Source organism: Ostrea edulis, chromosome 6 (genome assembly GCF_947568905.1).
Source record: "Ostrea edulis chromosome 6, xbOstEdul1.1, whole genome shotgun sequence".
Classification (NCBI taxonomy): domain Eukaryota; kingdom Metazoa; phylum Mollusca; class Bivalvia; order Ostreida; family Ostreidae; genus Ostrea; species Ostrea edulis.
The window spans coordinates 58,691,940-58,836,118 of record NC_079169.1 but is presented as its reverse complement, the minus strand read 5'-3'; the positions used below and the strand labels follow the sequence as shown (position 1 = coordinate 58,836,118).

General features: G+C 35.7%; 4 protein-coding genes and 3 long non-coding RNA genes across 19 annotated transcripts in view; 4 read left to right on the top strand and 3 right to left on the bottom strand.

Annotated features, from left to right (window-relative positions):
* Positions 1-11,340, bottom strand: part of LOC125683508 (60S acidic ribosomal protein P0-like) — a 13,349-nt gene extending 2,009 nt beyond the window's left edge. The window contains exons 1-7 of the mRNA XM_048924739.2: positions 10,609-11,340; positions 7,890-7,989; positions 5,547-5,646; positions 4,025-4,100; positions 2,083-2,170; positions 671-817; positions 410-518 (exon numbers count right to left, since the gene is read on the bottom strand). Coding sequence (XP_048780696.1) covers positions 410-518; positions 671-817; positions 2,083-2,170; positions 4,025-4,100; positions 5,547-5,646; positions 7,890-7,943 — 574 coding nt within the window. The 5' untranslated portion in view covers positions 7,944-7,989; positions 10,609-11,340. The remainder of the gene's footprint in view (positions 1-409; positions 519-670; positions 818-2,082; positions 2,171-4,024; positions 4,101-5,546; positions 5,647-7,889; positions 7,990-10,608) is intronic.
* Positions 11,341-11,456: 116 nt separating this feature from the next.
* On the top strand, positions 11,457-16,427 carry LOC125653660 (uncharacterized). Its single transcript, XR_007362007.2, has 2 exons — positions 11,457-11,719; positions 15,588-16,427. It is a non-coding gene; the product is annotated as an uncharacterized LOC125653660 (long non-coding RNA).
* A 4,371-nt stretch (positions 16,428-20,798) lies between these two features.
* LOC125646459 (uncharacterized) lies at positions 20,799-22,833 on the bottom strand. Its single transcript, XR_007359712.2, has 3 exons — positions 22,635-22,833; positions 21,577-21,680; positions 20,799-21,147 (listed from the first exon to the last, which is right to left on the bottom strand). It is a non-coding gene; the product is annotated as an uncharacterized LOC125646459 (long non-coding RNA).
* Positions 22,834-31,086: 8,253 nt separating this feature from the next.
* Positions 31,087-71,616, bottom strand: LOC125683620 (solute carrier organic anion transporter family member 4C1-like). 6 transcript variants are annotated; one of them, XM_048924970.2, is made up of 12 exons: positions 71,530-71,611; positions 43,756-44,050; positions 43,187-43,462; positions 36,226-36,411; positions 36,003-36,099; positions 35,787-35,908; positions 35,437-35,694; positions 34,448-34,643; positions 33,405-33,549; positions 33,097-33,293; positions 32,430-32,494; positions 31,087-32,343 (listed from the first exon to the last, which is right to left on the bottom strand). In XM_048924970.2, exons 1-12 carry the CDS (start codon positions 71,587-71,589, stop codon positions 32,018-32,020), a joined length of 2,223 nt encoding a protein of 740 aa, XP_048780927.2. In that variant the 5' UTR covers positions 71,590-71,611; the 3' UTR covers positions 31,087-32,017. The 6 variants fall into 6 exon arrangements, with proteins under 6 accessions (XP_048780927.2, XP_048780928.2, XP_048780930.2 ...); XM_048924971.2 differs by lacking the exon at positions 71,530-71,611 and adding an exon at positions 68,862-69,113; XM_048924973.2 differs by lacking the exon at positions 71,530-71,611 and adding an exon at positions 54,065-54,155.
* On the top strand, positions 61,715-73,778 carry LOC130046871 (uncharacterized). Its single transcript, XR_008795908.1, has 3 exons — positions 61,715-61,849; positions 73,007-73,292; positions 73,402-73,778. It is a non-coding gene; the product is annotated as an uncharacterized LOC130046871 (long non-coding RNA).
* Positions 73,779-84,535: 10,757 nt separating this feature from the next.
* Positions 84,536-89,729, top strand: LOC125683622 (magnesium-dependent phosphatase 1-like). Of its 5 annotated transcripts, none has more exons than XR_008795907.1 (8): positions 84,536-84,867; positions 85,508-85,617; positions 85,737-85,797; positions 85,973-86,083; positions 87,053-87,160; positions 87,466-87,551; positions 87,824-87,989; positions 88,325-88,403. XR_008795907.1 is itself a non-coding variant. In XM_056140282.1 (8 exons), exons 2-7 carry the CDS (start codon positions 85,572-85,574, stop codon positions 87,982-87,984), a joined length of 477 nt encoding a protein of 158 aa, XP_055996257.1. In that variant the 5' UTR covers positions 84,538-84,867; positions 85,508-85,571; the 3' UTR covers positions 87,985-88,032; positions 88,325-89,729. The 5 variants fall into 5 exon arrangements, 4 of the variants coding, with proteins under 4 accessions (XP_055996257.1, XP_048780938.1, XP_048780935.1 ...); XM_056140282.1 differs by having other exon boundaries at positions 84,538-84,867; positions 87,920-88,032; positions 88,325-89,729; XM_048924981.2 differs by having other exon boundaries at positions 84,540-84,867; positions 87,920-87,989; positions 88,325-89,729.
* Positions 89,730-92,284: 2,555 nt separating this feature from the next.
* Positions 92,285-112,723, top strand: LOC125646251 (dnaJ homolog subfamily C member 5-like). Of its 4 annotated transcripts, none has more exons than XM_048872454.2 (7): positions 92,285-92,353; positions 92,473-92,647; positions 94,032-94,113; positions 95,247-95,303; positions 104,222-104,374; positions 107,213-107,344; positions 110,485-112,723. In XM_048872454.2, the coding sequence occupies exons 2-7, from the start codon at positions 92,625-92,627 to the stop codon at positions 110,728-110,730; spliced, it is 693 nt and encodes a 230-aa protein (XP_048728411.1). In that variant the 5' UTR covers positions 92,285-92,353; positions 92,473-92,624; the 3' UTR covers positions 110,731-112,723. The 4 variants fall into 4 exon arrangements, with proteins under 4 accessions (XP_048728411.1, XP_055996256.1, XP_048728410.1 ...); XM_056140281.1 differs by having other exon boundaries at positions 92,285-92,375; XM_048872453.2 differs by having other exon boundaries at positions 92,286-92,375; positions 107,213-107,353.
* Positions 112,724-144,179: the final 31,456 nt, after the last annotated feature.

Genomic DNA, 144,179 nt, shown 5'->3' with positions numbered 1-144,179 from the left:
TGTAGCATTATACTGCAGTCTGTGGTACTAGTATGCAAAACATCCGACTGATTGATACCAGACTATACAGGACACAAATCTTATAGAATGCGTGTTTTCAGGAGTCTGGAGAACCGCATTTCGATCACCTGGACAAATTCAAGGGCAAGTCATCTCGAGTTGCCTGTACATCTAAATAAACTAAGTGCATAAGATATTGGTACGTGTGCTATGAATTCTTGATAATCACCCTCAGACAGCCATACATGGCAGTTTGTTGGTCTATGTTCCAGTCAAGCATCAGTGGGTTCAACCATTTCTGGTTCTGATACTTTGGCGACCAGAACTCGCAACATGTTGTTGATTCATCCTGGGATGATTTCAATTAAAAATCATTAATCATAAGAAAGATTTGATTATCAACACAAACCTTTTTCAATGATAAGTCCATAGGAAAATGGAGAGATGCCCAACATGTTGAGGAGAGTGGACTCAGATGACCCAACTCTGTCACCAGCTTTAATCAGATGCACTTCATTCTACAATATATCATATACAATGTCATCATAATCAAGGAAATTGTACTTATACCTACAGTATCTGCAAATGAAAAATATGATGTTTTACTTGCAGCAAAAATGATCTGTGATAGATGTTCTTCTTTTATGAAACAAATTTAAGATATACTGACCAAGATTTCAATGCATCCTCTGGTAATCTTGGTGGGAATCTGCAGAGCCTGGAAGAAGGAGGTCTTCTCAGGCCCCAGTGTGGTGGCCTGGGCTGGCACTTTAACATCCAGGGGAGCAAGGGCACCTGCCTTTGCTGGTGCTTTCACCTACAACAGATCATCCAGCTGAATTATACATGCTAAAAATTTCATGAAAAGTAACACGCAAATGATTAAATTACTTGAATATCAACCATTCAGAGGGTACTACTGTAAAAGCACTACCTTCCTAGCCTTTTTGTTTTACTACTGGAAAATATTCCAAATAGAGTTTAATCTGTGCTATTGATTTTATTTTGCTTACAAGTAAAAATTCAAAATGGTCAAGTCAAGAAAGTTAATAACTAGGATTAAAACGATAACCATACCCCCCCCCCCCCCCCCCCCCCCATATTAACATTTGTGATAAATTGATACAATTCACAAAAAATCAGAAAATGTAAAGTTCATGTTTAGTTAAATCACTAAAGAATGTTTTGGGCCCGAACTCTGTGATACCATAAACATAGAGGTCTAACTCTGACACAGATAAAAAACTACCCACTTGCTTCAAATGCCTAAATATTCTAGATCTATGGTGTCACAGAGCTCGGGCCCAAAAATGGCTTAGCCCCTGTGCATCCAAAGATGCAATGCATGACACATTATTTAATCTAATTATCTTTGTTTCTAATTCAACACTTCCGAGGTGAACAGTAAATAGTAATTTATTCCCACATAGTAGTATTCATTACCACCATTTTGATGACATAGTATTCATTACCACCATTTTGATGACATAGTATTCATTACTACCATTTTGATGACATAGTATTCATTACCAATATTTTGTATTCATTACCAATATTTTGATGACATAGTATTCATTACCAATATTTTGATGACAGAGTGAATCAAAATACGTGATTTGTAAAATATACTATCATGAGGTATCCTGTTTATGAATTTAGTTGTGTAGGTGTGGTTGTGGAAAATAAAATTGTGGGTGGTGGAAGTAGTAAAAAGCAGAAATTGACATTTAAATCCCATCAGTAGCTTTGAGCATATATAGAACTTGACACAAATCCTTATCTACATGACACAAATCCTTATCTACATGTATAAATCTTCACACCTTTGGAAAACTATACGGCATCTCCATTATCGCTAGCCATATTTTATGTAAAAAAGAAAACTAATAAATTTTCCTCAACATCATTATGATACATTTTTCATTCTCCGACAGAATTGATGGGGTACCTATTCAAGAAGGTATGAAGTGCGCAAGTTGAATGTTTCAAAGTGTTTTGAATCTTCTATATGAACAGTTTTAACAACTTCTGAAATGCCTGCCTCCATCTTTAAAGCTACAGGATATTAAATCATACAATTACCTTGTTGGCCAAGAGAAGATCTCTGGTCTCCACCAGTTCACCTTTCAAAAACACCAAGCCAATGTTGTTCTTAATGTGGGGCAGAAGTCTGAAGTATTTTAAAAACCAAAATTATACATTCTACAAACTCATTTCTGCAACTTTACTTGACACCCCCCCCCCCCCCCTTTCCAATTTTTACACTGTAGTACAGCATCTCTGTAGAGCTGAAATAGTCATCCCCGAGTGAAACCTTATGAACAATAAGAAATATCCATTGATGATTTGGGTTCTTTCTTTCTTATCCCTGTGAATATTTTCAATACACGACATAACGAAATACAGCACAATTCTTTTTATTTAACATTTAAACAACAAACATTAAACTAAAGTTTTTCTTTTAAAAACTTATCGTTCTCTTACAATACCTTTCAAAAAATCCTTACTCTGATCGATGTGATCTGGAATCTTTCCTCAATTTTGCTTTATGATTACAGCGAAGCAAATGTGTGATTTTTGAGCCTGATCTTCCTTTGATTTGAAAGGAAAAGGCAACCCATTTTTTTTTTTTTTTTTACATGATAAATGATAGGATTCATTATATGATAAAAATTTGTCATACTATTCTGTTGATATATGACCTAGATAAGCTTCAGTACTAATATAAAAATGCAAAAAATATATATGAAATTCCCACTATCTATAGAGGCTGCCATGATGTGGAACTCTTTTAGTATTCAAGACCACAAAAATCAATAATTTTGATGTCACACCGCCTGTTCCGGTTTTTATGAGATTCATCAAAGATGTGCGTGTGGTAGATTTTAAAAATAAATAGGTTGCAGCCTTTCTGTCAAGCAGTTAATTACATCAATGCAAAGGGGAGATGTGAAAAAAGTTGTTAAAAAAAAAAAAAAAAAAAAAAAAAAAAAAAAATTAATTCCTGACCCAACCAAGTCATCTGAAAAGAAAACTGTGTAAACTGTACACCTATCATTTGCATGATGACAAGTTGAGGTTCGAGACATGTGTACCATCTGCCTGGTCAACGACTTAACTGAATGTCTTCTTTTCTTAATTTCTTTTGGCAAAAGAACGAACTCAAATTCATACGGCTTCAAACTGAAGTTTTTGTGACTTGTCATATTTACAGTTCTGCTGGTGAAATAAACTGGGACTGACGGTGTTACATCATAAATTAAACTTCAATGGCCTCTCTCTTAGCGGTGGGTAATTAAAAAATATATATGATAGATTAACATTGATTTAATCGTTAAGCAAGGATTTTTGTTGTTAAAAGACTGTCATTTACATTATCAGTACAGCCTATTCAAATTGATTAATAGATTATCATCCAAGGTCACCAAAACATATGGGGTGGGTGGGAGGATTTTTTTTTTTATTTCAGAGAAAAACATTAAAGACAGAGTTTTTATCAACAGAAGTGCATCATTTAATGCTAGATGAATATCAATCTATGCTTATTTCACAGACGAATTCCAGGTTACGCTTTAATTTCAAACGCTGAAAGATACCAAACTTTTTTAAGATATGAAAAACATTAATCCCTTCCTTTCATTAACGCCCGCAAGAAAGCGAGAAATTAAGAAAACCATATCTATTTACTTCATGTTGCTTTTCACATTGCTATACCGGAAATGTAATCAAGAAGTGTATACACCGGAGTCAGATATGAAAGTTTTCTGGAAATCGCAAGTTTCGCAAAATAAAAAGATCCAGGTGGGCCGATTTTTGAGGGGCGGGCGGGCATGATAATCTTATCAATTAAGTTGAATTGACCCAAGTAATACTTTATTCATAAAAGCAACAATGTGGTTGGGGTTGCCTTTCCCATTATAAAAGTAGATACAAATCAGTCCTATACTGCTCTGAACTCGAGAAAGGAAAAATATACCACATTCCAATCTAAACTACACGGTTTTAACCCTATATCATTACTTACTTTTCCAGTAGTGGGTTTTTATCCATGTGGCCTCTGATGGCTTTTCTCATCATGGTATTTTTCCCCATCAACACAACTGAAAAGATATTCTACTGTATTAACTGGTGTTTGAAGTATCACATGTATATTCTACAAACTAACGAGTCACATGTTGCGCTGTCATCAACTATGGTATGCTTAAACATGCATTCTGAGAGTATTACATAAACATGTTTTCACATTTCCAACAGTCCACTAAACTCTGAATGCCACTTATCAATTTACATGCTCCGAGCTCGATCATAGATATTACCATTCTTTGTTATTCAAGCAATGGCTAGTGCACACCAGCAACATATGAAATTTACATTTGTTGGAAGGCTTCTGTAATCTAGAATAAAAAAAAACATCTGCAGGAGGGAGTTGAAAATCTCTTATAACCCTCCCCTCCCCATTATGAACCCTAAAATTTTTGTATGGCATCATTGGTGATCAGAGTTTCTAGTTTAAGTAGTACAGTCCACAGCTAACCTATAACTATTTTCTTTATAGAAGTGGACAGACAGAGCCTACATACTTCTCTTTGCAAACCTTCACTTTGATACTAGAAAACATGTAAATGCTGAAATGCTTGGATTCAAATATGCCTGGACTTACTCAATTTCATAACTTAAACATTAATGAATGCATTTTTCATAAGGAAATCAACACTTGCTCTCTGTTCATACATTTAAATATGTTTCCTGTTCCAGGTTTGAATTGGGTGTTGGTGGTAGAAAAAAATCCAAACTTGGAATAATTTGTAAACCAATATTTTGTTTCTCTAAAAGTTTTTTGACATTTCACTTTTTACTCATTAAAAAATGTCTTTATGTTGATATCAAGAACAATAATCTTGTTAACTATGACAAAATTCTTTCCAAGAAACAAAATGTGTTTACTAATTGATCGAAATTTTCAGACTTTGGCTTTTCATTTTTTTCTACCATTAATAAAGATAAAACAATTTTTTGGGGCTACTTATAACTTAAACCCAGGAACATAAGAAAATGTATTAACATCAAGTAAGTCTTAATTTCCTTATGACTGATGCATTCATTATTGTAAAAGTTGTGGAAATGAAAGAAAGCAAAAGTGAGCAAGCTCACATACCCCACACTCCCAACATTGGTTGACAATGCCTCGCATAATGAATGGTAATGCTATGCATTACAGCAAGAACAGGACAGATGGACTCGAAATTCTAAGTTCAAAAGGGGCATAACGCCAAAAAAATTATTGAATTAGAATTTCCTGGGAATACGCATATCTACAGTGTGTCCATACTAACTACAGAGTTTCATGAAATTCTGTTGAGTGGTCTCGGAGGAGTTGCGCTGATAAGAAATGGACACGTCAAAAACATTATACGATTATACCCTCTGCAAGTGGGGTATAACAATTTCTTTACTTAATCATCCAGAGAAACATTTCAGAGTTAATTGTGAAAAAAGTATAACATTAAATCAACCTTGCCAAAATAAATCTAACCTAAACAACTTACTGGCTTTATTTCGCAGTGCCTGACGGATCTGCTGCATCTGTTTCGATCCAACATTATCGGCATTTACAATGAAGGCTTTCGGATATTCATCCAACAGGCTCTACAAAACATTAATTCTCAATTATTACAAATATCATTCATGTTCAAAATAAATGTCTCCCCAGCTCCCCAAATTAAAAATACTTTAAATTACACCCCCACTCCTCTCCCTTAATGTACTGCATGGTATGGAGGAGAAACCATGAGCAGGAACATAGACATTATGAACAGCAATTTGAGTATTGAGAAAAAAATGGGGGATGGAGAAGAGACTAAAAATCAATGTGATCAATGTCAATGTTGTATATGATACAAAAATAATGACTGTTAGACTAAAGTACCAGAACGAAAGGAAACATACCCTTGTACTTGAAATTATTTTACACCCTCCTCCCCTCTTAGATGCATTATACCTTGTGGGCCTTTGAAGAAAATTTATGAATGATTTGGCTACCCTGCTTGATTTGTTTTCATTGTTTGGGAATTTCAAAGAAAAAATTGGGAAAAATACCCGCTTTTTAGCATTGGGAATGGGGCCTTATTTCGGCCCCCTAAAGACCCTAAAAAAATCCCTGTTGTGACATCAGATCTATTTATAAATAATGGTGGGCATAAACACTTCATGTAAGCAAATGAATACCTCTAAACTATTAAAAAACATTATAATGAAGGTTACGGACTGAATGTCAGGAAATATTCCCACCCAAGGCCTTTGTATTCTATGGAATTATTGAATGCCATGATAACTTTTTGTGAAACAATACTATCTGCATCAAAACATTCCAAGAACAATTTAATGTTATTTCACCATAGCTGTAAACAATGTAAGAAAAAGTGAGCAAGCTCACATACCCCAAGCTCCAACACAGCTTGACAATGCCTCACATAATGAATGGTAATGCAGGGATTTATCCAGCATTTAGATGTTACTACCCATTTTATATTCAAAGGGAATTTTTGAGTGTCGTCATGACCTTCCAGGTATGGGGATATCCATGGAATATAATATCCACAGATTATAACAGTCATATAATGTGAATGATTACTCATTTCATCTATATTGTAAGACTGTAAGTCTAAAATGACTTAGAATATTAAAAAAATAATTTTTGTTGAAAATTCTTATACAATTTTGTGAAGTTTCTACAAATGAATGGGATTTTTTTATCTGTGGAAGGGGAATTATCAATTTGTTACCAAAGGGAAAAGGTACCTTTTACCGGTAGTAAAAACAACCTAGATAAATCCCTGTAATGCTATGCATTATTGCAAGAACAGGACAGACAGGCTCGAAATTCCAAGTTCAAAAGGGGCATAACTCCAAGAAAAATAACTGAATCAGAATTTCCTGGGAATATTCACCTCTACACTATGTTTCCTTATTAACTACAAAGTTTCACAAAGTTCTGTTGCAGGGATCAACATTAACGGTTGTCCGATTACCTGAGGCAAGTGAAAACCCTGTTCGGACAAGTGAAACTCAAATCACACTTGCCTGATGAGGCAAGTGATTATTTCAGTAGGAAATTGAAAAATTTGTAATCAAGTTTCAATTTTATGAATGAGTTATACTTACCAGTCATACATACACATTAGGATATCTTCCCTGTATTAATGCTCATAACTCACAGGCAAGCGTTTTAGAGAATACGATTCAAACAAAGGGTTGTAAGATTGATGACTTTTGTTATCTTCACTTTTATTGACTACAAACTAATTTGTTACACTTTTGAAACGCGTTATTTCTAATTTTATTTTATTTTCATCATAAACACGTATCAACACATCTCCGAAAGCGCACATCACTTGTCTGCTATTTTGAGGTGAGAAGATTTATTTCTCTACCTTGGCCTCTGTAATTTTCTTATCCATAACTTTGACATATGGGCTTTTTTTGCCATCAATTACAATAATGTCCCAGGGTTAGGCAACCCAGGCTTTGTATAATTCACAGTTGTAACCTAGTTTTTACATTTGGTAGACTGGAAGATTCACTGATTGATGTCGACCCCGTATTAAAAAGGAGATAATTAAAATTACTGGTTGAAAGGTGTATTAAGAGTAAAAATATTTTGGACAACAAAGTTTTTCATTTGGACAATATATACATGAGATCTGGTAGTCAGTTTTGATGTTTTATCAATTAAGTATCAAATATTCTCAAATTTCTTGCATGATCTATTGTCAACACCAGTCACCATTGCAAGTGGAAATTTTATCAATGTTATCGCTCCCAAAAGATATCTTGAAGAAATTTTAAATTATCTACATAGATCTGAACTTGTCAGCTACAGGCTTACTTACTGCTATTTTCAAGAAGTAGTTTGACTTCCAGGTGGGCTTGTCTTCCTTGACCATCTTGATGTGGCACAGGGATAGCTATAAATGCAATTTAAAGACAAACCTGTCAAAAGAAAAATATTTTGATATTATTGCACACTATGTTCAATTGTTGGTTAAGCGTAAACAATCGTGAGATCATATCTAAACATATGTTTGTTTCCCCCTCTCCCAACCCCAAGTTTCAGAGGAGGGTCAGTAGGTAGGTAAAAAGTTTTTTTTAGCTGCCAGAATTTTATATAGTATAAAATTCCCATGACCATTAACAAAACCTAATACTAAAACGTCATGAAGCACATCATTCCACATTTCTTCGTCAAACTCGTAAAGTTGGTTCTTCCATAAAGTTCTTCTTTAATCGCCACATTTAGGGGAAGGTGCTGATATTTCGGACAGTACTCAATGTATTTCGGAAATGCTCATTATCTAACCACGGAACATTGACATATTGTACATGTATAACTGTTGATTTGACAAACATTTGGGTTGCATAGGATTTTTCCTGCTATTTATGCCACATATTAACACTTAATGTTACGTTAGACAGTTAATAAATTCGGTTGCTGCCTTTTATTTTGTGGTTCACTGGCATTTTATGCTTTTTGTTTTTGCACATTAATTCATATGTGGTAGTGATTTTGTTTAATTGTTTTTAATCATATCAGTAGATCTAACCTTTACTTGAAAGTGTTTCAACAGGACTTGATTTTACCGATCAAACAAAATGGATGCTGGCATTTTTTATATGTCATGTATTTAAATCAACCAATCAGAGCCAAGTTACATATGGGCATATAATTTAGTGTTTTCCAGTTTGTAAATATATCAAGTTCGGAAATAAATTTAAACTGAGAACACAGATATAATGCTTCTTATTGACTGTCTAAAATATTCACACCCCTCCGATATATCAACACTTTTCCCTACTAAAGAACACAACTTTCACACCAGGACACCACGGAGTTTCTGGTCTACTCACTTCTCATGTAGACTACATTTCTCAATCTTAATCTAGCAGACCACCTCTATGTGTACAATATATATATATATATTTTTATCATTATGATCGAAACCAACGAAGAAATAGAAAATTCTGGTCATTATAGTATACAATACTGATTTGTACCTGAAACAACCCTGAAATTTTCTGGAAATAATAAAAAAAAAAACCCCTGAAATTTTCCGTAAAAAAAAAAACTTCGCCAGAATAACAGAATAAACACTTTGGGTCGGTGTGGCTTTCTCCGACTTGGTCGGGCGAGGGGAAACAAACAATATTATTATTTTGGCCCAGGTCAAGCATAAATTGATTACTGTTATATTTCACCAGTGGTTACAGATTCCAAAATAATTTTTAAAATTTTGATACGTGGCAGAAATGATCAAAGAAAAATTGATTTATTAATATCATTAGAAAACAAGAAATGTTTGTAAAACATATATCCCCCCATGGTGCAAAACTAAAAAGGGTTATACAAATGCATCATTTAAATTAAACCAATTCAAGATATTGTCTGAGCAGACATCTTCCCATTCCCAGAGTGGACTGACCATGTTATCCAGTGTACCAATTTGGTGTTAATCAAGCAAATGATTCTTAAAATATATGAGACAATATGTTACTATGTCTAGCTTAACCCTTGACCATATGAACCCAATATTTTATAAGGGTCATCTACTCCTTAAGATGTACCAGAGTACCAAGTTTGATGCCCCTTTTCTTTGAAGGGAGCATAATAAGACAGGGTTTGAAATTACTTCAAGTCCGCAAGTCTGAGACTAGTAAAAAACATGTCGGACTAGTAAACTGTGTGGCCATGTCTGTATGGAGTAGTGAAAATCCGGATTTCAATCGGATTTTGGCCGAGTTATCTTTTCCTGTGCATGATCAACGACAATGCAGACAGCCTGAATTATTTTCGTCTATAAAACTCATTGAATTAAATAGGAAAGGATTGGACTGCTTTGAAGTTGTTTTAGGAGATGTTTAACCCCCTTTGAAGAGGGAGATTCGATCTGTTTCTCGGAACTAAGGTGATTTTGAGCTTTGTTTACAACCAGTATCCTATTTTCGTCTCATCCCTTGTTAGATACATGTATTTATATATAGATTGAGAACAAAATAGGTAAGAAGCCCCTGTGATTGATTTGTGACATAAGTATTGCAATTCGACTGAAAATGTGTATCGTATCGTGAAGGGAGCGTATAGTTTCAGCCCTAATATATTGCTAACATACAGAACATCATAGCAATCAATTATTTACCAACACGTTACCTTCAGTCAACAACAGTGGCAGCAATATGAAATTGACATTGTATGAAAATTTAACAAATTGTTAAACAGTGTAAATATTTTTAATACATTTCACGGCGCTTGCGTCTAAATATATACAGAAAGAATACAGAGATAAATACAGATTTGTGTAAGCAGACTCACGTAGGTTTATAAATTAGACTCAAGCGCCGCGCCTGCACAGGATGCCATTCATTTCGATACCCCCCCCCCCCCCCTATTTAATAAATCTAAATTTCTCTTTACATTGCGAATGTGATATGTTAAAGAATTCTAAAATATATATAAAAATCAAAAGTTGCATTTCGCTAAGTAAATTGTGAAATAAATAGTGAATTAATAGATTATTTGTCCATTTTCTTGGACCACGTTTTTCTCGCATGTCTTACCGGAAACGTGTTCAGCGCAAGAGAAAGACACGTGATTACTGCCCATCGTAACTTCTCGGGCCTTTCCTGTAGAGAGCTGAAGTAGTCTGGTCCCCGCCCCCGCCAGTCTTTGATCACCGAAAAAGGTGACGGGTGGTTTCGTCCCCATTACATATTTGCACCTAGTAGATTCGCACCTTTACCTGTACGCCCCAAGTGGATTCGTCCCGAGTAGTTTCGCCCCCATTGAGTATGTAGCAACAGTGGTCGGAACGATTGATTAGTGCATACTCTCCGTTAACGACGAGCAATTGAATAGAATCGAAATTAGGGCATGAATGCTAAAATTTACCGACGCCCAAGGTATGTTCATTTTGATGGCATAATCATGTTATTTGATTCGCACATCTTTAATATACTGTTTATTCTGTAATTTAAGAATCCACTAGGTGCGAATATGTAATTGGGACGAAACCACCCGCATTCACCGAAAAACACGGTGAAAGGCCCGAGGTGTTCCGGATGATGAAAGGTGAATATAGTCTGGTCCCCCTCCAAGACTAAGGTGAAGATAGTCTCGTTCAACCATACACTCGGCTGTCTCCGCAAATCCCCTACGAGCAGAGCGTCTGGTTGCACGAGACTAAGGTGAAGATAATATAATGAGTGGCGGGGGCGGGTACCAGACTAAATCGGAAAGTCACTTAGCCTTAGTACGTAAGTCCTCGCGCTTCATACTTCACCACATATCGTAACGTAGTGCAGTAGGCTGTGACGTCATAGCTAAAAGTCACTGCGCTATGCAATCGTAACAACTCGGCCATTTCCGTAACTGACAAATAAAAGAATGTGCTACACGGGCAGATGAAAACAACCCATGGTCTCGCGCGGAAATGAGCTAAATGAAAGAGACGTATCCGGTAGTTAGTATTTATCCGGAATGCTAGTGCGCAATGGCGGCAATAAACAAACGAAGCGGATACGTTGAAGGAAAAACTTCTTTATTTATTTCTTACCGTTATGTAGACCAGTGAAAATAATGAACAACGATTAATCGCATAAATCCCGTGAAGAATACAAAACTGAAAGTAGGGCAAACATAGATCCCTGGACATATCAGAGGTGAGATCAGGTAAGTGGGGCATGGGGCTATTCTCAATCTGATTAAAATCAGCTCCTCGATCCGCTCCTTTATTTCTTTTGATTTGTCGCTACTCGAGTAGCGACAAATCAAAAGAAATAAAGGAGCGGATCGAGGAGCTGATTTTAATCAGATTGGGGCTATTCTATGCATGAATGAAATGCAAAACTCACTGTCTGAACCAAATTATCCTACTGGTTTCACAATCCAATTACATCGAGATGATCATTGTATTTTCGTCCAACCCCCAACAAGAAATCGGAAAGTAGACATTGATTTGGGGGAGTGCACATGCGCACATCAACAGGGGGGGGGGGGGGGGGGGGGGGGGAGGGAGGGAGGGGGCTAAAGTGTTGAGATGAAAATGGGGGGGCCCCGAGGGATGTAATCAAATTCATCAGTTATAGCATGTATACCAGAACTAGTAAATGCACAATTGGCTGGAAAAAGAGCAATGTGGACTTGTATAATTATATAAATGTGTATATGTTTAATTGTTCAGATTGCAAAGTTGCAGTATGTATTCACATAGACATATAACGAATAACATATATCTGTTATATGTCTATGCCCGGGGCAGGGTTGGCAAAAAAGTGGTAGATATGAGACCGGTGGTCAATACTGGTTAAAACTGGTTAATTCTAGTCGATTGAAAATTTTTTGGTATACATAATATACTTATAAGTCATAATATTACATAAATAATGTACAAATGACTTTGTTGAATTGGGGAAGATGTAAAAAAAAAATTGTTCAAATTCCTTGATTTAACAAGAACTACCTTAGTATAAGTATTGTTTCATCAATCTTCATTTTAACTGTTGAATACTGTTGAATAAACATTTGAGGGTGGGTTAGTGATGTTTTCATAACAATAACAGGTACACTGGTCATCTCTGGTCCCAGCCTATGCTTATTAACATCTGTCCACTCTGCTTCCTGGGCTCAGGTAATGTCCAGCTACCTTTTATTCTTAATCTGTACAGGTACATGTATTAAGAGGCCTGTCTCCAATAATCAAGCTATGTTATAGAACTGTGACCCTCTGGTAGGTACTGAAGATATTTCGGTCAGTTTTAGCAAACCAAATATATTAAACTTATGAAATTACATTTGATTATCTAATGAAAAATATTAATCAATAATTGATCCATATAATGAAAAGACTTACTTTATCTTTATCTTTGCAAGAAATGTACAAAAATAGGAAAATGGACAGTTTAAATCACAATTGACCATTATTGACCACTTGGGGAGTATTGACCGGGACGGTTAAATCCACTGGTTAAAACCGGGGGCGGTTTTAACTGCCCAACCCTGCTATGCCTCTATGGTATTCAGAGATAGATCATACTAACTAATTACTTTTTCTTTAATGAAGTGAATTTATACATTACTTGTTTCTCCTAACTACTACTTTATGGCATAAATTGAAGATTCAGTCCCTGGTGTTGGAGATCTTTTATCTTGAAAACAATAGATGCTAGTGCCACACAACCAAAGAATGTAGTAAACATACATGTATTAATTAGCAAATTAAGGTACTAGTAAATATAAATGTAAGGAACAAATGTCTAGGGTGTTTTTTATCTATTAAAAAAATTGTATCAAACTCTAAATCTAATAAGTAAAATTTTGTAATATTCCAGCTTCAGGAAGTTTATCCTATCATAATGGAGGTGATTAGCTACTTTGAACCTACTTTCATGGATCTACCATATTATCTTTTTTTTTACTATGGCATTTGATTTTATGTTACTTTTCAAAGAAGGTGTAATTTATACGTATAACGTGCATCACATGCAATTTTAATGATGCAGGCAAATAATTTTGATGCAATATAAAAGGCAAGCGTGAACTGTAGATCTACCCAGATTAGATTCAATAAGAATTAAAGGTCAAAACCATGGTGGTAACACAAAGCATCTGTATACAAGATTTTTTAGGCTTGTTAAATGGAAAAATTATATGAAAACTAGTTCTAATTGTAACGGGGACCGTTACATATGTTCCCCAAACCTCCCCCAATTAAAAAGCGATGTCCTTGTGAATCTATAGCAAAAAATCATTTTATTTTAGCCTTTAATTACATGTAGTACGTTCAGTATGGTCATTTCAGTACCAAAAAAATGAAAGAAAGCGTTGCACGCGCATACACGCGCACGCGTGTATGATTCCGAATTTTGGTTGATGTCGTTCAACAGGCATGTGTATCATATACCCACAGTGTGAATTTCACAACGTTTCCACCAAATATAAGGAAGTTATAGCGATTTTAAAATCGTCCAATCAGAATTCAGCACACGTGCATGCACGTGCTGAGCAGTAATTCTAACCACAGCAATTTGTAAGGAGTACCAAGACACATCTAAACCATTATTATCAATAGAATTTGATGAAAAACAAAAACGTTATTGTCCTTTAAAAACTGAACATTTGAAAAACATTGCACGCGCATGCGCGTGTTAGTTGGCCTTTTTTATTACACCAATATATAGATACACGTATTGTCTACATATGCTGTGAATATCATCTCATTCGCTTCGTAAATAAGATAGTTACAGACGTTTTAGTACTATCCAATCAAAATGAAGTGCATGCGCGTGCAAATTGGTAATTTTGACCATGAAAATCAGTTAAGGGTCTCAATATCTACCTATGATATGAATATCAAGTCATTTCAATGAACAACAAAAAAGTTAGACTGATTCCAAAGTTAGTGTACAAATTTTGTAATGCACGTGCACGCGCATGCGTGCGCGTGAAGACAAAATAACTATCATTTTTCATATCTACAAATGATATACTATCATCCTATTTAGGTTTCATATCGATCCCTTTAATATTCTGATTTTCCATTTTTTGTACCAAAATTGCAGTGCGCGTGCATGCACGTGCAGACAAAATGACTATCACTATGCACATCTACAAACGCTATACTATTATCCTGGAAAGTTTCATATCGATCCCTTTTGTAGTTTTTGAGAACACTACCGGACAAAAAAGTACCGGAGAAAAAGAATAATAATAATAATAACTAGATGCGATCTCGTTGCGAGCAACGAGTGGGTCTTCCGTCCAATTTTAGATGTGATGAGATAAGAATTTGACCGAGATTTTCGTTCATCAATAATGATACAAATATATTGTCTAGACGTACAATTTATCTTCGGTAATGTTTTACAAATATTGATCATTTAAGTGTTATAAATTAAACAATCTCTGCCGCTCTCGGCTACTAATTAAAGGGGTCAGTCTTTTTTTCGACAAAAAAGTTAATAATGTTATTTACTGCGATACAAATTCGAGACTGATCAGGCGAGTCATGTCGCCCGGAGGCCTATTTTTTAAAATATCATTCTAGATATATCTCGTAAAACTGAACAAATTTTGTTGTAAATGTCCTATTAAAATTTTCTTGAGAAAAAAGTTATTGATTGCGACATTTATCAGACTGTTAAGGCGAGTCATAAGGCCCGTGGGCCTTTTTCTTGATATCGTTTGAAAAATCTTGCAAAACTGAACAACTTTTGTTCTACATATCTTATCAAAAGTTTTTCGAGAAAAAAGTTATTGATTGTGACACTAATCAAACTGTTCAGGCAAACCATGAGGCCCGTTTGCCTTTTTCATGATGTTGTTCGAAAGATCTTGCAAAACTGAACAACTTTTGTTCTAGATGTCTTATTAAAAGTTTCTTGACAAAAATGTTATAGATTGCAACAATAATCCAACTGTTCAGGTGAGCCATGAGACCTGCAGGCCTATTTATTAACATCGTTAGTTAAGGCTTGCGAAACTGAACACTTGTTCTAGATGTCTTATTAAAAGTTTCTTGACAAAAATGTTATGGTTGCAGTGGATACTGGGGATAAAGTAGCAGAAAATTATGGAAAACAGGGAAGTAAGTGGCAGCCAGGACTATGGAGGGGAGGTGACAATGACAGTGAGATGGCGTTAGGTTGGACACCAGAAGGGAAGAGGGCATTTAAGAGACCGAAAACAACCTGGAGAGGAACAGTAGAAGCAGAAAGAAAGATTGCAGAATGGAGAAACTTGAATGAGATCAAGATGGTAGCAATAGAACAGAGTGGGTTGGAGAGAGTCTCGGTCCTATGTGTTTTGGCATTGAGAGAACTAAGTAATGTCTAGATTGTTGGAGATAGGATGACCAGGAATATGAATGGATGTGCTGGAAACTGTACTAAGACCCTTATGTATTTGGATAGATTTACATACCATCATGATTTTGCTATGAAAAACTTGAAAAAAATCCTCAACTCATATTGTAGCTGACATTATACATTTGTACTTATTAATATTTCAAATGAACATATATTTAGATATACAATATCTTAAACTTTGGAGTCCATGTACATCTCCACATTGGATAATAGGTTATGATATATGTGTGTGAAATCTTTTCCTATGGTATGCACATGTTAACACATTAGTTTAAATGATGATGTACCGGTATATCTTATGACTATGGAAGAGAATGTGATGTGTCTAGAAGAGTTGTTGCCCTTGAATGTAATTCATTATTTACATGGGGTTGAAAAATAATCCAGCACACAGTAGTACTAAATGCATTATGTTAAAATGCATTTATGAATGGTATAAGTGATACTGTCAATTACTGATTAATACACTTTGTGAAATCATATTATTGTTATGTTTAATAAATTTCAAGACTGCACCTTTGTACATTTTACAATATAATATTCTGCACTTTGTTATCAAATTCTCTTAACCTAATTTAAGAGTTACATATTCATTAACAGCAAGTTAATTATGATATGCTATATAGTTTGTCAAAGGGGCATTAGCTGTGAAAGTGATGGCAACCTTTTTATTCAAAATCTCTCATTAAGAATATATATTAATGCCTAATAATAATATTTATTCTGTACAAAAACATGAGAAACCTAATAAAATGACAAGAGATTGTCACTTTTAGTGTATAGAAATACATAAGGACAAATTATTGTCTTGCAAGACAATAATCATTTAATTATCAAAATTCATGTGATATTCATACACATTCATGTGCCTGTTTTGGGGTTAAAAGGTGTTTGAAATAATTAAATGCTGGTGTTATCACTGAAATATACATGTATGATATGGAGCAAATTTCATTTAATTCATTTTTTGGTATCAAAATGACAGCTAATGCCCCTTTAAGAATAACTATTTTCAATGCACATCATAATAACCTTGTTAAGCTTGAAAGAATATTGGCTATAAGGAATCTTGATCATAAATGTTAAAAATATTTTTAATTTCTCTCAAGGAGTTCCTTATAAACAAACATAAAATCATGATTATAGTACATTGACTCTTGAGTGTTTCAATCTGTTAGACTTTCCCATTTTATTGCATTTCTTGGAAGTTGTGTTAAAAGAATTGGTGGTCTTGAAAAAGGTTGTTGTAGTGAACAGCAAAGGTCAACTGCTATTCAACAGTCTGTATACCTAGTCACCAAGGGCAAGGATAGAGGTCATGTGGTTCTGCATTTCACAGGGCCAGTTAAGGGGCTAAAAGAATATAGTGTTAATGACAATTATTTCCATGAATAATGAGAGACATCTCCCATCTCTTGTTATAGTGTTCTTTAAAGATTTTGTGGGAGATGAGAAAAACTTTATTTGATGCACAGACACCAAATTAAAAGTGGACCTTGTTGATCCTAAGTGACATCCCTGCCATTATCTTCAATGTAGTCTTTCATGTGTCTTATAAAGGTTTGCAGACACTAGTGCTTGCATAATGCACAGACACGTGAAGTGGGTAGTGTACGTGTACAGATGTTGTGTACACACCACCACCCCTCCACTGTCTACAAAATATATACCTGTAGAACCAGTAATATCACCAGAATATGTTATTTCCCCACCGATTACCTTCATAAGTCATTATGAAGTCAGCTCTACTTTCTGTGAGCTCTGGTGAGATATTGATACATACTGTACCACTGGATCTAAAAGAAATCCGTTTTACCACCGTCCCATTCCAATTTGATATCCTTTACTCTCATGCGCTTTAAATCAGAGACGGGATACTTTTAACATTGATAAAGTTGAATTTTCCATTATATTCACATGCATAGTAAATTATCATCCCTTGCGAATTATGATATACCGGCTGACACCCCCCCCCCCCCTTACATTGCATGGTAGGATGAATCCGCCCCCTTCTTTACATGTATGGTGTGAAGTTTGGAATAGAGAACATCTGTTATGGATTTTTGGACCCTTTTTTATTTTTGTTTGATAGTCAAGAATTTTAGACGATCGCGAGTTATCCTCTGCTACCCCCCCCCCCCCCTTCAGAGAAAAAAACCTACGCAATGTGTCTGTCTGATGCTCTTAAGATTCTTATGTGCAACAAAAATGGAAGTTCAGTAAAATTTCTGGCAACTTTCTTGCATATTGTAATGAAAAAAATAAAATTGATTTATAGTCAATGTTAGCCCTAAAATAATATATGTCTCTGATAAAAATCCTACCAAAAATACCGTGTAATTTCATTCCAAATGTACCTAGCCAAATTTGTCATGTAATTGGATATGTAAGGTATTTTATATCTATTAGAAAATATTTTATTAAGATTAATTTTTCGAATTTGAATATGGCGTATTATACGCCAACAATTATTCCGGAAATATATTATCTATTGGTGACGTTTCACCCAAGTAAGTATAATCTCGCGAGAATACCGCTTGTTTTCATCTGCCCGTGTAGCACATTCCAAATAAAAGGCCGAGCGTGTTCCGATTGTGCGCTATGCTCTAAGAAAGATAACTCTAAACCAGAATGGACTAGCCAAGCCTGTGCCTGTTCCTCTGTTGTTGAAAGATGAAATATATAACTCATCCAAGTGTTCTAATTATAGGATGTACAAGACAACTTTTGGTTTTGAATATTATTTAACTACCACAAGATTTACTGTGTGTGTGTGTGTGTGTGTGTATATATATATATATAGGGCCTATTTATTTATTTTAGATTTACTGTGTGTATATATATATATATATATATATATATATATATATATATTGTCGCTTTAGATGCAGTAGCCACAAATTGCCAGGTTTTGAAGTATCGATAGGTCTGAACGATTTCATGTACTCTTTGTAACAAACTAGAACTAGGCGATTATCTGTTCAGCTGTACTAATTTTCTTCACGAAAGGTGTAAATTCTTGCCAAAACGTTATATAAAACTGATTGTCGATCATATACTATTAGCTACTGTATAGACAAATACATCATGATAGTACAAATTTATCAAGTTATTACTGTCCATATTTTTATGATATTACCTTCCTGTTGTATTTCATTCATTGTGTTCAACATTGTTGTAGTTGTTAATTTTACCTTTTTTTTTTTTTTTTTTTGGTACTATTATGCTTGGTACTATGCTCCATGTGGACGCTTTACTTTAAAAAGTTATATGAATAGGGGCGCCCCTAAATTTTTCAAATTCAAGGTAAATCATGGTGTCTTGTTCGGAAAAATATACTAAACGATAACAGAAGCAATAATTTCTTCCACTCCTGGAGATATAAATGGCAAAATCTTTTGATTTCTTGAATTACTTTATTGGGGGAACTTCATTTTTTCCAAAAACTCTTAAAATTTGCGTCATTTTATTAATTCCTCCTTATCAAAAATGATAGAAAATAGTACAAATGACTAAATAGGAGACATATTCCTGGATCCGCCCCTGGATGTTTTCCGCGCCGTTTCTATATGGTGGTAGAGAGAAGAGACTACCGACCTTCCGTAAGTAAACTTTCTCACTTACCGGCGCGAGCGGGATTCGAACACGCACCAACAGAGGTGAGAGACCGTAAAATTTTGAGCGCAATGCTCTAACCACTCGGCCACGTAGGCTCCTGCCAGTTATCGAAGTGTTGCATATGCTATGTACATTTTTTTTTTCAATGCACATGATACATCTTTTTTAAAACGACGAAAAAAAAAAGCGGATTTTGGTGGTGGATAATTTATTTTTCAGGGACAAATAATACAAAACTTCAATGTCTGACAACCGAGCCCCTGTGGATATACCAATTTCTAAATTAATGTTGTACGTGGAGAATTTGTATAACACCCCTTCATAAAGAAGAAAAAAAATTGTTGTTGATAATTTGATATCTAAAGTTTTAAAATTTGTTTTCCTCCGTTTGATGATAAATCCCAATATTTACATTTACAGTGTGACAGGGTATTTGTACAGAAGCATATCGTTTCTTCCCAATGCCTCACACGTCAACCTCAAGAAAACATTTAAAAGCAGATGTTGAATATGCTTTATAAAATAATATTTATTAATTTCCACACAGTAGGAAACAAAATTGTTAAAATACGAGGGCGAGTCAATAAGTAACCAGCCTATCCCATTTCCGATTGACCGAGACGGTCACGATTTTCATGCCTTGTTTCAATACACGTTTTATACCTTGGTACAAAATTGCACACGTATCGAATCATTCTTTAATAGGATATTGAATGTCAAACCTGGTTAGTGATGCAAAGGCATGCTTTTCATCTAAAGTTGAGTACCGTGCGATAATTCGGTACTTGTATTTAAAAACGCGGTAGAAGGTCTTTAGAAGATGAAGCCAGGTCTGGACGCCCACTGGATGCCACCGACGAATAAATGTGTAAACAAGTTCGGGATCTGGTATACTCTGATAGGCGAATTCAGGTGGAAGAAATAACGCAGGCATCAAAAGCTCACGTCAGTAAGGATGAAGCACAGCTGTTACAAGACCAGGAAGAGTCAAATTCATGTGGAGTGTGCAATTGAATAATTTAAAAAAAACCCATCCATATTCTAAATCATATACCTTCACAATACAGACATATATATCTGTCCACTAAGATTTTCAACTCTGTGTGACTCTTGTACATTTGCAAATCCTCTACTAACTGAAGGAAATAGCTGATATGAATTCCACAATTTATTAAATCTTACCTTTGGACTTAGATACTATAAATGTACAACTTCTTACTCATATTATTCTGCATTGTCAAGTTGTATTAAATGCATTCAAGTAAATGATAAAGTGAACATTTATTTAAGGTTGCTAGTCAAAGAAATTGTTACAATGGTGCTTCATGCACATCTTTACACAGATCATTTGTAGTAAAAACAAAATAAAACTAATGGAAGACATTTGAATTTTCACAAGTCTGTCTAGTTGGTTATTGCAGAGAGGGCACAAAGGCTCAATCATGTATGCCAAGTATAATTCCCATAATTCATCTAGAAGAATGAGAATCACTTCCATGTTCATAAGTGTTCAAACTATGAAATCACAAGTGGTGCCTGTGAGGTAAAGCTGATGGAGAACTTGATGCCAATAACCATGGCTCTCTCTGAGCTGCAGCGCACCTTCCGGGTTGCACTCTGAAAATTTTACCAAAAAAAAAAAAAAAATTTAAAAAGACTGACATCCACTATGTCTATATATTCTTTCATAAAAATACCAATGCTAGATAATTCTTCTTTGGACATTCAACATTTTCTTATAGCATAATAAAATTTATTTACTTATACCACTGTCTGATAGAATTTGTAAAGAAAAAACTTTATAATGATATCTGCATTTATCTAGTAAAAAATCCCTATATGTTTGCACAGGCATCCTTTGCTGTTGCAGAGAAAGGACTTTTTTAAAATTTCTATATTGTCTGGAGATGCATTCATTTTTGGTGAACCTTTATATTTTGTGATCACCTGAATTTACATGTATCCAAGTATTCATTACAGAATGAATATCATTTAATATTGATAGCTTGACGAGCATATATTGCATAAAGAGCTCTGGTAAGTTACCTATATTCTGATTGCATGGGTGGATACATTTCTCTCATTGTCATAGCTTTACGAGGTGCAGACTTAAGATGCTTTATCCAGCTGTGTTGTTTGCCCTTTTATATCTAAAAGATTAACAAATTAACATTGTAGTCATTGTCACACAAAACGTAGATTATGCACACTAAAATGCAAATTCAAATTGACTATCTGGACTAGTCAATATTTCATAATATACATATAACACATTCTATCAATTCAGCTGAAATTCAGATAAACCAAAATTCATAAGATACACATGTATTTATATCTACAATCCATGAAATATGCCAGTGGCGGATTTAAGGGGAGATAGATCTCCACCTCATGCCCCCCCCCCCCCCCCCTATTTGAATTTCTGGGTCTGCAATACTAGTATATATAGAATTGCACACTAAAATGTTTGTTGACTATCTGGATTAGTGATAATTCAGCTGAAATTCAGATAAATAAAAAAAAATCTTAGATGCCAGTCGCGGATTTAAAGACACCCTGCACCCCCCCCCCCCCCCCCCCCCAACGAATTTCTGGATCTGTTCCTGTATGCAGTTTTAAATACCAAATGTATATACATGTACTATAATATTATAAATTACTGCAGCTACATAGTGGAAACAAAACTGACTCGTGGGATTTCCATATGTCACTGGTATGATTAGTGTCAGTAAAAAGTTCTGTCTTCATTTCATAGAAATGTCTTTATGAAATAATTTAGATAAATTTCTAAATGAAACTGTAAAACGTTCAAAATCATAGAATAAAATAGGACTATATATCCATGTTATACACAACAGGAAAAAGTTTTATTCTTTTCTAGTGCTCTACCGTTATCACTCGATGCAGATTATTACGGGGGGGGGGTGTACCACACCATCAATCAAGAATCAGTCTAATCAGAACTACGCAAATATATTGCTGAGATTTTGATCGAGGACTTTCGATATCTTGAACTAAACTCTGAGATATAGATGTATGGGTGTATATGATGCAAACGACTGTATAGTGCATATAATGCAGACGACTCTATAATGTAAACATACCTGTACTTTGTTGGAAAATGTCTCGTATTGACGCTTGAACAACCGCTGTAATAACTCAGAGCTCTATCTAGAACAAATTTTCTAAACCCAGTTGTTATCCACCGCTCTCTCGCTTTTTGTAGTAAGCTCTATGTGGTTTTGAACGTAGCGAGTCTAGTACATCATTGATATACCATCCTGACAACTGCCCGGAAGTACGATTTCACGTTATTTCTCGCGAGTCACATGACGAGACTTTCCGACCCTATTTCACATGGTAGCGTTTCAGCAATTTTGCATGATCGTTTAGGTATGCGCAAGCTAACAGACCGTTGGGTCCCCAAAGGCCTTAGCGATGAGCAAATGGCAACCAGAGCATCAGTATGCAGCGCCTTGTTGAAGCGATTTTTCTTTTGCGTCTGGTGATTGTAGATGAGACTTGGGTTCATTATTATGAGCCAGAGAATAAAGCTCAGAGTCGTCAGTGGTTAGGGTCAAGGTCCCCGAGGCCAAATAAAAGAAGTTCAAGACGCAACCATTTGCTAGCAAGGTGATGGCCACAGTATTTTGGGACACAAAAGGCGTTATTATGTTGGAATTTTTACCCAAGAGAAGTACAATAACTGGAGTGTACATGTACCTACCTATCCTCTTCGTGCCCGGTGGCACATAAGGCTGAGGAGTGTACATGTATACTATGCAAACTTGCTAGGTCAGCTGAGAACCGCCATCCGTGAAAAACGCAATCTAATTAAAATCAGATCTTAAGATACGCTCATAATCGCAGAGTATACGGCGCGGATCTAAGAAGTCTGATTTTAATTAGATTGTGGAAAACGCCGAGGTGAACTCTCTAAAGGTGTTTTGCTGAATAGGACAACGCGAGAGTTCACACTTGCAAAGTTGCAATGGATGCTGTAGAGCGAAACGAGTACGAATTAATACCACATCCTGCCTATTCGCCTGACCTAGCTCCTAGCGACTTCTTCCTATTCCCAAACTTGAAAAAGGATATCCGTGGTCGTGGATGTCATTTCCGTTCTGACGAAAATGTCGTGACGGCACTTGAGGTCAGCGGAAAAGATCCTGACTTTTTAAATTCTGGGCTGATGGCACTTAAACACCGTTGGTCTATGTGCATCACACTAGATGGCAATTACATCGAAAAAGAAGAGATAGATCTCAACCGGAAATAAGTTAGGCTGGTTACTTATTGACTCGCCCTCGTAGCTTTGAATTTAAAATTTTCACAAAAATTATTTCTACCACAATTACTTACAAATGAACTAATTTTACTTTGGATGTCAGGTGACTAGAATTATGTCCCTCCCTCTACCAGGGGAAACATAATTATCGTTTTTGTACTTTCTGTCCGTCCGTCAAAATATTTTGTGAACACTTCTCCTCCTACATGTATATGACTTATATCGAATAGACTTAAAACTGTGTACAACGCTTCCTTGCCATTCGTAGATGTGCACATTGTCGGAAAATAAGGATCCAATTGTTTTCCTAAAAGTTATAGTGGATCTAAGAGGAGTGGCGGATGTACTTCTACTTCTACCAGTTAGCGGCCACCGTCAAAATGATGACTATTATGCCACTGTTGGGTTTGCGCATGTTAAAAACAAATATATTGGTGAAGGTCTATTTACAGGTGAGTTTAAAAGCAAACGAAACCCGTGGCTTATTGACGGAGACGAGCCTTGAAGCATTCAAGGTTCGGAGCCATCACAGTAGAGGTAGGTAAGGCATTCCACTCCTTGATGGTACGTGGGTAGAATGATTCCTTCCTCACTGATGTTCAATATGATGGAATTTGCACTGCCATAATGTTGTTATTCCTGGATGTTCTTTCTTGGATTTTTAGTTTCTCGCCAATGTCAATCTGAAGTTTGTTGGTGATCAGCTTGTACATAACACAGAGGCTAGATGTCCTTCGCCACTCTTCTAATGATGGTCATTCAAGCTGATTAAGCATCTCGGTTACAGATGAGGTGTTATGATATCTGTTGTGTACATACCAGGCTGCTCTACGCTGAATCATTTCAATCTTTTGGATGTTTGACTTTTGGTGAGGATTCCAGGCTGCACTGGCATACTCCATTGTTGGTCGTACTAATGATTTATAGGCTTTCTCTTTGATGTTAGAATTTCTTATGTTGATGTTTCTTTTGTGAAAGCCAATGGTGTTGTTTGCTTTAGCACAGATGTTATTTATGTGCTGGGTCCATTTCAAGTCTGTTGAGATTGTAACACCGATATATTTTGCTGATGGAATATATGCTCCAACTGGTGGCCGTGTAAGATGTAAGATGTTTTGATGATTTTTCGGTTTTTTGGTGATGGTAAGCACATTACATTTTTCTGGATGGAATCGCATGCGCCATTTGTTTTCCCAGATTGCTAGTTGGTTCAGGTCGTCCTGGAGCTTCTCTGCATCTGCATCTGAGAAGTGATAGTCATGTATGCCACGGTATCATCAGCAAAGACTTGTACTTTTGATGAAAGGCCTTCCGGCATGTCATTTATGTAATAAAGGAAGAGACTCGGTCCTAGGACTGAACCTTGTGGCACACCGGAGTCCACTGGGACCTCTTCAGATGATTCCCCCTCCACAACTACACTTTGCTTGCAGTTTGTAAAGAAGCTTTGGATCCACTGGTTTGTCGGCCCTTTTATACCATGATGGTTGAGCTTATGGATTAGAAGACTGTGGCTCACTTTATCAAATGCTTTGGAGAAGTCCATAATAAGGCAGTCAGTCTGTTTTCCCTTGTCGATGTTGATTGAGATGTCGTCAATAAACTCTATGAGTTGAGTTTCACATGAGAGGCCTCTACGGAATCCATGCTGTAGTGGGTACATGATGTTATTGTCATCGGCATGGTTCATGATGTGACTAGTCACGATGTGCTCCATGATCTTGCTACAGATGCACGTCAATGACACTGGCCTGTAATTCACTGCCTCATATTTCTTCTCTTTCTTATATATAGGGCAGATGTTGGCCGTTTTCCATAAGGTGGGTACCTCTCCTGTTTGGTAAGAGTGATTGAAAATCATGGTAAGGATTGGCGCCACAACATCTGCTAGTTCTTTAAGGACTCCTGGTGATATATTATCTGGTCCTGGGGCTTTGGTTATACATTCAGCCCCTTGAGTAACGTATGAACTCCGTTTACTGTTATGTTTAGGTCTTCAATCCTGTGATATCCATCCTTCATGTTGCATCGCTTAGAAAACTCCTGAACTGTGATGTCCACTTTTTCCGAGAAGGCTCCCTGAAACTGTTTGTTTAGAATATTTGCCTTGTCTACTGATTCCTGGTGAAGAAGACCGTCCCTTTTTAAGGGTGGTATACTATAAACGTCCGACTTCCTATATTTGATGAAAGTCTAGAATTCTGTTTTGGTTCGCATCATCTGGTTCTGATGTTATCATGTTGTCAATATACTTCCAATATGAACGTCGTATCTCCTGCTGTGTTTTTCGTTTCAGTTCCTTGCAGGTGTTAACATCCTTTATATTTTCTGACTTTCTCTTATAACATGTGTTCCTTTTTCTTATCAATCTATGGACATCTCGTGTAATCCATGGTTTACTATCCTTATTCCTGGCTAGCTTGGATGGTATATGTTCCTTGATACTTCCTTCCAGTGTCTGTTGAAAATGATTCCAAAGGTTGTTTGTTGGAAGTGCACTGTCCCTCATGGATTCAATGACAGAAAATACTTCTTACATATAATTCCTGATCTCATCCCAGTTTGCCTTTCCGTATAACGGTATTTTACGAGGTCGTTGTTGTATTCTAGTTGGTATGACGTCTAATTCTACAAATACTACATCATGATCTGAAATACCAGGCATGGTCTCTACCCTGTTGACGGTGGATGGATGGTTCGTTACCACTAAGTCGAGTGTGTTCGTACCTCTTGTTGGAGTGACGACCATCTGAGATAGTCCAAGGTCATCAAGAGTCTCTATGAATTTATTGTATATCCTCACATACTGAGTTCCACTTTTAATACTGTTTGTTTCCCAATTTATTCCAGGCAGATTGAAGTCGCCTGCTGATATAATGACTGCATTGTTTACCCTGCATGCTCTTTCCATACTTTTGTAATAACTTAGGAAGCCTTCTTCATTACTGGTTTTGGATAGTAGAAGCTGGATAAGTAGATTATACGATGACCGACTAGGTTTAGCCTACACCACACAATTTCACACTCCGTTTCGAATTCAGGTACTGATGAACTGAGATCCTTTTTAACTGCAATGATTTACACCTCCTCCGCTAAGATTTTTTTCCTTGCGATAGGTAGTAAAGACTGTCGGAAGAAATTGTGAGTCTTTAATAGAGTGGTCAATCCAAGTTTCAGTTCCAAAGATTACATCAGGATTTGTGCTTTCGATAAGGTTGAGTAATTCTACGTTTCGTTTTAACTGACTGAAAGTTAACATTTGAGAGTATTAGATTTCTCTTATACTTCCCATTACTGTGGTTTTGATTTCCTCTTTCTGGGGTGGAAGTGTGTAGGGGGTGCATAGCTGGGTCGCAGCCCGGGCTCTCTGCTGGTAGATCACTGAGAGCACTAAAGTTATTGCTGGTACTGAAGACCATAAAAAACAGAAACTTGAGAAGTTCGAACACCCACACATGATGCAGTCCCAAGCTAAGACCGAGTCGTTTACATGTTGCTGGTATGATGCTGATGTCATTGACTGGCATGTCCTGTGGTACCATTGATTACAGGTATCACAAACTAAGCCATGTTGGCTCCAGTTTACTGGTTGGTCACATGTTCCGCATGCATGTTGATGTTTGCCTTCACTAACATAATTACTGCATGTAGGCCCCGGATTTAGTGCAATATCATTTGACAGCAGTAATAAAACAAGAGGTACTGTGAGCAATGCTCACTAAGAATACCCCCCGCTTACCCCAATCTCCCAAAGGGTGTTGGTAATAGGTAAAACTTCAGTATTATGATCCAAAAGGTATCTAGGAACACAGCATCTCCATGCGATGAAAAAAGCCATTAAAGAATTTAAATGGAAACCATATTGCTACTTCGATGTCCAGTGCGCGTGACCTTTGACCTTTTGACCCCAAAATCAATAGGGAACATCTTCATCCCATGGGTAGTCCATATGTATGATATGGTGACTGTAGGTGGAAAGGATAACGCTTTAGAGCCCAGAAACCATATTGCTACTTCGATGTCCAGTGCGCTTGACCTTTGACCTTTTGACCCCAAAATCGATAGGGAACATCTTCATCCCATGGGTAGTCCATATATATGATATGGTGACGGTAGGTGGAAAGGATAATGCTTTAGAGCCCGGAAACCATTGCGTCTACAGACGGACGGACGGACAGACAGACGGACAACCCGATTCCAGTATACCCCCCCCCCCCCACAACTTGTTGCGGGGGGTATAATGAGTGATATGTGATATATGCTGAAACCTTTTGCCGTATGTTGAGCGTTTTCTTTTGGCTTTGATGTATGCGACACATTAACGATGCCACTGTTGATTAACCTTCGATGAAACTACTGGGTATCTGATGGTTAACAGATTTACCTGACATCTGAACAAGAAAAGCTACCATTAAAATGATCGTGACTGTTCTACTTGCAATGATGGAAATGCACCCAGAGTAGTTTTAGCTCGAATTTCCTCTGGTCTGGTGAAAGTATATACTTCATTTCCGTGAATTCGTGAAACATGTACCTCACTAATGTACAGAAATTTACTTAGTTCATACACCTTACCCACCAACTATTATTTGACTCATATTTGGCTGAATTTATCACTAATTACAGATATTTGTGGAATTTTCTTGCAGCTACACAAATTTTCGTCTGTTCGTCCGCGCATGCGCACACCTGGTAAAATAGTTGTGAACACTTCTCCTATATGGCTTATATCGGATAGACTTGAAACTTTGTACAATGCTTCATTGCCTTTGCAGATATCCATATTGTCGGAACAGGAGGATCCAATTATTTTCTTAAAAGTTACAGTGGGTCTAAGGGGGATGGAGGGTGTAAATTAGCTTGTGAACACTTCTCCTTCTATGTCTTATTGGATAGCCTTGAAACCTTGTACAATACTTCATTATCATTCAATGATGTTCACATTGTCCTGACCCAGGGATCTAATTAATACAGCGCTTTTTCATTACTTTGGGACTGGGGCCCGGACAATTGGGAAAATTTGCGACAAAACAAGAAAATTAATTTTTATTGAAAATTTGTGATATTCATGAATCATATAGTTAGAATGAAGTGTTTAACAACCATGCGTTATATTTAATAAATACCAGTAGTGTGACACTGTACCAAAAATCACAAGGTTTTCATCATCGGAAGTGCCATAATAGATAACGTGTACACAATATAAACATTTGTGTCATAGAATTTTCAGAATTAACGATTGGGATTTTTTGGATAAGATTTTTGGAAAATTTCAGATTGGGACTGGGTCCGATATTCGGCCCCAAACCTGCTTGTCGCGAACGAGTCGATGGGTCTTGATGATCAAAATTATGAACGTCTGCGGGAAAGAAGGAGAAAATCGCACCCCCCCCCCCCCCGAAAAATTAATATACTCGTCTACCGCGTAATATAATTTTGTGTAAAGCAGCAGCATATGAACATTAAGAAATACAAGAGTCCCGTGAGGATCCGGGTTAGAATTGGTCCTCAGTACCCCTTGCTTGTCTTAAGAGGCCACTAAATGAGATCGCAAAAACCGAGGACCCGTGTCACAGCAGGTGTGACACGATAAAGATCCCTCCCTGCTCAAAGGCCGTAAGCGCCGATCATAGGCCTCGATTTTGCATACCTTCACCTTCACCGGCAATGGTAACGTCTCCATATGAGTGAAATATTCACGAGAGGGACGTAAACAATATTCAATCGATCGATCAATGAAGTCACCGGCGAATGTTGGGACAGGTAAGGAATTCATGGTCACTTTCAGTACCACCCAGGTGCTCAATGTCCAAGCCATATCCGTTGGTTTATCTTTCAAAAATGTATTTATTATAGTTATAGTTACACGTGTGTATATCGAACACGTGTTTTGTTTATATATTTACCAGAAACCAAATTTCATTGGTTTCTATTTAAGTTTCTTTTACCTGTTATACAGGTATTTAAATTAGAGAAGCACGGTTTCTCGTGATTTTTGTTTTTTATTTGAAAGGTATATATTCTGAGTGACATTGACCTTTCCAAAAATTGATAATGACCTTGAGAGATCTTGGTCCAAAATATCAATTATTGTTGAAATATTGTTTAAATGAATGGGTTTTTTTTTTTTATTTGAAAGGTATATGTTTTGAGCTACCTTCATGTTTTCAAAATGACCTTTGTCTAAAAGCCATTTACCAGTTATTTATGTGTGTTATATATGATCAATACCAGTCAGAACTGTTGATATAAGAAGCTTAGGTGTGTGTTCTGAGTGGCCTTTACCTTTCCAAAATGACTCCGAGTGATCTTTGTCTGGAAGCCATTTGCCTGTTACTTATTATTGGTTTGCATTATCAGTACTGTATAAAACTGTTGAATCTTTATATAGCCTAAGGTACTGTGCATTTTTGAGTGACCTTTATCTTTCCAAAATAACCTTGGTTCAAAACTCTCCTGTATCAAGGAATATTTGTGATCACTTTAGTATGATGAATTTCTGATGAAAGGTTTAGGAGATGCGAACTTTTATATGAAAAACTGTTGAAATAAGGAACTTTGACATTGACTTTTCCAAAATGACCTTGATATATACTTTAATCTACAAGTCCTCGTCTCAAGAACATTTGTGGTCAATTACATCAATTTCTGATGAAAGGTTTAGGAGAGATGAGCTCGGACGGACGGGTGGATGGACAGACACGACTATATCCTCCCCCGAAATTTTCTGAGGATTTTGTATATACATTACGTCCAGAAAAATACCAGTCTTTTTAGGATTTGCCTCCAAGTCGTACATAGATTGATTGAATATTGTTTAACGTCCCTCTCGAGAATATTTCACTCATATGGAGACGTCACCACTGCTGATGAAGGACTGCAAAATTTAGGCCTATGCTCGCGGCGCTTATGGCTATTGAGCGCGGGGGAGGGGTGGGTGTATTTATCATGCCACACCTGCTGTAACACGGGGCATTGGTTTTTGCGATCTCATCCGAAGGACCGCTCCATTTAGTCGCCTCTTACGACAAGCAAGGGGGTACTGAGGATCTAATCTAACCCGGATCCTCACGGGATTCGGACATAGAGTTTTAAACTCCCAAAAATCTTACTTATAGGTGAGTATTGCTATATACAATACCTAATACTGGTTTGAATTATCAGCAGTGTCGTGGCCTTTCCAGTTCACACACATATACATGTATTGTGATTTCTGTTATTGACACCTCCCCCCCATTTCATGCACAGCATTACTATGTCGAAATAAATGAAAAGATATCAAATATTTTATTACAAAAATAAACATTTCATCATACATGAACATTTAATTACATCCATCAATCTTTATGCATAACTCTTTGCCGGTGCAAGATTTATTAACTCTCATTCAGGATCATCAAGAGCTTTGCATGTATAGAAAATTATTTGGAGCCTAAAAATCTATCATGTCTATATTTTACAAAAATAAAAATCTAAGGAAAAATGTCGAGATTGTTTATATTATAAGCAATGACAGTATTAGTTAATTTAAACATTATTTGCATACCCTTTATAATGCAAACAACATGGATATTTATTCCCTGAATAAACATATAAATATACATGGGTTGTCTATACTCAACTTGACTTATGAAATAATCTACACACCGTGAAGCCAGCACCTTCAAAAAAATTTGTAATGGTAACCTTAACATTTTAGGCACTTAACAAACTGGGCGGAAGAATATTTTAAGATTAAGGATAAGTAGAGGGTTGTAATACAACGACAAAATTTTGTCGCATGAGTATTCATTATCTATCTATATATATATATATGCACCACTGAAGAAAATCTCGCAGAGTATAGTCGCAAGACATTAATACAGGAATTTGTTTTATTGCGATCTACAACATTTCAACCTTTTTCAGTATCACAGAGCAAGCAGAATGCACCGTAACGAGACCGTTTTGAATGAGTGATCTATTAATATATCACAAAGTTAGACAAGAAAAAGTCAATTATGCACATAGCTATTCTTCATAAATAATCTGGTGAACACATTTCTGCATGGACCAGCATGCAGAAAACAAAATATTATTACATCCACGAACACACTGCATAATAAAAGAATTATAAACAACATTTCACATCATGGTAGTTGATAAACTACCCCTCACATCATGGTACCCCTCACATCATGGTAGTTGACAAACGACCCCTCACATCGTGGTAGTTCTCGTATCTTCAGAGCTGTCGGACACATATTCATTTTCCTGTTTGGGAGAACCGATCCCATTTTCTGTCGTATGATTTACAGAAACGGAAGTCTGTGGCACCTTTTCCACTGGAGGATTATAAAACTTATACGCTAAACCAAACATGATCGCTGCTAAAATCTTCACAATGATCAATATAAAGAAAAAGTTTCGACTAAGAGCTAAATTGTCGTAAATCCAACATGACGCTTTCTCGTTGCATTTCTCTTGCCAAACTAAACATGTACTGTCTATCACAGCTCCGAAGAATATTGGACCAGGCACTGTACCTGCAAAACAAAACAAAGATATTGCCACAGAGCTCAGTAATACAGTAAATGTACAGTATTTCATTGTGTAGAAGTATAAACCTTACCCAGTAGCCTGCCTATAAACCACTGTATACCTAGCGCAAACGTGCGTTGACTATCGTGTATGCACCTGAAATCAATAAAAATCATTTTTATGCCATATTCATGATCGAACCCACAAACCTTCAACGATATGGGTTTTCATTTGATTAACATGTAATTCTCATAGTGAAAGTTCAAACTTTAATTTCGTTTTCGCCCTATACTAGTATTTGTTTTATTCAAATATTAAACCTAGCCTGGCGGTGCGAAACAAAAAAATGTCCTTTAATACAATTTTCATCTTCGCTAGCCAAGGGTGACGATACAAGGTGTTCCTCTTTCGTCACCCTTGACTAGCGAAGATGAACACATTGGCGGATCCAGGAATTTGTAATCTGATTTACAATATAATATGAATTTCATAACAATTTTTATAAGATCAAAGAAGTTCCATCTGCTACATTCAGAAAATGTTAAAATTATGTCATGATTGACTTAATTTTGAGTTTTGTACCCTGTGACCGTGCGTGATATTCTAGTCCTACGGTACGAAATGAACAGTATGTCGTTGACCTTGTGTAAAAATCATTAGAGGCGTATTACCGCGTCCAGTCAGAGTTACATGCACTGTGATTATAAATTCAAAATCAAGATTCTTTTATATTGAATTAGGCATACTGTTGTAGTTACCTCAGCGTGATCGCCACTGATGGAGGGGATTCCACGAATCGGAAAAAGATGGATAAAAGAAGGACAGGCAGGAATATATACATTTTCATGCAATCAGAGTTACATTTGCCCTTCTTTACGGCACCCGGTACAAATGACACTGGTAGACTGGAAAAATTGAAATTGTCTGTAGACACACAGGTGCAGTTTGAATAAGTCTGAAGGGAAAAAGAATTACAAAATTAATTCATCTCATTTTGTACATAACAAAATTAATTAATTACATAAATGGTATTTGACTCGGACAATGTAAAAGAGAGAGGACTCACGTCATCGGCACCAACTTTCCCGGAACATCCGGCATGACAAGGTGAGAAATACTGAACACCTAGCTCACTACACACAGGCTCATACATCTCTGTGGTACACGAACAGTTGCTGTTACATGGTGACGTAAGGCCTTTCTGAGGCTCTCTGTAAAAGAATAAAAAAAACTGTCAAAAATATTAAATTATCACAAATAATATAGTAAAGGGCCATTAGCTGTCCAAGTCCTGTTTGCCGATTGTTATAAAAGTGACTCAAACAGCTTTACAGTACATAAATATCACCACTAACACATCCATGTTTATACATCTTTTGTTGTCATTTTGACATCAGAATTTCTTTTGTTATAACAATGGTCAAGACATCATCGTATGGAAGTAACTAATTCATTATTGATAAAATTAAAAAAAAAATTTAATTGTAAAATTAGATTGGAGATTTATTTTTCTTCATATTCTAACGCATTCCAGCATGTTAATCATGATTCAGAATTATAAAGTTTTTATGTTGACAGTTAATGGCCCTTTAAAGGGACAGGGACACAATTTGAACTGGAAATTTTTACAATGATTAACTATGGTATTTGTAATGGTCAGCAAAAATTTGAATGTCAGTTGTCGAGGTACATGGGAGATACAGAGCTTACAACGGTTAAATATACAAGTAAAAATTTCGTTTAAACCAGAATTTCAATTTACGTGTTGATTCTGAACACAATTAAATGGTTTCTGGTGTTTGGCACATCTCATTTTGTTTTAAACATGTTATTTCTATTACGTAATCTATGTGCAAACCAAACATTGCAGGAGCCTTGTTTACATAACACAGAATTGTGAGTGCTGTATCTCCCTTGTAACTCAACAACTGATATTCAAATTTAGGTTGACCATTATAAATACTTTAGTTAAGTAAACCATAAAACTGAAAAAATAAAATTTGAAAATTTTCAGCTTAAATCGTGTCCATGACCCTTTAAAGTGACTACGCATACCATGTCTTATTACTACGTGTACAAACTTATGAGGAGAGTGCATTGTTTTTGTACCCTTTAACATATCCAACACTGACACCTGCGATATCTTGCAGATCACATCTGACCCAGATGACAGCGTCCAAAAGTAGTGCGATGACGCAGACGATGACGTTCAGACGGAGCATGCCCCGCACCTTCAGCTTCCACCTCTTACAAATCATTCCGCCAACAAACTGTCCCCCTGCGGCCCCAGGTACTGCTATTAGGCCTATTCAAATATCAAAAAATATAAATTCTTCAAAACAGTTAATTGGAATGATCTTTAAATTCAAATTCATCATTTGTTGGGTGTTTGTGTGTTTGCTGTAATGAACTCTTACAATATTCAGCAACAGTATAAAACAAGATGTGTTCTTAAAACTTAAATGTCCCGAAAGTGCCTACTAATAGTATACTGATGAACGATTTTACATAATATAACATATGTATCATTAACGTTACACGATACGAGTAATTTGGACCTGTCCTAGAGAGTTGCGAAATTCACAATTTTGGTACATCCCTTTTGCTTTTCCTAAATACATATATGCATTTAGTTTTTATATCGTATCAGCAAACTAAGAGTCTAATCACCATAATAAGTTTGTCAATTTTTGGCCCCATCCTGGATCCAAAACCCTTATCCCCTGTGATCATGAAATTTGCAATTTTGGAAAAGGACTGCATATTCCTTCATGTAACTATCTAGAATCTGTACCCAGGGGTTATGAAATACATGTATACAATTTTCGTAGAGTTGTCACTATGCATTTAGTTTGTGGTTGTAGAGAAGAAAACAGTTCAATTTTTGCCACGCCCCTAAGCCCGGGGTGCAGGAGTCCTGAGATTTACAATTTATGTCCCTCTTGTCACAAAGATGCTTCATACCCAATTTGAAAAGAATTGGAATGGTATGCCAAGGAGTTAAAATGTTCAATTGTTAACGCACGATGTACGGCGGACGCTGACCAACTACAATAGGTCACATGAGTTTACTCAGGCGATCTTAAAAGTATCTGTACCTCCCAATATGGCTGCCCAGGCAGCGGAAGTACCAAACTGGTTCTGAATCAACTTCGGTAGAAATGTTGCCATTCCTGAGGTGGAAAATCCTTCAAAAGTTCCGGCTAACGTGATAAACAAAAAGGCTGGGTTTTTAACTAGCAGCCAAAAAGATCGAGGCATGTCTTTGACTGACTTCCCCAGCTCTTTCACAACTTGTTCTGACGTATTGTCGGTGTGAGTTTCAGTCACACGAGTTTCCCGCACGTGCTGTGCCGCTGAAATTCAAATGGAAGCTTGGATTTACATACATAACAATACTTCAGTTAAGTTATGAATTTCATGCAATTGTGTTATTTTATAAACATACTTGGTAATTCTTTCCCGTAGCCAAATATTGGAATTGAGACAATCAAGAAGAGAACAGAGGCAAATGCAAACCCCACCCACCAGGCGCCTACCCATCGTGGGTCATCTGTTGTTATCGATACGCTGAAAAGAAAAACGCAGAGTATGCTAGAATGCACAGTGCAAAAGATGGACGCAAAAGTCTCTGATGACAAGGTTTATCATCCTTAATCCTCACCTGTCTACCTCATGGAAATCCACATACAGATTCAGCAGCTGTCCGCCTATCACGTAACCCAGCGCGGGCCCAAGGGTGGCAAACGAGTACATTATACCTGGAATATTATAATGAAATATCGTTGTTCCACGTGTACTAAATTTCCTTAACTTCTAAGTCAACTTGTAATCAAGACTTGAAAAAGCGTTATACATAAATCACGGTGTATGCGGTGCTTACCTACCAACATATAACGGGGAAGCGGTGGACGGTACGCTGTCATCAATAAGAGCCACGCCCACAATATACAGGGTGGTGCCCCCGATACCGTGAAGGGTCTGCCCCAGTAGAAACACGTACAGGTATCTCTGTAGGTGGTTCTCCGAGTCCGAGGAGCAGGAGTTCTCGGCGAGCGCTGCGGCAACAGGATCTGAAATACGAAGTACTGAGATTTACAAGAATTCAGAAATACTGTGAAAGTGTATAAATGGATGAATGAATGCAACAACGAAGTAAACATCACTGGCCAAATTAAATATTTGTTTTCGGGTAACTGCAGCCAACATAAATGACATAAATGCTTCATTGTAAACAATATTGGACAAGCCCGGCAAAATATCCCGCCAACAAGTCTGCTGATACAAGTTAGGTTACCAGGCTATACATGTTTTCACCAATGTGTGTTTTTGTCTTTTGAATAAAAGTTGAGCATACAAGTAAGTATCTAAATACTAGTAACACCACATACATGCAATTTGTTTAATCATAAACAGCCTAGCATAGGCCTCAATTTTGCAGCCCTTCAATGGTGACGTCTCAATTCTCGAGCAGGACGTTAGAGAATACACAACCAATCAACGGGTTTTGATTTGAATCTCAGTTCGCAAGGTAGAATTTAACTGAGCTTGCATAAGAACTGCTCGATATAATACCATCCGGGGGTGGGGGGTGGGGTTGTGAACACCTAGTTTCCATATACATGTACTATAATAAAAAACAACAAACCAAATCCCCCGTCAACCCCCCCCCCCAAATAAACCCAAGGAGCATACATATAGCGCGTTATTCTTACATACGTGGACACGTACTTTTTCCATATCAACATTTCCCATATGCTAGTATACTTTATCTCTAATAAACAGCTTGCAAATAGAAACACGTCATATTATCGCTATTCACAACATCATATGTATTTCCCTCAGCAGAACACCGTCTGTTGATATCTCTGTTAGTATGGGATTCTACTGGGTATACGTATAGTACCTCAATTAAGGACACGCACCGAGTGTGTAACAGGCAATGTTAAATGTCACTACCCTTTAGACAGTTTGACAGAACTGATAAATATTATTCTACCTGAAAGGGTTCACATGTGAAAATGATAATTGCGTAATTTTCCCCAAACAATTATTAAATTTGGATGTGAGAGTGAGAATTTGGCATTTCAGTGCACGTACATTAAAGCGGCGTCCCATCAATGTTAACATCATGATCATCGCCTTTCTGTGTACCACGGGAATGGAATGACATTACCGTCGAAATCGTCACAATAGGACCAACCGGACAATGCTTCTTTACTTAATTATTATGTGGACCCATTTTCTCCTGCAATGTACCATGATGTCTTGAGATAGTTGATTGGTATCTCGTCGGCATACTGTTACTTGATTAATCAATTATTAAATTAACCATGATTTAATTATTATTCCTCCCATGAAAAGCGCAGGCACCGAACGTTTGGATTCACAATTCCTTTGATCTGCCCATCCTCTTTTTAATTTGATTTAAACATAACAAAAAGGATTGGGCCAAAAAAAAAAAAAAAAAAAAAAGAAAGAAAAGAAGGATTTCCTGTAAATTTTTGGATTCTATGTCTATCGTATCTATTTTTAATGCCATGTTGGCGCTTTTATCAAACCCCAAAGTAAAACAGGTTATATATTTAATCCAGCAAATCTGTGTAACTTAAAGATTGATAAAAGCGTGTGATTAAAGCTGCTTTGGAAGTACGAATGATTGTTTGTTGTTATCATTTCTATCGGTGAAGGCCAGTTCATGATCCAAACTGACAGGGACAAAATGGGCCCCCAATTGGATTATCGATTTGACCTTTGACCTTGTAATATCTGCATATATCCCGGCCCCACGGTTGGGTCATCGGTGTGACTTTTGACCTTGTAATATCTGCATATATTCCGGTGCCGTGTCAAACGCCAAGTACCCGGTAGTTACGCGTCGTTCGTATATAAGGTCACGTGTCACGATTCGCATTGGCACCATACAGAACCTCACTGCTACTACTTTGAGGGTCTTGCAATGGTCAAATTTTATGGCACTTCACCTCCAGTCGGCGACGTCTCGATATGGGTGAAAAATTAGTGAATGCATGGGGTCTACATTAAAATAGAAACAAAAACAAAAAAATCGCTAAAACGAATCAAAGATGCGTATGGCCGAGTTGCAGTTTGGAATGTGTTCGGCCGCAATAGGTATTTAGTGTGATAATAACCTTGACCTTTGGATTTCAAAAGCAACATGAATATTGAATGTCATCAGGATTTAAAGTCTGATAAACATGCACCAGCAAGTACATGTATAAAGTTAAAGACAAGCTCAAATCTACAGTATATAGTGAAAAAGAGACCTTGACCTTTGACATTTTGACCTCAAAATAAATAGGAACCTCCCTCTTTTGGATGTGATCAAAATATGCAAATCTGACAAAGATGCACCAAGTAGTATGAAAGTTAGAGACCGGACAAGCTCAAATCTATGGCATTTAGTGACAAAGAGACCTTGACCTTTGTCCTTTTGACCACAAAATAAACAGGAACCTCCTCTTTTGGATGTGATCATGATATGTAAGTTTTACAAAGATGCCCCTAGTAGTATGAAAGTTAAGAGACCGGACAAGCTCAAATCGATGGCATTTAGTGACTAAGTGACCTTGACCTTTATCCTTTAGACCTAAAAAAAAAAAAAAGAGGAACCTTCCTCTTTTTGATGTGATCATGTTATGCAAGTCTCACAAAGATGCACCAAAAAGTATGAAAGTTAGAGACCGGACAAGCTAATTGTGGACGCCGCCCACCCACCCGACTGGACACCCATCTTTCGCCAATTTAAAAGCCGAGATTTGCTATACGCAACTCGGCTCCCTCGCATCAAATATTAGAAAAACTGGTCTGAGAACCAGGGGGCATTAAACGACAAATAAACTCTCATATTCAAAACCTGAATGTATAGTATATGTACAGGGCGGTCAAACTGATTAAATTACAGCACTTCCGCATCTTTCTATACGGTATTCGGAGTAATGTGCAACAATGACACTGAGTGGCGGACACACCGTCCTAGTCAATCACCACACAGTGTATTTTCGTATTTATTAATTTGTACATCGGTATATGTTCTATCAAATGAATAAGTACATGCATCATTAATTACAGGCAATAAAGTTTAAAAATCCCGTTTTGCCTCAACGTCATAAATTTCATAAGTATAAGTTACAAACTATAGATTATCCTGTGTTTTGAAGGTGACCTATCCAGACTTCATATGCCTTTGCAATAGAATATTATCGTACAGTTTGTGTAATGTGTACGGAACAATGAAAGTATCTTAATAATAGTAATAATGAAAAATGCTTCTATCTTTTATCCAGATCATTTATAGATTTCATAACTTCATGATACACCGGTATACATTATACATGTTTATACATGCGTCTCGAGTTACAGGAAACACAAAACTGCTGCTGTCACCGATATACACGGAAACAAGGAAATCTCGACTTGCCCTAGATAATAAAACTTAAAACCAACTACTTGACGCGACCAATCTCTGGCCCTTCCCGTTACTCCATGTATACTAATGACGGAGAAACACTTTTGTCTCTTTGACTACAAATTCCTTACACGACAAACAACGAATACTTCGAAGATGAAACTTCGAAGAAGGTATAAATCACAGGCATCTGAAGTATGGATATTACTACCCCCCCCCCTTTCATAATTTTTTTTGGTGGCAATAATTTCTCTGAAATGTATGAATTCCCAGTCTATCTCATCCCTCTTTCGATTCATGTAATCGTTTCACGCTTTTTGTAAGCTTTAGAGATTGGCCTTCTACCGGTATAATAAAATACACGTGTATTTTATTATACCGGTAGAAGTGGGGGGGGGGGGGGGCGGGGGGGGGGGGGGGTAGTAATATCCATACTTCAGGTGCCTGTGGTATAAATCATAAACATTTTACTTACAGTAGATTAAAATTTAATAAAAGCACCAAAACATTATGTACAGTGATATCATGATTTCAAATCTATTTAATTTATAAAAATTTATATAGTTTCCGCAGAAAGTCATCTCGAATTTAAAAAAAAACAAAAAAAAACTCGCTAGACTCGAACTCGCGACTCACAGATCAGCAGTCGACACGTCATCCGACTGAGCAATCACATTTTAAAAGGAATACATGTGTACAAATATTGCTGATATTCATATTTCATTCATGTAATTATGTTTTAAAAAGAAGTCAACCATTATGACGACAGTACACCTCCTTAAATCGTGGGATCGTGGAAATCGGTCATGCGAAACTCAGGTCCTTTCTCCTACCCAATTGCGCATACACTTCGTAATTTGTGGGTAGACAATTCATTATTATTTTCATTTATTTTAATATATGATTAACTTAGCCCCACCCTGACACCTGTACCCAGCCTAGGGAAATTATTTTTTTATTCTGGAGAGAGTTATATAGTTCATTGTAATTGCTATCGCAGCATGTACGCTTACAGTCCAGAAACAAAAGGAGATTTATGAGGACCACATATATGTTACTAGATCTGGAGAGAGTTAGCGGTCCTGAATGTCACTATTTCTGTGCCTTTCCTCCATAGATGCCATATTTGTATAGAATTGATCTACAGGCGAGATCTGGTTACGGTACATGAATGTATCAAGTGACCTAAAATTGAAACCATAATGAATTTTGAAATTGATACTTTCTCTGGTGATACGTACATGGAAACGTTTTTTAAATAGTTCTCAAATCAAGGAAAGATTTCATCATCCTAAATACTTAAAATCATATACATGTTTTTATCATACCATAAATTAAATCTTGTTATATGACTCTGAAATATGGGGACCACCTAATTGCAACAATAACAAAGTGGGTATACATGTATATACTGATATTTTGAGGGTGAACTATATTACTATTGAAATTTTAATATGAAATATTGTTAACAAAGTTTTAAAGTCTCCTTGGTAATGTTTGTAATGTCGGAACATAGAAGTATAATTAAATATTGCCAAAGACTTGAAAATCTTGTAGAATTCACTCGTGAAAGATGCCTACTTATGAAACAAGCAATTTCATCTTACTCATCAACTTTCTTGGTATTCCTATGTTGAAAACTTTTTAAAATCATTAAAATGTTAATAAAAGCAGTATGTCATATACAGGGACTAAATTCAGTTCTCTAATACGAAAATTACAAGTTTTCCAATAAGTATTTATTGGATTGGAAATTATCAAATGAAAACATAAAGGACGATAAACATTTTATTATATAAACATTTTTAAAGCAAATTGTGTGTAAGAAAAGTATGTTGTTGTAATGAAGTTTGAATAAGGGTCATTATGTCCCACCGTCCACCCCTTCTACCCCCATGTACTGTATATACCTTTTGTCATTTACTAAATAACTGACAATGCCTTGATTTGTTGTTGCTACCCACCCTTTTTTGTGGACAGGCAATATTTTTATGCTAGTCTTTATACATATGTGTATGCAATAGGGGGTCATCATGTTAGACCCCCTATCGGATGTTTTAATTTTGTGTATATATATGTTCTCTTTCTCAATGTTAATTTTATAGATGTATGTAACAGGGGGTCATCTAGTCATTTGCAGCATATGATCTTAATTTTTACTTGGTTTTAATGACCCCCTGTACTGTATATACTTTTCGTCATTTACTAAATAAATGACATTTTCTATTCTCAAACTTGTTCTGATTTGCCTGCTTTGAGCAAAAAACAAGTGCAGTCCACTTGGCTAGTGCTTTTGAGCTAAGAATAATAAAAGTTGATATAATCAAAACTGGAAAAGTTTGATAGTCTATCTCATAGACAAAACCTTTTCTTTTTTTTTTTCTTTGTTGTTACGATGTAGACATTCTTAAATGTCGGCAGATTTTAGGATGAAAACATGGCTAAAATCCTTCTTTTGATTGAATTGTATAGATAAATATCATCATGTATTACTGTATTCTCATTCTTACACCATGACATTGATGTTAATTTGATTGTAGAAATACACGCAATCCTGTGTTATTGTATTCCCATTCATTATATTATACCATTGATTTCCACACACACAATATATATACTTATAGTTAGTATATATTTTATAACAAACTCCTTCACTCTACAGTACCTACATGTATGTGGGTGTATTTCGTGTTTTCTTAGTTTAGTATAGATCTGTCTTTAGGCATTCTGTTTCTCACATGTTCACACTTTTTTCTGCTTTATCCATTGTGGGCTCTGAATCACAAAATAAGTATACAGATACTCTGCACATAAGACCTAAAACGTGTTTCTTTTTGCCACCCATTGTTCTCCTATTCCTGATTGTTAACCCTATACTGGACATTCACATTGTGTCCACTTTTTTAATTCAAATTTTGAGGTAAACATGTACAGACTAGCACAGTTCTACTGATTTTACAGGAGAAACAGGTACATCCTTTCCCTTTGCTTATGATTGTAAACTATATCTAAATCTTACATGTATCTGACGAGCCAGGAGTTCAACATAAAAATATCTGTCCTTAGGATTTTTTTTTTATATAAACTGGCATTTATCAATTACCTGTCAGTAGGACTTGACTTCAGCAGGTGTAGACAATCAACGTTTAGACCTAGTTCCGTTGTTAAACATGATATCTCTCAGAGCAAACTGAAAATCAGCCACCTCGAACTAAATTCTGTACATGTATTATGATTTTTTTTTTTTAATCACTCCATTCACGTGCTAAAAATATTCCAGTTTCATAAAACACATATATTAGGGATTACATGTTACAAAAATCATGATTTGGGACAAATGCTTGCTGTGTGATGTGATTACGGTACACTACCCGGTATATGTTTTATATCCACCCCCAATAAACTTAAAAGGTTGTTACCTCGACAAGATTCCGCCAAGTTTTGACCATACTGATACAGTCCTGTTGAAAAATGCGGTAGAGCCATGATAAAAGATCCCAGCGACATGATGAGACAGGAAAATGCAACCATACGCGATTTGTTTTTGCCGGAACCAAAGTAAGAGATGATAATGCCAAGAATGGCTGCTGAGACGTCATAAGCACTGGAAATGGTGCCCACCCGAGAACTAGGCAGCTCAAAGCGACGTTCTATGGACGTAGTGTTCACATTATTTACACCGTTCACAACAAAACCTGAAATCAACATACGTGTATTTAGAATCATACTAAGGTTATGTTAGTATTTGTAAACTATTATATAGTATTTATAGGAAACTCTTATCATCGTAGAATCATACAAGTATACCAGTACAAAAGAATACAATTTCGTGAGTTTTAAGCAAAATTAATATAAAAATGTGATTGTCAACGGTGACAAATGCTGTTCGATATAAATCATTTAATATGCCTATCCCAACAAATATCGTGACTGCCACCGTAAGGGAGAGATAATTTGTTGTCTCTCTCAATGTGAAAGAGACACGTACCTTGTAACATACAAAAAGCGCAGAGAAAAAACAACAGAGCCTTAGGGTTGTTGAATTTCTGAAGACAGTTTGGTGAATAAGATCCAAAGCCACATCGGGTGTCTCTTTGGGACTCCTCGTCCATATGCATGGGTTTGGGTTTTATGGACATTTTCCCATTCATATGGGTCCCATTTGCAGTTCCGTTGTTTACCGCAGTTTCAGTTTCCGACATGACTTCCAGATCGGATTCAGTCAGGGGAAGCAACTCGTCGCCATCACTGACGCTCAGTCTGCTAACCCGTTTGGGGTCGAGCTGAAATAAAGGAAAAAAAAGTATATTTGAAGTACTGAGTTATTGAACTGCTTGATCTTGTAACTTAAAATAATTCTCCATACATCGTGCAGATTTCAGTTTACCTTGACTAACCCGCTACGTGTAGAAGCACAGACAACGAGCACATTTCAATCATCGAAGTTTCTTCCATGAATTTTAGCAATATCAGAATTTTACACCAGCATAATTAGAGAATCGGATACTTGTGAAGAAATGACCGAATTTCATAAAAGTGTCAACAGCAAACATAACTTTTGTACAGTATATACTGCCTCTTCATCTAACAGAAAACTGATCTGACCCTCATCTCCATCATGATTCACAAAGAAATAGTAATCAGCATCATAAGGACTTTGACTCTTTCAAGTATTGCCCGTGACTTATACCACTACTCCACAAAGAGTACTTTTTTAATGGTTAGTAACAATTTCCTCTATTTGAGGTTGACATTTAATCATACGTAACGTAATTTAACATACTAAAGTTCTTCAGTTAAATTAAGTGTGCAATTTTCGTGAATAATACAAGTAAAAATGTAACCACATAGCATTATAGTGTCATACTATATAGTAGTAAGTGGACCTACCACAATGACCATTTCCTGGGGACTAAATTAGCTAGTATCAACCGATTGTGAATCTTAATATCAATATTCATACATGTATGTATAGTGTTCTAGCTCTTCAACTGCCACGTCCCCAAAGAGAATGCAGCTGTCACACACTCTTAATTAAACTAATTCGATTTCGAACAGGATATTACCATTTGGGGTTCATTAATCTTTACGAGACGTATATCAAGCTACCGAAGATGATCTAAAAATACACGTGCTTCTTATTTGAAAAACCGCTGTCGTTAAGCACATGCGGATGGGAAATAAAAGGAATCCTCACTTAGCTACCTCTTCAGAGGTCATTCTGTACCACTTGTATGGGCTAGCTACTATTCTTCCTGTGACCTAGAGCTCAGAACTAAATAATTCATAAGAAACCACGAGACAAAGTCATAAAACGACACATTTTTTGACATACCAGCCGGAATCATTGCCATACAATGACATTGAAACACATTATGACGAGTCATGATGAAATGCATAACGAGGAGAAAAAAGGTGATCAATGCTGTTACAATGGTTGTATTTTGTTACATAAAAAAATTTAAACTACAACGACGTTGCGATATATATATATATATATATATATATATATATATATATATATATATATCGGTATATATATATATATATATATATATATATATATATATATATATATATACACCTATATATATATATATATATTTCATATGATTATATGAGCAAGTAGAACATCAATACTGCTTTATCTGTTGACTAAAACCTGCTGCTGGTCAGGGTTTGGAACGCTTCGCTATCGTTTAAGGTCAAGAGAAGTTTATCTTTCTCAGCCGCTAAATGATAATTTTGCTGCATTTGACAAGGTGCGTGTGGTTAGAGAGCAGAATTTATCAATAATATAATCTGGAATTGAGATCACAGTAGAGCAGTAATTGAATGTAAACGTGTCCTGACTTAGTGACCAAAAAAATCAATCTTTCATAGGAAGGATATCCCTGATTATTTTAAACAAAAGATAACTTCGTTAGACTGACTCTAGGAAAGTTTAAAGGAGCATTAGTTGTGAAAGTGATGGCAACCATTTTTTTAAAAATACAAAATATCCCTATGCCATGGGGATATATATTCAATGAACAATAAAGCATTTATTTTGTACAAAAACAAGAGAAACCTTAAGATGAAACAATTTTCATTGAATTCAATTTTTGGTGACAAAATGACAGCTAATGCCCCTTAATGCTTTCGTGACCTTGTTAGATTATTTGTTACGATTGGCTTATCATAGTACGTTCCATATCTTTACAATTTGGTTGTAAGTGCAATTATTAAAGGGGTGTTAAAATTTTAAACACACAGAATGATTTCAATTTTCATTGAAAAAGAGTACCGAATACAGTGAGTGCATCAATACGTTACACACGGAAACGAACAGAAAATAAGTCGTTCAATTTAATACCGGTAGAATTCTCTTTTGGCTTGGGGCCTGTGTGACCTAGCTTAAAGTTAAATGAAGATGTATTAAATTGCAATTTCAAGCCACTACCATCCAAAACACTGCTTCTTTTCTTTCAGAAAAAGGGGGTACGATTTCTTTTTATCACAAATTACAAATTATTTCTATTCATTTTGTAAGTCGATGCATCAAATCTTAAACACGCGGGGAATTTTGGGGTGGTTCCTTTCAGAGTGACGGTTTACGCCCTGATCATTTCCCATTGTTACATTTAATAGAGGTATCCTAAATTTATAGCCCGTATCTTCCTCGACATCACAATGGGTTATCTTAGAGATAACGAACAGGTCATCGGATACATTAATTTCTTTTTATGTGCATAGCTAATTGAATATTATCAGTACTATATACATGTATACCGCTCTTTTGATAAGCTCTAAGCTAAATCGTGAGTAAGATACACAGCCAATCTGTGTTAAAGCTGATATCATTTCCGTAGAAAACAAACAATCTTGTTTGATATTTGTTTACATTTTCACACTTGGACTATACTTAAGCGCAAATTTTGATTTAATTGAATATTTATTGAAAAATGAAAATTTATCCACGTAGCCCTCTATTCAAACAGCTTCCACTATAAAATGTTGACGTATATCGTTTATATCAATCAAATAAAAGAAATCTTTATAAGACAGCTGACCATGGCGTGTACTCAATACACATGCATTTAAACATAATCCCAAGATAATTCATGTTTTTATCCATAAGCCGTATTAATACTCCGCAAAAAGAAATTCAATGCAATATCGTGGTAACACAACAAATTTCTACAGTCATCGTATCAAGCATTTCTTTACAAATCAGATGTACAAATATATTTATATACATTGTATATTCCACTACAATATGACATTGGACATAGGGTATACACTCACCGCCATAGTTGTTAGTTTTCGCGCTATGACTGTCAAACAGAGTCACACAATAGAATTCTGCATCCAGACGAACAGGTAACTACTCCATACTGACACTGTGTACTTAATCAGACGAGACTCGCGTTTACAGGGCAAATGTAGGACAAATTTCATTCATTGTACTGAACGAGGCGCGAGATTTCAAACGTTGCTATCGTTAAGTTAAAAAACCATATCAGAAGTGGACGGGGCTTAAGGTCACACTGAGGGCGATGATACAGGTGGGCGTGGATCAAAACTAGTTAAGATACTCGGACAATAAATTGCAAGACCAAGGGAGGTAATTTAAACACGGTCTTGGATGACCAAATACCCAATATATCAATTAAATACTGTGGACATCGACCCAACGGATCCTTCAAAGTGTCTAGTCGGGGTTAAGAAAGAATAACAAACAAGGTATTGTGTTGCCATATATAGAGTAATTCGATATGCGACGATTTTTTTATATAGTTTTTGTGTCTTGTAAATCATTCCATGTAAAGTCAGGTATCAAACAAGCCCGACTTGTCTGATACAGGAAATCAGTCATGAAATTGTTGACCCCTGTCATGAAAACTGTTTGGACACTCTATGTTTCATAGGTGAGGGAGAAAAAATATGATGACAGAAATTAGACTTGTACTGAAATATGAGACCTTCCAATTAAAAGACGAAATTTCATCTTCACAACATTTTAAAAGAAAAAAAAATAATGAAAAAATATATAGGCCTATGCACAAAGTATATACTAGTTTAGAGCACAGTCATAAATGTTTAATTATAAATATATATCAAAGTATGTGTATATACATATATTTTATGTACATCTGTCGGAGGAACAATATGGTTACTGTGATAACAACCTAGAACACACAGCCGCATTCCAATGACATGTACATATGAATCTTCGGAATGCGTATTCTTCATTTGTTTAGGATTGAGTGTATTTTAAGCACTGCGACTGTTTGAGTCTTTCCTCTCAAACAAAAACTTAGAAAGAAAAGTCTGTTGCATGACGAATAACCCTAAAGAATTCAAATGCAAGATTTGCATTTTCTACAGACATAAATAAAACAACACGTGCATTCTATTCATGCACTCTCATACATAAGTTATGTCATAGCAGTTTCAAATTTATTAACGCCAGTCGCTGGATTACTGAAATTAATACTACAGGGCACCATAACGAAAGCTATTTTCCACATATCTATGGGGGAAAAGGAAAGAAAAAGGGGGGATATATGAGTATGGGGTTTTTATGCAAGACACCACGACGTACAAACAAATGTTCCTGTCGAAGTGTCACATAAAGTACTTGCTACGAACAGGACGGAAGTGGTCGTTACTGAATTTTCAGGGCCGTAAGTAGGGTTCTAAATCAGGGGAGGCAGGGGATTGGGGGCCGCCGATTGACTTTACGACTGAAAATGACACTTTTTAAATCCCAATTTATCATGTTTGTGTTTCATTTGTACTATGTAAAGAATCGTAATATGGTGTCAAAGACAAAGGTGCTTGTCTTCATTTTAAACATATATCCTATAATATAACATTTATATAATTTTATTTTCTTTTTTGCCAAAAAATCAGACGAGGCAGTTGCCTCGTCTGCCTCATCGGCAGTTACGGCCCTGATTTTAAAATGGAAATGATGGTAATCGATTGTGCCTGATTGAAGGTTCTTCTGACTGGGGCCGGGTTACAATGTTGTCAATTGTAGGCTTGACGAATTTCATACAAATGTACCATGATCTTTAATTCAATATACATAATTCTAGGTACATGTATCATTGCTCATCTTGAAATACAGCTCACGCGTACCACCTGAAGCGTGCTGGTAGGCTGTGTACAATAGTACGATACACTATCCATCCACATGCAGGACTGACTTTAGATGGGTTTTTGTTAATCTGGGAATAACAAGGCCATGCAGACACCGGTCCATCGATGTAAATGGCAAAATGGGATAGTACGGATCTACATGTAGATGTATAGTCTGGCCTGGGACGTCTTGCATAGGCCAGGCTCGTATCTGCCTATACGCAAACTTGTATGGTACTGCATACACATCATGCATATACTTCAATCTACCAATTCGTTGTCAATTTGGTTTGTTTATCCCATATAGTCTGAAGAATATACTTGAACGTTTTGGAATTGGTCCGTAATCTTTAATCCAGAATCCCAATATGTGCACGAAAGATTTAATGCGAAACAGCCTTAAGAAAGCATATTTCCAACAACTCAAAATACTTGTTAAACAGTATGAGTGGTCAATACAGGATTTAAGTGTGGACAGTCACGAAAAACAAACTGCCAATTTAGAGTCATGTATCTTTATTTCTAATCATGTTTTATCTTTACTCATGCCTTTAAATAGCCAAGGTATCTTGGATTCCTGTGCTTTCTGTATGTATGGTAATGAAGGGCTTTATAATCTAAACTCGTTAAATATGATATGTTATAAAATCATTTATGCCCCACTGCCCATTTATTGTTGTAAAGCATTCTTCCACGAGGTTTATACGTCTAAAGCTTGCTGGACAACAAGAATATCAGTAAAACTGATGGACGCTCCCCAAACTGCTTCTAATTCTGTCCAATGAACTATCTCTGTAATCATACATGTATGATGAATGACTCCCACAATAGGTGTTGAAATATTGTTGAAATGAAGCTTTGTTTTCATACATAAGGTACCGGTATACGTTGAGTGACCTTGACATTCACAAAATGACCTTGAGTAACCTTTGTTCAAAACCATTTGCCCATTACTTATTTGTGTGATCAGTACCTGTTCATAAACTGTTGGAATAAGGAACTGTTTCCCTCATATGTAAGGTATATGTTCTGAGTGACCTTTCCCTTTCCAAAATGACCTTAAGAGGCCTTGGTCAAAAAAATCAATAACTGTTGAAATATTGTTAAAATAAAGGTTATTTTTCATATATAAGGTGTATGTTCTGAGTGACATTGACCTTTACAAAATGACCTTGAGTGACCTTTGTCTGAAATTAATTTGCCTTTTACTTATTTGTGTGATACATGATCAATACCTGTTAAGTTTAATTTGATAAAGATTTTTGCAAAAACCTATGACATCACACGAGGATCGATTAACATTAAGAAAACCTGTTGAATTTCCTTACATAAGGTATATGTTCTGAGTGACCTTGACGTTTTTAAAATGACCTTGGTCCTAAAGTCCCTGTCCCAAGGAATATTTGTGATCAATCATGATGATGAAAGTTTTAGGAGATACGAGGTCGGACAGACGGACGGACAGACACGATGGCGACTACATGCTCCCCCGAAAAATTTTTGGAGACCACAATTTTCTCAAACAGTTTCAAAGAGAGGAAACACATTTACAGACAAGACAGAAATTAATTTATCATATTGAACAAGAAAGATATTACTTCACCATATTGAACAAGAAAGAAATTACTTCACCATATTGAATAAGAAAAAAATTACTTCACCATATTGAATAAGAAAAAAATTACTTCACCATATTGAATAAGAAAGAAATTACTTCACCATATTGAACAAGAAAGAACAAGAGATATTCCTTAATCATATTACATGTATTTGTTTTTAAAGTCAAGAATTTTAAACCCATTATATTGAAAGTAGATATTAACGGCAAAGTAACGACTCAACTTTATGACAAACGGGATGATTTCAGATTCTCCATCGTCAACTTCCCATATTCATGTAGCAATATTCCATTATCACCCGGATATGATGTTTATATCTCTCAACTGATTCGATAAGCAAGAGCTTGTTCTGCGTATGGTCAGTTTTTAAATCGAGGTTAGCTACTGACAAACAAGGTGATGGTGCAGGGGTTTCAACAGTCTCGTTTAAAGTCAGCATTTCGCAAATTCTATGGTCGTTATAACGATCTAGTTTGCCAATACAGCCTATCATTGGGTCAAATGCTGTCTGACGTGTTTCATACCGATTGTTAGATCGTTTGTGGCACACTGAATTTGACTGCGGATGGCTCCGTTTACCTGATCAAGATATAGGGCCCACGACGGGTGTAACCGGTCGACAGGGGATGCTTACTCCTCCTAGGCACTTGATCCCACCTCTGGTGTGTCCAGGGGTCCGTGTTTGTCCAACTATCTATTTTGTATTGCTTATAGGAGTTGTGAGATTGATCACTATTCATTATCTTCACCTTTCATTGAGACATCAACTTTAGACCTATGCTTAGCGCTCTGGCCCGTAGGAGTGAGGGTAGCTGCAATAATGTAGCCCAATCCAATTTTTTTTTATTCTGACGTTTTCGGGATAGGGCTACAATTCCATAGGATCTCCGTAATGGTGCAAAATAATTTTATGAATAACCGATAATAAACTCTGTGTATTGGTCCCAAATGTTGTTTACACCAAAAGGAGTACCAACTTTGTGCTCGGGCATGTCTAATAAAGGTGTTTTTCATTAAATATAATGTACAGCATGCAAAATTCTTCGTCTGCTCCGCCATGCTTGTTATCGCGAGATCTCGTAGGTGGATCTAATGAAAAGCCTAAACATTGACAATCAGCGCGAAAATGTAGTTACTCGAGCCACTTCGACAAAGGAAAGAAAATCATATTGTTGCAGAAAGAATTTACACTCTGCTGTTCGGTTTTTAACTTGATATTAAATTCAAACCTTCTCAATACCGACGAAATAGCTTTCGCCTCCATACTTGTCCATTGATGTAAATACCACCTTATATGGCATATGCAAATGACTTGACAACCGGAAGTTGAAACTTCAGTACATCAAACATGGCGCATAAATATGAATCGAGAAACTGGGATTTATCGAAATTGTTGAAAACGGTAGAATAGAGCCTCACAAATCTAAAGTTGCAGGTTGTAAATTTATATATTGACTAAGAAACATAGAATATCATTTTATTTACGTAAAGAAAGTCAGGAAATGTTTAGAATGAGCGCAAATGTTGCGGGAGTGAATCACTCCCGCATTTGCACCATTACGGAGATCCTAAGGAGTTGTAGCCCTCTCCCTAAAAAAAAAAAAAATCCAAAAAAAATCAGAGAGGGCTACATTATTGCAGCTAGAGTGAGGGTTCTTTAACGTGCCCCCGAGCGTTAGTCAAAGAAGCAATTACAACCTATGTTTACATTTTAGGTTTTGGGCGGCCAAGGCATGCGCGGGGCTCGAACTGATGAATTTCCAGTTACGAAGCAAATAAGAATAAGGAAGATAATTACTTCATCATATGTAAAAAGACAACATCACTTCATCATAATAAAATATTACTTCATGATATTAAACAAGAGATATATTGATTCATTATATTGAAAAAAGAGCGTTTTAAAAAATATATATTTTTAGAGAACAAGAGGCCCACAGGCCTTATCGGTCACCTGAATACCAGTGAAAAAGTATCACTACTTTCATGGGCTATGAAATCTAGAAAAAAAAAATTCCTGTTCTGAATATCTAAGCTAATTTCTAATGTTCAGCAACAGTATAAAACAAGATGTGGTCTTAAAACTTCACTGCCTTCAAAAGTGCATACACTGATGAAAGGCTTTAAATAATAGGTGTATCAACGTTAAAACATCAAAAGATATGACTAATTTGGACTCATCTTAAAGTCATAACCCTGGGTTATGAAATTCATCATTTTTTGTACATCCTTTTCTGCTATTCCTAATTATGCACTTAGATTTTATACAGTATCAGCAAACTTACACATACATACATGTACTATATACTAAGTTTGGCCCAACCCTGGGGTTAGAACCCTTACTCTGGAGAAAATCAAATTTACAATTTTGATAAAAGACTATCTCCTCTATCTATTTAGCACTATATACCAAGTTTGGCCCCGCCCTGGGGTCAGAACCCCTACCCTGGGGATCATGAAATTTACAATTTATGTCCCCCTTGTTTCAAAGATGCTTAATACCAAACATGAAAAGAATTGGAATGATAGTTATCAAGAAGATTGATTGATTGAATATTGTTTAACGTCCCTCTCGAGAATTTTTCACTCATATGGAGACGTCACCATTGCCGGTGAAGGGCTGCAAAATTTAGGCCTATGCTCGGTACTTATGGCCTTTGAGCAGGAAGGGATCTTTATCGTGCCACACCTGCTGTGACACGGGGCCTCGGTTTTTGCGGTCTCATCCGAAGGACCGCCCCATTTAGTCGCCTCTTACGACAAGCAAGGGGTACTGAGGACCTATTCTAAACCGGATCCCCACGGGACGTCATCAAGAAGAAGTTAAAAATGCATATTGTTCACACATCTAATAACTGAACATTTTGGCCCCGCCCTGATACCGAAACCACTACCCCTGAGATCACCAAATTTACAATTTTGGTAAAGGACTACCTGTTCATTCTAAATATTTATTTACTTTCAATTTAGTATCAATAGCACTAAAGACGATGTTATCTAAGTGCTTTACACATAAACACTATATACCAAGTTTGGCCCCGCCCTGGGATCAGAACCCCTACCCCCGGGATCATGAAATTTACAATTTTGGTAGAGGCCCTAGATACATCACTATGCATTTAGTTTTTCTTACATATGTGCGGTTCTTGAGAAGAAGACTTTTGAAAATTTGTCAATTTGGGGCAGTTTTTGCCCCGCCCCTAAGGCCCCAGGGGTGCTGGAGTCCTGAAATTTACGATTTATGTCCCCCTTGTCCCAATGATGCTTCATACCAAATTTGAAAAGAACTGGACGGGTAGTTATTAAGAAGAAGTTAAAAATGTTCAATTGTTAAGGCACGACGGACGACAATCAATTGCAATAGGTCACCGGTGACCTAAAAAAAAATTGTGACGTCTTCCTGTAAATAAAATGTTCACAAGGTATATTACACCGCCATCTTGGTTTTCTTTTTTACCAGCTGCATCGCTTGCCAATTTTGGCGAAAAGTTATATTGAACATGATAATTACACCCCTACCGTCTAGCAGCAACTCTGTCAAGGTCTTACCATGATGAACTGGAAATAAAGTTCATTTATCGGATATAACCAACAATCAAATATCGTCTACTGCTTCTCAAATGCGAAAAATTGGTAAAGGGAGGACGGAAGTTGACTTTATTTCGGAATAGCTTTACTTCCTGTAGTCGATGAAATCAAAATATGATTAGCAGTAAATTCTTAATGGAAAAGATGTTTTAGCGAGGAAATGGATCTTAAGTAATTCAAATGGTATATGATCTAGTTTTTTGATAGCTTGATGATTTCACTTACTCAGTATTCATTCTATCAAAATTAGTTGAAAGTAAGTTTCATACATAATTTAAGAAACGTTCACAATACACATGTAGAAGGGCGTTCACAGTGACATGCATCCAAATGTCCTGTCCTGTTTATCTGTCAGTTTTCAGTGTTGTCCCAATAGGTGACAAAACATAGTGGGTTGTCCCAGAGTCAAAGGTGGTGATGGTGGTGGGGAGAGGTGTCATGAAAATTCCAATGTTGTTTTGCGATAGATTGACTAAACTTCCCCGTGCCGGCTAGCATGTTCCAAAACCACACAATTGTGTACTACTTTTATTGTTTGGAGTGCTGCACCCTACCCTGCATTCAGTACCACCCCTTTTTTCTGCATAAGCATCAGAGGGTACATCAGCAAGGGAATTCTCGTTTGTATAATGAAGTCAAATTCCGTCCTCCCTTTAACGATTTTTCACATTTGAGAAGCAGTAGACGATATTTGACGGTTGATTATAGCCGATAAATGGACTTTATTTTCAGTTTTCACCATGACGATGCGAGAGGTAAAACCTTGACAGAGTTGCTGCTAGACGTCTAGGTAGGGGTCTAATTATCATTTCGCCGAAAATTGTAAGCGATGCAGCTGGTAAAAAAGAAAAAACCAAGATGATGACGTGATATACCTTGTGAATAGTTTGTATACGACGACAATTTTTATTGCATATATTCTAAAACATCGAGCGCCTGTGCAAAAGAGATATTGATTCATCATATAGAACAAGAGAGATATCCATTCATTATTTTATTGGACAAAAGAGCAATTGCATTTTGTTTCTCAATTTATATTCATGCAGTGCACATCAACTAAGAGGTGTTTCAGCAGTAACACTGAACTGGTCGTTTTAGAGAAACTTTTAATTTTTATGAGGTTTTGAAATGAAAAATTAAACTCCTCTTGTGGTCTCATCTTTACCCCAGAAGTCATACTCATAGCAAACTTTATTCAACAATACATTTTCAAAAATGTTTGCACATGAATCTGATTGTCTAATCTTGTAGATCTAGATTTTCAAAGAACATTCTATATATTTCCATGTAAAAATTCTATATATACCCCCATCTTTGTGGCCTCACCCTGACTCCGAGGTTCACGGTTTGAACAAACTTGAATGTACACTTCTATAGCTGAAATAAAAAAACCTTATCCGATTTTCGATTCTTTTTATTCTCAAAAAAAAAGGGGGGGGGAGAAAAAATTTGGAGAGGGCTACATTATTGCAGCTAATATACTATAAGAGGTGCTCTTGCATATTAATTTGACAAATTATGTGGTTCTTGAGAGGATATCTTTAAAAAAAATAATTACCACATACATGTATTGTAGATGCATAATGTGAAATCCCTTTAGTGGTCGGCGATAATGGTTTATACAATACTGATCTTAGATGGATAATTAAGGAAGCTTTGTATGTTTGGATATTTTAGTTAACAACCAACCCTATTTCCTATAATTCATTATTAGAAAAAGACATCCTTTTTAAAGAAAGTTGAATTGCCTTTCTTCAGAAACATGCCGTTAATTTTGTCTTCATACTCACAAGTGGAAAGACGATCTCACACTTGGCTACCCCATGGTGGCATCCTCCAAATCCAAGGAGGCTTTGTGCCACGTTTAGGTAAAATTGGTTCAATCGTTCTTGTAAAAAGTCAACTGACAGACTACGAACTTCGAGCAAAAAAGTTCACTTGCATATGGAGTTTTCAGTGAAGTTAGCTAAATTGGGTTTATGGTTAATGAACCATAAGACTATGTGTAAAATGATTTATGAAACAAATCGTTCACAGAGTGAACGCTTCGTCGCACATTTGGTTAACGCCGATTCACGCGCTTCACCTCCCTGTCCTAAAGTTTTTCACCCCCTTTCTATGGATTGTCGTGAAACATCTGAAAAATTAATTCATCGTTTTGAAGTTTTCATTATTCAGTTGACATGTCTATCCTGATGTATGCGGTCATCGCACGGATGATAAATAGCTGAATTGTATATCGTCCAGAATGTCACGCATGATAGTGGGTTGTATATGTTTCAATAAGTAATGCAATATACAATGTATCAATAAATCAAAACCAAGGTACAGTTACATGGAGGTGGATTTGTATAAGTTGCAAAACTTTTGTCCCAATTTCATTTGCCTATATTCACAATGATGACAAGCCAGGAGGAGTTCCACAATGAATACATGTATATCCATCAGGAACTACGTTTATCAGGCCAGGTAGTTGAATCGGCATGGTTGGTAACATCTACCATTATTTTATTTTTTTTGTAATTCATTTATTTTTTTTTGCTTTCACAATAAATACACATTTACATATTAACAATACATGATAATATAGTATATACATGTACATATTTCAAGCAATCTACCATTAATTTTTATTCTGGACTCGGAAGATAACACGTGCCATAAAAAGTAGGCATTTGATCAATAGTTTTAAAATCTAAGTCTCATAACTCCGTAACGACTAAACTAATAGATCTGATATTCCTCTGATCAGAAAGTTACGCCAAACTAAGCTTATGTAACTAGATACGCTGGTTGATGAAACGGGATCCAGAACACTAAATTCTATGAAAACCTCAAGTAAACTCATGTTATTACGCGCCATAGAAAGCACTATCACCTTATCAATATTTAAAAAATCGAAGTCCTACAAACAAGGCCGATCTAAATCTGAAAATCGCATGGGGTCTTCCTTTGCTTAATCCAATTACTGATTAAGTATAGAATTACGATAGAGCACCCGTCATATGGCGGGACCCTAATACATGTAAATTACGGCCTAATAAGTGATAACGATTTGTAATTGTTCACTGCAAATATGTATGGACACCGTTCTTATGATATTTCGACATTAGATGTACTCTGAGAAATTATTTGCATCCATCTAATAGCTTTAAAAATTTCATTAATTGTTCATGTAAATAAATTTTAACAATATTGTTGGCCCAAAGTGTACTATACATGTGTAATAAATGACCATACCAAGAAAACTAACTCTCGTCTATTTTAAAGTTCTCTGAACGTGACACAGTACAAAAAAATGTACTTGTATCGCTACGTACGTACATGTTGTATACATGTATATATAATTTATATGACATACGTGTACATGTAACATGTATACCTGTGTATTCACATACACTGTACGGTTGTTTTAAACATACTTATGGATTAAGATTTACAGATTGTATTATTAATCTAACATACAGTCATGACGTATAGAAATATTATTTTGATTTCAAACTGATATTCTCTACCCGCAACCATCAAACTTTATACAAATTATATAGGAACTTTATCATTCAATCAACTGAACCCCAATTTTCTTTGCTTGAAATGAATTAGCATTTCCCCTAATTTTAACAGATTTACCGGTAGCCATTTTTCATTGTATAGGTGCGGATTCTCCTTTTTATTCCTGGTGTAATGAGACTAAAGAATATAACCGCAATCAGCAAAGACAAAGTAACCAGTGACTGTAGCTCCCTCCGATTTCAAGATATAGTGCATGGTTCTTACCGAGAGCGACAGCGAACAGAGAACACTGTCTTAGCGTACAGGAATATGACAGCGTAATATAAGCATTTTCAGACGCTCAGAGGTCAGAAGTAGTAATGGAAAATGATAATTTGGTATTACAATAGAATGATTAGTGATGTGGCGCGTGCATTGACGGAATGAGTGCTATTTACGGTGATATATTCTTGCGTAGGAAACAGTTCATTAACTAAATACCACAACTGTCAGGTTCGAAATAGATGTTTCATCTTAGTGAATCCAGATTTTCAATACTATAGTCTACAGTTAAACAACACAGTGTGTTCAGCCTTAAGGCCATCTTGAAGATTTGAGTGGGTCAGACTGAATTTTCAAAGGAATCCTAGAGGATGAAGGGCCTGCCTTTTGGGAAAAAAATTTATTTGGTATGATAAATATTGATATTAGAATAGTTTCTAAAATTTAGTCAGGTAGTATTAGTTAAAAGGTGCAATTCTGTTTCATCGATTTATAACCTTTCATGTTAAAAAAAATTACATATCTGGAGCTTGATTTTTAGATATTTGAAATAATCGTCTATTTCAACCTTATATTCAATTTCTAGCAGACAGGTAGTCTATGCGAAGTTAGGTCACATTCATATTGTTCTCTCTTTCTTTCTCTCTCTCATATACATACACACCACGAAATGTCATTATTTAAAAAAAAAATGTAGACCACCTTTGAGATCAATATAAATCACTATTAGACATTTTAAATTCATTGACGTATGTCGATCAGACTAAAGTAAAATTACTTGGTTAGTGTAGTTTTATACTTGCAAGCCTTTTAACTTAATGACAATCTTAATTTGAAAACGATATCCCCAAGATATATTGAAATATCTTTTTTAATTTAGAAAAACTTTTCCGAATCATAGCTCCCCATTTCGAGAAAACATAATATAAAGGGTGCGATAATGTTCATGCACACAGAGCAAAACTTACCCTCGTCAGGTGCAGCCCTCTTACTGTAAGCATTATACATTACTACTAAAAACCGTACATTTGTTTTCCCAACTCACGAGTGATGCACACTATAACAACAACAGGAGCAGAATAAACAGATTCCTGGTCCACAACGCTCACCTGAGTCTGGACATACTGTATCATTTTCCTAATCGTACAAAACAGATTTATATGTAATAAAATTTCTTACAATGGAGAACATTCTAAAACTTTAATTTTATCTCCTTATTATGTAGCGTATCCTCAATATTAGTGACGCTAGTTGATACTCAATATGTAGTACTATATATAGTAACGCTAGCAGATACTCAATATTTAGTACTATATATAGTAACGCTAGCTGATACTCAATATGTAGCACTATATATAGTGATGCTAGCTGATACTTAATATGTAGTAATATATATAGTAATGCAAGCTGATATTCAATATATAGTACTATATATAGTGATGCTAGCTGATACTCACTATGGAGTACTATATATAGTAATGCTAGCTAATACTCAATATGTAGTACTATATATAGTAACGCTAGCTGATACTCAATATGTAGTACTATATATAGTAACACTTGTTGATACTCATTACGTAGTACTATATATAGTAATGCTAGCTGATACTCATTATGTAGTACTATATATAGTGATGCTAGCTGATACTCAATATGTAGTACTATATATAGTAACACTTGCTGATTTTCAATATGTAGTACTATAGTAACGCTAGCTGATACTCAATATGTAGTACTATATATAGTAATGCTAGCTAATACTCAATATGTAGTACTATATATAGTAATGCTAACTGATACTCATTATGTAGTACTATATATAGTAACATTTGCTGATTCTCAATATGTAGTACTATAGTAACGCTAGCTGATACTCAATATGTAGTACTATATATAGTAATGCTAACTGATACTCAATATGTAGTACTATATATAGTAATGCTAGCTGATACTCATTATGTAGTACTATATATAGTAATGCTAGCTGATACTCAATATGTAGTACCATATATAGTAATGCTAGCTGATACTCATTATGTAGTACTATATATAGTAACACTTGTTGATACTCATTACGTAGTACTATATATAGTAATGCTAGCTGATACTCATTATGTAGTACTATATATAGTAATGCTAGCTGATACTCAATATGTAGTACTATATATAGTAATGCTAGCTGATACTCAATATGTAGTACTATATATAGTAACACTTGTTGATACTCATTACGTAGTACTATATATAGTGATGCTAGCTGATACTCAATATGTAGTACTATATATAGTAACACTTGCTGATTCTCAATATGTAGTACTATAGTAACGCTAGCTGATACTCAATATGTAGTACTATATATAGTAATGCTAGCTAATACTCAATATGTAGTACTATATATAGTAATGCTTGCTGATACTCAATATGTAGTACTATATATAGTAATGCTAGCTAATACTCAATATGTAGTACTATATATAGTAACGCTAGCTGATACTCATTATGTAGTACTATATATAGTAATGCTAGCTGATACTCAATATGTGTACTATATATAGTAACGCTAGCTGATACTCAATATGTAGTACTATATATAGTAACACTTGATACTCATTACGTAGTACTATATATAGTGATGCTAGTTGATACTCAATATGTAGTACTATATATAGTAACACTTGTTGATTCTCAATATGTAGTACTATATATAGTAACGCTAGCTGATACTCATATAGTAACGCTTGCTGATACTCAATATGTAGTACTATATATATACATGTAGTAAAGCTAGCTGATACTCAATATGTAGTAACTCTAAATGGCACACCCGTGGAGATCCGGGTTAGAATAGGTCCTCAGTACCCCCTTGCTTGTCGTAAGAGGCGACTAAATAGGGCGGTCCTTCGGATGAGACCGCAAAAACCGAGGTCCCGTGTTGCAGCAGGTGTGGCACGATAAAGATCCCTCTCTGCTCAATAGCCATAAGCGCCGAGCATAGGCCTAAATTTTGCAGCCCTTCACCGGCAGTGGTGACGTCTCCATATGAGTGAAATATACTCGAGAGGGACGTAAAACAATATTCAATCAATCTAAAGGGCACATAACATGTTGCAACACTACATGGTACTCGATGTAGCAACTCTAAGTGGTACTCAATATTAGTAACTCTTGGTGGTACTCAATATATAATATTACTCTGAGTGCTATTTTTAGAAATACAATTAAGCCCAATCATAGTGACATTGAAAGCCATCATACTAGAACTACAAATGAAATTGTATTCGGTGGCAAAACACCCAATCGTACGTAAATTTCCTCCTTTGGGAGTTACGTCTTTAAAAGAAGCTTTAAATGCAATGGAATCATAAAGAGAGATTAACTTTTGTATCTTTCAAACCCCAATATTTACATGTATTCACAGTAAATAAATCAAAACTGCGTACATTCAGTCAGTAAAACGCTAACATCGAATTTTAATCCAGTCACACCCATGCCGATTCTCGTTTACAAAAAGCACTAACAAACACACGCCCAGTCACTGGTTCGTTGGTTTTAACTTTAATTTAGTGTTGCTCATGTTTGTTAATAGTGGTTTTGTTGTTGATTTGTTTTTGTTGTTTTTAAACTATATCCCGACCCATTTCGTTGCGAGATAATAAATGGTGGTGTACAATCCACGCTTTCCGCTATGTCTGTTACTCGGAGAAATTCTTTTTCTTTTCAATATTATTTTCCAGTTGATGTATGAATTAACAGGTTGGAAACACTTTCCCTATAGCGAGATCTCGCTAAAACGCGAATATATCACTGTGCGGAGAAATTAGATAATACCATAAACGGGTGTTTTGTTTAATTGAAAATCCCAAACAATGCTGACTAAGTGCAACACATACTCAACGTAGCGCAAATTGCAGTCAAGAAATTTCATATTAACTTTGCAGCGTAAGAGAGGGAGGCTGAAATCCAATGCAAATCGTGAGTACTTTTGTTTTGGTTTATATAATTGCGGTAGTATCGGGCATCGTTTTTTCTTGGTTGCGCGGGATATATCTACAATCGCGTTTTAGAGAGATCTCGCTATAGTGGAAGTGTTTCCAACCTGTTTAAACGAAGAGTGTCGGCCATGATTGAATTGTTGCAGCATCAGAAGAGTTCGTTATTTTAGTCACAACCCCCCATTATTAGCATATAATTGGTTGAAAATTAGCGGAAACTAAAGTTGTCCCTCCCACACGGAAAAACTCTTCCAATTAATCTATATTAAGCAACAATGGTGCCGACGATGTATGCACAGTCGTGACAAAGATATTTAATTGAAAATATGGGAAATTTTTAAACTATAAATGGACATTTTGAACTCAGTCTCAATTCAAGGCCATACGAAGCTTTTTAAGTAGCTGTTTTTACATAAACAAGAGCACTCAAGGAGCACAGGTTTTACGACATACGCCGAATACAAATATAAGATATTTTGAGGCCCGTACGGGGCAAAAACTGTCTTCTATTTTTTATTCATACAGAACTGTATTCGGCATTCGTGTACGCAATTTTAGCAGCGCTATATAATGCAAACTTAAAAGAAAAAAATGTCTTTGTTTCCTGTTACCGACCGACCTGGACTAGAGGTCGCCGACCTGGGAATTTTCTAACCGAAAATCTGGCGAGTTGTATTCCGCGCATCTGCGTATCAGTCGTGGTCGATGTTTTCCAGTAGAATTTTGTTGTGGTAATAAACACTCAAATGAGTTTGATTTTCTCAACTTTTTAGCTTTATCACTTGTTTTTCACGGAAATATTGAGTCCAATCAAAAAAGTTCGAGGAATGTTCCAAGTCAACAAATTAACGATACTGTGTATCTTTTAGATGTCATATTTAATAAAGATATACTAGTATATTTTGCCCTAATCTGTTCATATCGAAATGAGAAATCACAATTTTAGGTGCGAGGATACAACACACAGTGGTTTCCACTAATAAGTATTTGATAAATAATCTTGAGCCAGAAAACGACATATTTTTCATCAACAAAATCATCCACAAACATATGGACAGGACAAATGGACTGATGATTCCATTATACCCTCTCCTAAACTAATGCAGTTGTCTCTGTGAAAGAACAGATCATTACAGAATGTAAAAACAATGACGAAGCAATGAAGTTGAAAAAACACCCGTAAAATGTAAATATCCATAATTTCCTTGACAGTTAATGACTCTCGATAAAAATTGCAGTAATACAACTTCATTACATATATAATATGTACACAAAATTTGAATCAAATATGTTCATTGGTTTTTAAAATATACCCTGGAAACTGACACCCCCCCCCCTTAAAATGGGAAAAAATATCCATAACTTCATGAATATTAAAATATCTCAATCAAAATAGCAGGTGCACAACTTCATCATTAATATAAGATATACATAAAGTTTTAATGAAATCTGTTCATTGGTGTTAAAGATATCCTCTGGACAAATAATGTCTACGGACAAACGGACGGACAGGGTGATTCCAGTATACCCCCAAACTTCGTTTGCGGGGGGGGGGGGGGGTGTATAATGAATAAAATTCCCTCCCCAAGGTCTTAAATGAATCAGCCGTCAGACTGGAATTGTTAATGTATTTTTCAATATCTTTACTTTAACTCTCGCCTGGGCCCACTTGAAGCCAGAGTCCCCCCTCCTTCAACACTATTTCTCCAAATGTCATATGAAATCGAAACTGTGCATATAAGACCCTGGCTGGTACTGATATATCCTGAACTGTGTGATAAAATTCTAGATAAACTAACCAGTATTTGCACTATTGGAGAATGGCCTTAAAGTATACAGTGACGTACATTCGTTAGAATAAATCTATGTCAAACCACAGGCCTTGGGGCATGGATTATGCAACCTCCACCCCCACCTTATTTTTTCTGATCTGGGATCAACGTATTTTTTTTAACTTATGTTTCAGATTATCGGAAAATGTTATTTTTATCTCTATTACGTATGAGTAAAAGTTTCGTTATCGGTGATTATACCGAGCGAAGCTCAGACGGACTTGAAAGCCCGTCCGCGAAGCAAGACTTTAAAGGTAACACGTATATAAAAGGGGTGTGTGTGACAAAATTAACAAAAGAAAAGAGATAATCTCTACATACGTTCACTGAAAATTTTGTGATCTAAATGGGCGCTGTCATTTTTTTTTTTTTTTTTTTTTTTTTTTTTTTTTTTTGGTTCTTGCTTCAACAGTTAATCTTGTTACAATTTTGAATGCCCAAAAATACAAGACTCTGACGTGCAATTTGTAATTCAAACACTGAATTTGTTAAAAATGAATGGTATGATTATTATTGCAACAGTAATATAAATATGACGAAATAAATGAACGAGTTCATGAGTTTTTTTTAAAGGTATGCGTCATTCTCTACCCAAAGTTCCGTGTGCTACGAACATTAAGAGAAGCTTGCATAATATACCCTCTGGTGAAAGAATGGGTACATGTGCCGTATTAAATAGTATTTTACATGTAGTTTAACATTAAAAATTAGATCAAAGTTTTGTCAGTATGATAAATTATGAAAAATAATACCATTTGACAATTTCGAAAAATTATGTATGGGTATTATAGGAGTACTGGTATACTGGATGTAAGGAGAGAAAAAATATGATTTTCTAGTGCATATATATGAAAGAGTGACGTTTATGGTCGTTGTGTGCAAGGACGCGAGAAAAATATTATTAGAAACAGTTCACCATGGAAGTTACTGTATATATTCGTTCTGAATGGTGATTTGATGTTAAACATGAAAGGTGAAGATAAAGAACAGTGATCAATCTCATAACTCCTATAAGCAATACAAATTAGAGAGTTACGCAAACACGGACCCCTGGATATACCAGAGGTGGGATCAGGTGCCTAGGAGGAGTAAGTATCCCCTGTCGATCGGTCACACCCGTCGTGAGCCCTATATCTTGATCAGGTAAACGGAGTTATCCGTTGTCAAAATCAGTATGCCAAGAACGGCCTAATAATCGGTATGAAACACATCAGACAGCATTTGATCCATTGAATGATAGATTGTATTGGCAAACTAGATCGTTATAATGACCATACTATTTGCGAAATGCTGACTTTAAACGAGACTGTTGAAACCCCTGCACCATCAAATTGTCAATAACCTGCTTCGATTTAAAAACTGACCATAAAAAGAACAATTAGCTCCAGTATATCGAATCAATTGAGAGATATAAACACCATAGCATATGCAGGTGATAATGGAATATTGCTACATAAATATGGAAAGTTGCCGATGGAGAAGCTGAAATCATCCAGTTTGTCATAAAGTTGAGTTGTCAGTTTGCCGTTAATATCTACTTTCAATAAAATATCTAAGTATGAAGCAGAAGTGAGCAACTTTGTGGTGTCTTTTATTTCGAGTTCACTGGGATATATCGAATCGACATATGCATGAAAATTATTATTGTTAATAGATAATACGTCGTCGATATATCGAAATGCCGAATTGAAGGCCACAGCAACCGATTTCCTCTTCTCGTGTAGAAGTTTTTGAATAATTTCAGCTTTATAGGAATATAAAAACAGGTAAGCTAACAAAGGAGCTCAATTCGTGTCCATGGTGATTCCAACAGACTGTTGGAAGACCTGATCACCAAAGACCACGAATATATTGTCAATGAGGATCTTCAGCATATTTCTTATTTTAACTTCAGAGTACTTGTGAATGGAATCAGAGTGCACGTGGCGTTTAACAAATTTTTGGGATGACTGATCACTAGATAGGAATATTTGCGTTTTCCATTTTTGTTGAAGAAGCAACTGTTTATGATGTCAAAAAGTCTAGTCTTTAATTCATCGTAACGTAATTAACTGCCCTTCTATTGCTCAAAATTGTTAACTCTACCCTGTTTTCCGTCTGACTGTCTGTATCGTTTAATGTGTCCCTTCGACAGCCTGATCCATGCCCAAGGTGCCTGTGCATATATCAAACTACCCCTAATTGTGACCCCACCTCGTGCGACTTCTGGAGAAATATTGATTTATAATAAGCGATAAATTTTATTTAGTAAAATTGCGATGCGCGGGTGCAAAATGGTTGTTGTACCTGGTGTCTTTTGTACTGCGGTTAACATTGAAAGGCTGTAGTCATCACAGTGAGAAATCAATAACTACACCATTTACGAGTACTTTCTTTAATATTTGTGGTCAACACCACACAATTCTACCATTCACTTGAGGAAAATAGCGTGAAAATAGAACAAATTGGGGATTTTTTTTAATGATATCATAAACAAATGGCAATTATTTTAAAACTAACCCTGAACAGGATGTACTGTGAGCAATGCTCACTAAGAATACCCCCCCCCCCCCCCGCTTACCCCTATCTCCCAAAGGGTGTTGTTAATAGGTATAAATTACCTCTTTCCTGAGTGTCAAAATATGGTATGCCTATGTAGAAGAAAATGGAAAATATAGTCCGAACACAAATCCATGGCATAAACCTATGATTTTGACCTTGAGATCAAAGGTCAAAGTCATAAAGAGGTCATGAATGTACATGACACATAGTCTCATGGTGATACACTCATGTGTCAAATATGATATGCCTATGTCAAAGAACAAAGAAGTCATGACCGTGACACGAATCCATTGTAAAAACCTTAAATTTTGACCTTGAGGTCAAGGTCATATGGAGGTCATGAAGGTACATGCCAATGAAGGCCTAAGTCAAAGAACAATTAAGAAGTTATGGCCCGGACACGAATCTGCACAGACAGACAGACGGACGGACGGACAGACAGACAGACAGACAGACAGACAGAGTGATTCCTATATACCCCCAGAACTTCGTTCAGGGGGTATAATAAACCATAACAATTATCACATTTAACAAACGGGCGCCATTTTTTCGGTTTCTATCTTTAAAAGAGGAAGTGAAGATAACGCATGCGATATTTCATACAAAGTGGATGTACGAGCCTCTAATATTACAATGTCACAACGGTTTGTTGCTGGGCATTTTAAGCTCAAAACTGGGGGAAATCGATGATATTTGGTATTGGGAATGATACCGTTTAGAAGTTCCAGTTATATAAAGGGGGAAATGCGGCTACGATGCTGGGTAAAGATTATAAAATATTTGCAGTCTCCGACGGTAAACGGGAGGTTTTCACTTTGAAAAACAAATTTGCGTAAAATGATCAGATTTAATCAAACAACTGGACTACATATAAAAACTATTATACTACAAGCTGTTGTGTGGTTAAGACATGTATACAGTACATATACAGTGTATAGTGCTATACCCTTGTCTTTTACACTTTGTTTTAGTCGTTGGGTTTTACTCTAGACATGTATATGTATAATGCTGCATTTGTGGTTCAGGGTACAACTTATAAACTTTTCGGCCTGAGACTGTGACATATGCTTTGCTTGATTAATTCTTGTTACTTAGTTCTGAGTTTAGGTCCTATTCTTAAAGTTGTATAAATCATCCCCCAAAGCCCTTTAAAAAAACCACCTACCTACTTGGAATTTCTTTGCTTTGGTAACAGGAAACAAAAATATATTTTTGGCCTAAACTATTGAGAGGATACTATTGTTCCACATTTCAAAACTAAACTGTGGTGATTTAAGCAAAATATAGTAAATTACTAATAAAGAACGAACAAAACAACATAAAACCTAAAACAAATTATTTAAAAACAATCATGAATTTTCGGAGAAAACCCAGGAATTCGTTTATAAGGATCAAATACTGCTCTGAAAGGATTCACCACCGTATCTATTACTAACTAAATCATACCCCGAATGCTTTGTCAACTGATTAACTATTACCAACTAAATCATACCCCGAATGCTTTGTCAACTGATTTTGTCAGCTAAAATTATTTCCTTATATAAGCAGTAAAACTATTGGTGTCAAACGTTACTCAAATTCAGTTCTTTGCTTCATTTGAATTTTAAACAAATTCCCCCAAACCCCGTAGAAAGATCAAGTTCAGTTCATTCAGTCAAACCATGTAACGGTAAGTAAGTAAGTATACACTCGTCAGAGGTACATGTATATACATGTACAAGAGATAATATGTGGGCTTATATATACAATATATATACAAAGTATGTTATAAGTGAAAGAGACATGGAAGGCATGGAGGACAGACTATCCGACTACTAGTATATTTCAGAAATAAACAATTATACATACATAGATTTTTTTAATGTTGTAAAGTTAATAGACGTAAGTTCGCAAAACTTTGTGACATTTGGTGATGTACAGTATCTAGTATTTAAATATTTCTTTCTTAATTTCGTTAGTTCTTTACATTCAAGAATAAAATGAAATTCATCAGCAGTATGTCCTAAGTTACATAATTTACAAACACTTTCATTGAGAGGGATGTTGTACCATCTCCCAGTCACCACTTTGATTTGAAGTTCGGAATTTCATAAAAATCTTTCTAAGTTTGTGTGGCAATATGTTGATATAATTTTCATAACTAAAGCTGATCTTAAATATTCTGCCTTTTGATGAGTCGTTGATATCACGGAACCATTTTTGAATAAATTGGTCTTGTAACCTTTGTTTCACAACGACTGAAATCCATTTTACATTCATGTCTAACACTTTGTATTGCTTTCATCTTTTTAACGGGAACAAGCCCCTGTGGTTTGCGTTTAATGAATGTCACATAACTAGGTGCATAGCAGCGGCTGTTTCTATCCTCACTGACTTAAAATACATTCTAATTTCTACGTGTTACATGCATCTACGACATATTTTTATATCGTAAACACATTCTCGGTACTATATATAATTGTACATTACGATAATAAGCGGGCACCGAGATCCGGAATGCACACAAATGAGACGTAACCGGTTTGTGTTTTTACACGCTTCAAAATATGCAATTCACAAAAAGACAGAGGGTGAGAGCTGTGGCCCGATATTATAAACAATCAGATGAGGGATACTCACCCAGTCTTGCAGTCTTCGGAACATAATAAAAGTTTTGTTGTGTCACACCGTCAATCCTAAAGGACCTGACACTATAAAGCTATGATCCCTGATCGAGAATACATATAATAACATTCACATTGTCCCTTAGTGTCATGTTGACGTCAATGGAGCAGAAAAGACAAATAAACACAAGAATCGAGAAAATCCCGGAAATGGCACTATTTACATTATTGTGAATTAATGGCTATGTTAATTCCTAAATATGATTTCAATGTTATATTCGTAGACAAATGAATTAATATGGGGCGTAGCTAGCACTGTTTTAATGTGTAGGCAATTTAGGTTTCACGGTGCAGTGGCGAGAAGCACTGAAAGGGGGTGGGGGGTGGGGGTGGAGTGGAGTTAGTCTCCTCTTCTTATCACTGGGGTGGGATGGCGAGAAATTTTAGAAAAATAAGGGATGATTTACTTTAATTTGCGCATCAAATTAATTTAAAATAAGGTGTGAACTAAATATCGTGCATTTACATAGTTTTCAGGTGGTTTCGTTGGGACAATTTATTTGAATGTGTTTCACAAATCAGGGGAGCATATTTGAACTAAAATGTAGACAAGCTGGGCTTGACGCATTAATTGGTATTTCATCACAATGGTTTTTATACAGGTATTATTAATGTGATAGAAGATGAAATGACAGGAGTTTGTAAATATCAAATAATATAACTTACATCTATACTTTGAAATACACGAACACTAACACCCCCTCCTCCTTTAGAATGATTCTGTTATTCTACGTCGATATCTAGATCGTAGAGATCGGTCGAGGCCTGGCTGTTTGTCTAATGAATTATAGTATTTGGTGTTTATATCCTCCTCAATTTCATTTTTGAGTAATTATTGTTATTCAATATTGCATTTTTGATAATTAAATATCACTAATAGATAGATAAATAGAAATAGTGCAAATAATGAATTTTCATTTCCCTATTTTCTGTTCATTCTGAACCAAATAATTTTTCACATTTCTTTAGAAAAATCTTTTCTAATGTTCATACACACATGTTCTGTAATCTGGATGGGAATTCAAAATCTGTGACTTTGGGGCCATTTTGATGTTATAAATTCAACTTTGATATTATCCGGAATCTTGAATCATTTAATAACTTTTAAAGTGATGACTTAACAACGATGCTGATTGGTTGAAAAATTCGTTTGATTTCTCTGTCAACATTTCGTTCGGAGTTCATCTGCACTAAGCACGCGGGACTACTTTTCTATGGAATGCGTCTTCCCCGTTCTAATTTTAGCGCTATTTATAGAACGGGATTTTCTACACAAGCATTTTATATAACGACATGCATTCGTTTGATTTTTGTTTTTCATTGCTATCAAAAATAAGCACAACTAAAGATATGAATAAAATACAAATTAATTTAAAGAAACAATTCATAAACGATGACGTGACAAAATAGTCAACTTGATGACGTAGACCCCTTACTGGTAGAAGTAGACAGATTACACGAATTCCCGGTATGAATCGTCTGCTTTACGAGATCGATAACATGACGGAGCAAGTGGCGACTTCTGATCTGGTAAATATTATTGAAATTGAACTGCGTTATATGGGGCTCAGTCAACGAGTGTGTTTTACATGTAGATGAAGAGGTGTTGAACTTTTTACTCGATATTGAAATGGAGCCGAGTTGCATTCCACCGTTCCAACGACACAACCAGTGTTCAACATCTCCTCCAACACAATGCAGCATAAATCCAGTCACCACTTGTTATCCTCCTTTATATTTAATTCAGCTTTTAACCATTGCACCTTTAATTGGGCGTATAATCCATTTAAATCTGCACAGTAACTGTTCCTCACCTGAACGCACAGCCATGCCGTTTGTTGTTGTTTTCATTCTTACATATATATGTATTACTGCGCGACATTTCAAAAACGTTGATCAAGCTTTTTGATGGGAGAAACTATTTGTTTGTCTATCTTAAAAACATAATTAGATGATAAGAAATAAAACTTATAATTCTTTGTTTGATGCATGTATCAAACAAAACATTGGACGGAAAACTTTTTCATCAATGGGCTACACGCATTGATGAAGTTTTCCGTCCAATGTTTCGTTTGATACATGCATCAAACAAAGAATTATAAGTTTCATTTCTTAAATCATTGAAACTCAACCTAGATCAAGATAGGATTTTTTTTTAATTATAGGCCTTCTCATGACAATGTGGCGGAGTCAATAGAAATTATGTTTGAATTTTGGCGGATTATAAACTTATTATGTAGATCTATGTAAACTTTTCAATATATGCTGAACCGTTGCTCTTTTGTCAGTGCACATGTTCCATTTTCTCCCGATTTTAAAAATGCGATAAACGCTTAAGAGGTATAACATTTTATCATTTGCATATTTTTGTACAAATATGTTATCAAAATTATGTGTAGGCACGTGCCTACTCGAACCTAACGAAGCTACGCCCCTGAATTTTGATATGAAAAAAGCCATGTTTTAAATTTTGACTGTCGGATAACTATCTGTATGTGATCAGCGACACGTAATTAGAATGTTAAAAAAATCTCTTCACAACTGTACATGAAATATTTGACTAGCAAATTTTAATATTCTATTTTTCCTCATTTTATATACGTAAAATTAGTAAATGTACTTACATTTTGAAAGTTTTTAGGACGGTAGGGATCTGATATGTTGGCACTTACACGTATAGACATAAAATGAGCTATGTAAACAAGGCCAAGCTAGCTATTGGGTTTCTTTTCGATTTAAAGATCAGTGTTTGCTTACTTTATAATTTTACAAAATTCGTACATGTCTATTCATTTCATTTACGCACACAACTGAATAGCCTATTTGTTTATTTTCCGACTGAATACATGACAAAAATTCTACAGTTTGCGTAAAATAAATGGATCAAGATCAATGTACCTTATTAAGTAAAGTGACTGCAGACAAGTTAACTGACTACAGACAAGTAAACTGACTATAGACAGGTAAACTGACTACAGACAGGTAAACTGACTGTAGACAAGTAAACTGACTACAGACAGGTAAACTGACTATAGACAAGTAAACTGACTACAGACAAGTAAACTGACTACAGACAAGTTAACTGACTACTGACAAGTTAACTGATTATAGATAATTAAACTGACTATAGACAAGTAAACTGACTACAGACAAGTAAACTGACTACAGACAAGTAAACTGACTACAGACAAGTTAACTGACTACAGATAAATAGAGTAACTACAGCCAAGTAAACTGACTACAGACAGGTTAACTGACTACAAACAGGTAAACTGACTACAGACAGGTAAACTGACTATAGACAAGTACACTGACTACAGACAAGTAAACTGACTACAGACAAGTAAACTGACTATAGACAAGTAAAATTACTGTAAACATGGACAAGTGAAGTTACTACAGACAAGTAAACTAACTATAAATAGATATTGACTATATAACGAGTCTTACGATGCTTTTCGTCTATCAGAAAAGTAGCTCTAGTCAGTCACTCAATCTACTGCTCGATCAGAAAATCTTTACATCAATTTCACAAATGGTTGGTTTAACCTCTCCAAGTTTCAACTTGATTAATGAACGGTCTCAGGCTTTGGTATCGAGTTTTTTCTTATTTGAACGATACCTGCACATTGACACTATAGATACAACTGTACTCTATGTAGGAGTGTAGCTGTCTCCATATGAGTAAAACATTCTCGAAAGGTACGGTAAATAATATACAATCAGTCAATCTCTGCCATTTATTTTCTCAACAAAACAGTTTGCTTCTCATTTTTCAAATTTTACAAAATGGTCAGCAATCTGAAAGACGTCCCAAACGTGTACATTTCACTGATGTTCCGATTCTTCAGTAATGACATTTCGTGTTATTCATCTTTATGTGTCCATTAATGTACGCTGTTTCAATTTTTCCTGACCCAAAACTGTAAATGGCTTTAAATTACCATGTAAAATGATCTGAATAAAATTCCACTTACCTAGCTTGTAAGGCGAAGTAATGCCTCTTCCTCACTCCGGGCACTGAGGGTTTAAAACTTTGAAAATGTGATGAATCGACTGAACGTACTTAACATAATAAATCATCCATGCTCTTATATCTAGTTAAAAGAAAAATCAACTCATGGATCCAGCAGAGGCGGGGCCAAGAAACACACCTTCTTCTGCCTCTTTTGAAGTCTTATGGGCTTCTTCAGACGCACACGAATCGCTCATGACCGATGCATTTACTACGAACATATAAAATATGGATCTTTGACAAGCATTAGAACATATTGCACAAGGCATGATTGGCCGGTTGTAAAGTGGCGAAGATGTCTATTAATGGGTCACGTGACACCACATCGTCTGCGACTGGAGCGATAATTATTCGTGGTCACCGTACTCAGAGGTGAACGGTATATCAATATTTGATATTTTCATTACCAACGTAATCATTTGCAGTGCAAGACGCCAACGACCTTTTTAGCATGAGATCATTTAATTTTCTTTATTTACAGGTTTTTAAAAGACTCGTTGCATCTTATCATACACCAGTAGAGCAGTATGTGATTCTGATGCCAGTTCATTCACAGACCCGCATCAGTTTCGTCTTTAGTACTTATGTAGTTTCTGTATTTTCTTACATAGTTTGGTTGGAAATGATTAAAATTGTGTTGGTACAGCAAATGTCACCTTTAGCATGTATTAGAATGAGAACACTTGTTGAATAGTTTAAGGCCGATGAATTCATTAGTATATTATTAAAATCTATGTAACTGCACGTGTGTCATCTTCAGAGATGCCCAGGAGTAACGAATTTGATGTCTGTATTAGATAAAGTTGTTAGCCGATGTTTATCTATATGCACTTAAAAGTTTTCACTGGAAGGTATCGATACAGGGCAGTAAGAGGGGTTCTCTTTATAGTTTACAAATATCCCACTTCTTGTCTTGACCTCCACTCAGTCGCATGGTGTACATATCATTTGTTTAATTCAAAGCATCCGATTCAAGTTCGTGACCATCTGATAAAACTGATATATATATCCTTCGAATGCCAAAGCTAATTCATTCCTAATTTTGTTATTGTGGTCAACCTAAATTAGATTTCTAACAAGCGTAACGGACTATGTAGCAAGAAAGAAAGAAAATGCTTAAATTTAGGCCTTAAGAAATGCCAGCACCGCAAACTCGTGACCCCCATTAGTTTAGATCCAGGTCAAGGCAAATATTTATGTTTAACAGTACAATACAAACATCTGTCTAAGTCACGACAGGTTTTCTCTAAATAATATACAATGTATATATTGTATATTCTAAACCAAACTGATCCTTCCACAGGGTCTAAGCCTGTTTTGGGCCCGAACTATGTGATACCATAAATATCTATATTCATGGTAGAACAGAGTTCGGGCCCAAAACGGGCTTAGTCCCTGTGAATCCTTACTCTTAACTTTGTTTTCTGTACTGTGGAAGTTAACACTGCACGTTGATTTGTTGCCATTTCAAAAGATAGTCAGAATGATTAGATGTCCCATTGAGACCAGAAATGCCTTAATACGTCAAAGTGCCCTTGAATTCAACTTTTGTTTTATATATTTTAATTATTAGAATAAGACCAATATTTGTGTCTAATATTAAATTGTATGCCAGAGAGAGAGAGAGAGGGGGGGGGGGGGGGGGGAGGGAGACTATGTGGATTCTAGTTTCAGGTTCAACAATAACATTAACTTCATTTTTACCAACCCTTGCATGACCATTGACCACGTGTGTGTTTGATTTAAGAAATAAATTTCATTTTTGTAAATATATGAGGGGTATGATTTACGATGGCTTCACAGCGTGATACTTCATGAAAAGCGTTTCTTCAAAAATGAAATATATTGCGTGGACCCGGAGGTCTAGGCAGAAAATACACGAGTGTACGGTTATCTTAATCGAGATCTGCTGGCTGCTATGAGATCGGGACTTAATGTTTAGCGGGATTCGCCGGCTGCTGTGAGATCAGGACCTAATGTTTAGCATACTTAATCCAGCTATGCCAGGATACCTGGAGACGCGCTAAGAATATAAAGAAATGAAACTGAAAGTAATCACCATTCCGATCGAGTACCGATCAACCGGTTAACCAATTAAAAATTGCCATCAGTAATATATATATATGTGATCAAATTTGTTTATTTGTATGAAATATGATCGTTGTACATTGAATGTTTTTTGCAAATATCTTTATTCAATTAATCTTGCTTATGACAGAAAAATATTTTTCAAAGGAATTTTATTCACTGGACAAAATTAAAACATTTGCTAAACTATTGATAGTGAAAAAGTTTATATTTTCCATAGATAATCAATTATTTTAATATGATATTTTAAAAAATCGTCAAGGCAAATAACTCCTATGCTGGTATTTCGTCTAATGTATGTCTATTATGAAAAGAAGATAACGAACAGTGATCAATCTCATAACTCCTAAAAGGAATGCAGAATTAAGAGTTGGGCAAATACAGACCCCTGGATACCAGAGGTGGGATCAGTAAGCATCCCCTGTTGACCGGACACACCTGCCATGAGCTCTATATCTTGATCAATTAAACGGCTTTTTCTAAAATGTTGCCATTCGTTTTACGAAAATGTGTGAGTTTCTGGTGTTTACCTATACTTCTGTTTTTGTATGTCTGACATCTATAAAAAGGTGGCAACATACACATATTCTTTGATTATTAATTAAATTATACTATATTGCGTGGGGATTGATACAGTTTTCCCCCTTTTAACCATTAATATTGATAAGTCACATGAGGGTGGAGCTACCTTAAATGCAATCTACATACACGATACATAGATATGTAGTTTTGCTAAGTGCTTCCAGGAAGTGGAAACCTTCATCAATCACTTCGGTTCACCTAAGAGGTATTATGTGATATGACCAGAGAAAGGACTAGAAATAATGCCTTACCTTGGCTGAGTATATAAACATAATCTAGAAAAAACGTGACAGCTAGAATATAGAGTACGCCCTTGACATTAAAAATCATGACCTGATTGTGCAAACGTTAACCCACAATATGAGTGAAGCATCAAACCATAAAGGACAAAATTTAATGCGATGATCATACTACATTTTTGAAGATTCAAGAAGATATCACCTTGTTCAAAATATGACGTACGAACATGTAAATTTCAAGCCAAATTGTATATGCACACTGATTAATTTTCTATGCACATTAATATAAACTACGGTCAAAACTGCCATAGCGACCCACTGTATTAAGGGACTCACACTTGATATTCTTAATGATAAATTCCAAATACATATACAGTTATTTTCTCCATTGTGCAAACTATTTCTGTATATTATTTGCGAAATTTTATACATTTACTGTAGAAAATAGGCAACCTGTATTAAGAGACCACCTGTCATATGTGACCTTTTTTCATTCTCCGTTGGACGGTCTCTTAATACAGGTTTGACTGTATATGTAAACTAGCTTCAACTGTATTACCAAATTCAAACCAAAATAGTACAAACATGTTGGAACATACAATATGTAACATACTTACATCCATACTTGAGAAGTACGTCAGTGGCGGATCCACAAAATTTTCAAAGGATGGGTTGCGACCCAAGTTCGTACACTGGGATTCAAAAAATATGTTCCGACTTTGAATAGCCATAGCTTTGTATATATTAGGTGATCACAAAACAAGACGTTCACAAAAAGAATTTGCTGTAATGTGAGTCCCAAAACGTATGACGTCACATTTATTTTATGATGTCTTTGATGACATCATAAAAAAAATGAGATAATCAGGTATTTTCAAGATGGATGACACAGGAAATACATTTTTAAATATTAAAGTCCTGAAACTGTGTTTTAAACATGAAAAATCACCAACACTAGTGAACAAGCTTCTCAAAAAGGTATCCAGATATTCAACGTTTATCCAGGAAGCAGATATTTTACACAATATAATTAAAATCAGACGTCTTAGATCCGTATACTCTGTATACGATTGAAGCGATTGTGAGTGTATCTGAGGATCTGATTTTAATTAGATTGATATTTTACATAGTGTTAAAGTTTGTACAATTTAATGTAATCTAGGGAGAGGACTAACGGTTTATCCTGCTTAATCCCATTCAGAATTTAATAAAAGTTCGTAGGCCTATAATATTACTGAGCATATATGGAACTATTTATAACAAAACACGAGAAATGTCAGGAAGTTCAGATGAGATTATTGATCAAGTAAATCAAATTATCCGAGAAACACCACAGAAATCAATTCATGGAATATCAAAGCAATACAAGTTATAACTGACAGCATTTTTTCAACTATCCAAGAATGCACCAATTAACACCTATCGCTATAGCTGATATAATCCCCAAGATCTGAAGAAAAATTCAGCAAAATAATTAAGAGAATATTGTTTGAGAGCATACCTACAATGAGCGTTTCATACATGTATAAACCGATATCGTGTCGTACACACAGAGATGGGAACGATGATTGGCGAACACAATCGGGTTGTAAAAAGAAAGTAATGGTCCGGGCAGTTCTAAGCAGTGCTGGAATCAATTCATTGGTCCTTTCTTTTTTATGAGGAGGATGGTGAAAATTCAAACAGCAACAGTAACCCAGCATTACTTACCTTTCTCAATTGATTCGCTACGCAAGAGCTTGTTCTGCGCATGGTCAGTTTTTAAATCGAAGCAGGCTACTGACAAATATTGTTGATGGTGCAAAGGTTTCAATGGTCTCGTTTAAAGTCAGCATTTCGCAAATTTTATAGTCGTTATAACGATAGATCTAGTTTGCCAATATAACGTATCATTAGGTTAAATGCTGTCTGACGTGTTTCATACTGATTGTTAGACCGTTCTTAGTACACTGATTTTGACTACGGACAATTCCGTTTACCTGATCAAGATATAGGGCTCATGGCGGGTGTGACGGGTCGACAGGGGATGCTTACTCCTCCTAGGCACCTGATCCCACCTCCTCTGGTATGTCCAGGGCTCCGTGTTTCCCCAACTATCTATTTTGTATTGCTTATAGGATCACTGTTCGTTTTCGTCACCTTTCTTAAGTACTATAAAAAGAAAAATTGTGCTGGAATAATACATTAACGGCAAACTAACAACTCAACTGTATGACAAACGGGATGATTTCAGCTTCTCCATCGTCAACTTCCCACATTTATGTAGCAATATTCCATTATCACCTGCATATGGTGTTTATATATCTTAACTGATTCGATATGCAAGAGCTTGTTCTGGGTATAGTCAGTTTTTAAATCGAGGTAAGCTACTGACAAACAAGTTGATGGTACAGGGATTTCAACAGTCTCGATTGAAGTCAGCATTTCGCAAATTCTATGGTCGTTATAACGATCTAGTTCGTCGATACAATCTCGCATTGGGTCAAATGCTGTCTGACGTGTTTCATATCGATTGTTAAGCCGTTCTTGGCACACTGATTTTGACTGCGGATAACTCCGTTTACCTGATCAGGATATGGGGCTCACGGCGGGTGTGACCGGTCAACAAGGGATGCTTACTCCTCCTAGGCACCTGATCCCACCTCTGGTGTGTCCAGGGGTCCGTGTTTGCCCAACTATCTATTTTGTATTGCTTGTAGGAGTTATGAGATTGATCACTGTTCGTTATCTTCACCTTTCATTAGAAGAGGGATAGAAATTAATGATAAGTATATGGTTTCAGCATATGATTCAGAGAGCTACAGTTCTGCAGCTAGAACAATACAAGCATTGTCCAGTATTTTTATAATGACGATCTTCTCACATCTTATTACTTTTTAACCTTTAGCTGTGTTTATCTGTTACTATAACTGTGATTTCCTGTATACTACGTGATTTTTACAGTTCTATTGAAATGAAATTAATTCGTACATCCTCAATACACTTGAAGTGCTTAGTTCAGAAGCGCTGCTTCCATGCCAGATGACACGCACGGGAAATGTGCCAATTTCAGATGCCACGTAATAAATGTTTGTTACTGAGGCTAGTGCAACAATTTGCAAAGGTTTTATAATATCAGAATTTTATTTCAACATTATATATGATTTATGTATGGTGGCGGGTTTGAGAAAGGTGGATGAGATGAATTTGTTCCCACGTAAAAAAAAAAATTCTTTCGATCTTACGAAATCTACATTGTATTTCGTTCTTACGATATGAAATTCGTTTCCACGAAACAGAATTTTCTTAAGTTTCAATGATATGAAGTATAACCGTACTTTCCCAGAATTCTTACAAGTGACACTGATATAGCTGATTCACATCAAATGTTGAAGTTCATGATCAGCCTCAGCTATAGTCCTTGACTTATATAAAATAAACAGATATGCAAGTAACTCTTTGATTTCAGAACCACATGCTATTTACAAACACGTCATCCCGTTACACCGTACCATCCCTTTAAGATGGTTGGATGTGTGTGTGTGTGTTTTATTTCTTTCATTATTTTAAGTTTTATGCTTATTCATGCATAAATTGATTGATTGTATATTGTTTAACGTCCAACTCGAGAATTTTTCACTGATATGAAGACGTCACCATTGTCGGTGATGGGCTGCAAATTTTAGGCCTATGCTCGACGCTTACGGCCTTTGAGCACCGCAGGGAGGGATCTTTATCGTGCCACATTTGCTGTGACACGTGACCTCGGCTTTTGTGGTCTCATCCGAAGGACCGCCCCATTTAGTCGCCTCGTACGACAAGCAAGAGGTACTGAGGACCTATTCTTTGTGGAGGCAAATGTACAGGTGATGTTAGAGCATTGAAAATTTAAATTCGATGATGTCGTTAAGACGGTAACTTAATAACTGAAAGCTATTATAACAGCTTATCATTCTTGTCAGCAGAATATTATGATAGTCACATGCAATCCTATTTGGCCATATACTTCTGAAAAGCACAGCTAGTTCAATCGCAACATCAGAAGTAAGTTTGATTAAAGTTATTTTTCATGCAAACAATTAAGTTTCATCACTATAGAATATAGCTATTATAGGATTTTAATATACACACATTCCAAAAGTTAGTTTAATCATTGAGAAAATATAGGTCCATTAAGCATCTAAAGCAAGTCTGCTTGAATGCATCCATAAAAATAATATATACCGCCGCGGGCCATTACAGCATCTGAAGCAATTTAATGTTATGTTATACTTAAAGTTTTAACCCTTACAGTTTTCACTCTAGAAATTTTGGTTACTTGTGATTGAACCAGGCCAGGATGCATTCAAATATTGAACTTCAAATAAACACAACCGCTCAATCATTCACAAAGTATTGCGTACACTCTGTCAAATGTTTGTAACAAAGAATGTGGACAAGAAGTGGAAATAAAGAACGTTTAATGTTTCATACAAACTTAACGCCCAAGGAAGATTTAAAATGGGTTTACGAACACAACACATGGATTCCGTATGAGGAGGAAATGAAGGTATTTCCACCCTCCTGTGACGTCATAAGATTTTGCAAAGTCAATGATTTAGAAAGATTTATGCATGACAGGAACATAAATTTTGTTGGAGTCTTTTTAAATAGTTATTGTAAAAAAATCTTCTTAGCCATGAAATATTTCAAAAGTCCACGTTATATATATATAATCAATCATTATTCTCTTTAGAGAAGTCGAGAGGCATAGCCTTCGCCTCTCGACTTCTCTAAAGAGAATAAATCAATCATATGTTTTAAAATATTGAATCCAAGGGCAATAACTCTGTTTTCATTGAATTATTTATCAAGTCCATTATGCGATAAATTTCCTTTATTGGTCACAAGCATTTTGTATATTTTTAAAGAAACAGTTTCATGAAATTGTTATGAATACTATTACATCATTACAGTGATTACAACCCGTTTTTTTGGGTGAAATTTTGATAATTGATGCTGTTTAAGGAAAATTGCAATATTCTGATGTTGATAACAGGTAAATTGTGCTAATTGTTAATATTTTTATTAATACCGCAACATACTTATTTTATCAATTTCATTTGTTACTAAGATGTATTATTTGAAGAATCAACGATGAAATATAAGATTGAACCTATATACTTCTAGAAGGGTGGAATCACCTGAAATGAAAAGTTTGACTGTTTATTTCATAGAACTTTGAAAGATCTCTCCTTATCCATTACCAATGGTGTTTGGTTGCTTTGTCCCTCCGTGACAATGTTCGGTACAGTCTTACGTGTACAAAAAAACTTCTTATTAGAAATAAATAGGTCATGGTCCTCTCAAATTTAACAACGGAAGAAGAAAAAAGGTTTCTAACTCTTTATTTCTATTTTCATGTCTTGAATATTGAAAATGTTTGTAGGAGAGTACCGTATGTAATCCTAAAAGCAAATCATTGCTAGCTTTATCGTTTAAAATGTATACGTGTACTTGATTGGGTTTTTTTGAGGTGGGGGTAGGGTGTGTGTGTGTGTGTGTGTGTGTGTGTGTGTGTGTGTGTGTGTTTCCTTGCTTAGAATATAACGAATAGACTGTGGTCCCATTAGCAATAAAATGTCGGTCTCCATTGTTAAAGCATGATAACGGAGCACTAAAGATAAATCATGATGGTTCGTAGAAAGTTTTATTTATTCTTTTTATAGCAGTAATTTAGCGGATAATGAAAATACAGCAAACATTTTATCGGACACTTAACAATCTTGGTTTACCAGTTTTAATTTATATACGCTATTGAAAATGCCCATATTTCTTTATCAGGGAAATCATGTCGCAGCTAAAAGTACATCGCATTAAAATTGAGATACATGTACAGAAGAATACGGGACGTTTCGCCCCGATGACGTTTCGTGCTGAGACGATTCGCCCCAAAAGACGATTCACCCTGAGACGTTTCGCCCTAAGAGATTAAACTTACATTGGTGACTGTCTTTATTTTCTTTAATTTGTAGATTAATGTTTATAAATATCCATACTGATTAAAAAATAAGTTAATAGTCTATGTTATAGAAATAATCAAACATGTGGAATTATATTTACAAATAGGGATTAACACTCTCAACAAACTAGGTAAATGATCTAAGCGAGATCAAAGACAACTACCGCGATGGCGGTACCACTTCAAATATTAAGTTAATTGCATCTATATTTTGCGGAGATGCTCCAGATGTCATTTCCACGGAGAATATAATGAAGAGACTCATTTCAATTATGAGATTCCGTTTATATACTATAAAAATAAAATTAAAATAACCTCTTCAATCCGTACATAGCAGAGATACAACGATGTGGGGTTTATGGATCAAATTTTTGCATTGGCAAAAATATGAAAATTTCATATACAATACCAGATACGTTAATATAGATGATTTTAAAAATTGGTGTTGTGTTAAAGGAATTGCATGGTGTTCTGTTTGAAAAATATATTTCGCCGTACCAGATTAACATTTGAATTTGTTCCAAGTTGTAAATCTATTTCTCTGAGAGTGAAAAAAAGAAAAGAAAAGAAAGATTGCTTTTCTAAATAAGACACCATGATTTCCTTAGATATACCCTCCTAAATCCGCTACCGGATATACATGAATAATTTCGATTAAGAAATAGGAAAAATTAAATGTTCTGTATTACTTAGTTTAAACAATATTTATTCGTAAATAATTTGATAATTTTTACAAACAATGTCTTATATATACATGAAATAGATTGAGAAACAAGCCAAAAGGCTTATATTGATATCGCTCTAAATATCTTACAAGTAAGAGGTGAATGAAAATTCTAAGTAAAATAAGTCGTATATACTAATTATTACAATACATGCAAAAAGAAATAGGAATAAGGGAGAACAACTGGAAATGAGTATTGGGAGAAAAATAACACACGTTTATATGTATGATAAGTGTCGATACAGATCAAATGAATATAAACTATAGAAAAAGTTGAAATAATGAATTGTAGAGTTATGCCTTATAAACAATGAGTAATAAACACAGGTTTTCCACTTATTACAACCTTGGTACACATGAGTATATTTTATATACAGTATGACAGTATCACAGGTAGAACAGCTTTCAGAGGTAGGCTCAGAACCTTTTACTTTCAACAAGAAATTTCTGGGCTAAATAAAAAATGCTGTTGTTCTCACTTTCAGATAAATTTTCATTACCGTATAACAATAGTGGATATGGCAGTGTCAGAATTGTATTGGTCCTAACTCTTAAGTACATATTACAGCGTAAAAAAAACAACGATCAATACTTTCTACTTCTCCACAAATGTAAAGGGGTGAATTGCATAATTTTCTTTGAAACATATGAAGATGAAGAGCACTGCATTCTAATCTCAGTTTTACATGAAGAGTTTGTCCGATTTTGGTTCCTAAGTAAAAATAATTTGGAATATCAATGACACTTATATTAAGATATTTCTTAAAGCTAGATAGAGAGGGATTTAATTGGACATTTCGAGGAAGTGCATTCCATTTCCTTATTGTAGATGGAAAAAATGAATTAAAGTATAGCTTGGTTCTAGAGTTGATTTCTTGCAGTGAATTAGTTGCTCTTGTGTTGTAGTTGTGACCTTGATTTCTCAGAGACTGAATTATATTATTGTTTAGGTAATTGGGAGTCATGTAATGGTATATCTTGTGGAGTTGAACAAGTCGATGATTTTCTCTACGCTTTGACAATGGATCCCATCCCGTTTCTGTATTACTTGAACATGTGACTATAAATCATATATAAAATGTTTAAGCTGTCCTGTCCAACCAGACTTTCATATCATTAAATATGAATGCTTTATATCAAAAGGAAACTTCAATCACCCTCAAGTATTAATTAAAATCAAGATCTAATTTGATTGAGGAACTTCGGCGTACATGGACTAGCATCATGCCTGTCTATATATGTTAGCATCAAATGTAATCAGACAAAACTTCTTAGATATGTGGTTATATAGATAATAACCAAAGTAATGGAAAATGCAGGGACGTTTCGCACCGCAAATAGGGGCGAACCGTCCTAGTGCGAATCGTCTTAGTACGAAACGTCTTTCGGTGCGAAACGTCCCGTTACCATACAGAAGGTGGTAAATCAAATTGATCCAGCCACTTTTTTGATGTGCAGTTCAACAGAGTGAAATGTGACAATGAAATGAATTGCATCAAAACACAATCGCACGTCAACAGGCAGGTTGAAATGCCAACATGTTGACGCAAACTCGAAATAATTTATGTTCGACTATGCATATGTACATGTATGTCCTTTCATTTTTAGGTGGCAGGGGACAGTTTCTTTGGTTTTGAAACATGTGGATAGGGGGTATACACCAAAGTCAGATTATGACAGACTAATGAAAAATCATATTTCCCTTTCATGTCAATACTTGTATTTCATATTAGTGTAGTTAATAAATTATGACCCTAAATTACATGTAATCTATAAATACTGGTGCTGGTGCACAAAACATGCTCTGAGCAGGTTCCCCTTTTTTGCTTTGATTTTCCCTCATTTGGCCTAATCCGCACCACCCCCACACCATCACAGTACCAAACATGGGGATTTAGACACTGTGCACAATCAAGAACCCTATCTGCCCTTCTCAAAAATCTACCTCTCATATGGGGCCATCCACCTTCCCTCACAGCTACAGACCTTTTGCTAGACCCTGCATGTTTTCACCGGAATTTCTTCAGCAACTGACCACGTGTCTTAGTTTCGTATTTGCACCCATCTATATGCTAGGAATCATGGTGACACCTACATGTTGTATATCAACATTTTTACTAAGCACTCAGCTACATTTGACATGCATCCTAAAATTATTGTATACATTTTTACACATGTAATATCACTTCAAATACAGGGTAATTCCATTTTTTGAAAAAGTTGAACGGGCCTATAGTGCGAAACTGTCCCCTGCTACCTTACTTTCAGTTTTAATGTTGCCCAGAGGAGAAGGGCGCACTTGTTTCACCCGAGTTATGCCGCTTACGGAAGCGGGTGAGTAAATGTTACTTGTTTTAATAAATTTTCAATCGGATCAGATTGCCTGACAAACGTTAACATACGATATAGTTAGGTAATAGACCTGTAACTTTTGTGATATTTTTGTTTCCAATGGCATGACCATACGATGGACATTGCTTCTCTGTTGAAGTTGCAGCTCGGCCTGCGAATTTTGGGAGTCAAGTCAACTCGTACCCTGACCGACTCGTACCCAAGTCAACTCGTACCCAATAGGTCAACTCGTACCCAAAAGGTAAAAGTCCCAAGAATCTGGTTACGAGTTGACTCCTCCTCTTCAATTGATGACAACTCGTACCTAAGCGATATGTCACTTATATGCGCATACATATATTGCATTATGGGCAGATTCTTGGGTACGAGATGACTTTTGCCTTTTGGGTACGAGTTGACCTATGAGGTACGAGTTGACCTGGGTACGAGTCGATCAGGGTACGAGTTGACTAGAAATCGAATTTTGGGAACAAAATATTGACCTAAATATAATGATTGATAAACTAACATAGAGTACAGGTTATTAAATCTGTTAAGCAGAAATGCTTTTAAAAATAAATATTTTTTTGTTTAAATTACATGTTGATAGACATGATAGAATTTCTCTTTCTTATTTCCGCAGATAACCCGGTCGTCGCCCGGAAGTCCGAAACAAATGCGTCCTGTGAGAAAGCTCAAAGCAGGTCATGGACAAAAAATCTGAAAAACCCAAGTTGGTAGTATTTGATCTTGGTGAGTTCAATGTCTTACCTCTTACTTTAGTTTGTCTAGTGTATCAGTTTGTGAATATCTCAAAAATAGATGTCAGTCTTCTGTTTAATCATTCAGTACTTCATGTCCATTGACTGCAGATTACACGCTTTGGCCTTTCTGGATTGACACACACTATGATGCTCCTTTCACAAAAATAAGGTTTGTGAAATACTTTCTTATAAATTTGAAAAATATCAGATTGTAATAAACGATTCACAACTTCCTAGATTTTACAGACCCCCACCCCCCTTGAGTATCTTTCATTTATTTATTTTAGAATTTATAGAACTTGTGCTTTTCTATTACCTAGTGACATTTTTCATACTTATTTAAGCAACACAGATGTCAAAGATTGTCATGGTCGACAGGTACCTTATTACCAGGCTGTACCGAGAGTTTTACAAAATCTGAAGAGAGATGGCATTATGGTCGGGGTGGCCTCAAGGTAATAACAAATGTGATATTTAGAAGGCGTGTCAGATTTAACAGTTCTAATCTGTGAAATTATCAAGCCAAAGGGTGTATTGAGATTGAGCTGGTGGTAGTGAATCCTTAGTACTACCCTGATTAGACCCAGATAAAGAATGATTTCCTCATACATGTTTTGTTGTGCGTTACTTTGTGAATGCTCCCTGTATTTGTTTATACAATTTAGAATTATACACTATGCTCCTTGTGGGCCCAAATTAGTTAAATGAAGTATTTTATTCTAGTCTATAACTTGAATAACAAATTTATTTCCCATGTTCCACAAATATAATTGTGTACATAGGAAAATAACCCTGGTTATGATGTCCAACATAACCCTGTAATGTATTGAAAAAAGCCATTGTAACATGCTGGTTTCAGTTGGTGGTATAGATATTGTCAAACATACAGATTTTTTGTAATGATTTCCCCCCCCCACCCCCCCCCCCACCCCCCCAGGCGTATAATAAAAATTGATGTTTCCACTAATATTATACTCCTACCCAAAAGTTTTGATCATTGAATGAACATCTTTTGGGACTTGAAAATTGTAATTGCTTTTAGTAAATTTATATCAAAGCATATTTATTGTGAAAAATTAGCCCTCCTGTTTAATATTGTAATATAGCGGCAACTTCAGTGGTGATTGTGCTTACAATGTTTCTTTGTGTACACCTAGAATAAAGTTTGAGGAAGAAATAGTTTTTATTTTCTACTGACCTAACCCTAATTTTGACTTGGATGTAAGTAGATTAAGAAACACAACAGTTCATATTTTTGGCCTAAATCATACTGGGTATTACATTGTACTGTGTATAACATATTGTTTTTAATGGTTAAAGCATGGTTATGGATTTTCATGTAGTGAATGTAATGCTTATTTTGGATATGTATCTCTAAAAGATATTGAAGTAATCAGGTCATATGTGGTACACTGTATTTTTAGAACCTCTTGCACCAGCGAAGCAAGGGAGCTAATCCAATGCTTTGAATGGGATCAATATTTTGACTATGTACAGATTTATCCAGGGGGTAAAACAAAGCATCTAACACAGTAAGTCTTTAACTAAAATGGATCACTTCAAAATGTCTAGTTTTCATTAATATATAATATGATATGCGGGGAGAGGGTGACAACAGATTCTGGACCACTCTGACAGACAAATAAAATAATATTCTGTAAATATTACAAAAGGAGAAAAACCACTTATTTATGGAAAGCTATGTGCTGATGCATCATCAGCCTGACTGATTAGATACAGCTATAACCAGTGATATGACAACATGATGTATGATATAATATGCAGCATGAGGATCAGCATGTACGAGTTTTGAAAGCAATTTCTGTTCTTTTTACAGAATCAAGGAAGACAGTGGAATAGAGTTTCATGATATGATATTCTTTGATGATGAACACAGAAATATACGAGATGTATCAAAGTTAGGTATGAACATTTTTATATCTGTATAAAACACAACTTTTTATTATCACATTCTTTATTTTAATGATTTTTCGTTATTAGATGACATTTTATTCAAAACAAAGAATTACCTGCTGTAGTCTTATCTTTTCAAACTTCATGTGTACATTTATAAAAGTCCTGGTATATTTAGTACCATTGAATGACTTTATTGTTATTATTATATGGTATTTCAGAAACTTATAGGGTTTACTAATATGGAAATTGTACATCTAGCTCATTGTATTCTGAACCAGGTGTTGAAGTCACTGGCACTTTACATTACAAAAACACATATTACATAAAGTATTGGAAATCATCATGGCAGTGATCAATATCATAAATCCTTTAAGCAATGCAAAATAGAGAGTTGGGAAACATGGACCCCTGGATAACAGAGATGGGATCAAGTGCCTAGGAGGAGTAAGCATTCCCTGTTGACCGGTCACACTATGTATTGATTTAGGTACATATAGTGTAGATACATGATTTTCAACATACATTATATACAAATTTGATTTTAAGATTGTAACATCAAGCGCCTGTGTTGAAATATATGCTGTCAATTTTTTTGAAAGTACATGTATCCAGTTCTCTCATGTTTGAGTTCAGATGTATAATTAGTTACTATTTATAAGTATTCTGGCTATCAAATCTTTAAAATGATAATGAATGAGGACATTAAGAATTAATATGCCATGCCAATGCATTGGAGAAGTCATAATTCATTCCTTGACATCATACCAACTTTGTTGTAGGTGTGACATCTTTCTTTGTTCAAGATGGCGTCACCAATGAAGTCATGCGCTGTGGATTTGACAACCATAAAAATGGTGTAAAACATAATATATGATGAAACTCATAGTGTTTAATCAAGGTAGCTTATTACACTAAAAAAATTAATTGCTCATTTTTGTAAAACATAATTTTTATTATTCAGGGAAAAACACCCAGAAATTCATATAAAATACTTGAGAACTTGTATTGTAAACTCTTTTGAAGGTGAAATCATGCTTCATATGAGATGCTTTAGCGAGACATTAGATATGATTATAGTGCAAAGAGCTACTTTAGATTTTACTGTGTACCATATAATTTATATTTTCAGTAAAGCCATTCTTGTGATTTTTAGAAAATTGTATTTCTCACCCTTCTTCTCATGAGTCACTGTGTCCTTTTCATCTAAACTTACATACATATATATACTACAAAGCAACCTTGACTGACAGGGATTCAAACTGCATGTAGTTTTAAAAAATGGACTTTTCCTATACTGAGGGGAGATAATGGGGACAGTAATGAAAATAAGATGGGATGTTTGATTGATTGATTCATGTTTTCCGCCACACTCAACAATTTTTCAGTTATGTTTGAATAGTCCTCCATTAAGAACCACCTGACCAGAAAAACAGAAGCTTGCATTAATTATTTTATATACCGAAGATTAAATTTTGTTCACCTGTGACATATTGGGCCGGGGTTGGACCACAACAGGGTGTTTAAAGTTTTACTGAAGACCATTAAAGAAGAAATATTTACAAATCTTCTCACAAGCCTACAGTTTATCAAATTAATATGCAAACATTTTCATGTAATGTAGATTTATGCATATGCAAATCATGACTCCTGAGGTTAAGATGGGACAACAATTGTGAATAATTAAAAATATTTTCAAGAATTGCGAGGTTGCAGTATGTCAAGAAAATATTGATGAGATTGACCAATCTCTTCACAAAGTACATTGTAAACTTTGAATTTAGTCGTTGACCCTAAAATGAAAGGTTAATAGTTCAATGCATTACTTATTTGGGAAATAGAATTGGATCATAAGGGCTGCTATGTTGACAATACTTGCTTTGCCCTGAACATTAACAGTTCTCGTGTTCATATTTTAAGAAATCTTTCACATTTAGTCTTCTTTTTTCTGTTAAGACCATTCAGTGAACTGTTATATAGTCATGGCATTATGGGTTTGATTTTACCATATTTGTTTAGAGTTTAACAAAGCTATAAATGGATATGTACATTTGATTTTGACATGTTATTTTTAAGACTTGTTATCGTTGTATATATGCCTCAGGAATTTAATGTATCTGAAACTGTTTATTGTATATATTGTGAAACGTTATTAATATGTACATTTATTAAACTCATGGATTTGAATTGTTGTCATATTGGGCAGTGCCAGATTCAAACATCTTTAGCGGTATGAAAACAAATATTGATATTTCCAACTGTTTTCTTCGTGATAACCCTTTGAAGCTTCTCACTTGAATACCAATGGATGGTGTCAGTGAGCGAGGACTGGATATTAACATGGAATGCCATACACTAGGCTACCGTCTTTTGTAACTTGCTGTAGAACTCTTCTTTGCCTCCTTCCTCGGCTTCATTTTTTGGTACATACACGTACACTAGTTACTGTCACCTTACTTTATGCCGAACAGAACCCTGCACTGATGATCCTACAGTACTGGTCACAGGCCTCCATTCCATAGACTCTCCGCGTCCTGTGACATCTCTACAGTACTGGTCACAGGCCTCCATTCCATAGACTCTCCGCGTGTCCTGTGACATTTCTACAATGCTGGTCTTCTCCTGCATACAACATTGTCACTTCTGTTGCCAGCCTTCCTGTCCACCTGCACTTACTTATCCCGATTTTATCCATTCTGTACCTATTCCAGTGGTTGGCGCTGCTATTCCTGCTGCATTCATTTTCTGTACATTCCGCGTTCCCTATCTCGTGCATCCGTTAGGGGCTACCATCGATCTGGTCGGTTGATGGGGATTGACCCAGCGTCGTCACGTTCCCACTCCCGCTCCCCTCAGTCCCGACGATAGTTAACAGCATAATATACAAATGATACTGGTTAATGTGATAAAATTTTTATATCAACTGTTTCAAAAAATATAAATCTAGAAAATCAGTTGTGGATATCGGGGAAATAATTGTATTAATAGAAAAAATATCACCATATGAATTCCTTGACAACATTTCTAATATAGATAATGGATTACTATTGAAAATATAAAACTGAATTGGTATCAAATAGTTTCCTATATTTCTTATTTTACCCTGTGAATAAAATTTCTCCAAATGATATACATGTATATGTATAACACGCAAAAAGTTTAAACAAATAAAAGAATTTGCATAAACTTATGACATCACATGAGGGTGGAAAAGGCCGGGAGTGACCTTGAAAAAATAACACGGCAGTAGGGGCAGGGCTTAGCAGTGCTATCAGAAGCAGCAGCAGCCTGATATTGTTTTTCTACAAGTGCTCTGTAGCAGACGATATTTTGAACAGAGAGATGACTATATCAAAATGAAACTAAAGTTTTCCCGCATTTTTCTACCACTATGCTCCATCTGAGAGGATATGTTTAGAATTCAACAAAACTTCACCCTAGGAACTACGAAATGAATTCATCATTATTCCATTAATTTCTGTTAAAATATGCGGTTTTTAGATAATATACACAAACATATAGAAGTTAGTACTTATGATTTTCCTCGCCATACCTTAGAGGGGTTGCGGGGGTGGGTGGGTGGGTGGGTGGGTGGGTGCTGTGATTGGGGTTTTTTTTTTTTTACGTCCCGTCGAGAATTTTTCACTCATATTGACACGTCACAAGCTACATACTAGGTGAAGTACTACAAAATCAGACCTATGCTTAGCGCTCAGCATTGAGGGTTCTTTATTTTGCCAACGCCGGACCTCCGTGTCGTAAGCCCTATGTCTTGATCAGGTAAACGGAGTCATCCATAGTCAAGATCAGTGTTTGACCCAATGATAGGTTGTATTGGCAAACTAGATCGTTATAACGACCATAGAATTTATGAAACGCTGACTTTAAACAAGACTGTTGAAACCCCTGTAACATGAACTTGTTTTTTCATTAGCCTGCCTGATGATTTAAAAACTGATCGTACGCAGAACAAACTCTAGCGTATCGAATCAGTTGAGAGATATAAACACTACATGCAGGTGATCTAATGGAACATTGCTACATAAATATGGGAAACTGACGATGGAGAAACTGTTTGTCTATAATGATATTTGGAGACCAAGCATGCTCGTGCAATAAGAAGAAAAAAAAAGATTATCGCACCCACAAACTGCAACCTCTGGTTTAAAATACAAAATCCGCCGTGCAAGTTATGAAGCCAAAATTAAAACTTCATGAGAATTTGTCTGAAATAGATATTGCCAATATACGCATGCACAGTTGTTAAGAAAACAAGCATATACCTATTTTAAAATTTCAGTACAACAGCTTAATCTTAATTATAGTGTTTTATTTTGATAATTTTACAGATATAACTAAGATTTTATGTCATACTGTCATTTAATTTCATTCAATTGTGTTTTATCATTGCATTCCTCTTCTTACCCTTGTATAGCACCTTATGTTTTATATAAGGCGCAATATAGATGTATTATTGTTACCTTTATTTTTTGCAAAATAAGTGCTGCAAAAATTCATCTTCCACTATTCATCGATTGCTGGATAGAGAAAAGGGAGTCCCAATCTAATCAAAGTTAGCGATCATAGGTGAGTGGATCAAAGGATCTAATTATAAGTAGATTTAGACGCCTCCCTGTGATCTCTATTACATACTGGATCTTGGAACCGCCAATTTCAAAATTTCCTAGATCCGCCTATGCCCAATATCCATCCGAATATTTCTTTGTACGTTTTAACTTTCCACAGATAATGTAAAATTAAAACTGGCAACGGAGGGACTGTTTTTGTTGAATCAAAAGTGAAATCATAAGGTCTGTTAAGTGTTATCAGAAGGTAGTTAGTTTGTATTTATTGTAAATATTTGAGAATAATCAAATTGAGATGAAAAATATGCTTTGCTTTTTTAAAACTACATCATGATTTTGTATAGGTGGCGAAATTACTCTTTCCGGATCGGCATCTGCCTTCATCACAACTGTACATATACAGGATTATCGATTTTAGGGATGGCTCCGTGTGAAACTGCCGGTTAAATTCATTGATTACAGATAAAAGAATTGTCAGATACTTCTGCAGGACATAATGAATCGTCCAAGGCACCTCTCGTAAGTACATCTCGTTAAAGATGAATTATATATGTAAAAGGGAGTGTCCAAAATACATGCAAAGTACAATAGTACAGTTCTGATTCCTGAGTCATTCAATATCAGAAATTGTAGCAGTAGTCTTTTGTACTATGTTGAGTGATTTGGATCAGATGTGAACTGTTGAATGGCATGTTGTAATGATAATGAATGACATTTGTAAAATAATAGCAGTTGTAAAGTGCAGTCACCTAGTCACCATTGATAAGATGTGCAGAATCATATCATGTCCTTTCTTGCAGTGACTTAATTTAATCAATTTCTCATGTCTTGTGGTCAAGTAAATATCAATGGGTTCCAAACTATTACAGTAGATGTGCTGATGAGGTTCTCAGCACAATACCACCTTACAACTTACAAGTCCATGTATATTGATTTATTTTTTTCCAAACTATAATTGAAAGTTACAGTAAAAAATTGTGTCCTGGTATCATTTTTAGAATTATTCCAGGATTATCATGATTACTCTGAACAAATGACTGAATTTGATGACTGGCAAAATATGTCACAATAGCCAACACACCATGCTGCAGGCAGTGTTTTGGATTGTATTATTCTGCCTACATGAATTTGTTGTGAAGTAAGCATACAAAGGGAAAGTTCACTGTTGACCAAATTGAATGACTTGTCGACTAATGTGATATTTCTGACAGCCTTGTAATTCAGCAAGTCATTTGGTTTGAGTGGTCCAGGTCCTGGAATAATTGCAAGCTGTTAATTAAAATTAGACTTGTAGATCTGCTCCTCTACGATACACTTCATTGTAGCATATCGTGGAGGAGCAGATCTACAAGTCTATTTTAATACGCCAGTTTCGAGATAAGAGCTCTCCTATGTAGGAGGTACATTCAGTAGAACTTTGAGGGCCTGAGTGGAACAGAGTGAACCTACAGTGAGGAAGGCGATAAAATGTATTAAAAGCAGCTTTTCTTTAAATATGTAAACATTGGAAATACAAAATACTATCGAAAGAAATGTTTTACTAAAACAGAAACATAAAAACAATGTCATATTTGAAAGTAATATACTGGATATGATACCTATGACCAACGAAATTACGTGATATAATAAAGAATTCCATGTATTTAATTAATCTCTGAATATTTATCACGTACCTAGTTTATGTATCAGTTGAATTCGGGTGATGAAACAGCGTATGAGAAACTTAATAAGTACATTCACTTATGCAGTGATGAATATTTGTCCCACTCCTGCATGTAAACAAGTTGTTTCGCGTCTTACTATTTACGAGAGTTCTTCAAAGGGAAATAACTCGAACTTATCTCGAAACCGGCGTATTAGATTGGGAATCATTGTATATGAAAATTTATTCTTCTTGTTGCAGAAAATCTGGAGACAGTCTTTATGAGTTACTTGGTGTGGAAAAGTCGGCACCGCATGATGAAATAAGAAAGACATACAGGAGGGTAAGTATGGGAAATCTGAGGCATAGTGGACATAGATGATACAGTATATGTGCATGTAGATATATATATAAAACAAATATAGATAGAATTGTTTGTAGTTATGGAAAAGGAGGAATTTACATCCGCATGTTTACGTTCTTAGCTACATATAACTTTTTAGCTTGGCTCAAGTGAGCTTTTTTTTATCAAAATGTGTCCGTTGTCTGTCAGCGTCGGCGTCGTTGTAAACTTTTCACATTTTCATCTTCTCCTCAAGAACCACTGGGCCAATTATAACCAAACTTTGCCAAAAGCATCCTTGGGTAAAGGGCTTTCAAGTTTGTTCAAATGAAGGGCCATGCCCCCTTCAAAGGGGAGATAATCACAAAAATGCAAAAATAGGGTGGGGTCATTTAAAAATCTTCTCAAGAACCACTGGGCCAAAGGAGCTGAAATTTTCATGAAAGCTTCCTGACATAGTGCAGATTCAAGTTTCTTTAAATCATGGCCCCCGGGGGAAGGATGGGGCCACAATAGGGGATCAAAGTTTTACATACAAATATATAGGGAAAATCTTTAAGAATTATCTTCTCAAGAACCAATGAGCCAGAAGAGGTGAGATTTACATGAAAGCTTCCTGACATAGTGCAGAATCAAGCTTTTTAAAAAAAAATCATGGCCTCCAGGGGTAGGTTGGGTCCACAATACAGACTAAGGTTTTGCATGCAAATATATATGGAAAGTCTTCAGATATGGCCAAGGTAACTCAGGTGAGCGATGTTGCCCTTGGGCCTCTTGTTTTTTTTCCAAGAGGAATTGCACTTTTATTAAAAAAACTACATCTGGAACAAAGTTAAACAGACTTGGAGTTCTCGGGGTCGGGTGGGGGTTGGAAATCTCAAACTTAAGACTAAAGTTTGAGATTTCTTTTATTTGAGCAGTCAAAATTTGTGCAAAGTCCCAGACTTAGTCCAAGTTTTGACTTAATTTTGTTTTGTTTTGAGAAATCCAGGGCTGATGATCAGATCTGCATTCCCATCTCACATGTTTTAAATAATCTGATATTCTAGAATTCTTTTGATATGAATGCGGAGCAGAATGATAAATATATTAGGTCTGTATTATGCTAAAAGATTTGTGTTTGTATATTACAGCTAGCTTTAAAATGTCATCCAGACAAGAATCCAGATGATCCGGAGGCAGCAGATAAGGTAGATGTTTCATAAGCAAGGCCAATAAGCAATATCAGAGTTACCTAATAGTTATTTCCCTTTGTTAAACTCGTATGCATGTTGAGACACAAAATATGTTTTCACAATTACACAGTTGTTGCAAATGCTTACTGCTGCATTCATTTACTGCCTAAAGAATGATTATTAAACATCATGCAACCACCTGAACTGCAGGAATGCACAAATTTAGTAAATTTATAAGTATTTGCTAATGAAATAGCTCAAACAAAAATTGATAATCACCATCTTTCTTTGATAAAACTAAAGTATCACTTGTGTAGAAGAGGAAATAAATAACAATTTCATATTTAATTTATCTACGTAATCAGTCTATGATACATGTATACATCTTGTACCAACCAATACTGAACCTACAAATTGTACCTGGTATCTCAGATATTGTGTATTTATATTTACATTTCTTCGAGCCACTGTTATTTATTTTTGAAGCACATTTTGTATTGATCATAACATAACCTAATGAATGAGCACAATCAAACCTGATGCACCATTTGTTGTAATCATGAATTGATAATTGCACTTCTCATGAGTATGATAATGGGTAAATAGAGTGAATTCATATTTTGGTACACTAAAATATGAATCCTGCTAAACATAAACGCAGAAATAAGCTGAGTACAATGACGTGAAAATTACATCTTTCAATCCATCCATCTCTTGTTAGTTCGCTAAGATCTGTGGTTATATTGTATATATCTTCCTAGAAAGGTGAGTTATAGTCCAAAAGCAGTTTGAAATCATTTGTATTACGTGTGTAGGAAATACTGAGTTTCCAGATCTTACATTTTATGCACATGGTAGACCTAAGATCATCAAGGTTCTTCGTTGTTGAATGGATATTTTGAAGATAGAAACTTATAAAGTTGGTCTTCATAACCTCAGTTTGGCTCAACATCATATTGTGCATGGTGTGAGACCTTGTCTCATTGAATCTTTCCAGTTGCATCACCCGAGATAGATCTAATTTGAATATATTATGTGTGTCCACACACAGTACATATGTAATATAAAGTTTAAATATTATTGTGCTCACTGTGAGATTTAGGATCATGAAATTTTTTTATGTCAGAGATCATTCATTTTACTAGATGGAAGTTTTATCCCTATTTTCATGCAATTAATCCAAGGAGTTGTGCGACATGCTTTCATGCAGCAGCTGCACAAAGTCTGTCTGATGGCAGTATCCTCTAGTTTGTGTGCAAAGTTTGGATTACATATGAAATTCCGTTATGTTTCAGCCTAACAGAGGGAGATATGATTTCTGTGGAAACGAGGGGGTTATTAATATTTGGGATAGGAAAGATCGAATTTAAATAAACCCTTTGTTTCCACAGAAGTTAGGGTAGATACACCTACATGAATATCACATATGATAGCTTCACATTATTGCAGTTAAGGAGGAAATTTTTTTTGTACAATGAAAGACTTCAAATTAAAAGCCTTATGATGTACAAGTGCAAATTCAACTAGCATTCCCACAGTATAGGTATTTAAAACTTGCTTATGTATGATCAGAAAATGAATTCATTTAAGATATAAAGTTTGCCATTAGATTCGAATTCATATCCATTTACAACTGGGTGAACTGAGACAATGCAGATAAAGCTCCTTGTTCATTCAAGGAAACAGAATGAAACATCAATTGTCTGTGCTGGGATCTGAAACAGTGACCTGTCAGTTACTGACCTCTGACCACTGAGTCATTTGTTCTGGTATAGTTCAGAGAGAAACATTATACTGTATGTGTCCTTGAGATTGATTATTTAGCTTCCTTCAGCAAAGTGCTCAGACTGTGATTAATCTGTCAAGTCAATGTATCGAATTATCCCCATTGTCTGTGAGTTAGCAATGTCTTTTGCTTCCGTGTAGAAATGGGTTTCATTGCTGTCAGTTTTACTACAAAGATACATATCACTATTTAGAACATTATCAAGTTTTAGTATGATGTTCATGTTTTTCACTGTATTTCAAAACTGATTGAACAAAGAAGTGTATTTTTATTGTCACCATAGGGGATATATATATATATAATGGTCACCAACGTTGTAGGAAAGTAAATGATACTTGTAACTTGAGCTGTGCCGGTTGCCATCTCATCCCCATGATGACATCGTAAACACATTTCATCCGTTATATTTAGATTAGATTCAGCTATACTTACTGTATAAAGGTTTTTTTTTTTTGAGATGGCGGAAAAGACTTATCTCTTATACTTGGGTTTCTCTAAAGATAAATTCTGAAAATAATTGAAATAAAGATAAAACATAGCATTTATGTTTTGTTCTTTTATAGGGATGTCAACGAGTACTCGACTATCGCTTGGTCATACCAATCATTGACTTAATTTTTCATAAAAATAGCTTTTTCTTTAGTAATGTTAATAAATTCTGTACACATCAGTGTTTTTGTGAGTAAAAATCATGTAAAGGTAAAGTCAAACCAATTTTAATTCGTTTGTGTCCAAATTCATCACTTGAGTTGGTCTGTAAACATGCCTCCAAGATCTCATGATGGAAAAACAGTGAAATGTACATTATGTGAAACTGAAGAGATATTAACAAAAACATTGTATCATATTAAAGACCAGAATCTCTGTTAAAATCTTCGTCAAAATCCTCAATTGAAAATTTTCTGGTGAATTCCCTGCAGAAACGCCAAATTATAGATTAAAAAAGAAACCCTGTTGCCATCACAAACATGATCATTAAGGACTGTCTCCTGCAAATGCTGTACATGGAAAGGGCTCCAAGGAATTATTTGGATTGGTAGCTTCAGATTATATAAATCCTACTGGGAACACGGCAAGATCCTACATTTTTACTTTATGACAAGAAACAAAAACATTTCACAGCTGTATCTCACAAAAAGGGGGAGAATGTTCGTGAATGTGAATTATAAAAATTACTATTTATCTTCTTCTCTGTCACAAGTCAGTGATTCAGTTAGAACTAGACCCAGGTGATAGATTAATTATGGGTCTGGTGCATAATGCACCCTCGTGTATAACGCAAACCTTAAAAGCTGGGTTAATTTCCATGGAATAAAGCCAAAAATATTCTCCAAAAAAAAGCATGCTCAATAATTATTTTGCATAAAAAACCTAATAAAATAAAAATTCATAATAAATTAAAATGAATTTCTGTCTTATATTGCATGTTGATGTACTTTTCATGCTAGCGTACTTGAATATAAATAAACTCAATGTCGTAATATTGTATCACATTGTTCTAGCTATGTGCAATTAATACGATGTCTTTAATTCAATTGAATAAATTTCTAAATGGCTATCCAGATAAACAGTAGTTATTAACAACAACTTGGCTATCCGTGTGCGCTGACATGTGACATCACCTTGTACCCTGTCAGTCTGTCTTTTTAGCTCACCTGAGCCGAAGACTCACATGAGCTTTTCTCATCAAAATTTGTCTGTTTTCTGTCATCAATATAAACTTTTCACATTTTAATCTTTGCCGCCATTTGGCCAGTTTCAGCCAAACTTGGCACAAAGCATCCTAGGGTGAAGGGGATTCAAGTTTGTTCAAATGGAGGGCCATGCCTCCTTCAAAGGGGAGATCATCCCAAAAATGCAAAAATAGGGTGGGGTCATTTAATAGGGGTTCAAAGTTTTACATACAATGATAATTACAAATATATAGGGAATATCTTTAAATCTTCTCAAGAACCACTGAGCTAGGAAAGTACAAATTTACATGAAAACTTCCTGACATAGTGCAAATTCAAGTTTGTGAAAATTATGGACTCTGGTGGTAGGATGGGACCACAATAGAGGATCAAAGTTTTGCATGTGAATATTTAGAGGAAATCTTTAACTATGGGCCAAGGTGACTCAGGTGAGCAATGTGGCCCAATATTGGTCAACTAAAGCCTCCAAGTATTTGACTAGGCTTATCTGAGTAAAATTGAAATCCCTAGTTATTTGATATTCAAGAACTAACAAATTTTGTTACAAGAAAAAATTATAGCTCAAATCTTTTGTCATGTTGCACAGAGAATGATATTAGAAAGGATGTGTCATATGGTTACATCATAAAAGTACAGATTGCTACAGGTTTTTTCTAGGTCTTGATATCAAGGGCCTGGGCCTTTCCAATTGGAAAAATAGCGACATTTGCTTGAAATTGGTAAAAAAAAAACAAAAAAACATTTCATACAAAGAAGTAGGAAAAAACCAGTGCATTAATAAGGTATAATTGGACTCCTTCTGACTTTCAATTTGGTCAAAGCTTACCTCATTTAAATAAGCAGAGGAGAAAATATTAGGTTTACTTAACAATTTTGAAGCAAAAATTGTAAGATGTGGGCCTGTGAAGAAGATATATGAACATAAGGCTGTCCTGTTTTGATTTGTATCCATGGTTTGGGAACTTTAAAGCAAGATTTGGGGAAAACACCTGCTCGTTAGCATTGGGAATGGGACTTTATTTCGGCCCCCTACAGATACATTAGTGCAGTGTCAGTCCTTTCATTTTTCGAATGTCAGATGATTAATCCTTGCACTATCATCAGACACCAGCTGCTGAAGTAGAAAATCAATTTAAAATTAATCAAGACAAGCACTATCTTTGTGTTCCTTGAACCAACTTGTAAAGTTCTGTTTGAATACAAGGTAGATAAATATATAAACAAATATATACATGTACAGTGTACATCAAAGATAACCTCCCCTCAAGCATTGATGTTATCCATATACCATATCTGAAAGACACATACAACTAGTATATACATGTACAAGATCATTTACAGTGGGTTAATAAGCATGGAGACTTCTGTCAAAAGAAGTACAGGGTCAATCTTGTCTTCAGGTCCAGGATGAGACTATATGCATCTTATACTTGTACTTTAAAAAAAGCATTTAAATTTTTTTTTTTGTAATTAAAAGCATTTTTTAACTCCTGAACAACTAGCAAATATATATATGAAATAGATGTACAGTTATTTTGAGCATGGAATTCTCTTAAAATTGGTAATGTAGCTTCCAGCTGGGCATGTCTATCTGGATGATAGAGTACATCTTGTACATCTTCTGACCATCAGACACATTTTGTGAAATTCATTGCCCCTAGATCAAGTTATCAGGCCAAAGAGGGGCTATATGGATCATATAATGAAAATGAATTAATCCTGATAAATATTCTTTACGCCTAAATATCTAGCAAATGAATTAGGTGTATACAGTTTTACATCCGAAGGTCAAGGTTGCTGGGGCAGTGATTGCGAGTTTTAAAACTTCCCAGGTGAGCTGAGCTTGGACTAGCTGAGAGTGATTATAGTCTGGTTAGGACAGCTTTAGACTAGATGAGAGTGAGTATAGTCTGTTTAGGACAGCTTTAGACTAGCTGAGAGTGATTATAGTCTGTTTAGGACAGCTTTAGACTAGCTGAGAGTGATTATAGTCTGTTTAGGACACCTTTAGACTAACTGAGAGTGATTATAGTCTGTTTAGGACGGCTTTAGACTAGCTGAGAGTGATTATAGTCTGGTTAGGACAGCTTTAGACTAGCTGAGAGTGATTATAGTCTGTTTAGGACAGCTTTAGACTAGATGAGAGTGATTATAGTCTGTTTAGGACAGCTTTAGACTAGCTGAGAGTGATTATAATCTGGTTAGGACGGCTTTAGACTAGCTGAGAGTGATTATAGTCTGGTTAGGACGGCTTTAGACTAGATGAGAGTGACTATAGTCTGTTTAGGACAGTTTTAGACTAGCTGAGTGATTATAGTTTGGTTAGGACAGCTTTAGACTAGCTGAGAGTGATTATAGTCTGGTTAGGACAGCTTTAGACTAGCTGGGAGTGACTATAGTCTGGTTAGGACAGCTTTAGACTAGCTGAGAGTGATTATAGTCTGTTTAGGACAGCTTTAGACTAGCTGGGAGTGACTATAGTCTGGTTAGGACAGCTTTAGACTAGATGAGAGTGATTATAGTCTGTTTAGGACAGCTTTAGACTAGCTGAGAGTGATTATAATCTGGTTAGGACGGCTTTAGACTAGCTGAGAGTGATTATAGTCTGGTTAGGACGGCTTTAGACTAGATGAGAGTGACTATAGTCTGTTTAGGACAGTTTTAGACTAGCTGAGTGATTATAGTCTGGTTAGGACAGCTTTAGACTAGCTGAGAGTGATTATAGTCTGTTTAGGACAGCTTTAGACTAGCTGAGAGTGATTATAGTCTGTTTAGGACACCTTTAGACTAGCTGAGAGTGATTATAGTCTGGTTAGGACAGCTTTAGACTAGCTGGGAGTGACTATAGTCTGGTTAGGACAGCTTTAGACTAGCTGAGAGTGATTATAGTCTGGTTAGGACAGCTTTAGACTAGCTGGGAGTGACTATAGTCTGGTTAGGACAGCTTTAGACTAGATGAGAGTGATTATAGTCTGGTTAGGACAGCTTTAGACTAGCTGGGAGTGACTATAGTCTGGTTAGGACAGCTTTAGACTAGATGAGAGTGATTATAGTCTGTTTAGGACAGCTTTAGACTAGCTGAGAGTGATTATAGTCTGTTTAGGACAGCTTTAGACTAGCTGAGAGTGATTATAGTCTGGTTAGGACAGCTTTAGACTAGCTGGGAGTGACTATAGTCTGGTTAGGACAGCTTTAGACTAGCTGAGAGTGATTATAGTCTGTTTAGGACAGCTTTAGACTAGCTGAGAGTGATTATAGTCTGTTTAGGACAGCTTTAGACTAGCTGAGAGTGACTATAGTCTGGTTAGGACAACTTTAGACTAGCTGGGAGTGACTATAGTCTGGTTAGCACAGCTTTAGACTAGCTGAAAGTGATTATAGTTTGGTTAGGACAGCTTTAGACTAGCTGGGAGTGACTATAGTCTGGTTAGGACGGCTTTAGACTAGCTGAGAGTGATTATAGTCTGGTTAGGACAGCTTTAGACTAGCTGGATCTTGATTGGTATCCAGTTTGTCACATGCATGTGCACATTTGTCATTTTGCAACTTATGATAGACCTTGATGAACATTGAACCATATACTCTGAGTGCAATATCATGTCTTGTAACAGGGATTTTTACTTCTGGTAAAGGGTATCTTTCACCATTTCACCAACAACAAAAACAAAAAACAAAAAAAAAATGCTATCCCTTACACTGGTAAAACTTTTCCCTCAATTGTAGAAAACTCCTAAATAGGAGAAATTTCCTACATAAGATTTGTAAAAAAAATTTTTTTTATATATTTTACGTTCATATTTTGTATTATACAACTTTTATCAAGTCAAACTCAGTGATCAGTCAATATTACACATGTTTAGAGATAGTGTAATCTGAGATGGGATATTCCCAACACTTCCACTCCCCCCACCCCTTCCCCCACCCCCGAGCTGACACCTGCATTATCAAAAGTTACCCTCAGATATGAAATGGGTAGTAACATCTAAAAGCTGAATGAAACACTGTGTAAACATTTGCCTATATTGATATTTGGCCTGTATAGATATAATATGCAGTTAATCGAATGTTATAGTAGTCCACCAGGAATGTGTAATCAATATGTTTTGGGGAAAACTTGACAGCTTGCTATGATTGCATGCAGTGCACTTTTGGCTGGTATTTTATAAAGTGGGATATCGATGATGAACGCTGGTATTGTGTGTCTTTACCTATACAGCATGAATCACTGTCATTTGCAGTGTACAATTGAAGTTTAGAAGCTTCAGCAAAAATCTCTGTATTATTGATGAGGAAAAGAAATACTAAACCAGTGAAACAGAAAACCCTTCTATTTTTAGTAAATTGATTGATCCACTGGAATCTCTCTCTCTCTCTCTCTCTCTCTCTGTCTCTCTCTCTCTCTCTCTCTCTCTCTCTCTCTCTCTCTCTCTCTCATATCACTCAATATGGGATGTAGACTTTATGTGTTTACCAGGTCAATCATAAACAGATATGTAATTAAAATGAAACAATTTAAAAAATCCAATGATCTCATTCAAATTTATCATTCTTTTAATTTTGTAATAGCAGACTTTGAGTCTGTCCATTTAATACTGTGTAGTAAGTTAGTAAACAATATTACTGAAATTAGCATGTTATAGCAATTAACATAGACAAATCTTAGAAGTTTTAATTCCTCATTCAAGTAACAAAATGCTAGTTGATTTTGAATCTGCAAAAATTCATCAATGAAATTTAATAAGGTAAAGAAATGCTTTTAAAGATGTTCAGAGAAACCCAGTCCAGACTAGTTATTCCATCAGCCATCATGCATGTATGTTTACTCTCACAGGGCATTGCATGTTTAAGTACTGTACACATCTCGGACACATTACTATAAAGTCGTAAGATAGTCCTAATCAATTCCTCCGTGTCCTTCTTGGCGGGTGTGCATGTATGAATATCAGTATAAATAAGCAATTGAGGAGAGAATAAAATTGTAAATATAATCATTGATTATCTATAGTACAGACAGATAGAATACATTAGAAGTGTTTCCTGTAGAGAGTAACCATGGATTTTCCATATTCTCTGTAGAGAAATGGACAGGCAGAAGTGAATGTAGGTTATGCCTGTCCACTTTTTACAGTGTATAGTATAGTCATTATTGAACTAACCACATTCTTCTGTCCAGACTTTATAACACACACCCCTCCTCATCCAGATTTCTCTAGATATTTTGATCACATGTTGCCTGTCACATGGTCTGCATTTGGTGAAATTTCTTTTTAAGAAATGTACAGATAATCTACTTAGAAATCGACAGGCTGCAACATACCCTCTGCATACTTCAATAATTCAACCTGAGCAACACTAAAGGATATACCTTAGCTAGTCAGCTCACATCAAGGGAGGGAAGATGGACTGAAGTTTTATGTCACTAGTTTTCACTTACAAAACTTATACGATTTCAGTTTAAAGAAATCAGTCGAGCCCACACCATTCTGACAGACACAACCAAGAGACAGATTTATGATGAGTATGGATCAATGGGAATCTGGGCAGCTGACCAGTTTGGTGAAGAGAACGCAACAACCTACCTCCTTCTGACCAGTGGCTGGTGCAAGGCTAGTATATATAACCCAGAATCTGTGATGTATTGATTTCAACTTCACAAATGACCTACAAATGTACTCACTCTTAATTCTTTTGTCTGATACAAATATGTAATACATGTGAGATTTTATCATTTGAAATTTTGCTTTGAAAGAAATTTTTGGTCTATCTCGAGTATCATTTTGATAACTATCCATTGCTGGCAACAAATCTGTTGTGATGTCATGATTCAATCTAATTAAAATCAGACTTCTTAGATCCGCGTTGTATATTCTGCGTAAGAAGATCTGACATAACCCGACTAGGGGTCATGTTCAGATGAACTTTATGTCAGCCAATCAGCGCATTGCCAATGAAATCGTCAGTGTTCACAATTCAAGGAAAATGAATGCGATTGTTTGGTTTAAGGTATTCCATGTGTAATGAAAGGATAATGAACAATTTTGAAGAATTTAGATCAACATAAAAGTTTATTGTTAAATAATGATGGAAGTGAAGCAGATGAAATTTACATGACTGGTAAATGATTAGAAGCTGACCTTTTTTGCACTTAAGACTTTTTGGAAGAGTTGTCTGCCCTTTGTAAAAATAAGAAAAATCTAATTTTCTAAAAATGTATGTGGTCAATGATAAATTTTATTTCATATTTTCATAAAAAGAAAGTGTATGTAACTTTTTACCAAGAGATAATTATGAAAATATAATTTGTTTTTAAAATATTGTAATAAAACATGCTTTTCCCATATACTTCAATGTTAAATTCTAGGTGAAATAAATCAGGCAGTAAACAAAATTTTGAAAATTCCTATGGTGGATTATTTTTATTTGATGAACCCTTCAAAATGATACCATGATTACAAATATTCCACCATCCATTTATTAGATATGAAATATGGTCATTACACATTGAATACCTTAAAAGAAAACACACTGCAGCTAGATGTGACGTCACAATGCACCGTTTACGTTGACTGGCATTATATTCCTCGCGTTAATTAAGTAAACCATCTTCAAAACTATTCAAATTGTACCCATCCCTATTCATACATAGATCGCATTTCACAATTAATTTAATTTGGATGTATTTTACATCATGCAATTTGTTGCTTGAATGAACAGAAAAGGTTAGGCATTATTGCGAAAGTTTAAAATTCCTTATGTGAGAATAAACAATTTATAGTGTGGAACATACTTTTTGGGAGAGAGATTACTGCAACTTATTTATGAATTGCCGGGAACCACCTAAATAACCGTTATTGTTTGTATGGCACAATCTGACTGGCTGATAGTACTTATGAATATTCCAAGTGAAAGGTCATGCGGACATGACCCCATATGGGGTTATGTCAGATCCTATTGTAGCGATTGTGAGCGGATCTTAGGATCTGATTTTAATTAAATTGTGTCATGATTGTGGGAGTTTGGCAATAAGTTAAATAAGCGAAATGAATTGGTAAAATTTGTACATGTGTTAATCAGAACACGTTGAGTTTAGAGAGTACACGAATATCGCGGAGCAGTCAATTATCATGCAGTTTGCACACCCTATCCATCTATTTTGTTTTTTGTTTTTCTCTACCCTAACTTACAAGGAATGCTTGTCATGCAGAATTTTAGATTACTATCACAGATGTTTTTGACCTTTTTTCAATTGAAGAAAACCTATTAACTGTATTTCAAAGCAGGATGTTTTCTATACTTTTTAAACAAATTAAATCTGATAAAAAGTGAACATGTACATTCGATGAATTTGATGTCAAATCTTGCACTGTTGTTTTCTTTCTGACCATGTGTTAAGAAGTCATGCACATTGCATACATTAAACAAACAAGGCTAACAGATGTTAGAGAGTTAAATAAGTCAAGAATGAACTAAAAATTTTGGCCCGTTCCTTTCATCTGGGATGAACGCTCAGGCAAGGTTATGTTGCAAACTTGCAATAGATATTATATTATTTGCCATTATAGATACATTAACCATGCTGGTTTGGAAACAAAAACAAAAATTAAGTACATATTGTTTTAACATTCTTCCTCTGATTTTCCTGCTCCATTTACAAAAGTGCAAGCCAAAAAATATTTTGCCCCCATTCAATTTTGAGTCTATTTCTGATGAGACGCAAAACAATGCCCCCAATCTTAGTCGAGTCGTAAAACAATGCCCCCAACCTTAGTCGAGTCCTGTGGGTGACCTTCACCTTCATCCCTTTCATTTTATAATATAATTTTGTCTACCTTGTATACTTCGAACTTAATGATTAACACAAAATTTGTGAATGTTAGACATGCTCACAACCTTCTGTATTGGGAGTCTAAAATACAATGCTTAAAGGTACATTCCCGTTAACTACCAATACAAGTAATTAATTTTTGTTTTTGTTTCCAAACCAACATGTACATATTGTTTTAACATTCTTCCTCTGATTTTCCTGCTCCATTTACAAAAGTGCAAGCCAAAAAATATTTTGCCCCCATTCAATTTTGAGTCTATTTCTGATGAGACGCAAAACAATGCCCCCAATCTTAGTCGAGTCGTAAAACAATGCCTCCAACCTTAGTCGAGTCCTGTGGGTGACCTTCACCTTCATCCCTTTCATTTTATAATATAATTTTGTCTACCTTGTATACTTCGAACTTAATGATTAACACAAAATTTGTGAATGTTAGACATGCTCACAACCTTCTGTATTGGGAGTCTAAAATACAATGCTTAAAGGTACATTCCCGTTAACTACCAATACAAGTAAATGTATTATGAACTTATACCCTCCTTTCAATTATTTTTTATTCAAAGTGCTTGATACAATTTAACGTGTCTGAGGTAATGATGTAAAGAGATTTCCATTGCAGGCTCTGTTTGTTTTCTGTGGAGTCATCACAGGTTGCTACTGTTGCTGCTGTTGCTGTTGTTGCTGTAATTTTTGTTGTGGGAAATGGAAGCCACCAAATCCAGAGGAGGAAGGGGAATACGCAAATCTACATGTACGTCCCGTAAGAACATCTTAATCAGTCTTTTTGCTTCGCCATTGCTTTCTCCTAACCATGCAAAGGCAGTAGGCGTTTGATGCACATGTATTCATTTATCACAATGTTGCTACCTAACAAATTATATAGCCTTCCAGAACTAGCACACTGAAGTAAATATACCGACACACACATAAGAAACACAACCTCCAACTTTTGGTAATAATTTTAATATTTCATTTGATTATATCGTTTAGTTTTTATAAATAATAGAAGATACACATCAGTTATATTTGATAACACTTTGAATTAAGAGTTTGTCATCATCACTGTGGCATTAAATATCAAGGCTTAAGAGGGAGTAGTCGTTGGAATTTTCCTACAGATATGTCTCACATTTATTGCTACTTCAATTCTGCCATTCACAGAGTTTGTTACATGCTTTATTCACATCATAGGGATGTTCCGCCATTCATCCAGAAGTGGATAACGCAAAGCTGGTAGAGCCTCCGGTGGATTTGGATGCATTCAAATGTGTCAATGTAACATATTCCACACATACTCTATTGGGACTGTAGGGGGGGGGGGGGGGGGGGGGGGGGCTGGGTAACATGTCACGATTTTTTGGTGGAGATAGTCCTTGTATGTCATGTCACATTACTTTGGGCATTGTCTTGTTGTAAGGTTATGTTGTTCTGGTGGACAAATGACAACAGGTTGCGATAACAGTGTCAATGTACTATTGAGCTGTCAAATTGCCTTCAATGATGACCAAGTGGGATTTGTGGCCATACAGATGCTGCCCCACACTGTTACCACCAAACTTATCACATTCCACCATTCAATTATTAGTATGACTTTGAAAAACAGGCCGATACCCAACTGAGCAGTAAAGTTCGAATCTTGACTCATCAGAGAAGAGTACACAGTGCCATATTTGGACGGTGTCGTTGCAGCCATTGGAGTCTTACATCCTGTGGATTACAATTAAGGAGCATTTCCAATGCAACAGGATATGGTTTGATGTCAAATGAAGAAAGATGCCTTAGTGCAGTATCTTGGCTTATTAAAATAAATAAATAAAATAAATCTTTATTCGGTATATACATACATACATACAAACATACATACATAAATACCAAGGATAACCCATGAAAGCTCGAAAGCTTATTTCCAATGGGGTCCTTTGATGCACGGATGTTAGCACTAGGGGGTCATTTATGTGGGAGGAAACCGGAGTACCCTGAGGAAACCCACGTGTCCAAGCGGGCAACCTCCGTACCCTATCTCACTGCCAATCACGGGTATCGAACTTGGGTCACAGCAGTGAGAAGCTAGGATTATGTGCCCCTGATGTCTCATTTGTAATTTTTTGCACAGTGCTGCGACCTCATGAAACAATCCTTAGGTAGGTCAATTCGAGGGCAGTTGGCATTTCTACCAGTCAGTGTAATGTGTTTGTAGAGATGAGATGTTATTGTACTGTTGTGGACATGCAGAGCACACAGCATTTTGGGCGTTTCCAGCCAACAGTAACTGCACTGCCCTGTTCTGTGTATAGCTAGGTAGTCTAGGCATCCTTTACACAATATGAGAAACTAATTTCATTATGGGACTATTCTTACCTGATACCTGAAGGATAACAATCAGGTCTAAGGCACATGAAATGCTGTTACGTGATTCATGCTTATCAAGATATGTAGTGTGTCTTACAGACATGACAATATGACCGAGTTCAATCGAATGGGAATTGCTTAGGAATGTGTAATCAAAATTTGAATTTTTTTATCTTGCATGTAATCAATTTTATGTTAGTCCACAAATTTTTTTGATCACCCTTTTCAGTAGACATAAATACCATAGTGACATTACCCCCTCCCCCCCCCCCCCCTTTCCCATTTTTCTCGCTGCTCCGCAGCTCGTCATGTGTCAAGAATAAATCATTTATATTACAATTATTTTATTACTGATAAATATTAATGTAACCCATCACTACTTTAAAAAAATGCACCCAAGGCTTTGCTTAAGTTTACTATATACAATGTTCTCATTTCAAACATGACTTTGTTATGAAACTTCAAAGTTTTTCCCTAGAAAAACTGCCAAATGAACATATGCTACATAGTTTGTACCAGAGTTTCATACTAAGTTTCCTTTGAAAACTGGAGAAAAGTTACAAATTATTACATTGTGTAAAAGCTAAGTTGTTGATGATGTAACTGTGTAAATTTGCGCCGATTCTGATGACGTAATACACACAACAAAATTTGCTGTGTAGCTTCTTTGTGGGTCACTCTAGATCATGTTGCAATTTTGATATGATTTAACCTCTCTTTGCAGGAGTTTGGTCACTTCATTTGAAATAAAATTTAATATGGTCAGAGGGTACATGATTTGTCCCATGTAACTCCTTCCACAGTTTTCAAGTGAGGGTCTTCTTATTTTATAGTGTTTGCTTGGGTATTGAAGATTTGCATGAGGCAATGATTTTGATTTTCTTCAATTTTTGAGAAAATTACAGGTTGTTGAATTCGGTCAGTTTTGAGGAACTCTACATAATGAGTACATGGTTTGTCCATCTCGCTTTTCTCATAGTTTTAAAGCCAGGGCCTTTGTAAAGAAGTTGTAGATGTGCACATTGCGAAGATTTTCATTCCCAAGAATTTTATAGATTTCTTTGATGTTTGAAAAAATTACAGGTTGTTGAACTTTTATATTTTGCACACAGATCTCTTGGTTTGACTGTCTACCTCCTGTCACAGTTTCTATACAAGGGCTTTTTATTCATACATTGCAAAAAAAAAGTATGTCACAGCCTGATGATGGCTGTCACTAAAGTTCTACAGTTCACCCTACATCAGCTTGTGATTAGTGTATTATGTACCGTTTTTGGTCTGCAATGGGGTGGCCCTATTCTTATCCTATGGACATAATTTTACATAATTCTAGTTTGTTTCAAATTTATATAAAATAACTGGTATGCCTGAATTAATAATTACAATAATCCATGTAGTTTTCATTTAAGTATAAGCCATTTAGAAAAGCATCATGAATGAGACGGAAGCTGTAACGTTGAAGCTGTAAAGAAACAATATAAAGTTGCATTTGATACTTTCTTTACAAATTACTTTTAAGATATATGAACTTTTCTTTTTTAGGATGAATTCAGCAGTCCAGAGTCTGGTTCCCCGGAACACGTGGTGACAGAACAACCAAAGACAGATGGCGCCACTCCCATTGTGTTAGGCCCGCCCCCAGGAATGAACAACGAGTCTACAAAACTAAACTATGAAGATAAGGCTCAATATGGAGCTAGCTTTAGTGATACAGACTCTGTTTCACATCCACTAGAACACGCAGACACACGGTCAAACCAAGAGGACGGTATACACAGACCAAGTTAGATAGAATTCATATCTTAGATTTAAAATTGTCACCAGTGTTTTTCATACACATGTACTTTGTTTTTGATTTTTGTACAAGGACCAATGTTTGAATCACACTTGTTATTTGGCTCAATATCAAAGACTTTATTACAAAACTACCTGCATTTTTAAATAGATGCTGCACTGCCATGTAACAAGACATTTTTCTATAACTTAATGTTCTAGATATTGGAATATGTAGTATTCCAATTCCTTTTTTAGCGTCTTGTGATTTTCATTCCACTGAAATGCAGTCTAGTATTTGGGTTTGCATAAACCCGAGTTATCGTTCTTTGCAAGAGTTATCTTTCCATTAGAGCAGGTATAACATGCCATTTTAGTTTTCAATATGTTGTAAACACTCATATTTGATCACTTGAATTAGCATTCATTGAGATAGGTAGGGACTGTAGTTTGATTAAAAGATTGACAACACAATGAACACTATAGGGAAGTTTAATGATAATATCCATTGCATATAGATACACTCTTGTGGGTTTGGTAGCAAAATTCAGGAATATAGCAATTGTGACATCGTGGCAAAACAAAACCTAACTCACAAGGCATATGATGTAAATTTGATAGGGGTGTATAATACAACTGTTAAATGTTGGAGAAAGGTGTGTAAGAAAGCCTGGCTTATAATAAAATATTATAGTTACTATAAGTATATATTGAAAACTACAAATACTAATATCATCACTACAGTTGTTTTGATATGAATGAAATACTGTCACCAAGATTTAAAACTACACACACTATATTACTACTGCAGCAAGATTTGCTTGACATGGATAACTGTTCATTTTGTAGCAGTAGAATATATAAAGTAAGATTTACTGAATATTTATTTCAGTGTGTCTAGATTTTTCTGATGGTTAATATGAAGATTTTAAAAATTGTTGATTATTACACCAATTTAAGTTTAATAAGAGTTGATATTGGCAGTTGCAGATATATACATCTAGTGTCTAAATGGCTACAAGGTAATTAAGAACAGTCGCATGTATTTCTATTTTTAAGCAAGCATATATGTAGTTCAACTGCATAGCATTCATTGAAAAAGAAATATCTCCTGCAACGTGAAATTTATGTCTCCTATAGACAGCTGTACTGAAAGTTTTATTTGATTAAAACTGCAAATGATTGGATATTTTTTTTTTTTTTTTTTTTTTTTTTTTTTTTTATAGAAATGATTGGGAATTTTTATTCATAGATGGACATATTCACATTAAAACAAATATTGTTCTGTATTTAAAAAATGTCATTCTTCTTACTCTTATACCTTTGTATTTATAAAAGAAATTTCAGGTAAAAAAAACCACACAACAGATTTGTTTGCATATAAAGAAGTTGTGTATGAATTGATATGAATATAGACTTTTATAATTTAGTATGGACTTAATGCAATATGTTCATTTTTCCTTACCATTCCTCTCTGTTATTCAAATATGTGTTAAAATTTCTTTTATAGTGTATATTACTTTGAAAGTTTTTTTCTTCGATTGCTCAATTTTATGCATGTGATTTGAGTTTTATGCTCCCAGCGTGAAGAACCTCCCAATAATGATGCCGATTTTCTTTGTAAGTCTTGAAAGCTTTCCCACATTCCAGCGACTTTTGGTACATTTGGTATTTTAGAATTTTCTGGCCTCAGGGGTATTTTTTGTATCTGTATATATATCATTTCTCTTGTGTATTATTTGAATAAGTAGACTTAAATCTTAACATAGGTCAGGTCATTTAACATACAACTGCTTACAACTGTAGACAGATACTTTTTTGTATATATATAAAGACCATTCAGTTATACACATGTACAATTGGAAAGACAGCTAGATTATATACATACATGTATAGAATGTTCTTTTTGCTATCATTTCTTAAATATGTTATGAAAACCTGTACTCGGATATCAATGATTCCACTTGTTTTGTGAGTCCTATTGTAATAAATTCATTGTTGCAACATGTTTGTTGATTTTACGCTTCTTTAGTTGTTCGGGAAAAAGACATGAGACAGTCTAATGCTGTATGAAATCCAGCTGCTAAACTTGTACATTCATTGGTGGTTTAATTATAACTTTTAAAACATATTCTTGATATATGGTATTTTGTGAAAATGGACACCATTTCAGCTGTGTGTATATTTCATTATTGATCAGACTTGGGGAGAGACATAATTTCTTGCGAGTATTTGAAAAATTCACTGAACTTCAAAACTGAATGTGTTTTTGTGGTTAAATTTCATTCCATGTTGTCTGTAGTGGATTTAGTGGCCACATTCTGAATGATAGCACGACACATCCTGAAGATAGCAAGTCACATCCTGAATGATAGCACGACACATCCTGAATGATAGCACGACACATCCTGAATGATATCACATCCTGAATGATAGCACGACACATTCTGAATGATATAATGTCACATCCTGAATGATAGCACGACACATCCTGAATGATAGCACGCCACATCCTGATTGATATCACATCCTGAATGATAGCACGACACATCCTGAATGATAGCACGACACATCCTGATTGATAGCACGTCACATCCTGAATGATAGCACGACACATTCTGAATGATAGCAAGACACATCCTGAATGATAGCACACCACATCCTGAATGATAGCACAACACATCCTGAATGATAGCACGTCATCACTTTCTCTTTTGTGGCTGTAACACGGTTATAAACTCATGAAATCTGAATTAACAAATGCATGCACGTGCATTTAAGAGACATGTATCTGTCAGAACTCTGTAAGCCGCCATTACTTAAAAGAAGCTGTTTTATAGTTTTCTTTTTGTTTGACAAATGTTTGGACAAGATTGCATCAAACTACAACATGGATTTCATATTTTCACGATATGTGTCAAATCAAGTTTTAGAGCCATTAGCGGTCCATTGTACATGAACAAAGAGAGATAATCCTTGGAAATGCTATGGTTTACTGCTCTCAATAAATGATGATAATAATATCCTTTATTTATACAAGATAGCACAATTAAAGTACACAACTACTTCACGTTGTGGTTCTGAAGACATAGTAATATATGGATACAAAATAGAAAGTCGGTTACATTAAACTGGAGACGATCACTGAAATGTACATGTAAACAACGTGATTGTAATCCATTTCATGGATGAAAATAATTTCTGATCGATGAGATATGCTGATTTAAAAGTTTCAAATGCTGGTAAATTTTAAAATTCTGGCAAATTGTGCGAGCTGTATAGTAAAATATCTAAAAATACTGTATTTTGGCCATCGGGAATATGTAATGCACTGCTTTGATCTAATCTAGTAGATTTACTGAACATATTATTGAAAAACATTTTTTGGGGGGAAAAAAAGAAGAATGATAGACCTATAAACAAAATAATCGGCCAGAGGCATCCATTTGAGTTGCTGTACCATTTTCTGATGAAGGTGTTTAAAAATTCCTATTTAAAATCATCCTAGGCGCTCGCGTGTGAAGTTGACATAATTTGCTAAGACCTTTTTGTTTTTTTGTTTTTTTTCGTATTGCCCCAAGCGATACAGCATTATACATAGTGAAATTGAGTGAAGACAATTTTAGTAAAAAATTCAGTAATAACTAGGTAACGTTTGTTCCGAACTAATTACCATACAATGAGTTTTTATATCCGCACTTTCTAAAGAAGGTTAATCCGTCATGTGTTCCGTGTTCAGGTCCCGTATTTAAAATTTCATAGCCATTGGTTACTATTTCTATCAATAACCGGTGGAACAGGTATTCAAGTTAAACACGATATTGACTCAATTGAGGGCTTTTCTGTGCTGCAGTTACAATCACCCCCACCCACCCACTGTTCACGTAACATTTAGCTCCCTGTACACACAGCATCACTAGAGGACTGAACACGAATAATGATGTTTAATAGTATGTCTGCTATAATGTCAATCTAATTAAAATCAGATCATAGGATACGCTCACAATCGCTACTTACGTAGAGTATACGGCGCGGATCTAAGAAGTTTGATTTTAATTAGATTGGCTATAATGTGTATTTTTTATTACAGAAAGAAGTCGAAATTTAAAAAAAAAAAATTAAAAAACGTGTCGACTGCTGATCTGTAGATCGTAAGTTCGAGTCAACAGTTTTTCCCCCAGATTACTTTCTACTAAAACTGCATTTTGTTTTACTAAAGAAAGTAAATTTGAAAATATCACTATGCATACCCTCCACTTTTCATCCATATCAATTTCCTCTGGTGTGTCAGTCATCCTTAAATCATTCTGTAACTTTTTTTCAATGAGATCTATACTTTTATCTGAGGCATCTTGAGCTGTATCGTCCTCATTTAAATGTAAGCGGTTGAGCGTTTTTTCGCATTCTGGGAAGTCATTCAAATAATGAATTTTTAAAAAAAACTTTGGTCCAAGTATTGATCATTGCGGTACGCCTATAGCAATACCTAACGTAACTGACTGAATTGTATTCCATCTAACACACTGTGATCTACTTGTCTAATAAGATATAAACCAGTATGTATAGTTTGTGTAGCAGTACATGATAGTTTACATATCAAAAGATTTACTTAGAAAAACAAAATCACCATGTAAGTTTTCAACTGCCCAGGTTACGTACCAAGCAATCAATCAATGGTTTATTTTCTTGCAATACAAAGTAAAGATATTTAGTAAACAATAAAATGCTTTGTTGTTTCATCAGGTGATGAAGGTAGCTAGCATTGCAGGAAAAAAATCATAGCCCGCGTAAACGGAATGATTGCTACCTTCATCACCCGATGAAACAACAAAGAAAGACATTCCATGGTTTATATTTTCATTTTTATGTATTTGTTAAAATAAAAACTAGAATTAAGTTCTAAAATATCTAATGGTTGACCCATTTGTTACGTTAAACGGAACAACCAATGCACCCTTTGACTTTGATGACGCTCCATATTTGGTAATGAACCAGATCGAATAGTTTGCAACAAACATGTATTCATTGTATGATGAAAACAATGCCAATTTTATAAGAAATGTAAGAGAAAAGATTCAGTGGATGTAAATATTACAAAATAAAAGCAAACGTGCGTGAAAAAGTTACCAAAAAGAAATACAAGAAAGTTTAACCCAACATGATATTTTGTTTCGCATGAATACTTGGGTCTGATTGTAACGCCTGAGAATTCCATAAAAACAATTGCGAACATGCTTTTCAAGAAACTGGCGGTAACTGTAGCCCATAAAGTTCTCACCAGCTTTATACAATGGAATCACACGTGCATTTTTCCATTCATCAATCAACACCTTAATTGAACAATATGTTAAAGGATCTATTGCATGAATATTATACATTTATTGCATAATAGTGAGGGAGATATGAAGATTTATTCACCCAAGAAAAATCATATTCCCCGAGGGCAACGCCCGAGGGGAATATGATTTTTCTTGGGTGAATAAATCTTCATATCTCCCGAACATTCATGCAATAAATTGTTTATTATACCGAAACAAAGCAAAACTACAAAATTGTATTTGAGATTGGCGTTTACTCATCTATACATCGTAGCCTACATGTATGTAGCTGAGATCGCCCTAACAGTAACATCGCGCCGTCAACGTATATATAGAAGGTACAAACAGCGAAACACAGTGATATGATAACCAGTTTTTGTATTTCCATTCTCCTTGAATGCTGATTTACTTGCATGTTTTTATATCAACCAAAATCAGTCGATTTTAAAACTGTAGATCAGAGACCCTTATATTTTGTGCCTTACGAACTATGAAAGTAGAATGACTCGGACTTATTGTGACGTCACAATACACTTCGTCTACTTTGACGTTAAATTTATGGAAAATGCACGAAGCTGCCCAAGGGGAAATATGATAGGGAGATCAAACTTCCACCAGAGTTCGTTTGCTCACAAACCAAACTCTTCCACTTAGGCATTATGGGATAGCGATTTCGTAGGCCGCGTATACTGTGACGTCACTGTAGAATGACGAAAAAACATAACGTCAAACGTAACCAACTTTCAAAACAAGAACGTAAACATCAAATTCATTACTTTACACAATAATTTGAACAGAGTCTCCCTACTTTTTAATGATCTTTTGATCATTTTATGTTTAAAATAAAATCCATACTTTTATATTAATGCTTTTAATATTAATATCTTCAGACTTTTAACTATCGTAGGTGACGTAATGAGGCCTCGACGGGGAGTTTGATAGGGAGATATGAAGTTTTGTCTTCCCTGGCACGTGACTGTCTAGACCAATCAGATTACGCGTTGCATAGAATTCTCATACTGAGGTATAATAATAAGTTTTAGGAGTGTAACAGAGACATCATCTACATGTATGACCAATACTAGGGGGAAAAAGTCATTGAATTGTTTGCAATTAAGAGCAGGTACTTATCTCTCTAGTGGAAGTTGAAGATAACGAACAGTGATAAATCTCATAACTCCTATAAGCAATGCAAAATAGAAAGTTGGGCAAACACGGACCCCTGGATATACATGTACCAGAGGTGGGGTCAGGTGCTTAGGGGGAGTAAGCATCCCCTGTCGACCGATGACACCCGCCATGAGCCCTGTATCTTGATCAGGTAAACGGAGTTATCCGTAGTCAAAATCAATGTGCCAAGAACGGTCTAACAATCGGTATGAAACAAGTAAGACAGCATTTGACCCAATGATAGGTTGTATTGGCAAACTAGATTATTATAACGACCATAAAATTTGCGAAATGTTGACTTTAAACGAGACTGTTGAAACCCCTGCACTATCAAATTGTTTGTCAGTAGCCTGAATCGATTTTTTAAAAAACTGATCATACGCAGTACGAGCTCTTGCGTATCGAATCGAAAGTGGGAATCACGTTTCGAAAGTAGGAATTCCTCTATACGGTCCAATATATTTTTCGGTTTGGCGTGTGTTTAATCGATTACCTCGTTCACAAATTCGAATTTCGCATCGTTACATTCCGACCCCATTACGTGCCGCTTTGTACGCTTTCTAATCTGCGTTTGATTTGGATTTCAGGGATTTCCGATGTAGAGAGCCGCGTAGTTTCCGACAATATACTGTCATTGATCCTTTTTTTCTGAATCTGCTTTGATGTACCTTTCTCTAATTGGAAAACGATTGTCGATGACTTGGAAACTTACATTTTCCAGATTTCTGATTGAGCCCCAGCTTATTGAAGCAAGGTCAAGGAGGAATTTTTTTCCATCTGCATTTTTTGTGTGTTTGATGTGTACATGCTCTTGTTTCGAATTTATGTATTTTTATAGTGGCGCGACGAAACGATATCACAATCACGGAAATTGTAGCGGCTTTATATGCATTAAAGTGCAGGAATCAAGACTGACAATCTATTAACCACATCGCTCAGCCTTGTTACATAATTCACTGTTTTCTTCATAATTGAAAAATTTACTTTGTTTAGTCAAAAATGCAATTTTAGCAGAATACCTTTTATTAACCAGGTACGGGATGATACCTGTTTAGTAAAGACTTTCATACCCGAAGAGGAGAATAGCATTCACTAAGCTATGGAGCCAACCCAAGAAGTTGCTATTGGATTGCCTTGCAGGGGCTTGTTTTCCAGACTGTGCACGGTGGAAAATAAAAAATAATTATATACTACTGTAACAAGAAGGGAGAAAACGCAACGGACCAGACCGGGATTAGGTCATCATGGACAAAAAAATATCCCTGTTCAGTGCAAACATCCGTTTTTGTTTTCAACTCAATAATTCATTTGATTGTCATAATGCGATTCGCTACGTTGCAGTGATATTACGAAATAGATTTAATCAGTCAGATCTCGTCTTTCAATGTATGTCCGCATATAATTCTAACAATTTTAATGATTTAGATTTACCAGCTTTGTTTATTTGTGATGTTTTCATGCGCGGAACCAGGATTTTTTCGGGAGTGGGTCGACATTTTGGTACGTGCAAGAAAAACCCCCATAAACCCTCTAACCCCCCCCCCCCCCACCCCCAACCCCCAACAAAATCCTAAATCGAAATCGTGTGTGTGTCAGGGAGAGTGTGTGTGTGTAAGGGTGTGAGTGTGTGCAAGGGAGCGTGTGTCTGTAAGGGGGTATGTGTGGGTGTGGGTGTGTGTAAGGGAGCGTGTGTCTGTAAGGGGGTATGTGTGGGCGTGTGTGTGCGATAAGTCAGTGCATGGATTCAAAATTACATTTCAACTACTTTTTACTAATTACGATAAAAAGTGGGGTAAGGGGGCTGATTTACCCAGAGAGACTTCACCGTTTTCTCTGCCTGATCAATGATTGTACAATTTCTTTTCGGTCTAACTATGCAGGAAGTCGTGGCAGTCCATACGCCACCAACGTCAGTGACTTTACACTGTTCTGATTTTTGTTGTAGGCAAACTATTAAAAGATTTAGATATGAATGCGTCGAATCTGGTTCAACATCGAGTATGAATCACCGCACACTGATTAATGAAAGGAGGACATCTAACGTTCCAGTATACACTCCTTTGAGAGCACTTTGTACATGATTATTTCATGACAATTTTGTGATTTGGTTGTCATCATTACTTAGTGCACACATGTAATTAATCAGTTTTTTCATGAATCATGATGATGCTTTCCAAACTCCGGGGGTCCGGACCCACTCATTCCCCTTCATCCGCGCATATTGATTTGATGTTGTGTTTATATGATATTCAATGTAATTTACATGTATATGCTATTCAATTTGATAATCAGCATTTCGGTATTGTAATTCTAATTTACAAACACAACCTGTCAATAGGTCGAATGCTGTCTGATGCGTTTAATACCAATTGTTAGGCCGTTCTATAGATACCGGTTTTGACTATGGATTACTCCTGTACTTGATCAAGATATAGGAGACCGGTCAGCAGGATATGTTTACTCCTCCTATAGGCATCTGATTCCACCTCTGGTGTTTTCAGGGGTCCGCGTTTGGCCTATTCTCAATTTTGTATTTTTTATTGGAATTATGAGATTGATCACTGTTCGTTACCTTCATTTTTCGTGAAAATCCATATTGGGACTCGGCTTCGCCTTGCCCATTACGGATTTACATTTCACACTCTGGATAACTCCGTATTACATCCCAATCTGACTGTAACTAGTAATGTGCTTTCAAAAACTACAAGATATTAGCATTTTCGTATGCGCTGGTTAACCTACATGTAGATTAAGTCAAGTTTATTCATATGCAGCGATTAACCTATTTTAAAACGAAATTTAACTTGCTATTAACCGAGTAAAAATGTTAAGGACACTTGATATAAAAAGACGAATGTATATTTTTTGGATTAGTCTGGTTGTAAAAAGATAAAAGAAAATTATGTTTAAAGTTGAAATACAGTATCCCTCCCTATATCACTATATACAAATTTCCTCCACTGTTTTGGACTTAATTGAGAAGTCATAGGAAGAAATTACATTCCATACAGTCAATTGTATTGATTTTACTCATAAAACAACTTCAATTTTCATCATTTTGAAGAAAAAAGAGTGTTTGTAGCAAGTGTAATTTAGGGGTAACGGAGTGAATAAGTTGTTTATAAATATAACAGTTGTCTTGTATTCGTCGCAGGGGCCTATATGTCTAGCCTACATGTCTGGCCTACATGTCACATTAGGAACATGCCCTCTTCATTTCAAATAATTTAAAAAAAAAAAAAGAGCAAAAATTATGTATCGTGTATTATACAAAACCAAAATATATACAAGCATTTACAGCTATAACAAAGCAAAATATGTACATGTACAAATATTTAGAGCATGCAGTGCTATGTACAGCTGTTTATAAGAATGATAACTGTTTATCACAAAATTCCGAAGACACTGTCCCTCAGTGAAAATCACTAGCGCTGTACTCGGCTTCATGGTACTCTAGTCTTTTCCACTTGCGCTCATGACTAAATTTCACACGTTCTGACCATTCAAGCTGTAAAAAAAAAGATAAAAGATATTTAGTTTCACTGTACCATCGCATTGTGCATGCTGCATGTTCTACAAAGAATACCTGGTCTAACACGAGACCAAATCATACTAGAAAGCTGTAACTTTGGTCCCCTTCAGTCATCGAATTGATGTACCCTATTAAATATTTCAGGAATATACAACCCCTTCCCTCCATCAAATTCAACAGATCTGCCTGAGCGAGACAGTAATGATATATAACACAGGGAGAGGGCTTATATAGGCTAAAGCCTGCTGCCCAATCCCATTAAATTATTTGAATAAATATTGTTTAAACATATACAACGCACTAGTAATGAAAACAATTACCAGGTGAGATGGAAACCGGTATTTCAGTAGGTGTGCCTCTCGGTGATCAACGTGTCTAGTCATTTCATACTGAAAAGAAACAACGAAAGAAGGTGAACAACCTATTCTGGAAAAAATTCGCAATAGCGTTTCTGCAGTAGGATTGTATATTGCAAGTACTAAAATCGCCGCTGCGTGTGCCTTACCCAGTTCTCAAGCCTTTCCTTTATTTTGTCAGAAAAAGACTTGACTATGAACTGTCGCTAAAAGAAAATAGAGAAAATATATAGATCTAAGATTGTTAGAGAGAGAGACAGAGAGAGAGAGAGAGAGAGAGAGAGACAGACAGACAGACAGACAGACAGAGAGAACGTGTTATATATTACAAATTTTAAACCATATATGGCCTTTGCTGAAGTGCACTATGAGGAGGCAAGAATTTGTCCTTGAATAGTAAAATATTCCCATGAACTTGATCCATAAAATATGAAAATATTGGTAAATATTGGTCTGTTTTAAATTCAAGATACGTGTATCAGATTCGTGCGCACATGTGCGTGGGGATATGTCTCAACTGATATTCTCTCTTAGAAATATTTGTTCACGAGTATTGGATGAGGAGTTTTATTGGCGTGTGTATATTTTAACATCCATTATATAGATGTAGGCAAGAAATAGTGATACTCACCGAACAGTTGGCAGTGATATCCGAGTAGTCGCTAAGACGGTCAGTGTTTGGTTCTAGTGTGCACAGCATTTGCGAATCTGGTGAAGCAACATCTCCTTCTTGTGGCTTCAATGATAAGTAGACTTGGTTTAAAGGACCAACGAGATACATGGACGAACCATCCATTACTACACGGAATAGTTGATCCTGGGGAGGCGCATCTCCTAAATTGTAAGTGTCGTTCAATCCTTGGAACAATCCAAGAACATCAGCCTGTGAGAGTATCTCTGCATTCGTGTTGCTTTCACTGACGTCTTGTGCAACATTAGTACTGTCCAATATCGTTTCCCCTTGAAATGTGTTTGCAGTATTATGTTCTGTGTTAGAGTCTACAGCAGAAGTACCAGCACCACAGGTCTTAACAGCTGATTTGTTGCTAGCAATCTTACTAGAGCACTGTGGGGAGTGTGGCACAGACAGTTCAGCCAAAGGAACTGTGGATGGACGAGGACGATGTTTCCTGCCAGCCTTCTTTCCTCGTCTGATTTTTCTTTTCTTGGCCTACAATATCATTTAGCTATCTTTATTTTCTGTACTGTGTTTTGTCATTTATAAATTTGATATCTTTTAACAGCTATAACGTACTAGATCTATTACACGGGGTTATTACGCGTACAACCAAATTCAGCAAACTTTGACTGATATTAATTAATTAACGATCCGAAGTTACATTTTAAGTTTTAGTATTTCAGCCTAAATTGTAATTTCAGACATTGGGTAGAAGTAGTTTTAGTCTTTAAAGAATAAACGATATGATTGTTATCCAAACCAAACCATTTTCCCAATTTCTTCGAAAATTTTAATTCTTCCATTTATATTTCAAGTAAAAGTATCTTCTAGTTCATTTATACCACTATTTCTCCTTCGGTGCAAGTGTCATCTAACGAATGTCGTCGTTTCATTGTCAATTTTCAGATATTTTACTCCGAATATTTTTCCCGTCCGTTTGCTACTGATGGCGCCGTAACTATGAACTGTTGTCACGACGCAACGCATCAATTTACGTCACCCATGACAACGTCATTACAAATATTTTCTCTTCTAAAGCTCTTTAATTGCTTAATTTCAAAGTTGGTCTATTTATTTTCAATAATTTTCGAAATAAAAAAGCTTTATAAACTAAATATTTTTATAATTTGAAGAATGTAATGAACTTCGAGACTCAGCTTATTCTCGCGAGATGTTAGCTTCCTGTAACACCGAAGCCGTTACTTTTGCCATTTTACTGCCGCTTACTTTGTACCCGTTATCAAAAAATTCTTACATTCACTTACCTGTTTGTAACTGTTGATAACCAAAATCCAGATTTTCCAAATGCATCTACAACGTTAACGTATTTGCGGTACGTCATAAAGCTGATGCGCGCCAAATGATTTCACGATCTTGCAAGCGCAGATTTCTTCTTGGTCCAATAAAAAAAAAATTAATTCGGGATAACCCCCCCGTACATTCTTGATAGGACCTGGATAACGAATTCATGTCCTATATAACCAAATTATATTATACACAATTAAATAGGAAGTCATGTCAGCTATTTTACAAGCTGGGGATAAATAACGTGACGTCACAATACATTAACAGTAAGAAACGTTGCATTATGACGTCACTTTATTTACCTCTGGCTTCAGTCGTAACTGGTCGGTTATTTCCGTAACATTATAATTGATGTAGACACTTACAGGATATGCCCCGCCGTTTTTATGACGGTGGGGTCAGGTCCTTCAAAAAAAATAAAATAATGGGTTTAATTGCCCATGTATGGGGTTTTTTTTCCCAAGGACCCCATATATTTCCGTATTACCTCACCAAGTGCATACATATCGAATTTATCCTGTTGATGATTTTACGTATACATTAATTAAAGGCATATTAGCACTATTCATTCTTGATGCTTTATTAAATGTACAACAAAACTAGAGTTATTCAAAAAATCATTTGTACCTGACTCTGTAAAACAGTGGAATTTATCAAATGTAGAAGCCAGAGAAGCCATCTCAATCAATGCATTCCGCAAAAATATAATAACAGACATTACAAGACCAGTGGCGGATTTTTTTTCTTCAAATTTTAGGTAAATCGGGGTATCTTGTTTAGAAAAATGTACTAAACGATAAAAGAAGCAATAATTTCTTCCACTCCCGGAGAAATAAATGACAAAATCTTTTGATTTCTTGTATTACTATATTGGGAGAACTTAATTTTGTTCCAGAAACCCTTAAAATTTGCATAATTTTATTAATTTCGCCTTATTAGAAATCTTAAAAAATAGTACAAATGACTAAATAGGAGACATTATTCAAGCCCTATAAAATCTGTAAAATCCCGGAGCTTCCGAGGGCTTCCTGGACCCACTGGGGGCCTCAAGGCGCCCCCCAGCCTCATAAAGTGGCGCCCCCCGTAACCGCAATTCCTGGATCCGCCCCTGAAGACCACCATCATATTACTCTTTTGGAAAACGATATATCAACATTATTCATACAAAGCTAAGACATAACTGTATACTTCATTATGATCTTTATAAACGAAATATTACAAATTCTCCGTTTTGTACCTGTGGACATATTAACGAAGATGTATATCATCTCGTTTTCGCTCGTAAAAAATACTCTAGAGCTAGAAATGATCTTTTTAATCGCCTTTTCATGCTTGATTTGGTGAATATTGATACAAAATTGTTATTATGCGGTGATGTTGATTTGCCTCTGCAAAATAATATAAATAGTTTTCAGTTGTTCATAAATTTATAGAAGAAACTTGTAGATTCGTTTAATCATTGTACATTTTACCAGTTAATTATTACCTTGCATGACATATTGTAATACTTTAGGAGAGGGACTAATTTGTTCCCAATCCTTTTGATTTGATCATTAAAACATGTTTTTAACTCCCCCCCCCCTCCCCCCCAAAAAAGCCCCCAACTAAATGACTGCAAGAAATGTATTCTTGAGATACTTTATCAAATGTACAACAATAAAAAATGGCTGCAACATGTAAACCAACAACAACGGAATAGAGACAACTTTTTCCACAAACTGTAAATTGAAAAATAAATCCTTTGTTGCGCCGACTAATTTTTAGTGACATGGTATAAGTATTTTCATGACGTCATAGTACACATGTGTGGTCAGTAAACCACGTGGAAAGGGCATATTGGCAATATAAGGTTAGTTAGAGGTGTAATATCGTTGTAATGAAATGTTAAGATTTTTTATCAGAGGCAGGATAATAAGTAAGGACGAGTGAGATCGGACTGGCTTACTAGGGTGCCAGTTCTACGTTTACGACGGGATTCTGATACTAGCTTAACATGATGTAAAATTATCCCTCATTCATTCTTCTTTTTTAAAAACATTTTTTATAATGTGTACATATTGATTACAGCTTTCATTCAATGTAATTTGGGATGACTCAATCAATGTTAAGATGACCACTTCATTATTTAGAATTTAATGTATAATTATGTATTTGTCTTTAATATAAATTTCTGTTTCAATCTGCTTTTCATACCAAACAGCAGAAATATACATATCGATATTTTTACAAACATATGCATATGATAACTCGTTGTATTGTTGGAGAGAAAAAATAACAAAAAATCATGATTACTATTATTGCTTTTACTTGATAACCCAAATGACAACATCAGTGTGCAATTGCTAAAAAGAAAACTGGTATTTTACGAGAATTCCTCCATGGAATTTATTTTAATGACACAAACTTTTAAGTAATCAAATTTGATGCTTTTCTTTATTATAAGTATTTTCTCAAGATAATTTGAAACCGATACCCTAGTTTTCTCACAGTTTAAATTGAATTTTATGGGAGATGAAGTGGGGCGAAAAAGAGACCAATTTATATTTTAAAAAGCAATAAATTTTTATGTCGTATGAAAGCAACAAGAAAAAAGAAATAATTGTACATCTGTTGTATCTGAGGTTTGATGTAATCATGTACACTAAAAATATAATTTGACTGTTAATTGCATAAAAGGTGACAATCTACAGTGTAATGTAATTCAAAAAGATATATATATATATATAGTAAATTGACATGGTTGCAGCATGAAATAAAATATACAAAGTTGATATGGTACTTAGCGAAGTTTGGTGCTTTTGTCAAGAACACTGAGGTTTTTGATTTACAATGTATATTTACTTCATTTTAACATAGTGCTGTTTAAAGAATGAAAGCAATTGACTGTAGAATCGGAAGACATGAGTTTTAAATCGGTGGTCGAAAATACCGTAAATGAAACAATTTATCACATCGTTTACATACACAAGTCTCATTGCTAAACGATACAGAGTGATCTCTACGTCATTCATATTATCCCGGAAGTCTTTTTTCACGGCCAGAAATACACCCAGAATCAGGTAAGGCGTGTACATGACAATGAAGACAACGGTGATCAAAAATAAAGCTTTCGTACGCATGTTCTTCTTCGACTGGGTATTGATACCCATTCTATCAAATTTTCTATGATTTTTAAATTCTTTCGAGACCACTGTGTTAGAATCATTGCTGGCGTCATTTTCTTTACTTTCCCAACTTTCTGGTACTCCTACATTATGGTTTTCATATTCTGTTCTAGGTTTCCCAGCTTCGCTGTTAGTTTGAACATCACTCTGTTCTTTGTCACGGCTACTAGACATTTCTTTTATACATTTAGTATCAATAGTATAGACAGAGATACATCCCGAATTCTTCAGACTATCGTTGGTGAAATTTTCCTTACTGCCTGTGAAATTTTCTGAAGTGACCCTCGTGTATTTTGGTTGGCTTGCTTTATATTGTAAGACTCTCTTTCGCCATTTGGCATGTTTTCTGATTGTTAATCCGATGGAGATATATGAAAATCCAAGAATAATCATCGAGACGACGGTCAGAATTTGTAAAAAGACCAAGTACAAAAGAGGGTAAACACTCTCCTTTACATTGTCATCTAAAAAACATTTCTGGGCGTAAGTTCCATTGGCAATCTCTGAAGTGTGGGGACCGAAAACAAAAATAACAGGTAATGTGAGAATAGTTGCCCCACTAACAGCTATCAAAATAAGTAGTCTGGCCTTTTTGATGGACCATTGGATCTTAAATGGATGGCAAACTCGTTTGTATCTGTCAAATGCGATTAAGAGGAGAATGAAGACGGAGCTCAACCAAAGAAAAGCATTTGAAGTTCTAAATATTTTGCAAAGGTACTGATTGAGAAAACCGTATGGATAAAGTAGATCCAAAATTTCAAATGGAATTTCTATACTGCACATCAAGAAGTTTATGATTGCTAAAGAGAGAACAAACGTCACATACGTGGAGCTCTTCTTAAATTGAAAACCAAAAACGGCCAACACGTGTATATTCCCAACAACCCCTACTGCCATTAGTACCGCCAGCATAGCGACCGTGGCATCAGTTCCATTCATTGCAGAGTCATACAGTTTGTATTCTGTCATAGACGGTGTACTGTTTTCAAGCGACATTGTTCCACTAGTTGTATTCCAGGGGGGAATGACGCCGCTAATATTCATATCTGTAACGAAGATATTTTAAATAATTTGAATACTTCGCATTTTCCACGAACATACATGTTTCACACCATCTTCATTTATTTACTGTGAAAGTGATGGCAACCAATTTCTTTCAAAATTTCTCAATGGCATGGGAATAGGCCTAAATCTTAATGACTAATAATAACATCTATTTTGTTCAAAAAGAAGAGAAACCTAATAACATTACGTTAGATAACAACTTTTAGGGACCGGTCATTATTAATTGGGGTGTTGGGACCGGTGCATTCAATATTAGCATTTAAAAAACAACCCAATGTCCTATCTTTTAAGATTGCATATATATATATCTATATCTATCTATCTATCTATCTATCTATCTATCTATCTATATATATATACCTATACATAGATACCGCAAGAAAGCAGAAGGAAAAATTCTGGATGCACAGGTTGAAGTCATTTGAACCGCATGGTATCAACAAACCTACTGACTTCACCAGGATGAATACGGGCTAAACCCTTACTAGATTTTAAGCTCCATCTAGACCTACTCGTCTGATCATGTCCCTAACAGTGGTACTATGACCATTTTTGAACACATTTTTTTTCTTTTCAATTCTGTTTACAATCAGCCCATCCCTTTTAATTACTTTGAACTTCATAACCGATTGCTTACATGTAAAACCCATTGATCAGTTTCCGTGATTCTATGTTTTTTGCACATCTACCCCAGACATGATCAGCACGGGAATGTCTGATGTTGATTCAATTTCCTGGGTTGCTTATTCTTTGTTTTTGTTTGGAGTTGGTCCATTTTGTTAACTTATTCAAACTTGTTGTTTACATTATCTTTCTCTCAAACTTTGTTCATTTCTTACTTCGTTTACATAGCTTATTTTCATTTATTTTTTATTTATTTATTTTTTTTGTATTTGTTACTTATTATTATCTTTTATAAATTATGCATGGTTAAAATAGAATGAGTTAGCTTTACTATTTGTCAACGTAATTGGGTTAACTCGTTCCACTTGAGATTAATTAAGTTTATTGTTTTTCTTTTCGGACATTTTGGATCAGCTCTTTGGACGAATAAGGCATGTCCTAATTCGCTCCACTTTTAACATTGATTGGCAAGCCTAAAGACCAAAAACATGTAGCCTGCGTTGTAAATACGTTTGTAGATTAGTGTAGTTGTAGTGCTAGATGTATTTATATGTAGTTTTTGTTATTATGCTCTGTTGATATTGACCACATTATGTAATTCTTTTCGTTTGTCCTGAAGAAGGGACGGGGCGTCCCGAAAATTTGACAATCTCGTTGTTCGTGTCGTTGGTCATTTTAGTGCTTTGTATATCTATCTATCTATCTATCTATCTATCTATCTATCTATCTATCTATCTATATATATATATTGCTGTCCTATATCAGATGTATAATAAAAACATGTGTGTTCTATCTAATAAATAAATATAATCATATGTATGATTAAACAACAATTTCACTTCATTGTCTTTGTTATAGATCACATTTAATATAGTCCTTAAATTTGTCTGGAACCTTTACTCTTCTCCTTCTTGAAGATGGTATATAAATCTTCTTTTCACTATCCCACCTCAGTATTCTCTATCAAATTATGAAAGATGTGTTTAGATTTTAACTTCTGGTCTGTATCCTTCAAGTTATGACGCTCATGATACACCATTTTTATTTTCTAAGATTGAAATCCATACTCATTGCAAAACTTACATGTAATTATTGCAATTTTATTCACTTAATATGACTTTTAATTACATGTTTTAATGTTAAAAATGATCAAAGGTCCAGTATTTTATTGCAAATTGTCCCTATGTATATTCAACCCAATGGACATGAAATACAGTATGCATTCAATTCAGGATTATTGTTTGTAAGATAGATAAGTTCTAACATTTGAATTAAAAGTTTGAAATGCTATATATATATATATATATATATATATATATATATATATATATATATATATTCATTGATACATTTGCAATTTAAAAAATATTGCTGTCCTATTAGAGTTAAAAATAATAATAAAAAAGTTGGAGTCCTATCAGTATGTAAGTCAAAACAAATATATGTCCTATCGTATTTTGAACCGGTCCCAACTCCTCAATAAATATTGACCGGTCCCTTTGTGAAAAGAAATATATAAGGAAGAATTATTGTCTTCCAAGACAATAATTATTTAATCACCAAAATCACATAATCATGGGCCTGTTTTGAGGGTAAAAAGTTTTTGAAATCATTAAATACTGGCGTTATTACTGAATTATATAACATGGGGGTAATTTTCATTGAATTAAATTAATAATGACAAAGTGACGGCTAATGTCCCTTTAAACAAATATACATAATTATGAAATTTAATTCAATCCTTCAGTTTAATCGAGAATATAAAATCTATCTATGGAATGTTTATATTGGTCTATGTGAAGAGATTTGATATTTGAATATTCCTAGTGTAATATAGGATATTTTTACAGAATTCCATACTTTCTGTATGAGGGAATAAAAACGCAATATTATGCAAGCATTTATTTAATCTCAGTTAGGGTCTAATAATTCTTTTACTACATCTCCATAAAAACATTTAGATTTATCCTATTTAATTGAAACGGAACAATATGGTATTTTCTTAAAATCTTGTGATATATTGATAAACTTGTCAGGAAACTCGCTGAGTAAGGAATGGTCTTCTGAAGCTACATGTAGTTGCTTACCTTTATGTGAGCTGATTGAGCAGAAATACGCCTCACGGTGACCAACAGGGGGAGATGAAGCAACACAACTGCCATAATTGAAAGCTTCCCTCTTCCGGTATTTATATGTAAAGTTTCATGAATATGCAAATTTACTTGACGTTTTACCAAATATAATTGACAACATTAAACGGCCATCAAAATCCCGAGAAAATATTCTGAGACGTTATTTTCTGTAAAATGTTAAGCAGAAAGCTATATTTTTAGCAATTTTTATTTCATTCAATGTATTTTAATGTTTCATGTAGTGTAATTTTGAAATTTTATTGAGATGTAAAATGGGGTTGGTCACGTGATCGAATCTTATTGAACTATACGAACTGTAAATGAAAGATCTGATGACATCAAAAAGTTCAGACTTGGGTCCAAATTACCGGTCCCTGCCGTTATATTGACAAATTACCACCCCCCACGAAATCCCAGTCGTCATTTACTTCATGATCAGCCATAAAACAAAATTTTCTGTTCTATCTTTCAACGATCAAACATTTTTCCTTTAAATATTCCCCTTTGATCGGTGTAAGAATTAAATAATTGTTGAAGATATAAATATTATCCGCCATTTACAGTTACAGTTGATACTATTGCAACATTTCACAGGTGTCTTTAAAAATTAAAACACTCATGACTAAATACACCACATCTCATTTTGCATCACATTGAGCGTCATGAATATGCTATCAGCGACAAACACAATTTTCATATCTTCTTGACAAAGTCCATCTACCCATCTGAAGTAATTTCAGTCCTTCGATATCCTGTAAATGGTTCGTTTAGCTGTTCACATCGTAAATTCTCAGTATAACGACACCTTTTTATATCCTAAAAAAGATGAATTCCTTTTTCCAATATTTTTGTGTAGTAACACAGATCCACACTGATAAGATTGTTTTAGAGTTATTTTCTTCAAAGCAAGACAAGCTGTGACTGATGGTGAAAAATATGTTGAAAATAAAAGAGCAAATAGAATAACATACTTGTGATTAAATAATCAGAGTGGATCTGAAGCAATAAACCCGTCAAATCAGCAGAAAATGTCGATTCATCAATTATTGTCTTTCTGATAGTAATTCCTGTTCGTAATCTCCGATGTACATTGACCTCGGAGGTCACCAGTTCGGGAAAAAAAAAACCATTGCGCAAGTGTCAGATTTGTTAAACAATTTATCCAATTGAATATATATGCCAATTTATAGAAAATTCATTTAATTATCAAGATTTCATTTGAGTGGCACATTTGTGTAGTTATTACTTTCTAACACTTACAATACATAAAGTCCTTCACGTCACGGTGTAATATTTTAAAGCAAACGAAATTTGTAGTCACTCACGTCAGTTTTCATCTACGTGACCTCGGTCTCAGCAACCTGTTTAACAATCATTGTTCCCATGGTCGTGTACGACGATTGCGTCCGAACCTATGGCGATTTTCACGAAACGCTCATACTATGTGTGCTTTTTTCTTTATTTTGCTGAATTTTTATCAGATCTTGGGGATTATGATAGTTATACCAATTAAGATGTTAATTGGTGCATACGTAGGTAGTTGAAAAATTCCGTCAGGTACAGCTTGTATTGCTTTATTTGACACTTTCGTTGACCCTTTGCGATTAGAATTTAAGGAGCGCCAGCTCTCATCCTTAGAATCTTAATATCTTAAGATAATACAAAGTAATGAATATACACGTACAACTAATTGTGAGAATTGATAATGATAATGAAATCATTGTTAAAATCCCTCTAGATTATGGTCCAGCATAAAATGTGTTTTACATATATGTAATTCTACGGCAGTATACTTGAATGAACGTGCATTAATTGTTCCGTCAATGAACGCGGGTATCTCTAATGACGAAACGGTGACCTAGACGTAGCGATAAACGACCTCGGTTTTAAGGACCCATGACTCTCACTTATAGATGCCGAGTGTTTGGTGTAGGAACAGTCTTTACCTAGGTTTGAGGCGGCCTAGTTAAGAGCGGGGGTCGAACCCACAACCTTCCGATCACAAAGTGAACGTTCAAACCACTGAGTCACCGCGACCGGTACAAATTTGTTTGTTTTACGCCCCGTCAAGGATTTTTCACTCATATTGAGATGTCACCAGTTGTAGGTGAAGTACCACAAATTTAGACCTATACTTAGCACTCAGGGCCGTAGCAGTGAGGGTTTTATAACATGCTACTGTAACGCCTGTCGCGACACAGCACCTAAGTTTTAAAGGTCATATCCGATTCTCATCTGCACGTCGTTAATTGGTGAAGGAACAATCACTACCCATGTTTAAGTCTTAGATCTGGTACAAGCAGGGTTCAAACTCACGACCTACCGGTTACATAATGTACAAAGCAAACGCTCTACCACTGAGCTACCACGACCGGTCCGGTACAAGTAAAACGTTGACAGAATTAGTATTTATAATATACATCGAGTACATGTACACTTGTACTTTAACATTGATCGTGAACAGGAGTTAATGAGTGTGCGCCTGCATGCGCGTGTGTGTGTGGTGTTTTACTTCAACAGTCTTCAACCATTATGGCCACTAATCGAGCTCCTAACCAAAGCTTGGAAACAGCATCACATACTTTCTCTGGATCCAAATTTTGTCTTATATTCTTCTCAGACAATGCCGTATGGACCAAAAATATCCGCCAACCCTTTTCAGGGTTATACTGACGACGATGAAAATGCTCACGAGCGAAGACGTCTGACAGCCGCACAGAGTGTAGCCAACTTAGAACTTATGCTTGGACGAATAGTCAACAACTGTCCTACCATTCCCAGAAATATCACATGGAGGATTTCAACCTCGATATAATCCATTTGACAAGCTGTATGCATGCATTTCGGATTTCAATCAACTGGCGCTCATTTCGTGGATTCTGAGAACGACCGACCTGTTCCAAAGGCTAAGTAGTTTTATTGAGGACAATCTATTACAATAAGGAGGAGGCATATACCACCAGGGAGACTTTCCGGGTGCTGACGGAGAGTTATTACCATCCCTTGAAAACACGACAACTCTCGCATGGCTTCGATTGCTACACAAGGACTTACCTTCCCTTATTAAGCAACTTTACGGCCTAGACATGCTGTCTGGTTAGCAAGCTTAAAACTAGAAACATCTTAGGCGCTGGATAGCCTTCACGATGACATTTGGGCAAACAGTGATGCTAAAGTGCTGCACACTGCTTTCAAGAACTACAATACCAGCTTAATGATTTCAAAATCCTTCCGTTCGAATACTCGCACTAATAGGGTTGGAAAGTCATGTTTACTTTCACAACTTCCGGACAGCAGACGGAAATGCCGCTTTGTTTTGCCCTCGGTTGCACTGACATGACAGGGCTAATACGAACCTATACATGTACATTCTTTACGGTAACACCTTTCATATGATGCAATATGTGACCTTGTGACCTTGACCTGAAAGTTTGATCTTACCTTTGATAAAAATGTGCATATATTGTAGATCTTGCATATCTTGTAAATAAATTTCTTATGGTGTTGCGCTTGTGAGACACATTTACATAGTAGGATAATTGTGATAAAGTTAAAGTCTGATATAACTTAAACGTGTAAGAAATTCTCTTTTGTTGATTACCTGGATGTCATTAGAAATTTTTCGCACGATAATTCCAGAATCCGGATTTAGGAATCACATATTGACACGTCAATAGTTTTAGATATAAACTTTATAGATAAAATGCTTGGATTATTAACAAGTTATATACGAACTATACTAGTAAGTCGGAAGAGAAAAATATGTTTTAGGAATCCCTGTTGATTGAATATATAGTCTATGACGATGTTATAGATTAAGGGTGGTGGATTTTAGTATGTTACGCACGGAGTAGTTTTAGAGTCGCACCTTGTACCAAGTTACTTAAATGTCTTACTTACGAGTAGGTTAACAATGTTCTATATGCATTATATGCTATAGATTGGGAGTGGAATATTTTTGTATTATTAAAGTAGTTCAGGATGTAATCCTGATCATAGAGTCGGAGATCCAGACTTTGCCATTATAATCTAGTAATAGTATACTACACTAGTCGAAGCGACCACGCCTGTAACACCTAACACTGGACACCTAGTTACATCGGACACCTAGTTACATCGGACACCTAGTAGCACCGGACACCTAGTTACATCGGACACCTAGTAGCACCGGACACCGATCTACACCGGCTTCCTATCAGTGTTAAATATCTAAGGGATTTTAGTCGAGTAATTGAAGTGTGACTATTCTTGTGTTTCTGATATTATGAATACATTCTTGTGTTAACTGTTATAAATATTTATTTTTATTATCATAGATAGGTACCTTCGAACCCAATATTATTGCAACGAGCCTCATAGGTACCGGATAGATACCTCCTTGGTGTCACATCATCGATCAAATATGTAACAAGCAGTCGTTACAATGACAAGAGCTTTCATTTTATATCATGTACTTTGACCATGTGTCTTTGAAATGTGAGTTTGACCTACTTTTAAGAAATTATACCCTATTAAGTATATTCGAAACTATTTAAGGTAGGGTTTCACATTTTGTATATATATAAGTTCTTTATCTTGTGACACAATGGTGTTGGATCGTTTGACCTTGAAGTTTGATCTACTTTTAATATACCCTAACCAATTCAAAATTTCGTGAATTATTTAAGGTACGGCTTTGGTAATTTGTTTATGAATTCTATTTGGCAAACCTTGTTATATTTTGGTGTTTGACCTTGTGACGTTGACCTGGAAGTTTGATCTACTTTTAATAAAAATCTGACGTATCCAACATCTCCTGAACTATTTAAGATAGAGCTTTCATGTTTTGTATACAGATTTCTTATGACAAGGTCATTCATATCATACCACCATGATCTATGACCTTGGTTTTATATAGAACAGCAAGATCTTGTTAGTCATATTGATGTTGAGGCAACTCTTTATCATGTGTATCATTTTCATTTAGGATTTGATCCTTTGGGGCTTGGATAGGCCCACAATATGTCTAATGGGAATAAAGATTGATAAAAAGTCTTAAAAATCACAACAGCTGAAGGAAAGGGCCAAGGTGATTCAGGTGAGCAATGTGGCCCATGGGCCTCGTTTTTGTTTCTTCAATTGTGGCGTTTTTACCCCTTCCCTTCTTTAAGGAAGATACTATCAACTTGGGTTATACTCACCCACCTCCTGTTTTTTCTTGAATCACTCCAGTATTATGATATTCATTTTACATTTATGCTTGTTACAGAAGCTGTTATATATATCATTTCCTTCTGAAGTAGTCAATGTGTTGGTGGCTGTTATGAAGAGAATGGACTCATTTAACTACTTCTGTGGATGGACAGTGCAAGGTTCATACCAGTGACTCTTATGAAGTCACACTAAGGGATCTTAGCAGAAAGATTTAAAATTTAAAAGCACACCTCCCAGATTAAGTACAAAGGGTCAATGTCGAAATCATTTGAAGAGTTTTCATCTGCAAGAATCGCAATGGATGCCGCAGACATAACACAGGATATACAAACACGAATAACTAGTCGGTAATTATTTTACAGCAATTACAAAAGTCGCAACACAGCAAATGCTATCACTTGTGTAGCACCAAATGTATTGTACAGTTTTGAACTCTATCCTGGATCCACCCCCCAATTCTGCCATTGTTAATCACCATGGTGTATTGGACATGCTGAAGCCAGGCGATATATGATTCTTTCAGATAAGGGATTTAACAAAGTCGATAAATTTCAGCCAGGAGTGACATTGAAAATTCCATCTTTCCTTTCATCAAAATCCCATTTCAATAAAGAGGAAGTACAGCTTTCTTTCAAGATCGAGATAAAGCAAATTCACGTGAAGCGTGCAAATGAAAGAATAAAGAACAACAATATTCTCTGTTATATCCCCATCAATCTCTCGTTTTTAGATACTGTTGATTTCACAGAGTGTGATCCAGTTTTCCGGATCACCACACTGGTTTTCTGTATCCTAAGAAACTGATGACGTCACAATTCATCAACGCAACGATTTTTGTTGTTTAATTAAGATACTGCCGCGTCAGAAACAAGACTGCGTACACAAAATATAATTTCACTGCATGTCTGTGTTTTTTGTGGGTTTTTTGGATTACATTTATTATCTTACAAACGTGGATTTAAAAAATACATAAGGAAATATATAATCAATTTATCATTACTACAATAACTTGATCCGATCACGTCTCGTTGACAGGTATTCCATTTATGACTTCAAATGGCATTAACATTCATTCCGAACATCGCGAAATAATGATTGGCGATTCTCATGTTATCTACTACTTTACACCCCATGGCCACGACCAACAGAACTGGATACGAAGGACCCAGGCTTACGTCGCAAGAGCTCCCGCCACCACATTGTGGACAGGCTCCTATATCGAAATATCCTTACTAGGACACTTACCATGAGAAGGTACTGTGGTTATAGAACCCCGTATTGAATCCTGTCATTCACTCGACATATGGCCCTACCCGAATATAATGGATGTAGTAGAAGGGAAAATCCGCGTACTAACAACACACAGACATCTAAAAAACAAAACAAACTCAGATCATTTCTGTCTGCGCACTGTCTCACAACCAGACTATAACTCCAGGCACTAATCCCAATATGAGCCAACACCGAGCACCAAGAGAGTCACATGCAACCCAGTACTCAGATGCTGTCCAGGGAGATCCTGACCACATCCTTACACCTCAGCTGCAACAGAAGTTTCGCAAAGTCCACGGAACAAGAGTCAGTCTTTAATCAAGCTTCATGGCTATAACGGAGTTTTCGGATAATTTGAAATGAAAATCAACATGAGCCACCACAAAAAAGGAACTGAGGTTTCCACAGTCCTCCAAAATAAACTTCACACAATCCAGGACAAATGTGATGATATGAAAGTCCTTGGAGTATTGAGAAATCCAGAGGACGTGAGTACTACAGTTGAATACCTAATCCCTTCCTTCCTAGTCTCGAAATCCAACGGAGGTCACAGACTGGTAACTGCATTAGAAAATGTTGGACGCTACTCGAAACCCCAGTCATCCCTTGTGTCAGATATGAACTCTACTTTGCATGTCAGTATCCAGTGGTAATCTTTTTATTGTGACTGACCTACCCAATGTCGTCTATCAAATCCCGCTAACCAAGGAGTGAATGAAATACTGTGATATCGTTACCCTATCCAAAAGCGTGAGAGTGTATACCAGATGCGCAATGATAATGCCTGGATCAGAAAATTCCCATGAAGAAATCATGTGCTGAATTTTAGCTACAAGTCGGATGCGTCTCAAAACTACGATGGATACAGTCACAATGTCGTATTTCTGCAAACCCTCACAATATCACTGGTCTGTCCACTTGCAAGCTACAATGTACCCTATTCAGTCCTTGTATTGCGGTCTTTTATCGGTGCATACAAGATGTTATCCCATGTTCTACTAAGTAGTACACATTCCATCTCTTCACTTGAAAATGTCATCAGTGAATTACAATCTAAGGACAAAACCAAATGGACTAATGACTGACGACTTGTCTTGCTAATTTGAGACAGCCTAACATAGAGTTAAGAAGATCAACTATGGATCGAAACAGATGGGTCTGTTAGTAAATGTGGAATTGCAGCTACAATATATATATTATGCCAAAATTCACCTTGCTGGTTTCTGTGCATATCGGCTGCCATTAAACTTTTAAGCCAATACATTATCCAGTCAACCCACAAGGCTTGTGTGTTAACAGACAGAAACCGTGTGTACAACAATACAGAAGAGTTTTCTACTAGTCCCTAAGTGACCTCATTTCTTTCTACAGCTAGTCGATAAGTTGAATTACAACACCTGACTGAATCCTCAGACTTTGTCTCCCGTGGGGATCCGGGTTAGGATAGGTCCTCAGTACCCCTTGTTTGTCGTAAGAGGCGATTAAATAGGACGGTCCTTCGGATGAGACCACAAAAACCGAGGTCCCGTGTCACAGCAGGTGTGGCACGATAAAGATCCCTCCGTGCTCAGGTGCCGTAAGCGCCGAGCATATGCCTAAATTTTGTAGCCCTTCACCGGCAATGGTGACGTCACCATATTAGTGAAAAATTCTCAAGCGGGACGTTAAACAATATACAATCAATCAGATCTGTAACTTCATAATTAAAAACAGAACATGGTATTGTGCGATCCGTACGTAACTCTGCAATCCTTGCCCTTCTTGACCAGGTCCGTTTGAATAAGCATCCAAACAGAATGCCCAGATTTGATAAGAGCCCATGCTCACTTGAAACAATGAACTAGGCCCTCAAAGAAGTTCACAAACATCAAAGACGTTAAGCGCTATCTTAATATATGTCACCAATTGCAAGAGATTGATTACTGATGGCTCATTCATCAGACCATCTACCGAACTCATCATAATTGTTCCACGTACTCTCCTAGATGACCGTGTTACTGTGCTCCATATTTGTCAAGAACACCCATCCAAACACCAGATGCTTCTAACACCCATCCAAACACCAGATGCTTCTACCACCCATCCAAACACCAGATGCTTCTACCACCCATCCAAACACCAGATCCTTCTACCACCCATCCAAACACCAGATGCTTCTACCACCCATCCAAACACCAGATGCTTCTAACACCCATCCAAACACCAGATGCTTTTGACACCCATTCAAACATCAGATGCTTTTAACACCCATTCAAACATCAGATGCTTTTAACACCCATTCAAACATCAGATGCTACTACCACCCATCCAAACACCAGATACTTCAATTAGTGAAAAGAAATGTATATACACTGGATTTGTCACTGTCGATAAATCAGGTATGCTACTTGTACCACAAATGTTCATTTCTAAAGAAGTTCCCCACTAAATATGTCGATCAGACATCTGCACAACTACCCTGTTCTCAGATAGAGATTAAACAAAACACCTTCCAAGTAGATTGTGGTATCCATAGCTGATGACACTCGGATCACCTCGGTCGATTCCATCTAACCTCGGATATATTGATGTTTTCCGCCATAGTATGTATACAGTGACGTATAACAACATGTTTACGTCAGTGATCAACTGACAGCTCCCGCGAAATATAGTCCATTTTAAACATTTTTATAACACTCTCAATGTTTGTAACTACATGTATTTCTCTTTGATAATTATTGGGATTTTTTTTCTCGAAATAGAGGATAGTTTTCTATCGAAAACTCGATAAATTCAATTCAAAAAACATATTTTAATCACTACGTTCTGAAAGTGGAAGTTTTTCCGGGAGCGTAAATGGACGACCGCATTGCAAATGTTCGTCGTAGCTACATATAACTTACTGTCATACATCCGAGGCTACATATATAAAGCACTAAATAATCACAGGTTCGACCCCGGGCTGGGGCGAAAATTTTCAGTACCTAGTTGTGATTATTTAGTGCTTTATATATTAATTAATTGATTTTCACATGTATCGTTTAGATCCTAGGGGTAAACGTAAGGTTAGGTGTTATAATTGTTTGTTTGTGCTTTATATATATATATATATATATATATATATATATATATATATATATATATATATGTCTCTTTTTTGGAAGTAAAATACAGAAAAAACTCTAAACACTTTGTTTATATATAATATATATAAAAGTTCTCAGGCTATCAACTCAGAGCTAACTCGTACAAAGTCAAGACTGGAAAATGTTACTGCGTCCCATCAAGAACAAAACCGAACACTCGTTTCCCGGTGACTACGACACGGACGGTGGTATCGCTAAGAAACAGGAGCAATATAATGATCATAAATCCATTTATTCTTTGTCAGATGGAACTCCTATTCCACAAGAAACACATAATACTGAACCATTACCGATACTGAACCTTTCCCAATATATGATGTACATGTACTGTCAACCCCTCCACAACCCGAGGATTCAGGAACTCTGGACACCCATACAGAACCAGCTGAGGACGTACTCACATCGTCCACAAAGAGACAGGGAATCATGATCTCAATTAAAGGACTATGTAATGTATGACTGAGTATACTTTCTATATTTACTTAACAATGACAAGCTGTACAAATGTTGAATTTCGCAGTTATTACTTAATTGCAGTTGATCAAGTTTGTAAATGTACTCCCGTCAAGCTTTAAGTCTTAAGTAATGACAGTTGCATTAGTATTTTATTTACCTTGACTTATTATGATATACAGTGGCGGATTTAGAGGGGGCGCAGCCGCCCCCCCCCCCCTAAAAGTTTCAAATTTAAGGTAAATCGCGGTATCTTGTTTCGGAAAATGTACTAAACGATAAAAGAAGCAATGATTTCTTCCACTCCCAGAAAAATAAATGACAAAATCCTTTGATTTCTTGAATTACTTTATTGGGGGAACCTAATTTTTCCCAAAAACCCCTTAAAATTTGGGTCATTTTATTAATTTCACCTTGTTAAAATGATAGAAAATAGTACAAATGACTTAATAGGAGAAATATTTCAAGCCCCATAAAATCTGTAAAATCCAGGAGCCTCCGGGGGCTTCGCCCTGGACCCACTGCCTCATAAAGTGGCGCCCCCCGTAACTACATTTCCTGGATCCGCTCCTGATATAAGGAACACAGAGAAAAGAACTCAGTGATATTGTGTAATGCACAGTTTATGTATGACTTACCTAGTACCCCTCAATCCAATTTACGAATAATTGCTCTCTTATGTTCGAGATTATTTTTGTATATTCGTTGTTTTGAATTTCGAGCTAGACCCGCAATGAACTTTCATCCTTTTAGAGAGTCTTTATTCTACATTGATTTATATCTTTATGTATTGATATGTAACTTCGTTAACTTTCTTTTTAATCTCTCAACTGATTCGATACGCAAGAGCTTGTTCTGCGTATGATCGGTTTTTAAATCGAGGCAGGCTGCTGACAAACAAGTTGATGGTGCAGGGGGTTCAACAGTCTCGTTGAAAGTCAGCATTTCGCAAATTATATGGTCGTTATAACAATTTATATTGCCAATACAACCTATCGTTGGGTCAAATGCTGTCTAACTTGTTTCATACCGATTGTTAGGCCGTACTTAGCACACTAATTTTGACTACGGATAACTTCGTAGTCAATGATCCAAGATATAAGGCTCATGACGAGTGTGACCGCTCGACAGGGGATGCATACTCCTCCTAGGCACCTGATCCCATATCTGGTGTATTCAGGGATCCATGTTTGCCCGGCTCTCTATTTTGTATGGCTTATAGGAGTTATAAGATGGATCACTGCTCGTTATCATCACCTTTCACAATCATCAGAAATAGGTAGTATTAGAAATTACATGTAACTTTATTGCTGGCACTTTAGCTTAAATTTCTCATATTTTAAATCTAGCAAAATCGTTTTTAATTTCGGTAACAGTTATACAATATTTTGTACTTTATGGTTTGTATTTTCCTCCGTATGCAAAATTATGCCTAATTGATCAAGGGACACAGTCGCTGGACCCGTCCGTTGTTGTATAGTAGCCTTTCCCCCTAGCCATCTCCCCTCCCTCCCCCGGAAAAATGGCTATATAGTAGTTTTTCCTCCCGGAAAAATGGCTATATAGTAGATCTTCCCCCATGGAAATGTGGCTATATAGTAGGAGTTCCCCCCTTTTATAGCCAGATGACCCCTACGGAAAACCTACTATATAGTAAATTTCCCCCTTCCTTTCATTCCGGTTACGTTTACGGCGGACCATTCCCATACATATTCTTTCCATTCTCAAATTAATCCTTTTCTGGCAATTCATTTCTTTTATATCCTAAATGGATAGTTAATTTCCGAATTCCCTTGATTGGGATTTTTGGAAATATGTATTAATTCAACAAACATCGTTTCATTCAGTCGAATGTTATGAAAGACAATCATATACGTATTTAGAATGTAAAATCAGAATAGTTCGTGCTTTTAAAACAGCACCTATTTAGGCAACTCAGAATTTGTTAATTAAACGGATAAGTATTTATCGTTCAAGGAATCAAAATTGACTCTCTCCAATTGATAAACACAAAAACTTTTCATACAGATAGTGGAGTAAACTTAAATTGTACAATTCTGTTGGTTGCCTACCCCTGATTCCAAATTCCCGTTACTAAGGAATCAACTCGCTCTCTCGCCAGACATGATTCTTTACACCTCATTAGGGGGAAGTAGGATTTTTCAATCGAATTAGATGTTTTTGAGAGGAAACTTTTCCCCCAACTGTTCTCGGGTCATTGGTGGATTAATAGATGTGAATATGTTATCGATATAATCGTAATTATTCCAGGCGGTGCAACTCAGTCGCAGCTGTACTGTCAGTACTTTGATTTATACATATTCGTTTACATAATTTCTCCATAGATGATTGTGAATCTGACAGATGGACAACGTCATCATATTTTATTCCTATACGAAGAATAATCTGGAAAAGTTTTGATTTTTAGTATGCATTCCTAAAACGTTTTTAGCTCGCTCAATTGAGCTTTTCTGATCACCTCTTGTCCGTCGTCTGTCTGTAACCTTTCCACATTTTCGACTTCTTCTCCAGAACCACTGGACCAATTTCAACCAAACTAGATACAAAGCTACCTGGGGTAATGGGGATTCAAAGTTATTTAAACGATGGACCACAATAACAGCAAAATAGTAAAAATGCATTGACGACTTTTCAAATTCTTCTCCAAACCCACTGGGCCAATTTCAACCAAACTTGACACAAAGCATTCTTAGATTAAATCTGTTTAAATGAAGGGTTATAGGGCCTCTACAGGGGGATATAATAATCAAATAATGAATTTTGTGTTGTTACCTTTGAATTTTTTTTCTGAATCAAAGTACTAGTATAATGATAATGATAATAATAGTTTTACTCAAGCTTGTTTATTGCTAGGACCTGCTGCTCAGGTGAGCAATGTTGCTTATGGGCCTCGTGTTACTTTTTAAGTTTCATATAACAATTTATAAAATTATCGGATAGAATTATTCAAGTGTTAAAATTGCAGTCCTGCACATACATTCACGTGCGTTTTTCTCTGATTTGTGGATTTTATTTAATTTTGTTAATATTCTTTTACAAATAAAATGAAAAAGTGACTATTCTTGAATGTTTCAAACTCATTTGTAGAATGCAACTGGAAATCCTATAAATATTCATCTAAAGCTGAATATAAGAGATTCACTAATTTCCTCCCTAGTTTGTCTCCTTGTAAAATGCTAATACCTTGATACTTGAGGAGACATTTTTGGAACATAAATTACGTAACTGTTCTCCGATACAGTTTAAAGTCTTAAATGAACTCAGTATAACATCTTATAAATACCATTTATAATAAACATTTTAGTTCACCTGGGTCACTCTGGTGACCTATTGCTATTGGTCTGCGTCAGTCGTCGTCCCTTGTCCATCGTCCATCCAGTGTTAACAACTTCTCAAAAACTACTGCACCAATCTTTACCCAATTTGATATGTAACATCTGTAGGAGAAGGGAACCAGAAAATGTAAATTTCATGACCCACCATCCCAATGGGCCTTAATGTTGGGGTAAAAACTGTAAAATTAATGCAGTTCTTTAAAAGATTTCTCTACTCCTAGGCATTTAGCAGACTAACTGAATATATAGTAATGATGAGCCAGAAAGTCTCTATACCAAAATTGTAAATTTCATGACCCCCGGGCAGGGGTTCCTGTGTTAGGGCATGACCATATTAGTTATATAGTGACAATTCCTTTAAAAAGCTTCTCTACTACTAAGCAAATAAGAGACAAACTGAGCATATAGTAATGATGGGCAAGGAAACCTCTAACAAAATTGTAAATTTCATGATCTAACAAAATTGTTTATTTTGTAAACCAGGTTGCAGGGTTTCAGGAGGGGGAGGGGGGATGGTCCAAGAGAGTTAATGTTTATAATGCTTAAAACCTTATGTCTAGTTCTTCTGATGTTAAATGAAAACTAGATAAATAAAAAGATGAAAGATGAGGTGATCCAGATGCTGCCTACCCGAGTAATACTTTTGGGGAAAGACTTTGCTGGAGGGGGGTGGTCGTGTCTGAAATTCCGTCAATTAATCTGCCAAAATATATTGAG

Bases quoted from the DNA above. Each gene is read 5' to 3' on its own strand.
- LOC125683620 (XM_048924970.2), bottom strand. From the start codon at position 71,589: ATGTCTATACGTGTAAGTGCCAACATATCAGATCCCTACCGTCCTAAA. The intron at 44,051-71,529 runs GTAAGTACATTT...CCTTTATTTCAG, and splicing joins GTCCTAAAAACTTTCAAAAT to CTCGACCCCAAACGGGTTAG. The intron at 32,495-33,096 runs GTAACTACAACA...TATTGATTTCAG, and splicing joins TCAGTGGCGATCACGCTGAG to GTGCATACACGATAGTCAAC.
- LOC125683622 (XM_048924978.2), top strand. From the start codon at position 85,572: ATGGACAAAAAATCTGAAAAACCCAAGTTGGTAGTATTTGATCTTG. The intron at 85,618-85,736 runs GTGAGTTCAATG...CATTGACTGCAG, and splicing joins GTTGGTAGTATTTGATCTTG to ATTACACGCTTTGGCCTTTC. The intron at 86,084-87,052 runs GTAATAACAAAT...CTGTATTTTTAG, and splicing joins ATGGTCGGGGTGGCCTCAAG to AACCTCTTGCACCAGCGAAG.
- LOC125646251 (XM_048872453.2), top strand. From the start codon at position 92,625: ATGAATCGTCCAAGGCACCTCTC. The intron at 94,114-95,246 runs GTAAGTATGGGA...TGTATATTACAG, and splicing joins TAAGAAAGACATACAGGAGG to CTAGCTTTAAAATGTCATCC. The intron at 104,375-107,212 runs GCTAGTATATAT...TTTCCATTGCAG, and splicing joins TGACCAGTGGCTGGTGCAAG to GCTCTGTTTGTTTTCTGTGG.